The sequence below is a fragment of the Lepidothrix coronata genome, unplaced genomic scaffold (assembly GCF_001604755.1).
Source record: "Lepidothrix coronata isolate B3197 unplaced genomic scaffold, Lepidothrix_coronata-1.0 Scaffold3, whole genome shotgun sequence".
NCBI lineage: Eukaryota > Metazoa > Chordata > Aves > Passeriformes > Pipridae > Lepidothrix > Lepidothrix coronata.
In genome coordinates this window covers 11,566,892-11,676,528 of record NW_016690183.1, presented here as the reverse complement: position 1 = coordinate 11,676,528, position 109,637 = coordinate 11,566,892, and the positions used below count along the sequence as shown (strand labels likewise).

The window sequence follows — 109,637 nt, the reverse complement described above, 5'->3', positions numbered from 1 at the left end:
CTTATACACCTCCTCACCAGCAGAGCATGAGACACGGAAAAGTCCTTGGCTGAGAGTTAGCACTGCTCAGCAACAACTGAAACATCAGTGTGTTATCAACATTATTTTCACCCTGAATTCAACACACAGCATGGGACTAGCTATTAAGGAGCAAGTTAACTCTATCCCAGTTGAAACCATGGATTTAGTGTGTGGCTCTTCAGCAATACCTGAATGTATTTCTAAGTAGCTCTTACTCCCTTTAAGGAATGAGTGGTTTGGTATCAGATGGCACGTAGTGTATCTCCTTGTTGTGTGTTTTCTTTTCATCTGTTTGGTGAAATACTGGTTTTATGTTTGTGGGTGGAAAAACTAACTTACCAAGCACAATAAAATTCAATGTAATTTTTTCAGGTTTCTAGACTTGAGCTAGTCTGGTAATGATGATCCTAATGCTTGAATTATTTGACTTGTTGCCAGCCAAGTTCTGTCATGAGGAGGCTAGAGATTATAAGGTTTGAGAACCACTGCCTTAAACCAAAGTTATAGTGTGACTATGATCACTTTCCAGAAGATCTGAACAGCTTTAAAGCTTATTTGGGTACCAAAAACTCTTACACAACCTGGTGTCCGACTACAGATGTGGCATCTGCAGTTTAAGAAGGTTCCCACCAAGCAACCACCTCAACCCAAAAGATTAGTACTAAGACCCATATCGCATGCAGTAAATGGACACAGCCCACTGACTCACAAGACAATCTTTGTGCCAAAGCAGGGGCTTTTTGTTGAAATATCTGAACAGTCTTGATAGTGGCTTCCTCTGACAGCACAGTCGGACTTGGGAAATAGTCTCACAACAGCAGTATCTGCCTGAGAAGCACTAGAGCAAGATTAGAACCACATAGAGGAAGGAACTCTTAGAGGTCTGCAAAATGGAGACTACAACAACAATAAAATCTTGTGTTTTATAAAAGAGAAACAGCTCAATTACAAAACTCAGTCCATTATAAGTCAAAATGAAACAATGCAAGGGAGAATAGAAAAAAAAGAAAATGCTGTAACTCATAACCATTTGCTTATTTATTATTTAAAATGACAAAGAAGTTTAGAGAGAACAAGAGAGAAATAGGTAAAAAGACAAAGAAACAAAAGAGGCGGCTCAAAAAGATGTCTCTGAAGTAAGGTAACAAAAAAGTAACAAAATATGATCGTTCAAAGATAAACAACCATTGCTGTCTGACAAACAGAGGTGGCTGAAAGATGAAATGGTAGAGAGATATTAAAGACATTTTTAGGAGAGTCTTAATAGACCAAAACCATGAATCACACTTGCAGAGGTCAAATTGACTTCTGAAATCACCCCAAATCAGAATATATATGCTTAATATATTAAGTATAATGATATCAAATTCTATTAGTTTTGTTCTAGAATTTTTCTCTTACCAGTGTGCACAGAGCTTGAAAAGGAATTCAATTAAAAAGAAATGCTTTTCTCTCATTATCAGACAGAATAAAATCTGTTTAATCAGACCTTGTCTGATCAGAGAGAATAATAATCTAATATGAAAGCAATACATCCTCTTCACCTACTTCTGCAGTGGTGAGCTCCTCATGAAATAGCTCCTGGGAAAAAGCTCTCTGCTCACCTCTATTCCTGCACACCCACACTGCATGAGCCAATGGGATTCTGATCAAAGCATCCTATTTTTTCTGCCCATGGGTAACAGGCTGTCAGCCACTGAACAGTCTCCTTGTGCTGATGTTTCCCTGAGCAGCTATTAGAGAAGGCTACAGCTGAAGTGGCATGGAGTCACTTCCACCCCAGCTAGCAGTGTCACTTTGTAATCCAGACATGGAGTGCAGTGATGTACCTGGGATACCTCTGTCTAGGGGACTGTGGTACAGGAACAAAGTGAGAAGCCAGAGAGGAGTAAGGGCCTTGGACATTGTCTGACCTAAACATTGAACAGGTGTGGGTTCTGCTAGTCATCAGTCTGTAAAGCCAGAATCCTTGGACTTTAGAAACACCCTTCTAGCACACAGGTAGGTAAGCTAGAGCCTGATGTCTTTTGCTGAATGTTTATAAGTTTATAAGCTAGAAGAGGGTTCACAGGACTTCCCACCTATAAAATCTACACAAAACTGCAATCCAGCAAGTTTTGGATCATCAACTCTTCCTCCAAAATAAGAAGAGAACATCTACCATTCCTCAGTGCCCAGGGTAAACCCCAGCCTTTGTTTCCTGGTGAGTAATGTCCTTGCAGTAGGAGTATTTCATGAAGTGCTGCCAGCTGGCCAGTGGTACTTGGCTGGGCACTTGTTCCTGTGGAGGGCAGTGGGAATATGAATGTATAATCAGCTAGCGGAACCAACAAAACACACTTTCATAGAGTTAAACGAGATGGATGCTAGCCAGTCAGAAAAATAATTATGTGAATGCATATTAAAAAATATGGTAAGACTTCAAGCAGTTGAAATATACCATTAATCTGTCTGGTAACCTGAGAAAGCCTTTCTACACAGATTTAGAAGAGGTCCTGGTAGAATATCTCAAATAGACCTGACAGTGACTCAAGCACTCAGTTTGCAATCATTAAATGACCCTGTTAGCTGCTCTGGGGAATGCCTCTTGAAACCTGTATAAACTTGCAGAGGAAAGAACTCATTAACCTCCAAACTGAGATGTAATTGTTCCACAACACAAAACCATAAGAATGTCCTGTCACTCTGTGATTCATTACTCTTAAAGGGACTATGCTACTACATGTCCTCAGATAAACCAGTGGCCATCATGGAAATGCACACAAAAAAGATTTTTCAGGACACTTAATGGAACTAACAGTGCAGACTTCTTTACTGGATTAACACCACTTATCCCTGTCCATCAGAGTTGTAGAGAACTCCCCCTTTTCTCTTGCCAAACTCTCTTGTGTTGTGTAACAGCATTACAAGAGTATAATAATAATAATGGCCAGTCTTCGCGAGCGAAGATTTGGGAAAGGTCATTAACCCTTCGAGCCTGCGCAGTGGATTTTATAGGTGAGACACAGCGTGCGCTGAACTGAGCCCACCCTTTAATCCTGAGGTTCATCTGCCGGGGCCAAGCAAACTTGGACAGTGGCAGTGAGGTCCCCAGGATGTAGGTTTGTTTAGAGTGACCTTCTCTTAGATGGATTGCCTCACAGGGCTAACGAGCTCCATCTGCCCGGGGGGCTGGGAATCGAACCCGGGTCGCAGCAGTGAGAGTTCTGCACCCTAACCACTAGACCACCAGAGGCCCCTTACAAGAGTAGTTTGCTTCTAAATGATATTGAAGAAAACTAATATTAGGTATGGATATGTGCAGCACTTGTACCACACTGTTGTGCCTTGCACAACTCCAGACTGGCTCAGTATGAACCAAAGCCTGAGCAATTCTGGCTGCATGATTGTTCTGTTCCAGCAATAGGAAGAAGGGACCAGTAATGATCCGTGTCCTATTCTGATGCACTTAATTTTTCCTGTCTAATGCTTAGGGCTCCTCTTCCTGTCCATCAAAATGCCAGGAGCCAGTAGAGATCCTCTACATGTGAAGTTGGTATGTCTCAGAAACAATGCATATATCTAGAAAGAAGTAAGGCATTAAATGTTATTAAATTACTTCACCAGTGCCTGTACTGAGGTGGAGAAGTTTTACCCATGATATTCCAATGTACATACCTCTCCCCACTGAATGTTAAGGGAAAATAGACATTTTGCAAGACCGTTTCACTGTGGTTAAAACATAGGTGCAAACTGGGTGTACTGGAACTTGTGTCCTCTGCATCAGGAAGGAAGTGATCAGCAGGTCTTCATGATAAGTGTGCTGGTGTCAGCAAAGACTAAATGGCACAAAGGATTAACACAGTTTATCTCACTGACTCCCAAGACACTGATACAGTTTACTGACAAGAACAAAATCCCAATTTTCATTGCAGAGAAAGAATGATTTCAGAACTTTCTGAGAGCTACACAGAAATGCCTACCAGCAAATTCTCACTGGGAGCTGAAACCCCAGAATTTCACGCAGCAACCCTGTCAGTCTTTGACTTTAGCTTCTTTTTGTGTTTTCACATATAGAAGCCAGCAGCTATGGACCTACCTTTGGCAGTGATGGTTGATTACTTACTTGTGACAGGGAAAGAAGTGATGCTGGTCAGGATGTGTGGAACTCAGGTAGCATTCTTAAACATCCTAAACTGGTGTAGATTATGTGAGCAGACCACATCAACAATAGACTCCAGGAGCACACACAAAGAGGTTTTTTTAGAAGAGTTTTGGGGCCATCTGTGGATGAACCTCTTGCCTTGGACCGATAGTGTTTCATATTGTAATCTCCAGGTGCCAAGCAAAACAGGACTGGCATCAGCCTCAGGTGACTATGTATTGAAACTACAGGCAGTGGTGAGTGCAAGGAATGTCGAGACTATCAAGGCTGTTGGTTGAACTACCAAGACTGGAAAAAGCAAGATTTCCTCGCACGTTCTGTCACACGTGGCTGGTAACAGCAGCAAAGACAACATCACGAGGTTTTTTTTGAACTATAGGGTCTGTGCTGTGGAACATGCTGATTGTACTACAAGCTTCTCAAATGTGTGCCCTTACTTTGCACATGAAAATAAAGGTGCTGTTGTATGGGTGAAAATTGATCAAAAGCAGCAAAACTGCACCAGGTCTCTAAGAGGGACATAGCTTGTCTCTGACTGTAAAACTGTTATCATGTTGGTATGTCAGAATCGGACTTTGCATCTCCTTTGAAGCAACTTCCAACAATCAAAGAAAAAATCCACCCAGTGAACTTTTGGTTGAAGATTGGCTGAATCAACCAGATGCTGAAACAAAGTTTGGCTACAGAAAGTATGAGCAGTTTGGTAATATTGATGGAAATTAGAATGTCACAGCTATTTTTTAAAACACTTCACTTCTGTCAGTATAAACTCAGTTGGAAGTAATGCAGAAGTGCAAGCACAGTTTGATTCACTGATAAGGAGGAAAGCTAGCAATGAACTTTCCCCCACCACAATAATTTTATAGGTGAAGAAATAAGTGCTGCCCTGCAGCAAATCTAGAGCAGGTTATGCGTAACATTTCTGGATTTATCTGTAGCCCAGCATGCAACTGCCTTTAAGTACCTGATGACACCTGCTTTTTTATTAAAAAAGGTAGCTAGGTTGAGAAAGGTAGCAACTGGAAACCAAGACACATAAATCTTTCTTTCTTTTGACTTGACTTGCTTCTGTTTTACCAAGTAGCTTTTCCTGTAATGTCCTGTAATGACAAAAAAAAGGGTCTTCAGCTTTGTCATACTAAGTGGCACACTAGTTTTATTGTGCAGAATGTTGTATGTGTATAGGCAATAGCTGTGACAGCATGAAGAGCACTACATGATGAAATTTTCATAATAATGCAGTTATTAACTCAAGTCAGACACATTTTCCAATAACTGTTTTGTATGTTTGATACCATAATCAAAATGTGCCACCATTAGAAGCCTTTTTGACATAATTATTTTCAAACTTGTTTAACAGAACTCTGGTACTTGGTGGTATCATGCTATTTTCTGTTGGTTTTGGTGCCATGAAAGACTCAAGTGGGATTCAAGTGGGATTACTCATCAGCACTGTCTTCCCTTTCTCCTTCCCTGTGCTCAGTTGCATCTGCCCACTTGTCAGCTTCTCAGAAAGCCTCTTACACGCTTTCATATGTGTTTCTTCCTCAGAAGTAGCCTAACCACCAAGTGACATTCTTAAACTTTTCTGCATAGTTGCTATACTTCCGACCTTTCCCTCTTAAAAAGGGTCTGTCAGGTTCTTCACCATCAGCTGAGATGGCCTCTGAACAGATTGCCTCTTGCCACCCTGCACAGCCAGTTGTGTGCTTCCTCAGACAAACACAACACAAAAAACCCACCCGGAATTGAGAGTATCCCTCATATTAGTGGAGCTACTGTAAACCAATCATGGCAAGTAATCTACTGTTTGAAAAGCACACTCTGAAAAAGAGTATCAGTGCGTAACATTTAACAGAGTGTTTTTAAAAAAGATTAGAGAAGGTTGTGAAATCTTTTTTCCATTTGGCTGTAATGAATCACTCTGTGGTTTGTGTTATCTCTCCCTGTTTTTCCACTATTTAAACTTCCCGTTTGTCACAAAGTCACTCACTGCTTCTGTGGCCACCCAAAAGATATCTGTGTAGTTTAAGCTATCTTGAAGAGGTGGGTACTTTCAGCAGGCAACCCTTTCAAAAATAGGTGTTTAAGATAAATAGGACAATTAAAATCTGAACTCACCAATCTGTCATTATCACAACTCAGGAAGTCCAGATATTTGCCTTATTCTGTCAATACTCCTGGAACTCGGTATGAAAAGAAAACATGGACCTCTGGAAATATAAGGGAAATATTTTGTCTACCCCAATCTCCATCCATACTTGGCTTTAACAACCAAACTGAGAGGTCTGACACTCAAACATTCAAGGTTTCTGCCCTTCATATTACACAAATTATTGTAAATTGCCTAATACATCTAATTCCAGTGCCTTATAATTTAATATTCATGGCCTCATTATACCTTTTTATATTCTTTTGGAAATATTTACAGTAAGTGAACCACACCGGGCAGTGCAATCCTGATAAATGATCCAGATTAGCTGAGCTCTTTGAAGGGAGCTATGAAGAATTCATAACTGGTACTATTCACATAACAGTGAAGCTGCTGGAGAGATGTAGTTTAGTCTCAGGTTCTTTAATATTAATCATTAATCATAACACATATCAAGTTGATAGAAGCAGGGTATGCTGGAAATCAATCTGCTACCAACATCACTATATTTAAAAATAAAAGCAAACAGCAAAACCAAGGAGATGAGAATCTGAGGTGAGCTGTAATTGAGCTACTTTAATAACGCTTTAAGAATTTATTTTTTCCCTGCCCCATCTCTCCTTCAAAATGATAAGTTAATCAGCTAGAAAAGTACACAGTGAATTCTCATGTCTGCATGAGTCTATCTTTCCTTTCTCACAGAAAGGTAGTCCTCCATTCATAATTTTACATTAATAAGTGGTGTGTTTGGAGTAGTAATCTTCACTTTACATAATCCTCTCCTTTATAGACATTTGCTTTCAACTGGGAGCAAATGCTAAGCTGATCATGCATAAGATACATACATAAATGTCAGCTAACTCAGCTGCCTTCTTCCTCCACTTCTCAGTGTTACTGCAATAGATGATGTTGAAGTGCATCAGTGCTGACACTTTTATCCCATTAAAGCTCTGAAAATGCACATCAGTGGTACTGTAATATTATCATTCTTTACATTTTTCCCTTCTGGCTGAACAGACAACATGATCGATGACAGAAAGCCTGGTTAAGCAGAAAGTAGTTACTAGTAAAAGAAGCATTTCAATGAGTCATGAATAAAGATTTAAAGGCAAACCAGAACATACAGTTAAACACAGGCTACAGATCAATTTTCTTTAAAAAGCAATCTGTCTTTCAGCTATAACTTATTCTTTGATTGAAAAAAAAACTTCAGAAGACAAAAGTACGCATACAGTAGTCAAAACTATCCTGCTTGAAATCCACGAGAGCATGGTTTCTGGAACCTGAAACACGTGAAGGAATGATAAAAATACAATCCAAACTCAAAAGAGAAAGAATCAAGAAGTGAGAAAAGCAAAATTCAACATACACGCAGACCTGGGGAAAAAAAGGCAGAAAGGAAGACATGTTTCCTCCACAAAAACAGAGACTGCCACTCTGGCAGCTTTTTAAATATTTGAAAAGAAGCTTTTTCTGTGACAGAAAAGGGAAGAATGAGTAATATATGGGCTTACACAGAGCTATGCTTCATTATTTTATTTTGGTTCTATAGTTATTCTTGAAGTCACTCTATTGTAATCTGAAAGATAAATACATAGATTTCCTTAGCATACAGAAAAAATAATATTAATTTCCTCAAGTCTTACTATTAAAGGTAATTTCAATCTTGCCACAGAAGGGAGTTGCATCCACAAGTATGTATCAAACCACTGCTGCATCATCACACAGGACTTGTGCGTTTTTGAGGTATGCTCTTTACCGGTTGTTAGAGCTGCTGCCTGTCAGCTCACCCTCTCACAGTTTCTCCCAATGCAGTTAATGCCACTTGCTGGTTTTCTGCTGCCATTACAGGTTTCCGTGCTGCACTTAGCTTTAGGGAGTAAGCTCAGGACACCTCATTCAGTTCAGTAAATTTGGAAGTTAAGATTATGGTAAAACTGAAACTCCAAAAAACCCCATTACTTCGCTAGAAAATCTACCAATTTGTCAGTGGACAGTATGGTAGCAAATATCAACACCGCAGTCTAGCAGCAACTTGCAGGCAGGCTAGTTTTGCATTAAACAACTCTAATCCCTTGAACAATTGTTGTGTTAATTGTGCTATATGCAAAATTCCTACTCTTGTAGGGAAATAGGAGTATGACAGAAGGAAGCATCATGGAACACAAAAATCCAAGAGAAAATATCAGTAAGGAGATTATTTCAAAGTGTATCTTAATTAAATATCAAGTAATAAAGTTTTGTTAAGAAAATGCCTGAGGTGTATCTGAAGAATTCACCTAGATTCGCAAACTAAAAATACTCAACGGTTTATTCCTTCCTTTTTCCAGTTGGTTCTTATTTTGAGGACAAAACATCTCTAAAGAAAGAATCTGGCTGCAGGAACTGGGAAACACTGACAACTGCACTGCTGCTGGGGTGTTTCTGTGATATCACATGTCTATCGCTTCAGAACAGTAGGAGAAAGTAAGTGTGAAATTTTAGTACAAACTTGTTACCATTCTGTGAGCTGTCACCATTTCCTCACTCCAGTCCTCCAGCATTTATGTTTCCCTTCAGGATCCAGTTCTGCTGAGGTACTAATACAATTTAAAGGCAGCTCAGGATACATTATATCGAATTTTTAAAATTTACAAAATCATTCATAACCACTGGACTCTACCATTAACCACATCACATAACTCCCTTAACGTACTGTTTTGAACTCTTACAATTAAAAAAAAAAATCAAAAGAGTACAAACATTGGGCAGGATGAACTGGGCCAGAAAGAGCCGAAGTATTTCATTTTATCCTTTTATTTTTTTAAATGTTATTAAATTTTTGTTTAGAAATTTTCAATGTTCTGGGTGGCATATGTAGAATTAATCTCCTCGCCTTCTACCCCATAGATGAAACACTCACAAAGCCAGGCTGCCCGATGCTGGGGAAGGACTCACCAGACTGTAAGTCATCATTTTAGAGATACAGCAGTGCAAAGTTCACAGGTGCTGTTCCTGTCAGGGAATTGTGTTGAGATGTTTATGCAGGCCCTACATTAATTCATTTTCACAAATCAAATTTTGCTTTAATGGAAAAATAGAACCAGAAAAGAACCTTCTTGCAAAACTCTTTGCCTTGTGTCTTGGTTTACTTCTGTGTTTGGCTTGGCTCTCCACTATCGTGTAATTTTGAGGTGCACCATCCATATTCCACTCATCAGTACTCATTTAAAGTGCCCCAAGACCACTGGGTTAGCACACAGAAGTAGTTCAGGATCTGACAAAGCCTGTCTGACTTCACCATCCTGCATGGCCCAAATCAGCATGTACTTCAATTTTGGCACAAGAAGAACTTTTTGATATAATACAGTATTTAAAAAGTCATCACATTTTATTTCATGGAGCACCAGGTAAACTTTCCTGTTCGTAGAAATGGATCTTTTGGGTGTACAACTTATTGTTAAATCTGAGAGCTTAATGCATGAGAACATATATACAGTATTAGTGTAAACATGCAAGGATGCTCACATAGAACTAAGAGAAACAATTAGTAGTTGAAAACACAAAGACAGTGAAATGTCTGAAATCAGTCAAGTATTTGTCCATGTAAAACAGGCCTTGTAAAGCACTCTCATTCTTGCTATGCAGTAAGTGAAGGCAGCAGAACAGATGAAAGGATTTTTTAACTGGAAAATGAACAGGACTAAGTCTGTCTCTCTGATCTTCTATAGTTTTCTGCTTTATTTCTGTATGGATAATATATTCTTGCTTTCCTATTTGTTCTCCACAGTGGAAAAGTCTTATCTCCCACACTAATGCCTCAGGGAGGCCATCACTGGACACACATGAGGAGCGTGGAAGCTGATCATGTTTGACAGGATCTTCAAGAGATCCCTAACTCAAAGAGAATTCCTGTTTTACTCCAGATTGTTGATGACAAATCAGTCTTACTACTTTTGAGCTGGTGCAGTGCCCTTACAAAAATCAGTGCAAGACGCATGTTATAACACAGTAAAGGAGTTTGCTTCCATGCTGTATTCAATTATAGATGGGAACTAATTCCCAGAGTTGCAAGAACATTTTGAAACAGTGTTCAAACAGTGAATAAAATCTCAGATTGGCTTGAATTTATTTTGAGGAGCTCAGGCAGGTCTGAATATATACCAAAGACATAAATTTATCATTTAAAGGAAAAGAATATCACGCAACTGATATTCTAGCTGCAAAAGCTTTCTTGTTGTGCTTGACACCACTCTGCTTAGCTCATACACAGCTTAATGAATCTGATGCTTCTAGAATTTCTACATGACATTTCAGAACCAAGGATATGTTTTCCAAGCATGTCTTTATGAGGTTTTAATGGTGATACAGATGAACTTTGTGATGAACTTGCAGTGCTAATAAGTACCATACCCATAAAACTGTCCTCAAAAGATACCTCTGCTGAGTTGCTGCATGAAGCTCCAGGCATCTTTAACAACACTGGCAACTGTTATGGCAACAGGTAATCAAAACATATCTACCTTGATTCTAAGACATAACAAGCTCATTTAAGTGGTTTAGTTACGTCAACTGTTGATGACATTCTAAATCTTGATTATTCAGAATTGTTTGATGGATTCAACATAGAAGTTTACAAGTGGCACTAATCATATTAGTTCAAATGGGTTGCAAAAGATTCTATCTAATTTATACAATAGGGAGTTCAAGATAATTACTTTTGTCATATGATATGCAATGCATATAGTTTGAAATAAGAAACCATATTTTCCAGGATGTTTGTTCTTAAAAGCATATGCATATTGATGCTACATTATGAAATTTCACATTATTTCTTTTTTTAGGATTTGTGGCATTTGTTGGCAAGTTAATCCTTTGTATTTGCAAGAGACAACGTTGTAGCAGATATTTTATAGTGTTATATATTCGACTTCTCTACTCATTTCAAAGAACACACTTGTAAAACCTGCAGGACAAATGATTTCACTAAAGCAGTAATTTGTATTTCAATTCCATTGAAGGACAAGGTTGAGGGAAGGAAAGCCAGAAATCAGCAACAGGAAAGAAGAACATAACTGAAAAATGTAGAAAATTCAAGGCTGATTTTCTGAATTAAGTTCAAATGTTGAAAAAATAATATGGCTTCCTTCCTGTAGGTTTGCATTCTGACTGTGCACTCGTATACACAAATTTCATATGCAACCTTCCCCTGTAGTAATATTTGAAACACTACATTTATATTATGCTACAGCTTTCACAATGTATCTTCACTAAGTTTTGACCAAGGATATGCTGCTTGCCAATGAAATAAATAATTTTGACTTTTTAAAATGTGGTATACAGGGTTTACATCATTACCACATTGTATGAGACTCCAGTATTGGACGTTTCTAGGTCCTCCTAAATTAAACTCTTGGCAAATTTAGTCAAAAGTAGGTCAAAGATGCTGCTGGTATAGCTGTCTATGCCACAAAAATTTCCATTTGCTGTGTATGGATGCAGAGTCAGATAAAAAAGAAGAGGCATGAGAAGGTGGCGACCAATCAATGCAATTCATGGGAGGAGCAGGTCACTTCTTTGTCTGCGCAGCCATGAAGTGATAAGCTCTGAGGCACAGCTTGGGCAAGAGTGCGCTGAACACTCTGTGGACCACTGCCACCCTTCTAGCAAAATCATGATGGAGAATCTGGGATTTCCAACACCTGGGTAGACATTCCAACCCCACTGGCCTCACAAATCCTAATGACAGAAAAGTCAATGAGGCCATGTGGTGCAGTTGGGCTAGGGCTAGTTCACCACAGTACTCAAGGAAATCACTGCGACAAACCATCAAGGCCTTGCAAACATCCTGCTCGCATTTTTTGAAAATTATTAGGTTTGCTCCTCACCCTTAGCAGATCTTGTACAGACAGTCCTTCTCAAAGTATAGATCTGTATCTGCATCTTCTCTCACTCTGTGGTGAGCCTGTAGGACCGGAAGAGTGTTTGGCACTTGGGTTGTGTGCAGCAGCCATCCTTGCAACCAGGAACACCTCCTATGCACATGAAGTGTACACATGCACTGAGTACAGCAGGGACACAGGAAGGAAACCATGGCAGCAGAGGAAAATCTGTTTTTGAGATGACTTAGAGGTGATTTTTGATCCTCTAGCATACAACATACTGGAAGCCCCGGGAGAAACCCAAGCTGCAGCTCACAAATAGAATGAGTCATACAGCCACAGGCTTGCTCTGTATCATCCTCTGCCAGCAGGATCCTTCTTCTATAGATAAAAATACATCTCTAGCCACATAAAAACTTCCTGTTTCTGCTCACAAGTGACTATTACTCTCTGTCCCAGTCACTGCCCTGTTTGACGTATGAGCACTCATTACATGACCAACTCCCTGACTTCATTTTCCCATCCACAGGAGTATATGACAGAAATGAACACTTGTGGTTTGTCTCATGCTTCTGTCATATACTGAGGAGGTACATAGCATTTATCCCTCAAAGTCCTTAGCAAATAAAGTGGCCTGTGCCAAGTGAAAGCTTGACTACTGCTGGCCTGTGCAGCACTGTTATATGCAGAAGGACTTGGTATTCACTAAACATGTTGAACCAGTATAAACCCTTGGATGTTAAATTGACATCTGAAATGGGATCCAACATTTAAAATGTTTCTGAATGTCACACCAGTATTCACCATTTCTAACCAGCAGTCCTCTGAGGACTGAGGTGTATTTTTGAAATCTACGGTTGGCTAAATGGTGTGATGATTGAAGGCATTTTACCAAGACCTGTTGGTCTGCCCCTAATAATTTTATTAACTTAGAACAGATATACAACAAATTGTTTACAAATATATAGTCTTTTTCACTTGCATGGATTGAATCAGAATCTGAAAGAGTCAATAAAGAGAAATCAGTGTAATCTTTTTCCTACAGAAGCTTAAATGAATACAGCTTGAAAAACTTTAAACTCCTTTGGCACACTCTTTAGACTCAGAAGTTAACAAAATTTTCTTTAGATGTAGCCTTTTCAGTTTCCCCTCTCCAACTGCCTCTGCCTTGTGTGCTCTTTCCGTTTATAAACTACCTATTATCCTACTTTTTCTTTTAAATGAGCATATAGTGCCAATTAGTAGGGAATTTAAATACAAAACCAAAACAAACTTAAAGCAGCCAAATTGTGCTCAAACTGCTTGATTATTTTACTCATTATGTCCATAAAAACATACCTCAGGTAGTCTCCGACAAAGTTTTTAGTGGCTCTTTTACTGTGTTAATTTCCAGTCCAACCTTAGCAAGGAACAGTACTTCATACACTACAATTACAGCTGTGGAGATATTAGCCTGTTCCATGACTGGAATGTAACAGCCTATTCTGCTTGGACTACATCACAATTCAAGCATTCACGTAATTTCCCATCATATTTTCAGGTCTGGTATTCTCTAAAACCCTAATCCTTACCTCAAGCATATTTTGGTGCTCATCTCAATGTAACAAGATGATGAAATTGTTTGATCCTCTATTGTTTCTGTCCTGCTGGGATTCACAACCATGCTAAAGCTTTTCACATATACCTGTTCAGATTGTCTCTGCAGATGAAGTTCTCCCAGTCAAAACAGGAATATGCAACAAGGTCTTACTAGTTGATCCCTAAAATATAGAGAGGTCTGAGTTCACTCCAGCTGTATTAACTATTCTGGAGGCTCTTAAATGGAACTCTGGAGATCTTTATATCTGATAAAATAGAAACCACCGCTGCATCTGTACCAGTCAACTTTGATTAAACATACTTATATGAACCTCCATCCATCTTTGTTACCTGATATCTTGGGTTTTGCTCTTCAATGTACAGGAATGTGTTTCAAGTCAATCTTTCTTCACTTTCCAATACTTTCCAGATCCCATTGCAAAGACCAGCCTTCTCTATCTCTCTTTAAGTAGTGGGCTACTAATAGAAAACTGTACATGAATCTGGTTAATCAGTATATTTGATGCTGCCCGAGAGCAGACTGCTAGTCTGTTTTCAGCTGGTCTAGGTATGATCCCAATCAGAGATACCGGTTTCTTCCATGAGGACTACTTGAGCTGGGGGAAGACATATCTCACTAATCTGTTGTGTTCATGGGTGGGCATATATCATAGCTAGAAAGGATGTACCCAGCATACATCCCTGATTTTTCTTGCTCTAGGAAACCAAGTCTCAGAGGTGATAGCCATATTATTTGGAAGGATTAATATCCATATTTATAAAGACTTCTAAATCACTAAATTATCTCAGTTCTTTTGCATCTGTACATTTTCTATACGTTCCATGTTAACATGCATAAGACTCTCTTAGGGTACAAATTGTGCAAAGGTTTATGTATTAGTAACTTCAGTAACTTCTTTTAGGATTTTTAACCCTTTTAGGGTTACCACTCATGTTGTCTTCGGGGCAAATTAGGGGAATGTACCTACGACTGTCAGGTGGTAGGTCATTCTCTGAAAGCAAGCTGTCAATTCAACTAAGTTAATAACCATTTATGAGCAAAACTAATTGCCCCTCAAACCTCCACAACTGTAACCTGTAGTAGACTCAGACTGCCACCCAGAAGCTAACTGCCTGGTTTTGGAGTCATCTGATGTCTCACTTTGAGAGCACACAAGCTGGTGTGTCACAATAAGCCCTTACAGAAAATTGTTTCTTTATTCTATGTTGTTTCTTTTTTTATCAAATCAGTTATACTGCATAGAATTATCCCACCAGCAACAATCTGTGTGACAGAGATCTGTACCTGTAGCAGCATGAATCACTTTCTTCAATTTGGCACTTTCTAAACCATAACAGTTATTTTTGATTTCAAGAAATGAAATTTTCTACCATTTTACATACTTTCTTTCTGTTTTTCAGAAAAGCACAAAATATCTGAAAGTTCTTCCACTGCTATCAGATTCATGGTTTACTTATGGCTGACGCAGAAAAAGAAAGCCAATAACATTGTAGTGGGCTGTCCCTGGCTGGATGCCAGGTACCCACTACAGCTACCCTCTCACTCCCCTCTGCAACTGGACAGAGGAGAGAAAAAAGCAGCAAAGGATTCAGGAATTGATATAAGAGCTGGGAGAGGTCACTTACTTATCACCATCACAGGCAAAACAGACTGAAAGTGGCAATATTTACTGAATTTATTACTTACAGGGTCAGAGCAAAAGAGTGAAAAGGAAAATAATCTTAAAAACACCTTTCCCCCACCCCTCCTTTTTTCCATGTTCTCCCTCCTCCCCTCCCCAGCAGTTAAAGAACAGGCTGCATCAGCCTTTTAACATTTGGTACATGAGCATTACCTCATTCTAGTGTTTCTCTTCAAGACTTTTTTTTCCTAATATATAAAAAAATGGTTGCTCATGAAGAAAGTGGTCTGAATAAAGAAGTTAGCAGTTTGTGAAGGAAACCCCAAAAACATAGCCTGTACTTTGGGACTTTAACTTCCACATGGTAGTTGGGTTAAATATCTCATCTTTTGTAGATCTGCTTAATTTTGTATGCCTATGAAGGTCTCAGAAGTTGTTTTCCTACCTCATGCAGGAAAATAAAAGTTATTCAAGGGCACTCCTCCTCTTTCAAGCAGGCCAATGCAGAGTTTTTACTAAGTCCAAAGCTAGGGTTTTCCAGTAAAAAAATGTAGGAAGTAATTTAGCATTGGCTATATAAATGCATTATTTCCAACCTGAATGCAAAGTCTGTCTTGCCACCTAATTGATTTAATCCAAGCCGTTAGGGCATAGCATAATCTCAGCACTGAAAACTGCTGTAGCTCTGTGGAAATGTTGCCTCATTCCCACTGCAGCAGAATGAACATCCTTCAACTCAGGAAAATTTAACTGTGAGGAAGAACATCTATTCTAGTACCTCTACAAGCTTTTACTCTACTTTTTTCTTCATGCTAGTTTCAGGAAATAAAGGTAACCTTGGTGAGCAGTGCCAGAAAGCTTAAGAAAAGTAACAAGAAAGTCACTGAAACTAGATTTTCTTAAGATGCGGTAGATATACGTAACAGCACGTAGTAAGCCTGGGCAGGGTTTCAAAAGTAAATTGGATGCACGGATGATTTCTGACTCAGGAACAACACACATGTGCAATGTCTGCTGTTTAGAGACACCTGTATTTGACTTGTGAACATTCTCAAACCTACACCTCCATAAAGAAATTCTCACCAGCTGCGATGCCTTTAAGAATTTATACATAAAAACCGCCACACTGTACTCTGGACCAACTGTGATTTCTACGTGTATGAATGAACTTTACCTTTATTTTCTGTTAATTTTTGGGCCTACTGAGATGCAAGCATGCATCTGAAAAACGATAACTCTGTTCTGAACTGGTATGGTCACAGACCTGCAATGATAGTGTGTGAGCATTAGCAGTCACCACTGTTTGGCTTTCAAGACCCTCCTTTGGTCATCATGACATCCACAAAAAAATTTCCCCTTTTAGTCCTAATTATCTCATAATTTGCAAGTAACACAGAGTGAAGGCAGATTGCTAATTAGGTGCCAAGACTAATTTTCTTACTTTAAAAGGTAAGTTTGGACTCTGCCTAGGGTAAAAGAAACAGAAGAGAAACACTGAAGGAAATGGTGACTCTTCCTCCGACCCCTGCACTCCCCAACTCCCTCCTCATTTCCCTCTCTGCATGCCTGCAGCTCAGCTCCTTGTGCCATGTCAGCGGCAGACTCGCAAAATAAGGTGGAGGGGGAAAAATAACCCTTGGACATTGAGCAGAGAGGGGGGTTGGAGCAGGCTAAAGGACAGGAGAGGCTGTTAGAGCCGTTGGGGGGTGACAGTTGTGCAGCTGTGGGAGAGTCCCCAGGTGAGCGGCTGCTCCAAGGCAGGGACAAGGTGTGCAGGTGGGAAGGGGGCTGGCGCTGCCTGTCTGCTCCTGGGTGGGCACCCACCTCAGGAGTGAGTGGTGCCCAAGCCGATGTGCGATGGTGTGCTTGTCATGGAGAGTGTGTGTCAAACCACTGGGTGCACGAGCACCTGGGCGCTCTTCCAGGTTACGTACGGCACCCTGAGTAGACACTGTCGCCCCTGAACTTGTGTGTGCCAGTGCATTTTCTCACTTCTCATGTTTCTGTGTGTGTGCATGTGTGTGTGTGTGCATGTGGGAAGGGGTCTTACACCTGCATGCATGCGGGCTCACCCAGGCCTGCTCGTGGAGAGGGCCTGCACGGATGAGTGTCCACCTGTGTAGTGGAGGTGCGTGTTGGCATGTTTGGGTGCCTGCAGAAGGATGAGTCTTTGCATGCACTTGTGAAAGCATACAGGCATGCATGTATGTACAAGCTGCAGTGTACCTCAGTGAGTGTTTTGCATCCATAATTTCTTGTATTTAATCCAGTTTCATAGAATTCAAGGGTAGGGAGCAGATGGTCCATCAGACTGCTATCTAGGAACACACAAGGATCCGCTATCATACACAAGAACTTATGCACAGGGAACTATATGTCTGTATGCATGTATTTACACACAGGTGCATGTTAAAATCTCGCAAACTCTTGAGTATCTTCATATGTACATCTTCTATGTATATATGTCAATGAGGGTTTGTCCTAAGATATAGAATGTCTGTCTGCAAAGACTGTGCATATATGAACGTCAGTTTGACACTGCATCCGGGTGTGCACCCAGGTCTGTTTTTATATCTGACTAGTTCAAGGAAGCAGTCTTGGTTGTAAAATGTGTAGTCAGAGGTGTAGCATTTGCACATCCATGATGAAGTACGGATAGCAAAATGCCTTGTATCAAGGCTAGAGAAGCATCTTGTCCATAACATAGATAATGGAGAAAATATGCTGGCCTGTTCAGATTTTATCAGTATAATACTGACTGCATTACTGAGAGAATGGTATGTGAAAATTATATTTAAAAGTATAGATGTCATGTGTGTCTTCACATGTCCATCTCACACAGCTACTATTCCATACTAATGTGTATCTCTATATTTGCATACAACAGCAAGTGCCTGCTCTGCAGTGCTTTTGTTTGCCATCTGAGCCTGTATGACTGCATATTTTTAGTTAGGGAGCGTGTGTAGGACCACTGGGATGTATAGGCCATTATCACATGTGTGGTTTATGTTTTGCAGATCTAGCCTTGCAACACTTTGATTGTCATTGCTCAGTGACAGAAGGTAACACTGAAAGACATGCTCTTTTGCTGAAGATTTCCTACCAATATGCCATATTTCCATCTGTTAGTTTCCTCTAGATTCAATAGTAGTATCATCTCCTCAGTCTTTAAAAGACAGAAATTAATGCCATGCTCTGTCTCACTACCTGGGTTAAGGGATTTGAAGAAAGCCTGCATTTAAAGTTTTATTTCTTAACAATATTTTTAGATCAGTGTTTAGATTAGAGTTCTCACATTGATCACTATGCCTCAGTCTGTGATCTGAAGGGAGTAGCTTTGATGGGAATATCAGGATAGTTCAAACTCTGGACATATTTGCTTGTTGACTTGTCAGATAACAGTGCCAGTGGAGGTCACACTCATGGTGGCATTTTCATTTTACCCAAGATGAAGACCCCCATCTTAACCAAGAACTTTGGAAACTCAGGCTCCTGATGCAGTGATAACATTTATTGTTCAGTCAAGATTCATTTGGAAACAGAAGTCAAACTTGATCCACATATGTATCTTAACTGAAATCGTTGTCCTGCCCAGTTCACAGTTAATTATCTACTGAAAAAAAAAAAAAAAAAGAAGAAAAGAAAAAAGAAGGACATTGTTTATTAATGACAGAATAATAAATGTATCAGGATTTAGTTTGGGAGATTAGTTATGGAGCACAAGTATGTCATTGCTTTTCATGTATCCCAGCAGACAGGAGGGTCGATTTGATGTTTTCAGAGTGGAAGTTCTTTAATCAATATTTTTCTGAAATGGTCCAGTGTTACAGCAGCTGTCATCCCATCAAGGTCCCTGTAGCTACTCTAAAGAATTATAAGCTTGAAAATTGTTGAGGCCAAAAGTTTTGAACACCCCAGGAAATTAAGAAAGTACATTTTGTTCTGTTTCTTGTACTATCAGGGCTTGGCAAACAAGTTGTATATTGCTCCACAGAATTCCCACATGGGGTATTAACTGCCATTGCTGTAGGAGCTTCAGTTGAGTTAATTCTAAGGGAATCGGCAGTGATGTTCTGAAAACCATATAAATCAGTTCTGCAAGTCACACAGTTTTTTTAAAAAACTGTTAAATGTGCTTCATATTTTAATGTTTCCCATAATTACAGGGAAATGGCAAGCAAGAAAAAAGAAATCCAACTCCAGGTATAAATCTTAATTGCTTAAACTATTTGAGAGAGGAAGAGATGTTTTTTCTCCATTTTAAGATGTTAAAATATCAGTTAATTTTATTTCAGGTCATAATAACCAATCAAGACCAGTGGGATGAAATGCTGCAGACGAATGGTATAGTAGGTACTAACAGTTGCTATTTTCTGTTTAGTCTCTCATGGAAATATGTACAGTTTTTCATACTTATATATCACCTTTAATAGATACTCATAATGAACCTAGATGAGTAGTGCCCTATTACCTTTTAAAGAAAGGCTATATGAATATATATTTATAAATGTATATCAAAGAATCATTTCCAATATGGTATTGTCTATGGTAGGGGGTTGGAAACTTCCATGGAAGTTTTTCCCTAAAATTTTGCACAGACTAAATTAATACTGCTGCATTCTTGGGAGTGCATGTTCTATGATGTATATTATTCCCAGTTTTCAGTTCAGTTAGTCCAAAACCAGTGTCTCCTAGGAATTGTATTCGGGTAGGAGGAACAAATATGTAATAGGATCATATCTACAGAGGGTTAGTAATGGGAAAGAAATGATCTGCACAGGTCAGGGAGGTAAAAGTCTTGCAGAAAAAAGACCTAGATAAGAATTAAAAGCAACAGTGAGAAAATAAAAAGAGCAACTAAAAGGAAAAGGAATGTGAGACAAAAGATGTTGTTCAAATTAATAATCTCAAATATTCTCAAAAGTAAGTTTTCAATGTCAAAAGTAATTGAAATAAAAGAGGAAACCCTAATGTATCCACTGAGTACCTTGACTTATTCATGATGCATTAATTGACTAGAAGAGGACTGAAAGATACACGAGAATGCCTCCCCAGTGCTGCTGCAATCTATACATAAATGTGTCTCATTTTATAAGTTCCACAAGTCAGCTGTTTGTAATTCCAAACTATTACATTTTAGTAATAGATGTGTATCAAGCTTGGTGTGGTCCTTGCAAAGCTGTGATGAACGTATTGAGAAAACTGAAGAATGATTTTAGTGAAGACAATGTATTACATTTTGCCGTGGTAAGGATGCAAATTTTGTGTGGGACTTTATTAACATTTTAATTTAAATATATCTTCTTATCTGCATATACAGAGCTTTCATTTTACTGTCTTTATGATGAGTTGTCATAATTTTGGCCTGCTTGCCTCTTCTTCTACATGTCTCCTCATATGACTTTGTCTAGAAGTAGATTAAAAATGGAATAAATATGTAAGAAGCTATAATAAAATGAAGCTGATATCCCAAAACTTTTGTTTTTCTTGATGAGATTGCAGAAATATTCAAAAGCCAGCCTATATGATTTTTAGTTTTATGTCTTTATATTATGGATTATCACATTTAAAATTCTTGTGTCCCTGAAAAACTGTTGCATTTTTTATCTCAAATATTCCCTTGTATTTCATTTTTAAGAGAACAAAAAAGGGGAAAATTAAAAATAAATTATCACTGAACTGTAGTAGTAAAAATACCTATTTACACTAGTAGTATATATATACTTCTTCCTTTATCTATGTTATTATAACCTACATGAGAAAATAGTATCAAGAGAAGACATTATTCCATGATTGATTGCTGTAATATTGAGAAGACAATCCCATGTTACCAAAACAGTTCTTTCTTCATCACCATAAGGACTGTTACTTGTATTTAGGACTGCATACACACTTTTGTAAGCAAATAATCTTTTTTGTCTGACTTCAGGCAGAGGCTGACAGCATTGAAACTCTGAAACCATTTAGAAAAAACTGTGAACCTGTGTTTCTTTTTTGTGTTGTAAGTACATCACATCAGTTTCTTTTAATGTGCTGCCTACTTTTGCCTTAACTTTTCAAGATTTTAAAATAGATGTGAAGAAGTATAAATTCTCTCTTTACATTTTACAGTATGTAGAATGGTACCATCAGATATTGTTTACTTGAGCTGTCTCCCATTCCTAAATCTGGTGGCTCTTGAGCACATTTTTGTTGTGGCTGTTGCACATATAGCCACAGAAGAGCTATGGAAGACACTGTTTTGGTAGTTACTTAGTGAGAAATCCATATAAGTTTTCCAGGTTTGCATCACATAAAGTGCCTACATGTGGTTACACTGGAAATGATTATTTTATGCACATTTTCTATCAGGGAAATAGAATTTACAATTCCTGTTGCTATAAAGTTTTTAAGATAACAAATAAAAATGTGTTTGTAACACTTACGGAACTGCAGCAATTAATCATATATTTATGATTTCTCACTGATAGACACAGATAGACTCTTGTCCTAGGACACCACCATGGAACACTGCTCACTTAGGAAGTGGTGGGGTTTTTTTACTTGAGGGTATCAGGATTTGAATTCCCATAACTAGGGACCAGAAACAACGATACTTTCAGGACACTTTCAGGTCTGAATCTGAATGCTGCCTAGAGAAGTTAGTAGTATCTTTGGTCACCATTAGTTAGCTTTGTTATTGCACACCTAAACATGGTAAAACATGCTCTGGAATCTAATCCAAAAAAAAAAAAAAAGACGACAGAAAACTCCATGTTCTACAAATTACAAGCTAGTAGAATCCATATTTGCATTTGCTTCCATCTGTACTGTTAATGGTGAGCCTTGAAAAAAAACGTGGAAAATTAGGTAGAGAAAGAAGTAAGGAATTAAAAACAGGTTAATTCTGAACAAATAGAGACAGTAGTAGCTTTGGTATTCCTTCATGGGCATAGGAAGTAGTCCTGTAGGTGGAAAAATTAACAAGATATAACATGTTTCAAAAGCTGAAGTAAATGTGTAAACTAAGAGATGAAAACTCACTGAAAGTGTTATTTTCTCTTTTACAGAATGGCAAAATTATTGATATAGTGAGAGGTGTAAATGCTCCTCTTATAATTAAGAAAGTAACAGATCTAGTGGAAGAAGAGAGGCAAATTGCAGCTGGAGAGAAGGAACGCACTGAGGTACTCACAAACCAGATACTTACATATATTTGTGTGATAGTGTTTTAGGTAATGTTTAATTTTTTGTATTTTTGTCTTAACAGTAAAGTGATATATGTGGCAGGTTTTTTTTGCAGAAATTTCGCAAAATTATCTGCGTTCCAAGAGACTCTTAAAGATCATAGGCAGTGACATCTTTCACTAGATCAGGTTGTTCAAAGCTGTGGGGATTGCTCTGTACTTAAAGAATCCAGTTTGCTACAAAAGCCAAAGGACTTTCAACAAGTTTATTCCATCACCTTTCACTCCTAACTTCCAGATGACATGAGGACATAAGGACAGCTTAGTCTGACTTCAACAGCCTACACTGCAAACAACTCTACAGTCGGAATTTATAGTAATAGCAGAATTAATCCTCCCTTGCTGGATATTGTCTCCAGAAAAAAACAAATATCCATTATGGCTTAAAAACTTAAGAAATTTACAGATTAGCCTATTAATGCAAGAAATTGAGAAATGGACAAAATGTCACTAGCACATAGAGGTTTCAGTAATCTTTTTTCTTTCAGGGATGAATATTTTTAATATATAACTAGTAACTGCATCATATGAAACAGACATGAGAAATAGTTACGTCTCGTTGCTTGTTTTGAGTGAAAAAGATCAAAAAACTCCACTTACAGTAAAAAGAGACTCTTAACAAACTGCAGCTCAAGGAAAATCAGACCGACCTAAGGTCTTTCTTAGATTTGCTTGTTTTCCACAGTAGAAAATTCATTCTTAAATTAAGATAGAAGTGTTGTAAAGATCTGACAGCTGTGTTTCATGACTTTACCTTTTAATGGTGGTGTACTTTTGCTCTATTTGCAATTACCCTAGGTAGCTGAACTTGTTTTTCTAGAAGAAGAATCATCAGAAGAGACTATTGAGGAGACTGGAGATGAGGGTAAATATATTTGATTTATTTTAGAAATGGTAAGAGGAAGAAAGAGAACAAATGTCTTTTGATTAAGAATTGTCTGTGTCAAGCACTAATAGACCTTCCTTTGGTTGAGTTAATATGAGACACTATGATTCAACTTTTTTCAGTAAGGAATTAATACATTGGACTGTCATCATTAATATTTTCACCCTCACACTGGGAACTGTCAGACTTTAGATGGAAGTGATACATGCCAGGGAACTTTTCCATGTAAAATTAGGGCCTGAAAGTCACTTCTACACAGTCCCTGTGTTAGCTATGCACTTTTGTTGAGGTGGAATACTATGATGGGGTCAACCTGAGAGGACTGAAAGAGTTAATCTGTGAATCAATGGCATGCCTTGTATCTCAAATTATTTCAATTAACTCTTTCACCAGACTAGATTTAAGAGCAGACTTATGTAAGAGCAAAAATCCACAGTATAGCATGATAAGCTTCCAAAACAAATGAAAAAAAAGCACCATCCTGTTCGCAAGTCCCCTGTCTGTGATTTATCTCAGGCTTCTCATGAGCTGAGACCTAAATCTTTTCTAGTTTTATTGTTATCTGTGGTTACTGAACGTTCCTACACCTTCATATATGCACAGAATGCCATTCTTCAATGTTGAGTTGGAATAAACCCCTCCCTCATCTCTTTCTTGATCTTGGTTGTGTTTTTTTTCCTGTGAGAAGGCATTAGATTACAGACATGGATTAAGATGTGTCCCTTCTCCTTCCTCTTCATGCCTTCTTTATTGTATGGTTCAAGTGACATATCCCTGACCTTAGCTTTAGCCAATATTCTTCCTCATAAACCCTGTGAGACCTAGTAGTACAGTATTATCATTTAGCAAGTATCTACAAGCTTCACACTAATCCACAAAACCTAAATGTGATACAAAATCAGAGAACAGAGCTTTCAGCTCAGGTTCAGCTTCAAGTCAGGGGATCTCTCAGAAACTGTAATATATTAACATATTATATTGGGGTAACATTTTTGTTAACACATGCATGTGCCTGTAAGTGTTTTCTAGTACTGGAAACAAGTAGCAGTTTCCATTAGCTGCTATTTCCATTAGCACTATCATTAAGTTCTTCTACAGTGTTCAGAATGGGATTCAGGTACATTCTAATGTTTAAGGTTCTGCAAAGATGATGCAGTGTATATTCCCTTCTGATCATTTTCAAGGATCTGTATGCTATGGATGTTGCAACAGTCTGTCTGTACTGTTACAGCAAGGAACACCTTATTTTAAACATTAGATTGTACTAGCAAGCATGTGTGACCAACACTTATTAATTGCAAATGACTTCAGCATTCACAATGCCAAGGAATCAAACATATTCTATGACAAGAACTGCATATTTTACGGGGAATCTCCAATATTTGTACAGATTTTCACTTAGTGAACTTCCTTAGTAATAGTAATTCCTTTCACATTTCTACTCTTGTACATACAGAGCTCCCTAGACAAAGCCTCCCTCTTAAGCTGAAATCTTTTCACCATAGCTACCTGCATGTGAACCATTTCTCCCTAATATTAACCGCCAAAAAATGTGGTTCATCAGGAATGTGAATTCCAGGGATAGCCAAGGGTGGCCCTGCACTCCAAGACATGCTTTAAGTGCTGGAGTCAATTTTTGGAACCACTGTTTGGCCATCTCAATATTAAAATGGAGAATTATTTAGAGAAACTCACTTGTAAGTAATGAAGCATTTTGTTCTGTATTTATTTTGATGAATGTATTAATTAACATATTACTCTTTTTTCCCTTTTCCAGAAGAAATACTCAGATATTCTGTTGGAATTATAAAACCTAATGATGTCCTAGAGGGACGTGTAGAACAAATTAAAAAAAAGGTAGACAGAATTTTAAAATACTAATTCATCCTATTTATTTAAGAGGCATAGTAGCAAGATGTAAGACTAAGTAGATCCTAATTTATGCCCAGGCTTTAGAACAAGATCTGTTAATGTTTCTCTGGTAAGGATGATAAAAGGACAATAATTTTGACCTGAAATAATATGGTATTCAAATTTATACTATTATTTTAATATTTTATGCCAGTAGATGAGGTAAAATATTGACTCACACTGATTCTGTTACCAAAAAAATGCCTTATAACACTGTATATCAAGATAAACTCATACAAATTTTAAAAAGTGACCTTTGCATGAAAGGAAATCAGAGTGCTATATAGTTTGTTTCTGCAATTAATCTACTGTAGCCAGAAAATAAGGTCAGAAAAAACCCAAAATACCCCCCAGAAAACAGGCAGTGCTTGAAAATTATTTAGCTGGGGCTGAAGAGCTGTTACTTGGCTTATGAGGTGTGCACCTACGCTGTTTCCACAGTCAGTCTTGTCGAGGCTGTCTGGAAACACTCTGCAGCATCATCAAGAGCAGAGTTCCAGTAAGCAGATTAATATTAGCATATGATCAGTATTGGGACTGGACAATGCCTTTGTTATTAAAATATCAGTATTATAGCCAGGCGGAGGTTGGTCTCTTCTCCCAGGCAACCAACAATAGGACAAGGGGACATGGGCTCAAGCTCTGCCAGGGGAGGTTTAGGTTAGATGTTAGGAAGAAATTCTTTACAGAGTGGGTTATCAGGCATTGGAACGGCCTACCCAGAGAGGTGGTGGATTCACCATCCCTGGAGGTTTTTAAAAAGAGATTGGACGTGGCCCTTAGGGCCATGATATAGTAATTGGAGTTGGATCAGGGGTTGGACTTGATGATCTTGGAGGTCTTTTCCAACCCAATCTATTCTATGATTCTATGATTCTATGATTCTATGATTCTATGATTCTATGATTCTATGATTCTATGATTCTATATGGTATAAACCTCATACCAGTGGACTATGAATTTGACACAGGTCATATAAGCATATATCACTTACATATACTTGAATTTAGTGCAGTAATGTAGCTTAAAAGAGAATATATTAAAATAGATTTAATTTTTCTTTATTTTTAATTTTTCTTTATTTGCTCTATCTGAAGCCAAGTAGTTTAGCCTGATACGAATTGATCACATCTACATGACTACCTTGATTATAACAGAGTTTATAATAAAATTTTTAGAAGTATTTGCATATTAACCAGTCACAATGGGCAAAAGGAGTTTATTCAATGTGAAATAAAAGGGATTATTAACTACTGAGTGAATGTATTCCATACATTGAACTGCACTATAATTTTCAAAAACATTAATTTATGAGTATTGTAATGCTGAATTTAGTGAAGTGCTTTGAAAGGCTGGAAGTTCAGTTTAGGCAAAGATAGCCGTTATATTTTGAATACAACAGCAATATATTTTGAATTTCAGGGAATTTTAAACTTAAGATAACTTTCAAAATCAATCTTTAGATTTACAGTAACATACATTTTGTATATATCCATTTTCAAATGCCACTGAGTAATAACTGAATAATTGCAGATTAAAGATGCAGGATTTGCCATTAAAGCAGCAGAGGAGAAAATGCTAACTGAAGAGCAAATCAGAGTGTTCTATGCCCGGAATAAAGACCAGGTAAAAGCAAACTAAAAACTTAAATGAAAGGAGAGGGTAAAACATATCACTGTAACTAGATGTGGTTGCAAATCTCTGTACTGTATTTTTTTAGTATGTCAAAAAACTGAATTAATGTAGATTTAGTTCACAAAAAATTTTCTTCACTCTTGTCATTCACATTTTAACCCGTAACAACATAGTACTTGCTTAAAGTAGTGCCAGGACTTCTTTTATCTCAATTAATTTTGTTTTAGACATCTGATAATGTTGTCTCAAATGATTGCTAAAAAACTTTGCAAACAATCTAACCGGGTTCTGACTAATGTATGTGAATCCCAGTTTTGAATAGGAATTTATGAGTTACTTTGAAAGGATGATTGTCTCATTTCTGATTATAAACACAGAGTTCCTGCAATTCATGATGGAAAATTATGTTTTTTAGCCTGACTTTGAAGAATTTGTTCAATTCATGATGAGTGGACCATGCCACGTTTTGGTATTCACTAAAAAAAAAGACACTGCTGCCATTCCTCACTGGAAAGAACTACATGAAACACATGACAGTATGTCTGATACATCTGAGCCAGAGAGGTAACTAACAGTGAAAATGTGTATATGTGATTCAGTTACAGTGTCCAGAGCACACCACAAGTCAAGGCATGTTCTTCAGATGCAGATGTGCCCATGCGCGAAGGGTTCAGGGAGTAGGCATAGTTCTTCACCTGGTCCTTCACAGGACCACCACTAGAGATGCAATTTCAGAAACTCCATACTTCCTAGTTAAAGATGACAAAAAAATGTCTTTGATCTCTTTGAACTAGCCTTGAATGGGTTCTCAGACCAGTGGGAGCAGTGCTACACTTCAAAAATTATGTAGTCCATGCAATTCTACTTCATACTCATTCACCCAGACCAAGTGACTGCCAGCACTGCCGACTGAAGGTTGCACTTTTGCCCATGTTCACTCCTTTGTATCCTGGGAAGGTGTATATGTGGCTCAGAGGAGACCAGGGGACACCTGAGGCATGTTGTTCTCCCTGGGAACACTGCAAAAGCCATCAGAGAAGGGGTAGGGTACTGGGGTTTGTGTGCCCACTCCGCTCCATGACACATAAAACATTTTAAGGATTAATTGTTCACAACCATGGTATCCTGAAATGTCTGTTTTTCTTCTGTACCGAGAGTTTGTAGAGAAAGAGGATGATAGTTGTATACACAGCTTCAGACAATAGTGTTCACAAAAATTCAAATATCAAATCAAGTTTCACATTTAGACAAGAGACTTACTTAAAGTAACAGGAACTTAAATACTTTGTCCAAGAAATAATTTGTCATAATGATGGATATTTTTGTTGATGACTGCTGTATCTCTTTCTGCATTAATTTAGTACAACTGAGGAATACTGCATTTTATGTAAGTGGACAAGAGGTACTTTATTTACATAGCTATATAAACCTTAGACATACAGGTAAGTAACAATGAGAAGTATCTCTGTTACAGACAATTCTGTATTGCTATCATTTTTATGATCATGCTGTACACAAATAAAGCACAAGCCTTTGTTTGATCATTTATTATACACTGTACCCTTGCCAGTAGTAATTCTTTCTCATGAAACAGAGGGACTTTCTTGAATAAGCTAGAGGGAAATTACTAAAGCTATGTGACTGAGATTTCTCTTTCAGAGCACATGAGGCATATGAGGCACTTTTTGAGAAAATTAGTAATTGTCTTCTCAGAAACATTATTTTGCTCATGAATCTGAATTTAATGAAAGCTTAGTTTTGCATTCTATTCTTATGTTTCACTAAATTTTAACATACAAATACAACTTCAAGAACGCAGCTTATTAACACTACGCATGCAGTGACTTAAAAACTATTACTTTATCTTCCGTTAGCGAGCTAGCACTCGTGGAAGCTGAGAGTCTAGTAAATCTATGTGACGTGCAAGACAGTATCGAAGATGCCAGCAGACAACTTGGCTTCTTTTTCCCAAATTTTCATATACATCAAACAGAACAAGCTGAAAAGACTTTGGCCATAATTAGACCTACTCTCTTAAAGGAAAGACGAGGTAAGTGTTAATAACTGTATTTTGTATCTAGGGTATATAAATAGTCTCATATTTTGAATTTTGAATTAAAAATTTTAACTCAATTAATGAAAAGTTTTTAGGTTATATTGTCTCCCCAGAATTAGGCCACCAGTAATTTTTGTCTGGAATGAAGTTATATGGTTAATGTTTTTCATATATTGAGAATGTAAATGTCAATGCTATTTTGTTCCCTTGGTTGATTTTTCAAGAAACTCTGTAGATTGTATATTTGGATGGAATATTTGTAGAAGACATCTCAGATAAGCTAGTATTTTCAAATGTTTTATAGGGGACCATATTTCCCACCATAATAAAGTAGCTGATATTCTTGAATGGCAGCTCCAAGATAAATCAATGGCAAGGTAAAAAAGATCCAGTCTAAGATATTCTATGCTGCATAATGTGGTGTTGCTCAAGGGCAGGTCTAAACAGAAAACATTTTTACAGATTAAATAAAATAATCTACCGCATTAACATGAACTTTCATCCAAACAAATTTACTTTTCTTTTCAATCATATATTTGCATTTCTTCCTAGATTTCAGATAACACTTATTTCTAACTTGAGAATCTCTGTACTTGAAATAACCTATACATAGGATCTGAAAGACTACAATTTTGATCTTTCCTTGGGTATTTATATTCTTGATGGTTGTCTAGTATGTTGCTTAGAGCAGCAGTTCTGCAGGTAATTACATCATCTGTAGGTAATTACAGAGTTATTTTGACTTGTGCCAAATACTGCTTACTTACCCATGTGGTCTTGTAAGGCTTAGTTAAATAAACATTCACCTATTCAAGTTCCTTAGACCTTCTTTTGGTCACAGTAATGTATATCATATTCCTCAGTCAGTAATTCCTAATGAGGTTTCGGAAGTAAGAGAAAACCTTAAGAAGATGAGGATCAGCTTTCTGAGTGTTCAGGCAATTCCTGAAGCGCAATAACATTTGCTTTATATTAGTTTTCTGTTCTTTGGTTAGGAAATTAATTCACCTGTAAAAATTTAACATTATCATTGAAAAGTCCATGTCATTTCTCTGAAAGTGTGCAAAGTAATGCATGGATGGCCATTTAGCATTATTTCAATATATTTAACAGATTCTATCATACAAAGGATAAAGGACGATGGCTTCAAAATAGCAATGCAGAAAGAAATAATCCTATCTGAAGAACAAGTGCGTACATTTTACAATGAGCATGTAAATGAAGACTACTTCCCAGTCCTTCTAGAGCAAATGACCAGGTATATTGAATAAAAATGAACATGTGGATCTACAGATAAGACTGAAATTTTCACAATAAATAATTGTAGAATGACAGAATCAGAAAATGGCTCAGGTTGGAAAGGACCTTTAAAGTTATCTAGCTCCAACCTCCTGCCATGAGCAGGGACACCTTCTACTAGACCAGGTTTCTCAGAGTCCCATCCAAATTGCCCTTGAACACTTCCTGGATAATACATGGCTATAACATAGACATGTATATAAAGGTTTAGTAAAAGTCAAAACAGGATCAGATAACTGCAGATAATGAGATAATTCCCAGGTATAACAAATAAATAAAAAAAATGAGGCCTTCAAAAATTACCAGCTACTCCATATCTTCGTATGCATGATGTCAAAGTCAGCAGCCAAGTCCATTGCTTTGGGTGAAACCAGTTTAGCTCTGCTCTGAAAGGCTGCATTTAGGTTGTCTTGAGGCGAGCTCTGAAATCTTTAACCAGGCTGTGTGTTGGATACCTTGGGGAGGAGAAATGAATCATGTCTGGATATTCCATTCATATGAAGTTAGGATATGGCGGGGGCATGAGCAGTGTTTCTACATCTTGCTGTTGTGATAAAACTCAGTTCCTTTGCAATTTAAATTCATGTTTAAGCCTCGTAAGGTTTTATCAGACTGTAGTTGTTTAAACAGAGATCAGTTTTAAAGTCCTCTCATACTAGGGCTCATTTTCCTAGCCTGGACTATATGTAATCAAATTACTTTGAAAAGTACTGGGAGTTTAATTTTTTTTTTTTTTAATGCTAGTTTTCCCATTTTACAGTGGTCCAACTCTTGTATTGGCTCTAACACGTGAAAACGCTGTATCACACTGGAGAAGTTTACTGGGCCCAAAGACCCTTGAAGAGGCTTGCAAAGAAAATCCAGACAGGTATAAGCCACAATAGTAAAACATCATTCACAGCTTCCAATTTACTTTCATATTTCTCATCTCAGTGAATACAACATTCCAACTGGTGTAACTATAGTGCCATCATCTGGAAACTGATATGCATTTCTGCAATTTGTTAAGCTTTTCTTGGAAGTAGGAGTGTATTACACATAGAAACTATGGCATCTTTTGAGAAATAATGGATGGTAATAATAATAAATAGCTGAGTTTAAAAAAGGGTATTGAAGTGAAAGGGAATCTCTTGAATCAGAGAAAAAATGTTGGTAAAACCTATTCTTTATAGGGTTTTTTTTCTTGAAATACCACTATTATTTTTTAGAACAAATGATTTTTCTCTTGGCTTAATGAAAATTTTGTGTCAGTAGAGTATTTTATTTCTGACTTAAGTTTCTCCTACACATTTTATAAGAGGACATCTTAGTTCTACCTATTTATCATATTGTTTTAAGAAAGTGCTAAGAAAGTGCTGTAGTATCATCTTACCTGTTGCTGATAGAAGTGCTGTCTCATTAAGAAAGAATTGGTATTTCTTGGAAATACAACAAGATGAGAGTTGGGGGGGAAGGCGTTCAGATTTCAGATTGTCAGATCAACACTAATTTATATATTACAATATATAAGAATATAATATAAATAAATAATTTATATATTTATATTCATTCACTCAAAGCTAATTATAATTCATTTCTCAATTCATAGCTATTCCTTTAAGTAACTTCACTCTTTTAATGACTCTTAGTTTGCGTGCACAATACGCAGTCGACAATGTACCTATTAATCAGCTGCACGGCAGTTCTACACCTGATGACGCTCAGAAGGAATTAGAGTTTTTCTTCCCTCAGGAACAAACTTTTGCATTAATCAAACCTGAGGCTGTTAAGACTCATAAAGGTAAGTAATTTAGAAAGTATGGGCTATGTCTACTGATGCAGACATTTCTACAAAATATTAGCAACGTACACTGGAGTAAATCACATCAAATGCATTCTTTTGACTCTCTGAAATGTATTTTCTGTGCAGAGAAATAATTTTACGGGGCTTGCATGATTCAGGTCGAGATCTCAGATGTGAAATTTCCTTTGCTTAAGCTGCCTATAGGTCTTTCTTCATGAGAATAATGGTGAATTGAAGAAAGAGAGTTCTTAGATAAGTTAAACTGTTGAAAGGCTAGCTGCCTAGCATCCTTTTAAGTCAAAGGAGAGAGACTTTCCAAAGTTATGTTACTTACTTCAGACAAGTATCTCTACTGACTCAAAAGGGGTCATTGCTCAGTTAGATTCATTCCTATTCTTGGTTTAACTTGCCATTAGACAAGGGGAATAAGGAGGAAACATCAAAGTAAAAAGTAAAAAGAGTACCATGTACGATTTGGAATCTTGTCTTAAAGATTTTTGAAGCCACTTTTAAAAAATCTTATATCCAGAGCCTCTTCTGATCATTATTCTTTTCTATTCTATTTAAAATAAAATTCAATAGTCTTTCTAATGCTAATTCATCATTGGCTTTTGTGAGTCTTTCTTCCCCTCTTGTAACAATCCAGATTGATTCTGGCAGGCCAGCTGGTACTTGATATAGCATAACAACTACAGTCCACGTTTTATCCAGTGTGAGAACAGTGAATGTTATTGGTATAGTTCATAACAGTCTGGGTTTAACACCTTCATCAAGATGGACAATGTGATTACAATGGTTTCTGTACATTTTATAGGACTGTTGAAGTGTTTATTATGTTGTCCATGGGTGTTTGATACTGTAACAAGAATTTTAATAGATATTGGTGACTTTTTTAAAAAAAGACATCTAGTATTTTCTGAAACTTTTAAAGTTTGGGTGTGTTGGGAGTTTTTTGCATCTAAACCATTTCAATCAAAAATGAGCTTGTTTGTTATTCTCCTAGATGACATTATGAAACAAGTTAAAGAGGCTGGATTTAGCATCTCAAAGATAAAAGAAGAAGCTTTAACTCGTGAAATGGCCGCACAGTTTTACAAGGATCATGAAGGAAAACCCTTTTATGAACAGTTAGTGTCTTGTATGACTGAGTAAGTATTTTCTTTTACAGTACTGAGGTATGTAAGTAGACATCACACTTTGAATTTACAGTGTCGACAAAACATGCTACACCATAAGTGGTATAAGGATTTTACACTCTGTCACTCTTTCTGTCAAGTTTAGAGGGTTCTAGCACAGAGTGCTCTTACTTTAAAAGGAAGATTTAAAATTCTTTCCAAACTTATGTGTAGTGACTATTATTTTGGAATTTTTTTCTCAAAAAAGGAACTGCTTTCCAATAGAATCCTTGTTCTTCCCATGCAGGACAAAATATCTTTCTCACAATATTGCTAGTATAGCTGTTGATAAAACAGTATGTATTGTCTTGCTTCAGAAAATTTTTGGGTGAGAATATTTTTGGACAAAAAGTCCACATCTAAATACCTGCTCATCATAATCTTTTTGGCTTTCAAATATGGAATATTGTCTTAAACAAAACACTCAGTAACAAATATTAATACTTAAACAGTTTAACAAAATTCAGATAGTGCAATGCTTATCATAAACCTTCATGGTACCTCTGAAGCCAAAGCTAAGTCTGCTTCTCAGAATAAAGAGCTTTCTTATACTGATTTTACAGGGGTCCATCAGTGATAATGGTCTTATCAAAGGAAAATGCTGTGGAAGAGTGGAGGAAACTAATGGGTCCAACTGATCCAGAAGAGGCAAAGAAGATCTGTCCTCAATCGATTCGAGCTCAGTTTGCACATGATATTTTGTCTAATGCTGTCCATGGATCATCTAATAGAGAACATGCACTGAAAAGCATTGAGTTCGCATTTGGAGAGATTGGTACACACTAAACAATTAAGATGCAATCTCTGGAAATTGATGTTCATGTCCTTAGATGCATTTATCTACCTAACAATCTATATTTAAGACTATATAAACACACATCTTTTCCTTCATCCAATTTTAATCAGGCAGCTTTTTATTATCAGCTTTTCCGTATTGCAAAGCATATTGATGTAACGAGTAGTGCCTGCTAGAAATTTGACATTAGTAATGATTTCTTTATGTATGCTTAGTAGAGTGTTGTTGGGGTTTTTGGTTTTTTTTGTCACTTTAACAGATTTATGCCTCTCCAATAGTTTCAGGATTCTAAGGTGTTTTGTATGTAGCTACTTTAAAAAGACAGGGTCAAGGAAGGTGATTAAAACACTATCAATGACACATCCATTGTGTCAAGCCCTACAGTTCTAACTGTGAGCCAAATGGGGCTCCTGGGCTCATTGGCCAACTGTATGCATATGCATCCCTGGTGAGGCTGCTCTGGGCTATCAAGGCCTATTGGTTCCCTCAGGGCCCTGAAAAACATTTGCGCTGTTTATTTATCCTTTCCCTAAATATCTTCTAACAATTACTGTAGCAGGTTGGATAATAAAGCAGAAGGTCCTTTCCAGCCCATTTACTTAATTCAAATATATCAAAGGAACTAAAATATAAAGCCAGCTCTTACATAACAGCTATTCTTGATATATGCCTCTTTGCCAAACTAGTGAATTCATATCCTGTCCAGCCTAACTTGGCTGGCCTCCATAAAGAACACAAATATTATTCTGCAGCTGATATATTCTCACTTTTGCTGTCTGAGTCTGTTGAAAGCTGAGATACTAAAGAGCGGCATTCAATTAAAACAATTTACTTATGGCATTGATTATAAGTGCAAAGTCCAGAAATAATGAAGTCTTTCTCACACTTTCTTTATTTTTCCTATTGTATTTAATACAATTAGCTGTTTTAAAGAGCTTCCTAACAAATATTTCTGTTGTGATGGGGCATTTGTTATTCCAGACATTCCTCCCGCAGAAGTTGGACTGAGCATTCTCCTGGTGACCCATTTTCACCTACAGCTACTTTACTGCCATAAACTCGGCTTGAGGCTACCTAGCCTGTAGGAAGTTGTGATTAGTGCAGAATTTATATGCCACTCAGTGAGGTGACTTCTGAGAAGCATAATTCAGGACTGCTGTATGTTCTTTGGCTTCTCTTTTACACATTAAAACTGTTCTTCCTGGCTTTATTTCAGCACTCAAGGTCTTTTGTGGTGCTGGCATGTTGTACTTTAAACCAAGAAGCAGTCTCAGAGAAGGCCTGAGTAGGACAATTTCAGATATATCATTCTGCTCATTTCCTGAGATCTTTCCTGGAGCTAATGGCTTCTCGATCAACGGGGCAAATACAATGTTGAAAGTTTAGATGGGTTTATTTTTCACAGGAGCACAAATACTGAAAACAGCAAAATGTGGTTATGTCTAATTAAGAGTTCATGACACATCTGGTGGAGGTTCACAATCAAATAGTTTGGTAGGTTTCATACACAGGTTATGAATACTGTGAATCATTTATTGCACTGCTCTGAGAAATTTCAGTTAGATAGGGGGATACTGTAGTTTAACCTCTGCCTATTTAAATGTAACAAAATTTTATCTACTGAGTTATTGCTTGTTTAACCATTATCCTTCATCCTCCATTACATCACTCCTAATCAACATAGCATTCTTGTCAGCTTCGTTTCACTCTTGGATGCTGAAGGATTTAGTTTATTTGGGTTCATATACTTATGTGTGTCAATTATGAGCCCTGCTTTGTGTTTAGTTAAAGCAATCCAGTAGATTACATTGAAATATTATGCATAGATTTATGGCAGCTTTTTGTTCATGTTGCCTAAGTATCCAAACCCATATTGAAATGTGGGAGCATTTGATTTATTAATGCTCATTTTCTTCTCCCAAATATGTCCTTGATCTTAATGTCTTTTAGCGGCTTTGGAAACAAGGAATTTAACAGATACATCGCCAAACATCAAAAAATAACTGTTTCAGTCAGATGATGAAGAGATTCAGATTTGCAAAGCTTTTATATCTTTGAGAAGCAGTCTTTTGTAGAATTACCAAAATATGTACTCAAAAGCATGGTAATCAAAATACCGTCAATATTTTAAGAGATAACTTCATCTCTTTAAAAGTTATTGCCCACATAATTTATACTACCATGCACTCTTTTTTGAAAATTATATTACTGTGACATTGATATGGATGTAATTTTTAAGAATTTGAACATTTGTGATGGGATTGGCAAGCATTTGATTTATAGAGTTGGGAGGAGTGTATTCCAACATAAACTCCATTGAATCTAAAAGATTAAAATCTTGCAATTAAATTTACACAATTCTACTGCCAACAAATCTTACAGAAAATCTGACTCTGTCCATTTATCTCATATCTAAATGCCAGTTCAAAAGAGAATGTGGCCTTCGTGGCTGTTTATTTAGAAAATATCTTGTGGTTCATCATAGAAATAGGTGGTGCAAAAATGTGAATAAAATTCTTCCAACACTAACAAAAGATAGCATAATCATTTTGTCCCAGCAGGAGAGAAATGGAACCACGGGGCATGTTTATTTGTACCACAGACCACATATTTCCTTGTTTAGGAACCTTAAGAAAATCATAATCTGACACTAAAGACTATATTAAAGATCAATTTCAGTTAGAATGATAAACAAGAGGGGGTTATAAATCTTAAAATACTGTTTAAGAAGAATAAGTGTGTCTGATTGTAGTGAGGTTTCGTACTGAATTACAACATAAAAAAATAAGGCATGTGGGGAAAAAGTTCTTTTCCCTGCCAAGAAGATGGAGTCAATCAGCTTGTGGTTGTGTACTGCTGCAGTTTTTCCTTTGTTCTGACTGCTGAATGAGCTACACTGGCAAGCCGGACCTTGCAAGTATCTAAATATCTGTTCACTTTGTCCACAGTTCTTTGTGAACAAATGATCAGCTTTCTGATTATCTTGTTCAGAAGACACATACTGATGTGCTCTGAGTATCTACAAATTAAAGTTTTCATCACACTGTAACCACAAGGAATCAAAATACTGAAGGTGTTGATCTGTTTGGGGCATCTTTTGGTTAATCTGATGCACCCATTAACCTTATATCTGGAATACAGACTGCCTGACATATTTAAGGGTCACTTTAGGGGTTTGATCCTCATCTAGAGAAAAGGAGTGTGCCCTCCCTTCCATATGTTTTTCTTTATGCTCGTTGCCACACTGGTTTATCCATAAGCCTTTTGGTCGCAATAGGAGCCAGTCTGATATTAATTGAATAATTTACTATTTACTGCATATCTAACAAGCCTCTGAATTTATTGCATATCTAACAAGCAAGTTTGAAACCCCGTTTTACATTTCAATAAAGTTTTTGTTTAATTTCAGAGATGTTACAGGGAATATAGTGTCAGCAGTTGCAATTGAGTGTAATTTTTCCAGAAAGCCTTGACCAGGTCTAATTAGAAGTAACGTACCTCTGTAGAAATTAATGACTTACAAGTTAATGGTTTTTTTATTATTATAAAAGGAAACATAATTTTGAATGTTTGTTGGCCCACATTGACATATTATATTTATTTACAAAATTATTGGAGCTGATGTGGTTTACCAGAAAAATCTGGTTGAGGAAATGTTTTCAGATATGTATTTACATTCAACTACTAAGCACAACCAAAAAGCATGTGTCAGTTTTGCATAATTGGAGTAAATATTTTTTTCAGGTTTCATTCATTTGGAATATAGGTTACAATTCTGGATAAAATAATTTAAGAGCTGTTTGAGTACTTTGGACTGGAAATCTTCTTTTTATTTGCTTAGGAAGTATTTCTGTTGTATGCACCGAATGGACGAAAGTTGCAACACTGAATTGAAGTGACTAGGTCATTCAGGTCTTGGAGGGTGATTTATGTGTTTTTTTAAAAAATGTGTTTCATAAAAGAGTTTTGATTTGCATTTACAGTGAGCTTCTAAAATGGTGCCAATCATTCACAATTAGAGTAAATATTTTTTCAGGTTTCATTCTCTTGGAACTGAGGTTAGAACATTCAGTGAAAATACTGAATGGCACTTCTTACTGAACTAGGCACATGTGTGTGGGAGGTAGTAAGAAATGCACTAGAAGCACATGTTTGTTGTTCCAGGCAACTTTTGGTTTATATGGAAAGAATGCCAAGCCCCTCAGTAAGAAGACAGCTATAACACTGAGAAAAAAACATTCGACACTTCAACGATTTGGCCTGTTAATTTATCATCTTTAAGTAGGTACAGTAATTACTTTCATCCATCACCAAACTATTTGCCCGCTCCGCTAAATGAAGGTTTCATGACTCTGGTGCTGGGGTGCACTAACAAGAATGGCTATACCCGGCCATGGAGGTACATGACAAGAGGTGAATTGGACCTTTTGCCTCATGCTGGAGAGTGGAGTTGGTGAGTGGACCCTGTGGGAATCCATTTGCCTGTTCTAACAGGCCTCACTGATTTAACATGTACTTCACACTTTCACAAGCGAAGGAAAGCTGGCTGGCGGGTGCGGAAGTTCTGGGCCAGGATTCATCCGGCATTTGAAGTCACAGGAAGTTAACAGTTGTAAAGGATTTTCAAAATGGAATGACTAGCATTAGTGCTGAATTGGGTTGACCTGTGGCTTCTTAAAATATAGGAAAAAATGGATTTGGAAAAGCACACTACCTTACTCATTCATCTCTTGCACACCTCTTCTTTGTATTATGATACCCCTGCTTTTTGTTGTATTGCCTTTCCTTCTTGCATATTTTTACCATATAAGAATGAAAGTTAGTCAGCATAAAGCATACATAAAAGTGTCAAGAATTTAGAAACACCTGGCTTGGTGCATCAAAGTTTATTCCAGCATACTGGAAGGGTCAACTTGCAGCAGGAATGGTGACAGTTCTCTGGAGAAAATAATTTTGACATTTTCTCCTCTGACAAAAAAAAAAGTTAGTTTGATTTTAATAGTTGTAAAATAATATGTAATGCTGCTATCAAGTCTAGGTAGCTGTTCCAAAAATTTCATTGAACAAACACCACACTTGAATATGTTCACAATAAAACTTGTTAAAGTGTAATATCATGACTTCGGTATTTGTTATTTCAACATCTCATTGATAGGACTGTTGTTTGTTCTTTAATAGCTAACCATATACATATTCACTGGGATACTTGAAATTGGAATCAATAGATAATCAAAGCTTAAGAACTCCTGCTACACAGTACATAAAACTATTCTAGAAGCTTTCCAATCATACTGAACTTTTAGATCCTGCTAACTAAAGTCAGTATTTCCAAACTTACCTGAATTAGTCACCTGCAGTGAAATTCTGTCTCCTTTGATTTCCATTTCATTGTACAGGATTAAATTTTTCCTATAGTCTGTATTTAGGCACCTAAATTTGTGGTCTGTTTTTTTAAACATGTCAAACACACCCAATTCCCACTAAAGTCAACTGATGGTATATATGCTCAGCATTCCTGGCAGCTGGAATGAATTTTGGATCTAATTCTGCAGGTGTTGCATGGAGATAAATTTCTGCATCTGCCCAGAATTGGTGGTAACGCTATTTTCAAATGCTGACCTTTGCATATTTTAACCCACTGCTCAAAGCTCAACCAGTGACCATGTAGGTTGTTTTCCCCCCCCCCCGAACTGACCTATATCCTATTATTCCATTTTTATGTATGCCTCTTTGTTTTAAGCATTCTAGCTTGGTATCTATGTCTCCAGCTTGTGCTAGCATATATCAAGTATATAATTGCTGCCACCAAAATCACTCCTGCATATTCAGCCTTGAATTTCATGCATGTAAACTTCATTGCAATTCTTGTAATAACAAAGATCAACATACTGACACGACAAATTGTATCTCCTTATGTTAATCCACACAGAACTCTTTTTTTTTCTGAGGTAGACCCTTTGTTTTATAAACACCAGGACTGGCAAGTCTAGCCCTTAGTTTTCCTGTAGGAATTCTTGAAGGTCTTTCAGATTTCTATCATGAGCTCTTCTGATCTTAATGTAGGTGATCTTATGTGTTAAATGAAATTGAAATCAGAATGTGTTATCTATGCTGCCTCATCCAAGTACACCTTGGAAGAACAGCATAAATACCATCTTGGAGTTATGTTGATTAGGTTTATATCCCCTTTCTATTCTAATACTTCATACAGCAAATGTTAAGTCAGTAAACTTACTGCATAAATAAAAGTATCTGCCTTTTCTGTCGACCTTTTCAGAGTAAATGTTACTTTCTGATCAGCAAAACTGCAGAGAGAGAGTTGCTTTGAGAAGTTCATTAGTAGTGACAAGGGCTATTTATTTATTTATTTATTTGGTATCAGAGAAAGATTAGAAATATGGTGTCAAGTGATAAAAAATTATCCACATGATTACTGAGCCACATGAAGTCTTATCTTCTCCTTCATACTGTATAGTACCTGTCAGTTATGTTTAGGATAAAGCTTCTATTCCAGTTTTCATAACAAGGCTATATTACAGCAAAAGTAAATTTTACTTTTAAGACTTCTACAGATCTGATTCACTTTAATCTGTCCTTTCAAAAAATATTGATTTTTCAATTAGATGCTTAAATATATTTGAAATTAGAACAACAGAAGCCAGCCTGAAGTGCCATAAAAAATTAAATGTGTGCTTTCAATGCATTTTTCCTACACAAACCCACAAGATCAAATACTAACACTGTAAGCATATTTTCATCACACACATAAAAATAATCACATAATGCATACCCACATGCTTAATGGTAAACTATGCTTTTGAACACTCTGAACAAGGGCCGTGATTCCAAAAAGTGGATAGATTCAGCTCCAGTAGTTGCTCACCGAGATGTCTGCCAGAAGTTACCATCCCTCTGCTGTTCCTCAGCTGCTGTGTCTGGTGAGCTAACTCACAAACTCACTAACTATTACACCTACTGAGGAGAGATGCTCCATGCAGCTCTCCAACTTTTGGCAGGGAAGCAGAGCAGTCAACTGCCACAAGGAGTCAAAAGCTCTGACAGCCAAGGCTAGTTCTATCTAGAATTGCAAATCAGAGCCCAAAGATAAAGCTCAGTCAGCTGGAATATGCCTACCTCTTATTAGTGCAAACCTATGCTCTATGGCTTACAGTGACTTGAAAGGAGAAGCAAACCTCTTAACAGTAAAGTGCAGCAAAAAGGTCTATGTAGAAAGTGACATGATTTTTTAAGTCAGTGAGTTCCAGATTAATAAAACATGCCGACCAAGCCAGATTGTGACCCTTGTCGTGCAGGGAAAGTCTTTCCTTTTGGAAATGTCACTCTCATACTTTTTTAGGGTTGATTTCTTTCTGGCCATGTCTTATTTTAGTGGCCTTTTTGGGGCCACTGATCAGTGGGCTGGTATTCTTGGTTGATGGTTTCAGGGCTCCAGTCTGACCACTGCGTCCTGAATTCTGGTTCTTACTGCGGGCAGTTCGCCGCTTTTGCTCTTGCAGTCTCTGCTCCCATCTCTGTAGAAATGCAGAACACAAAGAGGATGAATTAGGGAAGGACATAACCATAAATAATTATGAGTTAATGCTATCCCAAACCACTGATACTAGTGCTGCTTTTAACAGTTTTGTGCTCTATACTGCAAGGCCATTGACGTCAACATGTTGTGACTATTTGCAAGGGGAACGTGATGCGTGTTCTTGGGTGGAGGGAATTTCCATGATACCAATGGATGGAAATAACAACTGCTCATCTCGTGTGCATGCTGCAAGTGCCTTTTCAGAAATCCATGGGAAGTGGCAACATGCCATCAAATGCCAGGATCAGCACACTGGAACTCCCTGGCAAGTCCCTTCCTCGCTGTCTTACTGAATGTGCTACTTGACTTCTCCTCAGAAAAGTCTGCAGAAATCAAATTATCCTTTCACAATTATATCTAAGAAGACAGCTACAAGGGAAGGTGGTACTTTTTTTCTGGTTCTGCTTTTCCGAAGTGGGGAGAGGACGTGGCATGAACAAGCTTATGTTACGGACAAGTATTGGAAATGACCACTGAAATCACAGTGTTCAGAGCTGCAATGACATAGTTGTGAATAATGCATCTGCAGCTTTATTCAGCAGCATCCCTGAGAAATTTTGAAAAGCAATTAGATCAATGAGCCCACCAAAGAGAAGAGCTGTCAGATTTTCAAAACCCAATAGTGCAGTGGTTAGAAAACAGGTTTTTACATTGGGTTTAAGTGGTTAGGTCTCCAAAATGTAGAGGGATCCACAACACCACAGCAGAGATTTCAGTCTTTCACCTCTAGGAACAGAAATACCTATTTTAAGGAAAACAATGCAAACAATAGAAACTCCTAAGGACAGGGGGTTTACCCAAGTGATCAGAGCAAGAGAATTGCTCTCCAGCTTCCCAGTTTAGTATCTCTGCACTGACCCTGTTGCAACTCAGACTCTTGTCCTCACTAGAGAAGAGACCAGTCATGTTGTGGTTATGCTAACAGCTGTCTTCTGTGGTTCACAGACAGCTCAAAACATCCATTTCAAGCGGTAACTCAAGGCAAAAGTCGGATGAAAGTCTTCACAGATGAATGATGGACATTAAAATGAAGACACTATGATACCAAGCTCCATACTCACTTTGTGCAGTCATGGTCATTTTATGCATCTTTATAAAAAAGAACTATCAGCAGTCATTTGTTTAGTTGTGTCCCACTCAAATATGTTTAAATGAGGATTCAGTTTATGAAACTATTTATATCAGAGGAAATGACATGTGCTTTGAGAACTAATTTGTTTGGTAGTCATGCATCTATTTGACAGTCTGAAAATGAATGCCCAAAGATCTTTCAAGGTACAATTAGAAATGACAAAACAGTGTAAGGAGACAAATAAAACACAGTGTGCCAGTAACAGGCTATTAAGTAGACAGCTAAGGAATTTAAAGAGTCTGAGCCATATATCAATATTCTTCTGAATCCCACATGGTATCCTCTGCAATTGCCATGCATTTATTTTTTAAAGATTTAAAGCATGTTTTCATTTCAACACATAGGTGTCATATGAGTAAGTGAAAATGGCATGATATAAGCATCAAAAACAATTCCCTGCAAGAAGCTGGTCTGTAATCTAAAAGGTTCTACTTAAATATTCCTACATCATTTGCCAATCAACTTATAACTAAAATAAACATACACGTGTCCTCAATGCTCTGAAACCTTTTGTGAATTCCAGAAATAACTTTCTTCCATCTCTAAAAATGGGAGGAAGAGTCAGACATTCTCTTTCCATTATAAAGACGAATTTACAAGTAAGGAGTGATATGAAGTGATATCCTGAAGCCCCAAAAAGCAGGGGCATCTGCTGCACCTCCCACCCAGGTCTCTATAGAACAGACTTTTCCTTCCAGTGTTCCCTGAAACCAGAGAGAGAGAGATAATGCCCAATACTTTCGATTGGCCTTTAGTAGGGAGTACCTGGCGAGAAGTCTCTATTGTCAGCCTGCAATCTTTAATACACCAAAGGTCATTAATCCAGTGCAGTGAATTTCAACTTCCTTTCTTACCTAATGTGGACTATATACTCATCTGCATATCACCTATCTGACAACTACCGCCTTAGCAATGATATGAAAGAAATTCCTGGAGTCATTATTGTAATAAACCAGAGTTCACATAAAGATTATCCAACAAGATAAAATAAAATAGAAAAACATTTTAGATACCCTAAAATGCAAGACTAAAATTTTCAAATTTTCACTTATGTAATTATGAGGTCTGGAAATATTCAAGTGACAATAATAATAACCAGATGTGTTATGGATATCTGAAAGTCATAAAAGTTAATCAATGCTGAAGTAAAACAAAGCTGTTTAACTTTTTATCAAGAACATCAACATTGTTTTCTTTGCTTGTATTTACCTTAAATCTTCTGTTTAGTTGATCCTTCCATTTTTCAACTAGACATCCATCAAGAAGCATTAACCTGAAAATTAAGAAATAAACACAAGTTACAGGTATTTCTGATTTTGATTCCTGAGATGCCATTCCAGATGATTTAACACAGACTGAGGTTGAAATGCACCCACAGATACTGGTACGGAGAATTTCTATGTAGGGGATGATAGTTAGAAAAAGAGTTTTCTCCATCCCTAAATGCTTTCTAATGGATTTCTACGTGTTTATAGTGATACTCCCAACATTCTATTCTAAACTCTGTAAAACCAGAAAATAGTGTTCAAAATAAATCAGACTTTACAGCCAAAACTGCAGTGCACAACTAGTACTGAGAAACATTTAGGGCCCTTTGTGCTCACCTGCAGCTATCCTGCAGGGGAAAATTGTCCTGTTGATCGCTGTTAACAGAAAGTGATGGGTTGGGTAACATCCCATGACACTATTGAAATATATGTATACATATATTTTCACTTATGCCCGCTATATGTTTCTCTGTGTGTTTGTGCGAAGAGTAGATTAAACTACTGTATTTTACTTCTGAATTAAAAAAAAAAAAAGAGGCTGGTTCACATGCACCAGTTAATACAGCTCAGCTGAAAAATGGTAACATAATTGTCTGATCACTTACAATCATATCCATTTCTACCTACAAATACATGAGGATGGCATTATGTGTTTCCAACAGTAAATGCTTAATGAGTGGTTTAAAGAGAATTTGGAAGAGGTATGGGTAGTGATACTTGCCTACCAATGAAATCTGGCTAGCTATTGTATGAAAACATTGAGTCTAGGTGTTATGAAATGAACAAAATAGTTTCTTCTATAGCAGTCTGATGCCATACCTTCTAAGTACCAACCTAGAAACAAGTTTTGGTTTGGTTGTTTATTTGCTTGATATACCAGGCTTTAATATGCCCTAATATAAATTCCGTTAAAATTCTGGAAGGTTTTACTTAGACGTCAGTGTTGGCTGGACACATCTAACTATCATTACAAATGCACACAATTTCACACAGCACTTTGCTGGCTGGAGAAGTTTACACACTGTAGCAGGGCCTGACCTCTAGTTCCCATGAATAGTCTTGCTGCTCCTGGCAGTTCAAACACAGCACAAAATGCTGCCTCTCAGAGTCATTAGCCACGGTGCATCCACTTTGACCACACATAAAAGGCCTAACATGACTGCAAGCCATGGAGAATCAAGATCAACATGATATACATTTCCTTTGCTTTCCGAGGAGATATTAGAGAACTAACAGATAGGATTGAAGCTAAGGCCACATTGTAATAAATGAAACCACAACATGGTGTACATTTGATGCAGCTTCTGTTCAGGTCAGATTATTGAGTAAAACCTTAACAATATTGACAGGCGTTTTGCCATTGACTTCAGCGGAGATACAGCTTCCACCCATTTTGCTTCTGTCATTTTAAAAAACTGCTGTAACTCCAAACCTTCTGTTTGCATGCCACTGAGTTCAACAGGAAGCACATATAATAGTTTATGTTTCTTTTTCAAATCCATTTTAGTACACTATATGAAATTAAAAACCTCCGTGACCTTTAAAAACAGTCACAAGATATTTAGTAAATCGTGTGTTTTTCCATAGTAATGGAGATGCAGATCGTGATCTTTGACTTTTGAAATCTCCCTTACTGACAGCCTCCAGAGAATCCTCTCCAACAAAGCTCTGCAGCCCAGAGCTTCTCCATCACAGTCTAGGTCATGGTCCTTCTATGTGACTCAGAGCTTGTATCCCTAAAATGGTTAGCACAAGTAAAAGGTTCTAGCTTAATCTTTGTTAAATACAGCAAAGTGCTGTGCAATAAAATGCTGTGCTTGTTAGCTCACCAAAAAAAAAAAAAAAGGTTAAAGTAATAAGATATCAGACAGTAACTTTTAGAAATACCAAATAAATATCAAATGAAATATCAAAATAAAACTAATTAAAAATATGGATTTGGCACATAATGTCCTGTGTGTAGATGTTCTGTGGTCCTTACAAGTGTGTGAGGTCCATCAACATTAACATCACCGTATGCAAAACTAGCCTGCACATTTTGCAGCCAACCTTGCCTCTGACCCACATCACACAGGCCTACACAGTACCTACCACACCACAACCTGTCCTGCTTGCATCTGCTGCTACTGGTACACTTGGGGTGTTAATGGGGATGGGATGTCCCCTTCTGCCTCAAGGAACCAGAGAGAAAAAAGAGCCATGATTCATCAGTCCTTCCCCTCCAGACCAGCATGCTGGATTTCCTTCCATGCCTGGGGCTAGGCTGACTGCCAGATGAAAGGTCTAGTAACATTAGTTTTGCTTTGTTTTTTATTTTAGTCATACAGCAGGACTGGCAAGCTGCTCTGAGAGTATTTGCTTTTCATCTGCCATCTGGGAGCTGGAGCTCCAATGGCTACAGCTTTGGCTGGTCCCAGTACAGCTGTGGGATCACAGAATCACAGAACATGATGAGTTGAAAGGGACCCAAGAGGATCATCAAGTCCAGCTCCTGGCCCTCCTGGCCCTGCACAGGACCCTCCCCAAGAGTCACATCATGTGTCTGAGAGTATCATCCAAATGCTTCTTGAACTCTGTCAGACTTGGTGCTGTGACCACTGCCCTGGAGAGTCTGTTCCAGCACCCAATCACCCTCTGGGTGGTTTCTGATGGCATTGGTCCAAAGAATGGACAGGTCAGTGGAGAAGGCCTGGCTCTGACTCCCGCAGCTCTGTGGCAATCAGATGTATATCAACTCCTGCCCACTCCCTTGGGGTCGGTGAAGCAGAACTATGCCTTCCATGTGGTTCTTCCAACACAGACCATCATCTATAGCCACCATTAAGCTTGTAGCACATGAAACAGCTCATACCAATGAAAAGTGGTCCTGGAAAAACACTCCTACAGAGCTAGAGATGCCTAAACTGCTTCATGATGCATTAAGCAAAATGCTGTCAGCACCTAATGCCACTAGATATTATGCTCCATGTGTGAGCCAAGTTTTGTAAGCACCACATTTGTGGCACAGAGCTGAAACTCATGAAGGGGAAAAAGTCAGTTGCGAAGGTAATCAAAACATGTACGTGTATGTATGAGTTATCCTAAGAAAAACTATCAGCAAAACATGCTTATGACGAGGAAGGAAACCTTGCTCATCCTCCTTCCAATCTCTCATAGCCAATTATAACACTTTCCTACACCACATCTCCACAGCTCACCTTGAGCGCCACTCATAGCACATGATGAGAACATCCTGCTTTGGTTGAAGAGGTGGACATTGGCAGGAGGAATTTGTAAGAAGAGGCACTTGGGACAGAGGAATTGGTGTTGAAGATTTAAGTATGTCTTTGACTTCAACCACAGTTGTTATCTCATTGCAGTTCCCTCTTTCTACACTTTTTACTTTAGCGTGAATGACTGAAAATAGAAAACAGATGCATGAGAACAATAAACGGTCTTAGAAATTTAAACACATCTCAAAATAAAATAAAACATATTAAATTAAAAGCTGTTGTTCCTGTTGTGAAACTAGAACTACTTCTTCGTGTGTGGGCATGAGCAGTGGCTTAGAATAACAGAGGTCTGATCCTGATTTAATTTTCAGTAGGACTGCTGACAACTGTGAAATTAAACGTGCTTAAATCTTTGCCAGACCAGGCCAAGCAATCTCGCCTGGAATCACACACATGAACAGCTCCTTCAACTCAGACTTGAACAACCCTTTGAATACATCAGACCCGTTCTATAGCCACATCTGGTTATTTCCGATTAATAATGAATAATTTACCTCGCAGACAGTTATCATGAATTCGGTCTTTTCAATAACAAAATCATTTCCCTGCAGATGGCAATCAGTAACCACAGTCTTTTCTCAAATACAAGAAAGAAGGGAAGGTTTGAAACAAGTTATCAAAAAAGTAAGAGGCTTAGGATTATGACAATTTACTCAATCTATACTTTTTTTTCATCTTTTGCCTTTGGATTATCCATCAGTAGTGAGATCCTCATATAAACCAGATACTGAAACAGCTTCTTCTGACTCTGAATACAGAATCATTTATATTTTTACCTTTCATTGAGGAAAACTCCATGTTTGGATGGATGTAAGGTGAAACTGTGTAGATTGCTCTGAGATGATCCCTGGCAGTACCCACCACGGCAACATTTCATCCCTTCTCTCTTGTGAGAAATACCAGATTAGAAAACTGAAGTGTGATTTTTACATGAAAGACATTGTCTCCAGGAAATGCCAAAACCAAGGTCTGAATATCCAAAAATTCATCAGTGAAAGAAGCATAAGAATTGTAGGGACCACAGTGTGGTCAGCCTGCATCAATGCTGCCCCTGCCAGCCACCAGGTCAAAAGCCTTCAAATGAACTTCAAAAAATTTGTAATAAACTTCACATGTAGAAAACAGGAGACCAGCATTTTTAATGTGGTCTGGGGTCCTGTGCTACTTTTATCAGGACATGTATAACACACACAGAACACATGAGAAATACCAGTTTTGGAGATTCACAATCCCTTTTGAAGTTTGATTGGAAACCAAGTTCTGACTAGCTAGAAATACAATTTGTCAGTATGTATTATTTTAAAGGATTTCAGAAAAAAAAAAAAAGATTTTCAACTCATTCAGTGTTGTCATGTCTCTCAATTAATTTTCCATATAAACAAGTCTATTTATTTCAGAGGAGGCTGAATAAAAATTTATCTCTCAAAAACAAAATCTTGATTTCACATATTCAATGGAATTAAATTTTTGACCCCAATCTATAGGCTTTACTCAAGGAACACTCCCACTGAAGGCACTGAAATCAGAATGTATGTGACTAACACTTGACTTTCATTTTCAAACAGTCATTTTATATCATTGCTTTTTCATATATTTCAGACAACTGCCTAAGTTCATTGCCCCACCTAAACATATTCCTATGTACTGAGACAGATCAAGGAATTATATAAAAAGAATATGTCATATAAATGCACCAAAATGCTATAACAAAAAAACCCAAAAAACCTGTACAACTACCTAAGTTAGATATTTAGTTTGATTATTCCCACCAAACTGGGGTTTGGACTTTTTTTCCATGCTAACAAAGCAAATAACTACAAACTTACTTTCATTTGATATCAAACAAATAGGAATTGAATGGTTATAATAACCCTACTGCAGAAGTGAATATGCCTCGAAGAAAAAACTGCCACCTGAGGAAAAGCCCATAAAGGGCAAAATACAATACTGCATATTAAAATCATTTTTCTGTTGACATTACGGGTGATTAATCTGGCATTTATCTAATCTTAAATAGAGTTCTTCCTGACTCACACTATCAGAAAACCAAAGGCGGTGGGGGGAGGGGAGGGAGTCAAGGGGGTAGAGGGGTGAATACTTATTTGTATGGCCAATATGTCATGCAACATATAATAAAACTATCAGTCAACTCCCTGGTTGGATGGTGCAAATCGTCACTGAATTCACTTAATCTCTAACAATTCTGCACCAGACAGAGCTCTGGCTAGTAAGTAAAAGCATATATGAATTTTAAAAACTTTTTAATTTGCTACAGTTTTGTTCATATTTTGTTCATTTATTTTACATGTTTTATTTAGGTGGCAAATATCTGTTTATTCTACCTGCTGGATGAAAACAGGAGCTGGCCAAACAGCAAGTGCTCATATTAGACGCAACTGCGCTTACTAGAGTGACCTTCACAGTAGCAAGCACTCTTTCTGCAGAACAACCTGTTGATGTCAGTGCACATTACCAATGCTTCACTGCTTTTATCAGAAACACATCATCAGCTGCACAATTACTACTACTGCCTGCACGTGGTGTGTGCTAGAGGTGGGTTTTGGAAGAGGACAGCTAGTTGTCCCCGGGCAAAACCCCACTTGAAAAGGCTGTGGAGGAGTGGTCTACTTGTGCCACACTTGCTGGATGGGGCATGGTGTGGGTGAACCATCCACACGGAGCTGCCTGGCTTGCAGGGGACACAAAGAGGGTGTGGGATAGGCAAAATGAAGCATTTTCCCCCATGCACTTACTGTAGCTGTAGTTCTTGGCCAGGTAGTTTGACAGCGTAGGCTTTGTCTTTTTGCACCTGCACCGCTCTTCAAAGGAAGAGAAGGGAAAATGGTTGAGGGGTGTCAGAGTGAGCCTGTCTCCGGGGAGGGGGAGGTGGGGGGGTCGCCCAAGGCTCACCCTGACCACGGCTCCTGCAGTCGGGTTCCAGGGGTCTGTCCGGCAGCATCATGCCCTGCGTGAAGTCCGTCCACTTCACATCTGCAAACAGAGGCGCGTCAGGGAATGAAAACTGGCAGGAAAGGCTCCGGGACTGAGGCGTGGGGGTCCCGCAGCCACACACACACTCACACACACACACGCACTGCGGGGGCAGAGGGGGCCTGCCCTCCCGCTGCTCCCAGGGTGCTCACCCTCCGGCAGGTCGGTGACTATGGCCTCTGGGGAGATGCAGACACCGCGGTCGTAGACGGGGAGATCGTCGCAAGCCAGGCTCTCGGGCCAGCTGTGGTTGTAGCGGCGCATGATGGGCTCGCAGCCGTCGCGGGCGCGCTGGCAGACGGAGCGGCATGGCTTAATGGGGTCGTAGAGGAACTCCAGGGTGCAGATGGGGGCGTACATAGCGCAGAGGAAGAAGGGCAGGACCGGGCTGCAGCCAGTGGCCACCAGTTCCTCGTACTGTTCGATGGCGAGGACGGCGTTTTCCTGGGTGCTGTGGTGGAGGTGATTGGGCATGCGGGTGATGTTCCAGGGCATGGAGCGGCACATGGGGATGCGCACCGCCTCGCACGGCGCGCCCTGCGCCCGCGGGCTCACCCGCAGCCACAGGGACACTGCCACCAAGGCGCGCAGCATCCTTCTCCTCTTCCTCCTCCTCCTCCTCCTTGTCCCTCTCCGCCGCCGCCCGCCGCCGCCCCGCCGGTCCCGGCGGCCGAAGGGCGCGGAGCGGCGCTGTCTCCCGGTGCCCGGCTGCAGTCAAGTCGCGGGAGCCGCCGCGCCGACAGCCATGGACATCGCAGGACCGCATTTATACCGGTGGCACGAGTGACGTGGGGCCGATCGCGCTCCCTTGGCAGCCCCGCTCCTCCGAGGGGGGGTGGGGGTGTGCGTGTGCTTGTGCGTTTTGCCGTGCAGGCACGGTGACATCACCTCCACCCCGTTTAATCCCTCGGCGACATCACTGCGTCTCTCGGCCGCGGCTCCAGCTCCGTTTCAGTTTTCATCTGTGTCATAAATTTCTTCAGGTGGAAGGAGGGGCGGAGGGGACGGAAACCCAAACCACACGGTTTTGCCGCGGGGCTCTGCGCTCCGGAGCGGGGAGAGGGAAAGCGACGGTAGCGACCTCAGCTCCCTCCCGCGGGGCTGAACTTTACGCCGCCTTTTCTCAAGGGAGAAGAAACTTTTTTGCGGGCTTGAGGAAGCTCGGCGGCTGTTCCCGGCGCCTCCAGGAAATTGTAGAGTTCCCTCTGTGAGCTCGGCACGGGCGGGGAAAGGAGTGAAGCGGACGGGCAGACAGACGGGGCAGTAGCTCCTTGCCCGGTTTGCTCGGGACAGGGGAAGAGGCGGCGGTCGAGCCGGGAGCGGGCGGCGGGGCTGGGGCTCCCTCGGCCTCTGTCCCCCACCAATCGCATCTGCACTCGAGTGGAAGAAGGGGTTTCAGGCTTTTCCCAAGTGGTTTTTAATTTTTTTTCCCTTAGTACTCCACGGCCACGCGCCCCTGATGCAGCGCAGTGGTGTGCCCGCGCGGGGGCATGGGGCTACCTCCCACCCCACCCCATGCACGGAAAGACCTATGGGCCCTTTCTTCACTTGTGGGGAAATGCTGCTACTCAGTCTTTGAGGGACTTGTCGAGAAAACAAGATTAACTCCATGACAGATTATCGCAGTGGCCTGGGAGCGCCCCAGCACAGCTCAGAGGTAGTAGCTCCCGGGCCTGTCCCGGCCAGGTACAGTGGTGCTACCGGTGTTCCCCCTTGCAGACGCTACAGAGCTACAGAGATGGAGCATCTGTGGAGCACAGGCTTCCCCCTCCCTTTGGGGGCGAGGAAAGCGCTTCCAGAGCGGGCAGGAAACAACAGCTGATAAACCTAAGAGGGCAGTGGGAGGTGAAGGAATGCATGTGCTTTGCGACACTGGCTGCCCGTGCGGAGCCGTTGAAATTCCCCCGTTGAAGACAACATTAAAGCAGTTTGACCCAGCAGGTCCCACTTTTTCGTGTATCCCCTCCCTCCCCAAGCCCGCACAGAATGCCCGGTGCTTGGGCCTCGCAGCTGCCCCTCTGGGCCCCCCCCAGTGGCCATAGCCAGGATGCACAGACCCTCCCGGGTGCGGGGAGGGAGGCGTGGGCGGGCGAGGGTCCGGGTAGGTCGTCTCCTGTCGCCCTGCTGCCTCCTCCCGCGCTTGTACACGGCAGCTGGCGCAGCAGCCTCCCGTCTCCGCCGAGGTGATGCGGGTTTGGAGGCGGGCCGCCCCCGCCCCCCCGGCACAGCCTGCCCGCCCGCCTGCGCGCCGTGCGGGGCGGCCGACTGCGGAGCGGAGCGCGGAGCATGGCGCGGGCGGCGGGCGGGCGGCAGCTGCGGCCGGGGCCGGGGTCAGGGCCACTGCTCCTGCTGCTGCTGCTGCTGCTGGGGGTCCTCCTGCTGCAGGGTGGCGCGGCGGCGGCGGGGGCCAAGCCGTGCCAGGCGCCGCGGCAGTGGGAAGGGCGCACTGTGTTCTACGAGCACGGCTCGGGCCGCAACACACGGGCCGCCGTCTCCTACGATGGCCCCAACCAGCGCCTCCGCATCCTGGAGGAGAAGAAGGCGCTCATCCCCTGCAAGAAGTAGGTGGCGGCGCCGGGACCTTGCTGCCGGGCCGGGCCGAGGCGGCCCGGCTGGGCGGGGATGGTCGGCACGGAGCCCGGAGGCGGCTCCCGGGGGTGTGGGGTGATGTGGAGCCGGGAGGGAGGGGATCTCCCTGGGTCCCCAGCGTTGCGGGCGGCACCTCCCCTGCGTGAGACGGGGGAGCGCGAGGAACGCCGGAGGGGAGGCACCTGCGTACTGGGAATAACTGGTGGTAGAAAATCTGTCATCAACATGACTTAAATCAGTCCTCTGTACATCTGTACATAAAGAGATTTATGATCAAGTGTCAGCTTTTTACCTTCAGAGATATTCCCCCCTCCCAGCTATTTTGTCTTTTAAGTGCAAAACCAAAAATGAAGCCCAAAATGTGAAGTATAACACGTATCAGGAGGTAGAATGAAGAGATAATACTCAAACGTGAATAATGTCATGGGGGGAGGGGAAAGATTCTAGCTCAGTAACTTGCTAACATTTTACAAGTTTTCTGGACACTCTTGGTCCTTGAGTACCAAGGTGTCAGGATGCATCTGCTATCTGTGATACTGTGTATTCATTCACACCACACAGCCCTGCAGGACCTCATTGTTCTTCATTTATACAGGATGTATCTATTAAGACCACAAGTAATCCCCCCAAATCCCTGTGTCATTGTGCATTTCTTGTTTTGCTGATAAACAAGCGTAGAAAAAAGCTAACTGAAGAAGAGCCTCTTTTTTTCCTCCTCAACCTACCAAGCTCAGATTGGGTAGAAGAAATAATCAGACCAGAGAGGCCTTCCTGAGTGAGACATTTCTGCCTGCTGAGGGTCAATGACTTTCAGACAACATGTCAAGACATGCTTGCCAGTGTGAGAGTAGCCAGTCTGCCTGTACCTCCGCCTCTCCCACCTACAAATTATTCAAATAGTCCATCAGTTCCGGGGATGTGTAAGCCAAAGTAAAGATGGGCCTACAAATGCTGTATCATCCAAACTAAATGATCTCTGTTGTTGAAAGATCAATATTCTTTTTTGCTGCTGCCTTTTTTTCCTGACAATCAGTTTCTTACCAACATCACATAGCAATTGTTTTAGCCTTTTCAAATGCTCTTCTGTGATCCTTTCTTTACAAATCCCCTGTCACTCTTAAAACTGTTTTATATGCCTCATTTTCAAGCTAATCTTTCCCTCATCATTTTTTTAATCACTGTTTTCATACAGGAACCATATGAAGAATGTTAAAAACAACATACAGATGTTTGCTGGTGTTCTGCTAAAATATGGCGTAGAGTCTGACACTGGCCAAGGAGTGCTCATGGTCCCCTTCTTCTACAAGTCCTAGGTTGACCTTCATGTTTGACAAGCATGAAACTGAGCTACAAAGTCCAATGCAAGTCGTTTCTAGATTCTAAATTGTACTGAATTAATTTCTTCAAGCTTTTATTTGAAAATTTTATTTTAAGATTGAATAATTATTCTACATTTTCTACTCTGGGCCAGATTTTATTTCTTGCCAAGATCTTACCTTTTTACATTTTTGATAAATATTTGCTCTGGATTCAGTTTTTTGTGGGCTGATAGGACTAGAAAGAGGCAGAGTGCAGTAAGATGCACTTGAAGCATTCCTCTGTTGTTTTTTCCTGTATTAGTTTTTTGTTGTAGACAGTTTCTGACCTCAGGGATCCCCAATGTTTCCATGCTGACTGTTTTCTGCCATCCAAAACAGGAGAGGGGTTTTGTTATGTGTGCAGCTAGTGTCTGCTCGGGGCATGACCCTTCCAGGGCTTCCATTGAAGCCAGCAGAAAGTCTGCCATTGATTTCAGTGTGTGTTGGATTGGGTCTGGAATTGTGATCACATCTTCGTTTCACTGTGGACACAATGAGTCATAAACTGAAGCCTTCAGAAGTTAGAGGCACAGAGATGTATCCTGTCTTGAATAATAACCTCTCCCCCACTCTGCTTTGACCTTGACAAAAACAGGGGTAATTACGCTGAGGTATAGACTACAAAATCAACAAGAAAAATAATCTTGGTCTCTAAGGAAATCTTGGTTTAAATTCTCACATTTTGCTCCTATCAGATGCAACTTTTGTGCAGCAATCAGGGTTGGCCAACAACCACATTTTTCTACAAAGCATTTTCTGAAGATTGTGAATGTGAGCATTAATCAGACGCAGCCCTGTTTGAATTATTGACTGAGGTTAATCAGGGACACAAAGATTTGCCTGTGTGGAATGGCTTGTAGGCTCGTAACTGCAGGAAAATATGAAACTTTCAGTTTTTATTGTAGATATATGTTTCAAATTCATGTCATTTGCTATGTGGCATTTTCATACCTACATCAAGCCAGTAAAACATACCTACATCAACCTCAGAAAAGCAGCCATAAGGTAAATATCCAAGTGTTGCTTCGTTAACATCACTTCTTTGCTCGTTAGTCATTGAAGAGCCCTCGAGATGCAGTGACCACATTGGCTCCCCATTGTCCAGGTGCAATGTGCCACCTGAGCACACACCTCATTTGCCAGATGACAAAGCAGAGCCAGTTCATTAAAGAGGTCTTTGATGGTAGTTTCAGCCAGTTTGTCAAGTGGGTGTTTCTTTGGATCATACAGTTGGCTGCTGATACTCTGACTTAGAGTGTAAAAACTTCCAGTAGTGATCCTAGGCTGAGCTTTTTAGAGGAGAACCTGTTCCAGTTGGAGTAATTACTAAACTTTCTTTTTCACTTCTTTTACAGACCCAGCCTTATCTACACTCTGCTTCTTATGTTTTATCCAGTGTGCCTTACCCTGCTGCTTTTTTTCCCTTCAGGATCAAATTTGTGAGAATAGACAAGGAGGGCAGGGACAGTGTTATGGTTTTGTGTAGTGTTCAGCTGATAGCAGGAGAGGAGAAAAGAAAACAGACCAGTTTTCATTGAGTATTTTGCACCATTTCCTGTTTGGAAGCGGTCATGCCAGTAGGGTTATTATATAACGTGAAAGGAGAACACTTGAAACAGTTCCCTAGAGCTCTTGAGAGAAAGATGCATTCATGTTATCTGTTAAACACAGGATGTGTTTTTTAATCCTTTATTGCCTATTACATGGAGTTACTTCCTTTTGTGCTCTCTGGATATTAAACCTTCTTCACTCTTGTTCAATCCTCTGTTGGCCACCAACTCAGGACACTTCACAAAATAGGTAACAGTCATCAGCATGATTTGCTGTTGGGTCAAAAGCGTTTCTTTTTAAGGTAGCTTCTAATGGTTTAGATTTGAATATGACATCACTGCAAACTGGTGAAAAATCCTGGCTCAAAAAGGTCTAAACAAAAAATCCTACTGACTGCATTATGGCCAGAACTTCATGTCATCCATCACCTTTATTTTCTTGGAGAAACAGAGCAAGAGGTGTGGTGAAGCCACTCAACAGGTGTTAATGCTCAGTTATAAAGAAAGAAAAACATGAAGTGAGGAGCAGAGCAGAAGTAATGTAGATGGTGTTTGAGGGCTGTAGTGTTACTTACCACATGCTATATTCACAGTCTCACACTTATCTTCCATCCTATTTTCTACAGAATGATTTTCAGGGGAGGCCTAGTAACAGATTGTCCTATGAGAAATGTGATAGTGGGAAAAAAAAATTTCCATGTGCTCAGAAAAGTCAGTAGGAGGAAGAAAATGCCTTTTTTTTTTTCCTTCTATGAGTGTATTTTAACAGTAACCTCCATGGCCCATTGCAGAGTGCTCAGCACATTATGATGCTTGTGTATTTGAGATTGTTATAGTTATTGTCTTAAAAAATGTAACTGCTAGTAAGATAGAGGAGTGACAAAGCTGTGTTTAGAGAAATACATCTCATCCTGGCAGACTGTATGCTTGCATGTGCCAATCCTTGTCCTTGACTGAAGAGTAGCAGCTCAAGGTCAGGTGCAAATATAACAATATGCATCTGGAGAAGAGGTGACGACTTTTAAAAATAAGCAGAGTGTGGGCACGCGTATCTGACTTAACTACTTCGTAGTTGTTTTAGGGTCTGTGATTGTAAAGGAAAAAACAGTGGTGTCTGACCTATTAGAACCATATAATCCATCCGTTCTGTGGTCACTGTGGTGACTCAATAGGCTAAGTATTGAGCTACCCTGAGCGACTGCAAATTTGTTTCCCAGACTTGGTTTTGGGAGTGGTTTCTGCAGTTTAATGTTTAGGGGAATTAACAATGGTCATGGGTAAAATTTTCAGAAATGACCAAGTTGCTCAGGAACCCAAGCCCCATTTTTTAAGATTATGTAGAGTGTGCAGAATTCCAAGACCCTTAATTTGCAGTGAAACATAGAAGTGAATTTTCAGCAGTTTCTTTAAATCTAACATGAGTTCTTGAGCTCTAAAATTCTTCATAAGCTGCTATGTATATCTTCCAAGAATAAGAACTAAGGGAAGGTACTCATACCTCGTGCGTTTACTTTCCTTCTATAGGTGTCAAGTTCTTTCATGGACCTGCTGCTGGTAAAGACTGTGAGTTTGGAAAGGTGGCATTGGAAAGCTGTTGTGATGGATGCCGGATGGCAGTCAGATGTTAGGCAATATCCTGAAACAAGCAGCAGTTGTCCTAGTGGGAGTTGTGTGATTTCTGGGTTTGGAGGGTTGGCTGTACAAGCATCAACTTCTGCATTTGCATCATAAGTCAATTTACGAGTCAGTTTGCTGAGTGATGCTCCCTGTGAAGGCAGCTGGTTCCTTGGAGAAGAGCACTGTACGAGGAGGGAGCTGCGGTCCCTGAGGGCTGCATGGAGGAGCATCTTACCTGGCTTCAACCGTTCATTCTGTTTGTTTCTGCCTACAGGCAACACCAATAATTTCCCTTTCCAAGTTCTTGATCCTGGTGGAAGTCAGACTATACAGTTCAGGGAGGCACTGAAGTTAATTGCTTTTGTTGTTACAGGTGGGTTGGTTGGGAAGAGATTAAAACACTGCTCAGGGGAGGCAGTTGAATGTCTTCAGATGTCAAACTGCAGCACTAACAAGCAATTGGAGTCTATCATCAGGGGAAGTTGAAACTGTTGGCTTAGCAAAGCTTTTGCTGTCTTGTATCCTATGCTTCCTTGAACAACAGCATTTTTGTTAGTTGTGGAAGAAAAAACAAAGAAAAGAAAGAAAAAATAAATGAGTACAAATAAAGCAAATCTGTTGCTTTAAGATGCCTGTTCAGTTTAGTGTGGTGTTCTTGAAACCCTTGTTTTTGCTAAGTACTGTGGAGCCATTTCACACAGTACCAAAACACAGCACACATCCAAACTGAACAAAATAAACTGGCTCTTAAATTTAAAATAGCAGAATCCACAAAACCCTTTAAAGCTAGAGAGAAAACGTAGATAAACAGTATCCAGTGACCCCAAATTGATAATTTGCTAGAGCGCTGTTTGCTGTGCTTAAAAACCACTGTCAGACACTCAATGGGGTCGTTACTACCACATGAGTTATAGATATTGTTGACTGGATGTTCTTAAAAAACAGAGAGGTTCTCATCCAGAAGTTTTGTTTGTCTAAAATACATTGTTAAATGATAGTCACTGACACCATATTGTTGTTGATACTAGTGGATATTGGCTTAAGCTTTTTATCCATTGGAACCCTTTAAATTTAGGGCAATACTTCTTTCTTACCTCTTATCCTGTCTTCCTTGTCTGTTTGCACTCTTTGAAATAATGTTTGTTTGCATTGAAACTTATGACTCATTTTCTACTATGTTATGATAAAAACTTAAAGCAAAAACAGGACTGCACTGAAAATATAATATGCCTGTATCTCTGTAATTTAGACCAGAGCACCATTGTTTTCATAAGATAAATCACTGTATGTTTTATTCAAGGGTTTTTTTATTCTTTTTTTTTTCTTGATAGAGACATAAAGTGAAGAAGAATAGAGAGGGATTCAATGTTCTGTGCTCACAGACAGCACACAGACAGTTGATGGTGATGTGACTGCACAGCTAAACAAACAACAAACACGGTGAAAGACATGTTTATATTCATGATCTTAATTTGGGCTCCATTCAGCATGAGACCTGATGTAATTGGGTGTCACAATTGACAACATCACACCTATTCTCACAGGACCAAAGGCCATTCATCTGAAAAAGTTCTCCTCTGAAGGATAATCTTCTAATTTAAGGCTGTACTTGCACTTCTGTGAGGTAAAAAAAAGAAAAAATCTGATTGTACATTGCTTTTAGAGAAATCTGGGGGATAAAATGATCCAAAGGAGACTTTACCAGTTGATGCATTAGTCCTTCAATTGTAATTAAGGATCCAGGTGTCCTCAGTGTAAAACTACCAGTAATTTAAAACAGTTTTAGGTATTCAAGACAGCATTTACTGAAATGCCTCCAGAAATATGTCTGTTCATGCAGTTCTCTAGAATCTTTCATATCTCTAGGATCTCTCGTCTTCCCATCCCAGTTTTGTTCACTGCAATTACAGTGCTGGAAACAATAGGGTGTTGTAGGGCACATTCTCTTTCTAAGGATGTGTTCTAACTGGTTTTCTGTTGTGGCTGTAGCTGTCCCTGGCCTGAGCAGTGGTGTGTGCTGGAGTTCCCTTCATTGCAGGGGGAGAGAATATCCTCCAGAATTGTCCCAGCAGCTAGGGAGCAGTTGTGTCATGTTCCCAGGAGCAGGATTTAGGAGGTACTACTGCATCTTGGAATTTGGAGAGAGCTAAGACGAGAGGGCACACTGAATTATTCAAGACATGGTTTATCTTCCAAATGCAGTTGAACAGTATTTTGCTTGATATGCCAGAAAGAGAAGGGGCTTGAATATGATGGCTGTATATTTTACAGCTGAGATCATACTGAAAAGCTGAATGGTCTGGGTTAACAACCAAAAGATTTTTCACTTGTTGCTTACTTTTGTAACTTAGGGCTGCAAACTTAGTGAAGTCAATGAGAATTCTGCCCTTGGCACAAGGATCTCATTCCGGGACTTTACGTTCGGTGCACAGCTGTAACATACGTGGGAGGTACAAGAAATACATTTCTCCATTTCCAATTCAAATTCAGCCTCAATTCCTGAGGTTGGTTCACACTGCCAGAACTGAAAGCATTGTTCTACCTCTAGCTTATTGATGACAGCAGTGATATAGCTGACGTGGACAGTTTTCACTGTTGTGTCATCTGAGTGGAACTGGAAGATGGAGTGATAAAACCAGTGCCTCTGAATCCAGTCCACACCCCATCTTTGCCAGAACTTCCAAGGATGAATTTTGGTAGGTGATTGCCAGTTAAAGTGTTCAGGGAAAGAGGTAGCATGTTTAAATTATAACAGAAGACTTTTTTTTTTTTAACCTTCCTTGTACTTCATTTTGCAGTCCATTTGTTCACTAACATACTTAATTTTCATGCTACTGGTATTCATTGGTTAGTATTGCTATTGAGTTGTTCATGTGAAGAGAATTTATGTGTAAGTGTATTATTATGTAGTTTAGAGGTTGTTGCTCTTGTGCTTCTTCTTGTCAGAGGTCGTCCTACTCTGAAAGTTTTCTTTTGCAGACAGAGACCTGATTTGTTTTGCATGTCAACAGGCTTATCCATTTATTAACTACATAGGACAGGTCTTCAACTGGATGACATTGTCCCAGACAAGAGAAGTGAGTGAAATGGTACCAAGTTATGCCTTTGTTGGTATGCCAAGTGATTAGCTGATGCAGAATTGAAAGGTATCCTTCTGTCTTCTCTATTGTGCTACGAACTGATGGCTAACCTTGACATGGCTAGATGTTTCAATCCAGGAAAGGACAGCGGCATAATAAATAATACTAAGCTATTCAGAAAAAGCATAAATATACTTCTTTGCCACATAACATGGGTTAAGGTTAAATTTAAAAGGGCTTTGGGAAAGATGAATGCTTGCCACAATGGCCAGGTATTGAGAAGACATAAAAGTGGGAAAAGAGGCATGTAAATAAATGTGTGAAGTTAGAAACTAACAGAGTCTTAGAAATGGACTGTTGAAAATTCAAGGATTAACATAGTAGAAAATAAGGCAGAGTTTTCTTCTCAAGCCAGGATTTAGGCATCAGATCTGTGCAAAGACTGGAAGAAAGGGTCTTTTCCCATGCCTGTCACACTAGGACTGCTTTCTAAAGAAATGGACTTGAGGCCAGCCAGCTGTGAATCTGTGTAGCAGCAGCAGCAGCAGCAATCCAGCTCCTGAACCTCATGTTGGTCAACTTCATCCCTGTCTTCAGATGGCCGTCATATTGGCCTTACCTGTAGATTTGCAAGGAATTGTATGCTTAGCAACTTGAGTTCTCTCTCCTAAAGTATTTTACCTGTTCCTCTTCTTAACTCACAGGGGAAATTATTTTCTCCTCCAAAGTGTTTTCAAGGCATGGTATAGTGTCTGGTATACAGGGGAGCGGATGATGTCTGGGTAACACAGGGCTACTTTGTGCAATATTTTGGCTCTTCTAGAATAAGGAGCATTATGCCCGGCATGACATTGCATAACATGAAGGTACCACTGGCCAGTGAAACTTCTCTTCACCTCTGCCAAACAGACCTGTTTCTTTCAGATGTTTTTGTTTACTGCCTCACTTCTATGGCCCCAGGGGAGATGTATGTATGTTGACTGGAAATCTTAGATTCCCCAGGGAAACTTAGTGTCCTCCCTAGGCTCCAGAGGATGCCTTTTTGCCTGTATAGTGGTCACTCTCCAATGCCTGAGAGTCATGAGTCAAGGACAAGATTTTCTGCCAGGAGTTTGTTCCCATGTGTGACAGCATGGATGGCTCAGCATGTGAGACAGTCTTTGTTTTGAGTAGTGTATTAATTTCTGGAGCTGGTACCTCTTATACTTTCATACCCAGGCATAAATTAGAAGTTTCCAATACCTGCCTAAATTTTCCTTGTCCAAAAACAAATTTATGACAGGTGGTAGAAAGAAAGAAGGAAGCACTTGTTTTCATCTGAAGTTGTGCTTTTATAAATATAGATCCTTGACAAACATTTATTTGAGAATCAGCTTAATCATTCTTTTGGGGGTTATGTGCACACATTTGGCACACAATTAACAATCACACTTGATTGTTAAAAGATGTTTCCCTTGTATCACGAAAAGTGAAAAAGGTGAGGTAACTTTTGCAGTTCTGCTTTTTACTCTGAGAATTTTATTAGAACATTCCTGCAGTCAGTAGGGCTGTTCCCATAACGTAGCAATGAACATATTTTTGCTTTTTCAGATTTTTATTTTCATGATTTTAAAAATTTCTGGCATCAGAACGTGATTTCAGCAGGCATTTTCTTCTTATACAGTGCTCACACTGTAGTTATTACAGTTTTTCATTCTTTGGCTACTAAGAGTTCGTATGTCTGGGGAGCTACTTAGCTATTCATTTAATGAAAGCCTATTTTATCCCTTTCATTCCTTATGAAATTTACCCTTCCATTCTGGCATCATCCAGAGTATCCTTTGTCAGCTAAATCCAGCCCAGAGGGAACTTCCATCCAACCTTCTGCCTTTCCTCACTGAAGAACTCCTTGTTGGTTTAATAATTGTCTGAAATGAGGATCCCTCTGTGTTGCTGCCCCTGTGTCCATGTTGGAGGAGCAGAACGGATTGGATGCACAGGCTGGAAACTACCACCCCTGTGGCTGAGGGTCAGTGGTATACACTGCTATATTGAAAAAGTAATTGAAAATTCACGGTGATATGTGTGGATGCCACACTGCATCTGCATAGCTTATTTCCTTTGCATATAAAAGTGAGTGATCTCGGGGCATTATTAATTTCTTGTCTGACAAAAATAGCCTGCAAGATTCCAGCAGTTAAGAAGATTTAGATTATCAGATATCATTGAGAGATACCAAATTATGCTAATTCTGAAGGTCTGTCTGCTTTTTTTTTTTTTTGTAAATAAAAAAAGAATATGTTTCAAAACTTAATGGAAATACATGTAGAACTGCATAACTGTCTGATCCAACCGAACTTTCCCGAAAGAGCCATCTAAAAGATACAAGTATAAGAGCACATAAGTTTATGGAGTTCTGCAAAAGTAGTAAATATCTTGATTGCTGCCTTCTTTTGGATTTTAGAAGGCTGAAACTTTTCTTTCTCTAGCTCCTCCCTAAATAATAAACAAAAGCAATCTCTTCATTGCAGTTCAAATTATTTTTTAATATCAAATATGCAAGAAGCGGCTTATCCTGAAGTTCATTAAACACATTTGCCCCTCTCAAATGGAAAGTAAGATTGCATACTAGTTATCTTATTTTCTATATGTATTATTTTTCCTGAGAACAGTTCCTAATGGAATGTGATATTGTAACTGATAGCAAACAATGCAGAAGATGAAAATTACCACATTTATTGCAACATCTCTTATTAAGGTTACTTATGATGAACCTTGTTTCTTTACTTAATTTAAAAAATAACAGTGTAATAATACCCTGCATATTTACCTTTTGGTCAGTTGAATAGTTCATAAGTAAATCATTCCAAAAATGTCTTCACTGACCCTTAATGCTTGACTTCTCGTGCACTAATATGTTTTTCAGAATCTGCTCCTTTATAACTATTGCCAAATATTATTTCATATTTTAGAGTGTATGTTCAAAACATACTGTCAGATGCTTTATCAGGAAAAGTTTTATGATGTCTGTAACTAATATTCCGGGTTGTCTATTTGGAATAAACTGTTTTCTAATGTACATTTTCTTCAGGCTTTAATGAAGTGAGAAAAAAAGCCCCCCCAAAACAGCTCCATATAATGTAATCCTTCTTACCAGTAGGATAAAGAACAAAAACCTCTGTCTTTATTCTGCTCTTGAGACCAATTGCCAGAAAAAAGTGGTGTAAGATAGCAATGAAGATAAATTACTTGTAAGACTTTCCACTGAGGTTTTGGTCTCTGATGTTGCCCATCAGTTACTCTGTCAGTTCTGGAATTTTCACATTTAGCAAGCTTTATCTGCTCTTCTCCTGTCAGTTCTTTGTGGAAATTCATGGTTGCTACTTCATCTGAAAATCAGATGGCTCAGTAGATAAGAGGGTTCCTAAAAATGTAGTGTGTGTATTTGCCATTTATTTTGGTGAAACCCTGTGCAGGGAAACTGGTGTGAGATGTCTATAGCTGCTGAACAGCTGGAAACTTCTCCATAAGTAGTCTATCTGCATGGAAACCTACTATTTGTATGGATACCTGTTGTTTTAGAAAGTAATGTTTCTGGCGGGAAATGGCCAGATTTTCCTCAGATTTTCCAAGGGCAGTTTTGTGCATGGCAGTGCTAAAGACCTTTAAACACTCATATGGAGCACAGAGTCCATTCAGTGAACACAGCGAAGAAAGATTATATTTTTTGTTCTTTCGCTATCTCTTCCTACCATTTGCAACTGTGGTTTTATCATAGTCAGATACTTTTCTTGCCAGGAAACTTATGATTCCACCATACTTTTAAGCAGCCAGCACTGGAAAGTTTATTCATACTGTGCAGTTATGGCAATTCTCAGAGGATGTTTATTATTTGGAGAGCAGAACTCTGTACAGAATGAGGAATTCTTACTACACTTAGTTCCCAAATTAATACACGACTATTTAATCGGACCCAAATTTTTTGGCTTACATCTTCTGTACAAGAAATTAATTCCTTTTTTCTTATCTGTGATGGTATCTGGGGACTTTGAGCAACCTGGTCTAGTGGAAGATATCCCTGCCTTTGGCAGAGGTGGCACTAGATGATATTTAAGGTCCCTTCTAACCCAAGCCATTTTATGATTCTATGATGACTTGGACACCTTCTTGTATCACTTTAAATACCTGTGCAGAAAAGCACACAGGATTTGCAAAGCCAGATGGGTTTGTTATTCTATCTGTGCCAAAAAACAGTGGAAGGGACAAATTTGGATAATGTGCTTGATAAAGTGTGAAGGTGAGGCACTTCCTGTGCCTTTTTAGATGGAAAAAAAGAATTAGGAAGAGTAAAAGAAGGTAAGGGCATGAAAGTAGAGACACCCTATTGCATTTTGTTTATCCCCATTACTGAAGAGTGAAAATGTAAGAGACCAAATAACTGCCTCGACATAGCAGAAGATAAGAAAATTGCTATTGTTTTAACTTATTGTCTGTTCTGCCTGTCTCTAAACCAAATGCAAGCATTTAGATATTGATTCTCAATAAATTTATTTGTGTTCTTTGTTTATTGACATATTTATATTAATTTTTTGTTACTTACATTGACTATAAGAGTAGGTTATTTCCCAACATATGTATCTCATAGCCAGATTATTTTAAGTTCTTAAATTCCTAAGGTAAAGTCTTCTGAAGTAGAAAACAGTCATTAGAGATGAAGACAAAAGTATTTATAATTTAGATATGTCCAGAGTACCCGGTCTATCACATCAGCTGTGCTAACATAGTCAAGCCAGGTCAAAGTGGTGTACAGTCAGATGATGTTTGAGGCACTGCCAAATGTAGATACCACAGCTGCTTAGCCGGAGCCTGGTAAAGGGATCCATGGTGGATCTTACCATGTTTTTCAAGTCTAACACGTCTGAAACGTAGTTTGTTACTCTGCATTTCTTTTCTCTGAAAGAATGGAAAAATTCACTTACAAAGCTTGTATTATGTCTCTGCAGAACATGTATTGTAACTGAGATGCTTATGTACTGTAGCAATAGTAACTATAAACATTGTTCAGTGAGTTCAATGGACTTTGTGTTATAGGTTTTAACCATGGAAGTGTTCTTTAATTATTTAGTATTCTCCTCCACATTGCACTAATGAATTATCTGCTGTGCTGCAAGTGCTGCACCATTAATAATCAGTCTGGTCTTCATAACTCATCCCCCCAAATATCTGAATGCAGTTTCAGGCTGTAAAAATCCATAGATTATTTTTGTAGCTAATTTTTGTATTTTTTTTTAAACATCCCTTAAAATAATATGAAAAGTAGAAGACCCATCTCATCATTACAATATGTGTATGATTTTTGCTAGGAACTTCGCACAGCATATTAACGAGCATCAAATGTAAAGACAAAAGTCTGCTTAAATTGTTAGCACAAATTTTTTATACTTGAAGCAGTGTCTGTAGAAATTGAGTTTTGTTAGACCTGGTCATAGCAACCTCCAGCTACAATGCCCTTGAGATACACCTGCAGTGTGGAGCACTGGGGCAGGCAGTGACAACATGGGGCTTGGTTGGTGCAGAAATCTTTTTCACTATCTCTGCAAGAATGAGTTTCCTCTACAGTTTTTTCTCCTTGCCAGCTCTCTGTTTTCCTTTCCTGTTCCCTAAACAAGTCCAACTACAGGTTCTCCAATGCAGAGAACATAGGAGATGAAGTACACCAAGAGATACGACAGACCAGAAAAAAATGGATAACTGAATATACTGCAAAGATTTCTCATAGGCAAATTCTTTTTTTCCAGAGTTTCCGTACTCTCAGAGGTGTAGGACTTTTGTTAAGTTAGCTTTAGCAAGTGGCTCCATAAAAAAGTCCCAAAGAGGAGTTTTTATGACAAAAAGATGTTTCATATAGTTTAAGTGTTGGTAGTTAAGGATATAAAGATATTAATTACTTTGCCTAAGAAGAAAGCCCAAAACACTATAAAGGGGAGAACAAGAAATATCACGAAAGCCAGAATATGCCAAGTTTGGCCTACACTTGTGGAAATCCATTTTGGGGAACTGAGATTGCATAAAATGTTATGTTTGCTTTTCACCATCTCCTCAGGTTGACCATTTGAGATAAGTTGATAGCCATGCTAGGTTTTAAACATTTTTCAGCTTTATTTTTTCTTTAAAATGGAACAGGTAATAAACACCTGATGTAGCATCTGTAAAAATCAGTGAAATTTTTTGACTGATTTCAAAAGACTTTGGGTCAGGTTAATTTGGGAGAACGGGCTAAAGAGCCAGATTAATTACATAATTGGTAGATGGAAATTGTAAACAGTAGCAGTTAGATGAGGATCTGTTGTTATGATATGGAAAGAACAATTGTCTATTGACAATTGGAAACGAGAGATGAGAGAGAAAATCTGATGGGCAGAAAAGTGATTTCTGCTCATGCATTTCTCTGGGAAGAGAATTCAGAAGTTTCTTTTGTAGTCTTTGAATAGAAAGTGTGTAGTAACATTGGGCACCTCAATTTTGCAATGTATACTCTGTCACTGAATTTTAGAAAATACTGAATACTATCTCTCTGAAAATTTGTCCTTTTCAAGTACCTTCACATTGAACATCCAAAATAGGAAGCAGTTCAAAATCACTGGTCAGTTGTGAACGTCTTGCCCATTAAATGTATAAAATAATGCAATTAGAAGCAGCAAAAAACTGTAATATGCAAATATGAGACTGTGTAATTTTAAAGTAATTATAAAATACTTTTCACTATAAAAGCAAGAGTTTCTTTCATTTCTCTTATGATTATAGGAATGATAAAGGAAAAGCCTTTCAGCATGTACAAAAGTTCAAAATTCATATAGTTAAGCAAAGCTCAAAGAAAACTATGGCAGTTTATGTAAACTGCCTACAAACCCTGTCAGTGTATGTAGGACACTGGGCTCTGTGTCAGGAAAACACCCCAAAATTAGGTAAGCATACCTGTTTGCTAAAGACTTCAGTTTGTATTTGTGTCAGATTCTAAATGGGAAAGCTATTTCTGTCATGTTTTAAGCAGCAGGGATAGTCTAAACATGTTCAATAGGTCTAGTGACCTTTTCCTGAGTAATGGAAAACTTTCAGCTGTGCCAGTGCAGTATATTTATACCAATATTATTTACAGGTCTTGCCCTCTTTGCTACTACTTCTTAGAACTGTTCTTGAATGAAAAATAAACGTGTCAGGGTTTTAATACAATAAAAATGGTTATAAACATCCTTAAAAGTAGAAATGTATGCTTAACCATGCTTCCTTTAGCTGATTGCAGTGTCTTCAGCAACTGTTGTTTCTGTGATGGACTAACAGATAACCTATGAAATGGTTCTGCATCACACACTGATGTGTGCCCTAAAGCAAGTACTCAGTAGCTTGAAAGGTTTTGAAATTGATTTTCATCCATTAATTATTTATGTATTTTCAGTCCAGCTGATTTTTAAGAACGTACAGAGGTGTGACAGTTTCTTGTGATGCATCATGGGTATTGCTTAGAGAGGATTCCTACAAGCAGTAGGTTATGAGGTGACTGCTGAAAGCCACTTCCCACCTCCCAGAGGTGGAAAAGTTGCTGTAATAACAAAAAGTACAAAAACTCTACAGATGACCGCAGAAAAACAGTTTTGTGAAGAGCAAGTTTAGCAGATAGTTCAACCTTTTAATTACTCTCTTTGAATGCTGAGCGTGTTTCATTTGAATCCTATCTCCCCAGTCCTGATTTTAGACAGTATTTTTCTTTAATTCATTCAGGCACTGAAAACAACATGGTGGTGTAATTAAGGTTAATTTTACAAGCAAACAGAGCTGAAGGTCATCAGTGTGCAGGAGGTGGCACTATCCCTCAAATCCCCATGTGAAATAAGATGGAGGCTCAGCCCTCTGCTGAGACTCCTCAGAGTGTACCACTGTTGCTTTTGGAGGTCTCAGGAAGTGATACCCAAAAGGTTGTTCAGCATCTTCGGGCAGGGAGCTCTGTCAAGGATCCCTGTCATACAACTGATAGTATCAGAACTAATTGATTAAGCTAGTATGTTACCAGAAGGGAGGAGCAGCCATCAATATTCTCCACTTATGTGTAAGGCTGGGAAGGTCTTCACCTTGCCATATAACCTTTTCCTCCATCCTGGAGAAGAAAAGCTTTATATGGGGATGTCCCTCATCCCTGATTTTCTTACCAGTTCTTGTAAAAGTTGGAATGTTAGAAGACATACGGACATTTTCAGAGTATCTCCTAAGTAAACCCTCCTTGCTTCAGGTAACATGGAGAACAGTTGGTATTAATTTTTAGCTTTTTGTACACTGGCCAGCTTATGATACTACATCAGTCTTGCTTTTGTAGACTAAACATGCTCACTTTCTTCACAGGTCCTATTTCTTAAACATCACACTGTTCTTGCTGTTCTCTGGACTATATCCCATCTGTTTATCTGCTCCCTTAGGTGAGGCATCCAAAACCAGGAGCAGCATCAGCACTGGCCTCATCAGGGCTAAGCAGAGCAGAGTAAATGACCTCCTTAATTGACACAGAACTGTAAATTTCCCTTTCTGAATCATTACTGTGTACTGTACCACATCTCAATGGATATGTGTTCAAAGTGCCATTTCCTTTACAACCATGGGAGCAATTAACGTCTTCCTTAATTATATGTTTTCTTTCACACAGGCATGCCCTTATTTCCCGTAATTCTTCTGTTTTGCATGCTTTCAGTCAGTTCCACCTGGAATTTTGCCATACTGACACATTGTATTTGAATCCAGTCACTAATTTATGCACTCAGCTAACAATATTATGTATTTTGATTGATAGCTGCTGAAGGAATAAGAAAAAGACCTGCACATAGACTTCTGGTTGAAATGAAGAAGTTATTTTACATTGAAGGTGGGGAAGAAGAATGAAGTTCGGTGCCAGGATTTTGCATTGCATTTATTTCCAGTGAAGTGAATCTCTGTCTTTCACAAAGTTGATTTAAAAATAAGCTATACTCAGATCTTTGGATAGAGATATTATGAAGTTGAAGTGTACTTAGCTTTGTCTGATTGTCTGGCCTAACTTCCAAATTCCCTTGAAAACAGACACAATGTTTTTTATTTTTCACATTGGACAGATATCTGAAAGACCTGAATCATCCCTCTTAAGGAAATCATTGCAGATGGAAGGTGGAAATCATTACATCTTGGGGCAGCGATCTGGTACAACCGCATATCCTCACAAATTTTTCCAGGGAATATTCCATTGTGAAAAAAAAGTTTGCTCTGTCAGAATAGGGACCTCCTCCCCATCTGTTCCAAAGGGCAGTCTGTTCCTTAGACTTCTTCATGATTACCTTTAATACAGGAGTGCATACTGAAAAGCAACTAACTGGCCAAGTATATGCATGATGGCATTTACAATCTCGATGAAGATCATTACAGGGCTCCTGAATTTCATGTAGTCCCTGTTCATGGTGTCTGAAGATCCTTCTCTGTTTATACACAGAAGTTGAGGTGTGTAAGAACCTGCAGTACCCACTTCTAGTTGAAAAAATGATTTTTTATATTTTTTTATTCTTTTATTCTAAAGTATGTGTCTGGAAAAGGAGAGTATGTAAGTTTAGTTATTTGTGATTAAGGAACTTCATTCTGCTACACCTTTCTGATGTGTAAAATAGATGTTATCATATGGGGCAGATCCAATTTAATATCCTGTCTCAGACCCCGATTAAGAGAAAGACATGAAAACTCCAGATATATCTGACAATTAGAATCATACAATTTTTTGCATTGCAAAAGACTTTTAGGATCATCGTGTCCAACAGTTAAGCTGACATTACAGAGTCCACCACTAAATCATATCCCTAAGCTCCACATTTTCAGGTCTTTTAAATACTTTCAGGGATGGTGACTGAATCACTTTCCTGGGCAGCTTGTTCCAACCCTTCTGATAAAGAAATTTTTCCAAATATCCAATCTAAACCTCCCCTGGCACAACTTGAGGCCATTTTGTCTTGTCTTATTGCTTGTTCACTGGGAGAAGAGACTGACATCTACCTGACTACAACCTCCTTTCAGGAGGTTGAAGAGAGCAATAAGGTCTCCCCCGAGCCTCCTTCACGCTACACAACCCCAGCTCCCTCAGCCACTCCTCATCAGACTTGTACTTCAGAACTTTCACCAGCTTTCTTGCCCTTCTCAAGATGTGTTCCAGCACCTCAATGTCTTTCTTGTATTGAGGGGCCCAAAACTGAACACAGTGTTTAAAGTGTAGTCTCACCAGTGCTGAGTACGGGGGGACGATCACTGCACTAGTCCTGTTGGCCACACTGTTTCTCATACAAGTCAGGATGCTCTGGGCCTTCTTGGCCACACTGCTGGCTCATGTTCAGCTGGCTGTTGACCAGCAACCTCAGGTCCTTTTCCACTAGGCAGCTTTCCAACCACTCTTCCCCAAGCCTGTAGCACTGCATGGAATTATTGTGACCCAAGTGCAGGATCCAGCACTTGCCCTTGTTGAACCTCATACCATTGGCCTCAGTCTGTTGATCCCTCTGTAGAGTCATTGTACTCTCCAGCAGTTCAATAGTCTTGCCCAACTTGGTGTCATCTGCAGACTTACTGAGGGTGCACTTGATCCCCTTGTCCAGTTCATGGATAAAGATATTAAACAGGACTGGCTTCAGGACCCTTCCTGCACATCCTTCCACGTGGTCTGCTGCCCCACGTCTGGTTTACCTGCCCTGTCTTTTAGTGCTCCCTAAGGGCTCCATTTATACAGGGTGGGGAGGCTTGGCCACCATTGCTCCTGGGCTTTCCAGCTGCTGTGGCATGAGCTGCAGGCTCCTGGCTGGTCTCTAGAGGTAAAATTAAAAACAGGAACACAGGTATGTCTTTTATGTTGGGATATGTTTGTTTTTTTGCTTTTTGGAGATACTCTCAGTCATTGTAACCATGTTTTTTCTGGCTCTCTCTACATGTTAAAATTCTGTTTCCTATTTCTTATGTCTTTACAAGCTGACAGAGTGCCTTAAAATAACTGCACTCTCAAAAGAGCATTTCCATGTCATTTCCCTCCTTATTATTCTGTCTTTTCTAAGGTCTTTAGTATATATTGAGAGGTGATTCCTGGCCTTCCTCACTCTTTTTGGTCTCCTCTAAGCCCTGCTCTGCTTTTCCAGTAACCTTTATTATTATTAACTTACTCATGGAAGTGTCACTGTACTAGACTTTTTTACAAACCCGGGAACAGGAAAATAATCTCTGACCTCAAGAATATTTTGATATCATGTGGTTCTGCTAGTATATACCGCAGTCCCTAGGAGGTGATTCCACTGATTCATTAGAAAGCATTATGGTATGCTGGTCATATCTTCCATTCCTTTCTTTTTGAGCTTTGTTGGTGTCTACCGAGGGCTCCAGTTCATGAATATACTATTACTTATGGAAACACACAGATGCTTCCTGTTAAGTACAGTGCATCTTCTCGCCCCTTGCAAAACACAACTCCCTTAAACACAATGCTTTATTGTTTTTCTGAATTTCAACTTCAATTACAATACATTGTTCTCAGGGGTGCGGCTTGGTGGATTATTAAAGAGTGTCAAATAGCCAAAAAGGGACAGCGGGGGAAACGGCATTCTTGCCAAAGAACTTAATTTCCTTTAGAATTTGCCAAAGTAGCTAATCTAATTTATAAGGAAACAATTAAAATAATAATAAGAAATTACATATTTATTTAATTTAGTTTCATACTTGAAGTCACAAAAACATGTCATCTGTTAGCTGGTGTAGCTTTGACTTTGCAGTGTTTGATTGCTGTATTTAAGATTTTCTTTCTGCACGAACTTCATAATTAACAGGATTTAAATTGCCTAATTCTCTCTGCTTCAGAAACTGGTACTGCTGGCAGAGTTCCTCCCTTGCTAATTAGATACCTGATACAGTGGGCTTGATTGCCTTTAAAATTAAAAAAAAAAAAAAAACAACCAAAAAAAGCCTTTACAATCCATGAGTGATTTAAGTCAGACTAAAAAATATTGCTTTTACACAATATCAGATTACATTTACTGTCACATGTATTTGCACAGTACTGTGTTTGTACAATATACCATACTCCTGCACTACTGCCAAACATGTGAGATCAAATATGGTAAATTACTGTTGTTGTTGAGGTCTGATACACCAGAAGAAAAACATAAGTCTGAAATTACCGAAAGCTTCATGGGAAAGAGGAAAGGAGTTCCCAGAAATATACTGAAAAACGAATGCTTCTCCATTTTGAAATGAACTTGCCAGAGCAGATGAATGTTCTTGACCTGATGAGTGTTTATCAACTGTCTGCATGTCTGCTTGGCAGCTTTGCTCCCTTGAAATATTCTTAATCTAAAGACCTGAGAAGATGAGGTTATAAAGTCACACTCCTAGTAAAGGTTCTCATTCTCCCAGTACATCTTCAGTAAGAAACATGTAAAAAATGGTGATATTGTTGTGGAGTATTTTATCAAGAGGATACAAGATAAGTCAAGAATTACATATCTGGATGTATCTGTCCATGCACAATAGAACAGAGAATTTGTTTGGAATATTTTAGTGAAATTTCTTCTACTTAAATATATTTCTAGCTTCTTTCAAATAATTTAAAAATGCCTTTTTACAGTCAGAACCAGCAGAGAATTAAGTAGTACCACAAAGGCAGAAAGATGCTTCAAGCTTTCAGTTAATCTCAAAAGAGAAAGAAAAGTTAGCTTGGAAATAATTGCAGTGGCCTCGTCTTGAGATCCTAAATAGCAAATACAATTTCCTGATGAGCAATACAGTATCTCAGATACAAATAATACATAAAATTTTGCTTCCATTTTTCAATTGCTTTATAATACTAGGTAATAACTCCTGTCTATCACGAGTGAGAGTTTTAAGGTTACAATAGCTGCAGCTGGGAAAATTGAATTGACAGGTTAAAGCCATAGATACATGAAACCCCATACGTCTTTGCAGGACAGGAAAGTCTCTTTTTCAAAAGCCATTGTTCCTTTATATTTTTTGGAACAGGATTTGTGGTTTCGTTCTTTGTTAATACAATGCCTTACACAACTGGTTTGTGATTGATGATTTTGTTTCTCCAGTACTACAGCAATCAAAAAAAAACAACAAGAACAGCATTTTAAGGCTCCTGTACTGTAAGTTGCTTGTCCAAAGCCACAGAGCAAAATGATGCAGAGCCAGATTTAGCACACAAGGAAATTTCTTTTACCCAGTCTCAGTCTCAGACCATTATTTTGTTTCTCTCTGGAAAGTGACCTTGTCTGATGTTCTTCAGAATATCACATAGGTCTTGCCATGCCACTGTCACAACCTCTGCTCCTCTGAGTCACTACAATGGCAACTGGACAGCAAGTGGCTCCTTTCTTCTAGGTTTGATGGTCATGACGAAGCCTTTGGAAGTGCAGAAGAAAACTCTAGGAGACACATAGATGTGTTAGGTGATGGGCAGGCTACCATGCTTCAGGACTGGGAAAGACCCAGCACAGGACACAGGGCTCATTGCAGACTGAGCACCTGAAAAGAAGCTGGTAGCATGATCTTGAGACTAATGACTTTTTTCTGACAAATTTTGAAAAATAATTCATTGTTTTGGATTGCATTAATAACATGCAGAACAGTAACCCACTTGGAAGACAAGTCAATAGATAAGTTTATTGGTTCAGGCCTCTGTCAGTGTCTCTGTGTTATCTGGGCTGTCTCCTGAGAGGCACCTGTAACTACCTTCCCAAATTTCAGGAGGAATTTCAGAGGTGAGACAGTGTTTGAATGCACACCCACTCCTTGCAGTATTTCCTCAACACAAGTGCTTCACCTTTTGCTTTCATGGGAATGGTACTCTGGCTTTGCATTGAACACAGTTGGTCTCTTATTCAGAAAAATACTTCCTTAGCTCAGGAGAAGAAAATACTGAATGCAGCACGTATCCCACCTGTGTGACATGATTACTTCCAGCAAAGTCAATGGAATTATTTGTGCAGGATGTGGTCCAGTGTTAAGAAATTCTTTAAAGCATGGGAGCAAAAATGTGTGTATGTCTTTAAATGATGGAATTTATCCATTTTCAGGCACGGACAAAGGGAGTATTACAGATCATGAGACTATTCAAAGCATAGTGTACAAGGGCATAGAACAGGGCAGGGTGTAATAGGATAGGAAAGGAAGGGAAATAATCTCAGTCAGGCAAATAGGTTTTTTTGTCCAAGTTAAATTCTTCAAATCTGTTCAAGGTGCGTAGTTGAGGTACCTGGTTTCAGGTTGGGGCTTTCTTGAAGTTACAATTAAAATAATAAAATTATTTTTAAAATAGTGTTAGAGGTGGGCACAGGCTGCAAATATGTTACTTTTTTTCTGAAAAAAAACCCCAAACTAATTAAAAATAATTTCCTCTCCTGTTTCTTTGCCAAGACCTATTTTGAGGACTTTGTGTTTCTCTCAAAGAACCAGTGAAATCTCAGGCACCTAAAACAAATAGAGGTAGTATACTTAGGACTTGGCTGTTAAAAAAAAATTTAAAAAAAATTTTAAAAAATTATTATTTTAAAGTATTTTGCTTTAAAATTATAATTTTTGTACTCATGCACAATTTGTTGTTCGTTTTGGCTGGTTAATACTTCTCTTTATAAAGCAACAACAGAATGTTGTGAAACTCAGGTCCTGTGTAATCTTAGGTTTCTCTGCTTGCTATTTCCAGAACATAGAGCAATTATCTGTAAAACTTGGATGTGAGGTACATCTGGGTTGAACAAGGACAGTGTAAATCTTGCCCCTGCTTACCCAGGGCTGCCATGCACAGTGAGCAGAGCCACACTCTCTACAGTTCTTATCTTGTGCCTGCCACGTAGAGGCTGAGTTCATCCCAGCAGCGTATCAAAGCGCGTGACTGGTGTCTGTTACCTGTATGTTCGGTCTGGCTCTCCCAGAACCAAAAACGTAGGTGGTGAAGCCTCTTACTCTGAGGAATGTGTGCTAGAGACATGCTTGGAGATGAGTTTGGTTTGTTTGGATTTTTCTCATTCTTCTTTACTTTGTTGTTCCATAATGCCCATTTTACTGTCTTCATGGAAGATGGCAAAGTCAAGAAAGTAGGTCTTTTTGGGTTGCAGCCCTCCTTCTGCAAGTATTCAGGCCATCTGTCGAAGTTACAGTGGCTATTCCTGTGCTGGAAGTTAAATACATGCATTTGTCAGATCCAAGTTTGAACTACTGTTTCACTTGAGTAAAGGTGGCACATTTCCCTCATGCAATGATATCAATTCACAGGTTACAAAATTTAGAACCAAAGAAATTTATTCCATGAAATAATTTGTGCGGGAAAGCATAAGGAAAAAGAAAACATAAAAAAAAATATTGTTAAAAATGAGAGTAAAATTTCTGTGTGAATTAAGTGTTAAGTAAGGATTTTAGAAGAAATATAATAGTTTAATTTTTATTCCCAGTAGTTTGCAATGCTTTTCTAATACATTGGATCTTTTGTTCGTTCACAAAATGACTGTATTATCACTCAGATACCTCAAACATGTTGATAGATTCCTCTGTAAGGCATTTCCCATCCCGCTTTTACGGGAGCTGCTGGGCAGTCAGCTGTAGAGTAGTTGAGTCATTAGAGTCTGGTTGAAAACCAGATTTATTTTTTTTAATTGTTTTTTATTGTTCTTGTGAGTATGTTCTCTGGACTAAATGTTATATAAAAGTTACATATGTCCCTATGTGGTCACAGGTTTTGGTTTCTGTAAGAAAATGGTTTATAAATATACTGAATTTTTCAGTAGTGTATCATGACTGTGGAAACCTTGTCTTTGACTAAGAACATGGGAGGTGAGTTTAGGTTGGCACAACTCATGACAGAAGCAGGAATATTTTAAGATATGGGCAGGAGAACAATTTACCATGAAGAAGCTAATATATAGTCTTGCAGTTTGTCAGCCTCTTTGTGTGAGTCTTGTTAATTTGGGGGAAGTTCCCAGTGACTGACTCCCTCAGAAAGTGGGATGAGCTACCTCACATGTTGTCATTTGTGAGAGATGGGCCCCAGTTTACCTTATGTCAGCTTCCTTGTCCCCTTTTATTCTTCGTCACTGTTCAGTTTGGCTAATGCCATTTAGCCTGCCTGTGTTTCGACACATGCTGGATAAATGATCTTATCAAGAAATTATGGGAATGTTGCTTAGATGCTTTTAACCATGCTTAGACCCTTCTCATACTGCAACCTTTAAATGCCACCGTGTCAGTGGTTGGGCGAAGTGTTTCCTGTCTGATGCAATTGTGTAGTACAAAAATTAAAACCGTAAATTGTTTTGTTTTCATCCCTATGTTATGTAAACTTTGCAGCCTCCCCAAAAGAATGCGAGGACTACAAAGAAAAACATGCAGGAGTTGAGAAATAGCACAGAGTAGGGTCCCATCTTGGTTTTGTGTATCATCTCTTCAATTACATGGATTATGCAATGTTCTCTACCAGCTTCCCATCCTGCTGACGGCACAGGATGAATAGTGTTAGGGGCTAGCATCAGGTTCGGGATGGAGAAGATGCCTGTGTCAAAAGACATCCAAGCCATTTTGTAGGAAATGGAGGCGGCATTATGACCGAAGCAAGGAATTACAGATAGAGAGTATTACAGAGGGCAAGATGAAGCCTTTTTTCTAGAGTCACTGCATAACAGTAGGTTGTAGCCAAATACTTGAGATGAAATATTCACAGAAAGCCTCTAATAATGAGTGCACATTTTTGGAGGGTTTGGAAAGTGACATCCATCAGTCCTTTGCAAAAGGTGCAGAGCATGCATGAAGATGCTTTGAGATGTGTTTCAAACAACTGCTGATTGGTAATGCAAAGCACTCTGGAGAAGTTAGGCTTCCAGTGTTTCTAGTTGAGTATTCAAAATCACCTGATACTTCTGATAATTTTGATTTCTTTTTCTCTCTGTTTCTGTCCCTATTTGGAAGGTAAGGATCATACTACGTCTTTTTCAAAGATATAGAAACAAAGCCACAGTGTTCATGGTAGACTGGACTACTATAAATAGTAACTAGATGAAAGTGTCCATGAAAACACTTATCATCTCTCCTCAGAGCATGGCCTGGTCCCTTCAGACTTGATAGACCATTGTTTTAAAGTCCTTCTTAGCTATCCATTTTGTGAACCTCACCTTCTGGCCTCTCAAGCTCACTGAGCTCCACACTTCTCCTTATCTCCACCTTACTTTTTTGTTCCTCTGCTTTCTCCTTTTACTGATTTCTTGAGTCTGGTGGCTTCCAGAGAGAAACTGTGCCATTAGGAGGGAGAGCTTTTCAGTTCTGCCCTTGGGAGCACGTACTTCCCCCTTTACTGGCATGTTCCACTTAAGCTACATTGGTTGCCATGGAGGAGCATCTGTGAGGATGGCAGATACCACATCTAACCAGCACAGGAAAAGGCTCTATCACATTCATGGAGAAGTGAACCTATCCAGCCTATGCAAGCAGATTTTTTCAACGGCTTCTAACTTAGCCAAATCTGGGCAACTTCTAATAAAAACGTTTCCCCTGCCAAAATTTTAAGTCCTTTCTCCGAAACATGGAGGCACTAGAGCTTTTTAATGAAACAGTTATTAAAAAACAAAACAAAACCTAGGAATAATAACATGTTTTTTCTCTCAGTTGTTCTCAGAAAAGTTGTTCTGTTGTTCTCAGAAATGGCTGAACCAGTTCAGCCTGACTTATTTATTTTGGAAAGAGTCAGCTGAGACAAACTTTCAACATGGGAAATTTTAGCCCAACTGGTTAGCATTTCTCCAGGTTTGGCAAAGTTTAATGCAAGTGAAAATGTTCTTATACTAAGAAGTCAAAGGCAAGCTTACATATCAGCAAAGCTCCTCCTTAGTATAGAAAAAGGCTATGTATATTAACTCATTTTTCTTAATGTTTCAGATTCTTTGAGTATATACTGCTCTACAAAGATGGAGTGATGTTTCAGATTGAACAAGTTACAAAGCTTTGCGCAAAGATTGCTCTGACAGAGCCATGGGATCCATATGATATTCCTGCCAATTCAACTTATGAAGATCAGTACTACATTGGGGGACCTGGAGATGAAGTTATGGTACAGGAATGGTCTGACAGAAAACCAGCCAGGAAATGTATGTGCATGTTTTTGTTTTATCTTAATAATAATCAATATAACTGCTGCCCAGAGAAAAATAAAATTATTCCTGTTTCACCTCAGCTTTCCATATTTCTATAAAGTTTTCTGTAAGAAATAATAAAAATGCCCTGTGCACAGCATGTAATTTTATTAACAATGAATTTTATATAAGAAAATGTTCCATATCTCAGCAGGATTAATTATGTCCAAGGGACTTGATTGTATTGTAGTTCATATCATACAGATTTTGACATGGAACAGCACCATTTTGTGTCTGAATCTGGCAGTCTGTATCCAAAATTTACCTAGAGAAGAATTGGTACTATAATTAGGGACACACTCAAACTAGAGTCTGCATAATAGAAACAAAGTAGATGTCAGTCACATGGTTCTGCTACCATTGACATCCTTAATATGTGCCCAAATTTTCTTTTCTACTATACTAGTAAGAAATATCTGCTCTCAAGGCTTAGTTCTGCACTTGGCAGCTGAACACCTGCATCATAAAAGAAAGTAAGCTGAATTTTCCAGGGTATGGTATGTTAGGTTTTGAACCCATTGCAATTTGTTAGCACATTGGTTTCAATTCATCTATGGTTTATTGATGACCCAGACAACTATAAAAATAATTTTAAAACCCCCATGAAAAATATATTCCGCTATTCAACTAATGCAATACTTATGGTTATAGATGTCTAATATATAGGCTAGTTACGAAGCTGAGCATTTAGCCAGAGGAAAATATTTCTTTCTTGAATAAAAGTAGAAAAAATGAAGTAGAGAATGAAGGATAAGATCGTTAGGCCGCTGTAACTCAGTCGACATATTCTCTGGTATTCCACAAAAGGCGAATTATCACTTACTCCAAGAGTTTTTATTTTTCAGATCTGGTATTTTTGGAACTTTTATGGAACTTAGTATGTGGATACATTCAGTGATTAGGTGTGATTTTTTTATCCTGTATTATTTTGTATCTCCAGTGCTTTTCTGTATGATAATTCATCAAAATAATGTCTTGAAGTTGTCTATCCACCTTTTAGCTAATATTGGCTTGGATTTTATATTTCTGTTTAAATTATAAAGGCTTCAGGGGAGATATAGGCTGCCTTGGTAGCATCATATTTTACCATGATTTTTTAATTCAAAATTTTGATAGAAGACTTGTTGAATAAAAGATTAATCCATTTTTGTATACTCAAAACCAGATTCATTGAGGTCAGAAAGTTTTTTGGTATATTAACATGCTCCAGAGAAGTATGTTCAAATTTTACTCAGCTTGCCACCCTTTCTTTGGATACTCTATGTGTGTTTCATGTCCCAACTTTTCTATTTCTAGTAATGTGATTGTGGTACAGCATATGACACGATACTGGAAGGACAGAAAATAAGTGTGTCATTGATGCTGAGTGAGAGAAAATAAGCTTCCTTGGGACTAGAAAACTTTGTTCCACACATCCCTCAGAGGAGCTGATTTATGATCATAGTGGGTAATTTTAACATCATCAGTTTCTAATAAGGGATCTGAAATGCATAAAACAATGAGATGAAGTGAAGTATGATGGAAGGGCTGAAGAGTGATCACAGATAATGTGGGTGGGATTAATAAAAGACATATAAAAGTGATGGGTACTTGAAGGAAGCCACCTCAACAATATTGCTGCCACTACCAAAATAACATAGTGGTGAAAGTAGAGGTGATGGCAGAGAACAAGGGGGAAAGATAACAAGGGAACACCTCTGAGATTAACACGTCATGAAATTCAACTGAAGTCAAAAAAGGGACAGACTTGCTACATCACACACCTGGAGGAGATCAGCATTGAGTGTAGTCTTGAAATAACTATTGCACCATAGAGTGTTTAAAAGAATAGGAATTTAAAAAGAATAATACAATAATGACAATCTCAATAGACAATGTTAAACCGCAGGAGTGAGTTAAAAGAACAGATTGAGGCACTGGAGTTGTATTTGGAAATGTTCCTCTTCTAATGAGACAAACCCTCTATGCTTGAGACAGATGGAAAAAATGGAACAAAGTCTAATTTATTCAGATTAAAATTGTGCTGAGTATCATCAGTGTGAGATTATAGGGGACCAACAATTGTAGAAGCAGGCTGTCAGTTCTGGTGCAGAGAAGTCCCCAGCACAGCAGAGAACAAATGCTTCCTTAGGTAGGTGAGTGCAGAACTTCCTGTGCATGGGAAGGAATCAGATGTCCTACACAGCTGGGGGAACTAAGTGTTTTAGAGTGTCAAAGGCTGTGTTGAAAGCCACTGTGAAATAGACCACGGGTTTTCAGTAATCACACTTTTCAGCTTGTCAGAAGCAGAGTATAAGGTGAAAGGTTGCAGTGCTACCCAACCTGATGGCACTAAAATTTGCTTCCTGGATAAAGAAAGCATTTCGTTGCTTCACTAGTGAAGCAAGTAATTGCTGACATGAAAGGGGCATGAGAAGTGGGAGAAATCAGACTTGCACAGAACATAACTAAATTTGGAACTAAACAAAAGAGTCCTTCAGTAGAGGTGTACTTGAAAGGTGACATACTGGTGCCATGATGTTTTCATGATTTGAAATGTGCTTGGCACCAACATGTTCAGGTTTGAGATCATTGCAGTTTTGTAGCCTTTGGTGCATGGTGTTACCATGCATAGGGATGGAACTATGGGCAGTTCCAGCCTGTGGGCCTGGCTTCAGGAGTGGCCTTTTTTTTTGATTGACATCATCATGACACATGAGCTCATTTCTGTCACCTAAAGCAGTCACATTTCTGTTTTATTGCAGTGGAATCGTGGGTCGGCGTTTACACCGTCAAAGACTGTTACCCAGTGCAGGAAACCTACACGAAGAAATACAAGGTGACATCCTCCACTCGCTTCTTTGATATACACCCAGGCATTGCTGACCCCTCGGTGTTTACCCCACCGAGCACTTGCCAGACAGCCCAGCTGACAAGGATGAAAGATGAATGCTGATTATGGACACTGGCTGACCTGGGCAAACACATATTAGCCGAGCTAATAGCTGACTATTAGCTAATAGTCAGCTGCTAATGTCTAACCTGATTGTTCAAGCTAATTGTTCTTTTGGGAATTTGTAAGTTTTCACTTGAAAGAGAACATAAACATACAACTAAGTGAAATATATAACTCAAAAAATCTCTTTCAATCACATTAATCTGTTCAGTGATGCACTTGCGGTGTTATATAGCTACCACTAAGATAATATTTCTGGGTACTATTTATTTAAGCTGTAGTTGATTTTCCTTTTGCAAAGGTTTCGTTATTTATTTTTTCAAGAGAACAAAGCATAAGCAGACTGCAATACAGATAATGTCTAGAAGGAAAAGTTGGATGTTATTGTCACTTCTGGGGACTTGAGGGGAAACATGAGCTGAGTTAAACCTCATCCCTAAGTGAAAAAATACTGTTTTAAACAATATACATCAAAACTGTGGAAATTTATTCTTTTGGTTTTAGTTTGCTTTGTGTTCTGTTTGTTTGGTTTGTTTTTTTTCTTTCTACTCTTCAGGAATCTGGTAGTCTAATTTTCAAGCTTATTTTTGTTATTTCTAAAAAGAAACTGGGGTAGCTTTATTCATGTAATTCTAGCTGACATGCAAAAAATACTTTTCTGTTTCTTGGGACAATGGTGTGAAAGGAAGGGAAGGAGGGAGGGGTACGCCTCCAAAACCAGTAAGCCAAAGTTTTCATTCATTTACTACATTTTTGGGGAAGGGTTCCAGTAGGATGCGATGAGATATTTTTCAGTCATATTTCGCTTCAGCACTCACTTTTCAAGGCAATACTAGCTTTAACATATGCAAAGAGATTAAAAGGTGTTGTACTCTAAACGACTTTAATATTTAGTAGCTGTTTTCAAAAGTCTTTCTTCAGTCTTTCACATCTACCTTTATAATTCCAGATAGATGTGAAAAAAAGGCCGTTCTCAGTGCATAGTTAGTAAAGGCAAAATCATATTTCACACAGTGCCTGGTGGTCCAGATGGAGTGAAAGACAGAAGTGTGTGACCTGCGTAGGGAGGTGGGAGAGAGGAATGGGAGGGAGAGGTTTTAGATGACCTCTGGGCAGTGCGGCAGCAAGGCGCTGCAATCTAAACGGACATGACAATCTTGCTTTCTTTTGCATCCACTACATTGATACCCGCTTTTTTGCTGTTTCATCAGCATCTAAAATCTTATTATCTCCACATCCTTTTCTGGTGGAAAGAGTGAAAGTTTCATTAAGCGCAACTAACCAAAAAAGTACAGGAGGCACACATATTTTGTATTAGAAAATTCAAACCAAACCTTCATGCCCCTTCAGGCTCCCAGAAGTGTGGAATAGTGATGGGTTTTGCACTTTTACCGAATTAAATTAATCGGTTTATTCTGTAAGGTATGCATTTTATTTATTATTTGCAAATAAGTTTAAAGACAGATTCTTGTCCTCGTATACATTTTGGGTCTTTGTTTGCTCCAGAAGTTCTCTGGCTGTAGACAGTGCAACACTGGGAAGTTCAATATCTCTGAAAGAGGGATGCTGGGCTGGCTTTTGGTGCTTCATATGGTCATAGCTTTTTGTGCGTAAGCAAGCGGGACAGTGGTTATTTTACTTTCAGAGTTGTGGTCAGAATGGCATTTTACTTTGCCCTGTGCCTAATGAAAGCACATATACATATCGGTTGAAATTTAGCTAGTTCATTAAAAAATTTCTCTTGTACAGGGCCAGTTCACTGAAACACGCTTGTGGAAAGAAGGATTGGATTTCCTTGAATTTAGAGTGCATTTATTCTGTACTCGCCTTCTGTATTTTTTGTGTCAACCTAAACGCTAACTGCATATTGTTCTCATTAGGACAATGATTAACATGCATTTCTTAATATGTGTCTTGTTAGAATCTGGAAAATATAATAAATCCAGCTAGCAAACATGAAGTTGTGGTACTGTATCCTTTTGGATGGCTTTGTTGCGGTTGAGCAGATAGCTGGGTAATCCGAGTGTTTGTATTATGTTTTGCTGACAGTGATGTAATTTCTAGCAATAACATTAAATGTTCCTTTAAATATAAATTTGCAAAATTCTGGTACTCGAAAGTGCTTTAAAAATTTTGCTGTGACATACAGGGCAATTTTATGTGCCTAAATATGTACCTCTAAAACAATGCTGTTGTCTTCATGTTTATGCTCTACGCATTCAATAAAGAGAGTTGTCAAAGAGATGTCAAACAACAAAATTTAGGATTACGTATTTTAAATTAGCCACGGACTGAATATGAAGGACAACATGCGTATGCCTGGTTTGTTATCTTTGTTATGATTTGCTTTGGTTTGTTGTCATATACCACAAGAGACATTTTGTCTTTATGCGACTATGCCAATGACTCAGTAGGAATGAGGATAAAAGGAATTTAAGGTAGCTGTATAGTATGCTGCCATAATTGAGTAAAAATGGGGGTTTCATATGTCTGATAGTCTGGGAAATTTGTTTATCATAGTTATTTGGTGGAAAATTAATAATAAATTGGTATGTACATGAGTTAGATTGTATTCTGCGGGATAACAGTGACAGAAACTGGGAGCTGGATAGCCTCTGAGACAAAGCTGATTTTGTGAGATTTCCAGTGTTTCCTGGTTTCAGCTGGGCCAGAAATAGTGCAAACAGAGATCTGTCTGCCATATTTTTATGTTTCTGCTTGGAGGCTTTGCTGAAAGCAGGATGTGTAGAAACACAGCATTGTTTTATTTAGAGTTAACCAAACATTCCTGAACCTCAAAGAAGGGTTTAGTTTGAGTCTGGGGAGGAGATCTGGGCATTTGGTTCCATTCCTATTTTAACAGTTTGCTTAAACTCAAGTATTAGGGACATATTTTGCTGCTTGAAGCTATGCTGCACACCATGGAAGTGCTGCCATTTACCAGGGCATGCCAACTTTTATGAAGAATATAGGAAGAAACAAGATAATCCATAGTCAAAGTAAGTTTTAGTCAAGAAATCTCTAAACAATACAGTATTCTCATTTTGGGACACTAACACAATTAGTCTGTTTCTCACCTCGAAGTTCATTTCATTCTAGTGTTCACACTTACTCCTTGTAATCTCGCATGTCTTTTCCCACCACCCCTTACTTCCTAATGTCAGTGAAGTCCACTTCCAAAACAGTGTTTACCACCCTCACTTGCATGTTTTTCAGCAGGAGTTCAGCACCTAAATACCTGATGGATCTGAGCTGGACTTGATCTCTTTAATTTTGCCAGCTGTCCCATGTCAAGTTCAAGAGCAGTGCCATCCATAACCAAATGTGAGTAAGATATGCTGAACTACATGTAGGTGTCCAACAGAAAGACCTGAGCGTTGGCTCAGGTGCAATTTCTGGTGTCCCAAAATACCAGTTGATGAGAAGTTTCCACAAGGCTGTTGCATCACATCCTGTATTTCCTGTATCCTTGGCCACAAACTGGTGCTGGAGGCAAACTGCAGGACATTCCCACATGACAGAAAGGCACATCAGGAGATCATCAGCTAGTTGCTTTCTCCCTAGCCATGAGGAGTAAAGATTTCAAAAGAGCACCCCCACAAATAGACAGAGGTCCCTAACTGTAAAGATCCAGAGGTCTCCATCAGCTACCTTTCCAGGAGGCTGAATGTCCAGCATGGACTCAGACACATACAGATTCAATCTCCACATCTGCACTCAGGCGTAGGAACAAATGAAGCAAGCTTGGAAGGCTTTTTAAACACTTCTGAGCATTTACTATTTGGTAAGGGGAGAGGAAGAAAAGCTTATGATCCAATTGGCAATCCCAGAAAACTGTCAGAAATGTGGGATAAGAATGATGAGATGCTGCTAAGAAGATGTTAGAGTAAATTTCCAAACACTAATGTGAGAGCTTACTGGTTTAACACTCTCCAGGGTAAAGATCCATGTGCTTTGATGTGGCTGTTTCAGCAAAGAGCCTGAAACTGCATACTGAATTAAATTATGCACATAGTTACAGTATGATATTTTGTTTGAAACAAAGACAAATAGCCCAGCAGTGCACATATTGCAGGCATGAGTGTGTGACTGATGACCTGCCTGTTTACCTACAGGAGTATATGTGCCTTTAAAAGGATGCTGCCTGCTGCTTCTGAACACTGAAAAATTACTCTTCTCACCACTGTCCACAGGAACCTGCTTCAGACTTCTTTCTCTCCTGCTCTGCAAAGTGGGAACAGTAATTCTGCTTTCCACCTGCTCTTGCCTTCCTGACTGTGTTAGCTCTGGGCCAACATCACTGCCTCAGCCAGTGGAGCCCACAGAGGCCTGGAGGCGTTGGTGCAGTAGCACAGATGTCATGGAGGGTTCCCAGCCTTTGCCTTACCAATGTGTAGTAAAATTACATCTGAGTGTTACACGTCTGGGATTGCTCTTTGCACCCCTGCATGCTCACTCCGTGCGTGGGGGTGTTGCTCATGCACTCAGCACCTGCCCGTCACCATTTACTGGGCTCAGCTCGGGCTTTGTTGACGCCAGGCAAAGGGACTCGTGAGCAAAAGGAAAGGAGAAGAAATGAAAGGAAAGCTTGCTGAGCTCACCCCGCTCCCCGCTAAGGTTTTTCCCACGCTTGGCCAGCACTGATAAACAGCTTTGACATTCCTAAAACAGCAGCAGCTGAGTTGCCAGCTCTACACCACAGCCCGTGTCATGCTGAAGGAGAGGGTAGGGTTTCACCCTCTGCACTAAAATTATCCTTCAGGCCAGGCCACCACCTTAGTTTTGGTTTTGGTGGAGAACACATGCTTGCTCCCATCACCCCTGCCACTGCCACTGCCACTGGCTGGCAGGGGTTTGTGCTCATGCCACCTGTCCCAGTCCATCAGTCTGTGACAGCCCCCCCGGTGGTCAGACAATGCTCTTTAGCCTGTCCCCACTGTCCTGTCTTCATTCCCCACTTCCCAGTTCAAACAAGGGTCTGTCAGGGACCTCACTGTACCCACACACAGGCCTGACAGGTCTTTTTCCTGTAGGGCTTTCAGAGAGGTGGGAAAAGCTCTTCCTATCTTCCCACTGCTGTACTATTTTGAAATTAATTTTTAATGTGTTTTTTTCAGCTGTTTCCTTTCTTCTTTATATGAAAGCTGCCTCTGTTAATTTTAGGGGAAGGGGGAACAATTTATCATATGGATGCTGAACTTGGGGTTTTTTTTACCACCCTATTGGCACCAGGTAGCAACCCTTGCTTATTGTTGCAATATCTCGGTGACTTGTATAATGAAGGACATTATTGATGCTCATAGAAACTTGCACTGGTAAGAGCACAGGAGGTGGAAATGCTGAGAGTAATGATGAGTGACAACACAGATACTCTTACTGGTGGCCCAAGTGACTACCAAATATGATGACAGTGTTAAAACTCTGGGCTCTGGAGAGGCTGTAGACACTTCATCATCATCACCCAAGAAATACACCACACCTCTCCAAAGGAAATGGGGAGATATGCTGTGCAGCCCACACTGCTGTTACTTTATTAAAGTAAAATCCTGTAATAAATCCTGTATGCATGACCATAGCTCATTCTCAAGCAGTTGCTTTATAGAAGGGTGGAAAAACAGATGTTTTCACCCAGCATTCTTCTACAGACATTCTGTAAGACGTAGTTATTTTCAGAAAATCTTTTGGATTAAAGAAATAGTACTGATGCCTAAAATGAAAGAAAAGAACTTTCTAGGCAATATTAATATAGATAAAATAAAGAGCAGGTCTTTAATTAAAGTGCTTTAGGCATACTAAATACGTAAGTGCACCACACAGCATAGGGCTCCTACAATTTTATAACACTAATTGATTATCATATCTAATGGATACATCCAACCCAAGAATTGTCTTGCCCCAGAACCCCTCAGGTCTGCCCCTTGGCACGCCTCCCTGGAATTGAGTCGGAGGTCTCAAGACCCCTTCCTTCACCATTATCATCTTCAGCATCACGTGTCTTCTTTGGAGCTTCTCCAAGGTTTCCAGGCCTTCTAGATTGCTTTGACTACAATGATGTCTTATTTTGTCCTTCTAGGTATATGTCCCAGACAAGATGTACTCATTAAAATCTTTTTCCTTGAAAATGACATTAAACGAAATTTGAAGAATTTCAAGAATTTGACACAAAGTATGAGGAAAGGGGGTTCAGTAACTGTTAACTGCTATTTTAAAATGTTAGAAACTATATGGCTATATTAAAAATATATATGCTACAAATCTTAAGAATCAGTATGTAGAAAGTTCCAAAGATTTGTAGTGAAACAAAATCTGTATCTATAAAGCCATCTGTAGCTTTAATATAAAGTTTTTCAGCCTTAGAACTTCTACTTTAAAGTAATAAATAATGCAGCCTTTCAGAAGGACTGAACTCTGAATAATTACATTGATTGGTATTCAGCTTTGAAAGAAGATGCTTCTGTTGAAGACTTCAATGGGAGTTCTTGCCTAAAGCTGGCTACTTTTCCAACCATACCAATTGAGCTAAGGAAAGATATTGCCTCTTCCTGCAACCTCTGTCCTGTCAAAGGCATGGTGTTTCTTTACTAGTGCATAGGGTCAGTACTCTGCAGATTTCCGAAGAAAAATTATGTTTTATGCCAGCACAGGATCTTTCTTTTTTGTAGTCAAAAGTGGTTACTTGAACACAGAGCAGGCTATGAGCAACAGGTAGTGTTCCTTACCATGGGACAAATCTTACCCAAATTGAAGAAATTTTTTCCTGTTTCCAGCCTACTGGGACATCCTAGACTGGAAATCTCATTCAAAAATGTGTAAGGTTCATGCTCCATGCAGGTGAGAATGGAAGAAAAACAGCAGTGAAAGAACAAGGTGAAAAAAGAACTGAGATAAAGCAAAATTAAAGTATGCCATCAGACTGGTAGCCCCAAAACCAGTCAACCACACCCCAAAGAAAAGAAGGGGGTAGGGGAAAGAAAGTAAGAAGATGGAGAACCATCTTTGCATGCCCCTTCTCAACATGTTTTATGGATTTATAGAAAAGACATGGCAGACAAATCCAAATTAAAAGGTTTCTAAACATCAACATTTCTTTTCAGGCAATACACATCCCTGAAAGACCTGGCCAGTCCGACAGAGCACCCATGGGGTTTGTTCACAGGACACTGTTCACTCAGTGCCTAATGGCCCTGTGCACGGCTTTTGGGCGCCCTGCAGAAGGAAGGAGGCCTTGGGTGGACTTGACCTTTCAGGCTTAATGCAAGGAAGTACCAAACATTTGCACCTCCCGCTGGAGTAGATAGATTAAGCATGAAATAATCTCTAGCTGGTGGAAAGAAACAGTCGGCACTTATGACCCTGTTCTTTTATTTCCAAGAAAAGTTTTCCTAACTGAGCTGCTGAATTTGGACATTGGAAGCACCCAGCTCCCTTCAATTTAATTTCCACGTTGTGCTAGCTCACACTGCCAAAATGATATTGCCCTTAGTATTATTTTTCCAGCAGTCTTACTCTTACAGATGTGGATGAAAAGGACTGATGGTCCCTCTGGGAAACATTAGGAGAAGTTATCAGAAGGAGAAGTCCAGAACAAAGAAAGGCAGGACATGTTCCTATCCACCTGTTGTCTTTCCCATCACCGAGCCACCCGAGCTGGACTTGTGAAATCGACAGTCACAAAAATTAAGCCACAGGAAGCAAAGCACTGTGCTTCAAAGACTGGGACTAATTTTGCCTATATTAGAGCAGTGCTAGCATGATGTCAGACATGTTGTTCACTAACAAAATCTCCCTCTCCAGAGGATCTTTTTAAACAGCAGAAGGAAATGTTGTATATTACCTCCACAGTGAAACATGTCCCTGCCAGCCAAAAGCAGCAGGCAAGGGCAGCCAAGCACAATATATCTTTAAAGCTTCCTCCTTTATTTCTACAGCAGCTGCCTGAAACATGGCTGGGACAGAGCTGTAGAGGAGGGAGACATAGGTGGTATGTGTTTGGTCAGGTGTCTTGAGCGCTGAACTTTGGGCCGCCTGAACCTGAGGGTGTGAGCAGAATCACTGCACTTGAGTGCTGTAAACAGAGTTTGCTTTGTACCAAAAATTCTGGCATTAAAGTGCCCTGCTAGGTAACAGCAGGTCATAGGAAAATGTTTGGGATAAGATATAAGCCTCAGATCAGTCCATTGATAGCCAGAGTTAAAAACAAAAATAAAAGAAAAAAGCCAAGTAACACCTGCACTTCCAAAAAAATTTCCATCTATAGTGGTTAAAGGATGTGACTATTTTTTTATATTAATGTGGCACTCAGTGCTAATTATATAGAAGTTGTTACTTCCAGTCTGGATTGTTGCTAGATACAGCACAGTATGGGAATGCATTTTGTACAGCCAAAGCTAGTTGTTTCAGGATATGCTAGTTCGGCATCCATTTTCATGTGGCCACTGTCAGAAGGCCCTGAGATGGCTCCAGGCTGAGAGAGAATAGAGATTAGACATCTCCTGGGAGGCATGACCAACCTGTGGAACGAGGAGGCAGGTCTCACTCACATGCTCAGCAAATAGCCTATCATCAGTTTTGGGATCAGGAAGGAATTTTCCCCTGAGACAGACTGGCACAGTTTCACAGGAGTTTTTTGCCTTCCTCTGCAGCATCAAGCATGACCACTGGTCAGGTCTCCTCCAGTCCCTTTTGGCTAGATTGCTGCCTGCTATTCATCCACCACGATGGTAGCCCTCATGCCCCACATCTGGGGAAAGGCAACTTTCTAGGCTCCCAGGGTTGGCCCTATGGGTGGCCCCCAGGGATTTCTTCTTGTTCTCTGTGGCACTGAGCACAGCCCCCGTCAGCTTGGTTCTTGCATGCTGCACTTGTGCCTCCAGGGCACCACTCATGCCCTGGCTCTCTCTGGCTCTCTGGCCCATTGCAAACACGGAGCAGGAATGAGCTCTGCTCTTCTCCTGGCTCTGTTTCCCCAGGGGTTCTTGCTTCTGCAAAACAGCCTGTGCTTGGAAGGGCTCCAGGCTTCCAGCCCCATGAGAAGCTGCCACTTTTCAGCTATCCCTGTGGGCAATACAAGCTCCAGGCAGGCATGAGACTGTGTTTCATGCATCACTACTCAAGAAGCACAGTAAGTTTTGGAAGGCAAAAATTGTGCCTCATAAGTATGTCGTTGAGATGTGTCATAATTTGGAAAATACCATGCGTCTCTCCTTCTTTTGTGTGTGACTGTTACTGACCCTCATTCTTGTCTTCAGGAAACAGGGACTGCTTGACCCGCATTCCTGCTGCCATATTATCTGAGATTTTGCATCCAAAGTGTTATATGACATTGGTTGCTGTTCTTTCTCCTCAGAGGCTAAAACCCAAAATAATTTAAAAACAGGGGAAAAAAGAATTATAAACTAGGTGGGGGAACGTTTGAGGCTTGGGTTTTTTGCATGCCAAAATAAAAATTCATACATAAAAAATTTATCTTCAAATAAGGAGAGAAAATCACATTCTTAAAACTTCTGAGATTTTTTTTCTAGAAAGCCTTCTTTGTGCATGAGTCAGCTATCTGCTTTCCTGTTTCTGGTAAAGCTTAATATTTTATAGATAATTTTTTTTGTTTTTTTTAGTATCAGTAACGTATTTTCAGGATTATTGCATAATCTGTAGGTCAACCCAGTGTCTGTCTCTGATTTAAAGGATACTGGGTTCACCTGGCACCCCTTCTTTCGGCTCCAGGCAATCCCACTGTTTGGGTTATTCTGTATGTCGGGCTTCAGGAAGGATATGTGGTCAAAATAAATATGTCCTATGAAGAAATGGTGTTTACAGACCAGCATGTTCATTCTCTGCAGAGCCTGGGTGAAGGACTCTTACCAGGAAGATGAACATAGTTAGAGATTAGACTAACAGGTCTGTAGTTTCCTGAGTGTTGTGTCATGCCCTTCTTGTAAATTGAAATAATGCTGTCTTTTTGCAGTCAGTGGGAACCTCTATTGCATGAAAACACCTGGTTCCATCACCATGCTTGCTGAAGTAGCATAATGGCCTAACTGGACCGCAAAAAGGGAATTTGCGAATGCCTACAGTTCTTGTTCGTTGGTTGTACTGGCAATATACTTGTAATACAGCCTTCTGTGAAGAGCATCTGCACTACTGCATTATCTAATTTGTTTAGAAAACTAAAAGCCAAAACTTTCTGTCACTTTATGCAAATATGGAGCCAAGGACAGTGGGAGATTATACCCAGAGAGTCCATTTTTTTATTTTGTTGACAGACAATGAGAGATTAGTCTCATCCTTTGCATAGCATCAGATAACAGAAATAAAGTATTCAGCTTCAGACAGACTTTCATCTGCTTTTTTTTTGCAAGTATGACAGGAAAGCAGACATCCCAGTAAACAATTTTCAAGATTGACACAGCAATGCTCAGTAACAGGAGCATCAAAGGCTCTGTAATCTGCAGCTGGGCATGAAGGAGCATCATGACAGAGTCTATTGAATATCTTTGATTCCAGGTTCAGTATGGCAATGATCTAGGCTCCTTTCTTGTTCATTGTTTAATGCATGTTTTTTAATTTCCTTTGTGAAATCTCTATATGGAAGACTGGAAAACTCTAAGAAAACCTAGCATTAGAAATTTCTGCCGTTCTCAGAAGAGCACAGGCTTGTTGGCTCTATAGTCCTTAGTATTTTATTTTATCTGCAGTAGCTGCAGAGCTTGGCTGCCACCCATTGAAGTTTAAGCTTATACTTTCCTGCCAAAAGTCCTTCCTTCTCTACCTACCCTATGGCTGGTCTCTGCTCCAAGCTCTCTCATATCACTTTGTTTTTCCAGTTACTCCATCCTGCTGCTTCCATTTTTTGAGTATTGTAAAACACTCACAGGCATATTGTAAACATTCCTGCTATGGTACTAAAATGCTTGATCCCTTTTCAGATGGCAATTAATCACCCCTCACTCTTAGTGGCATATTATATTCAGGTGCATGTTATGCGCATATGTGTAATAGAAGAATAACGTACCTAATTGCCACGTCATAAAAGCAGTAACCATTATTAATGTTGTTATTTACTGTTCATCTTACATGCAATTATTATAACACCAAATTTGGAAGTTTCCATCACTCCTATAATCACTATATTAAGTTTTTTCAGTCTTATTCATCTTTTCCTGTTCCTATAAGGCTTTATTTCAGTCTAACACTAAAAAGGGGTTGACATCTGCTCATGAAACTCGTTTTTATTTTGATGTTCCTTTGTAGCAAATCCTGACAAAGTTATCAGTGAGTGTGATGTTCTATATCATTGTATAAACCCTTAAAATACATTTATTGAAGAAAACTTTTCATTTGAACTCCTGCTACCCTGTTAGGGTTCTTCCTAATTTAAACATGGTCTCTCCAAGGAAGAAGTCTTTTTAGATGGTGTAAGCTCGTTCTTATTCTGTGTTCAGCTTTAGCGTTGTTTCCACAGTATCTAAAGATGGACTGAATTTAAAAAGCAAGTGGAAGGCTAAATCACCAGGGAGATGGAAAAGAGTGTTTTCATGAGATGTTTGAAAATTACAGATAGCTGCCTTAGCCAGGTTTGGTGCTAGCAGTCAAGAAACTAAGCACTAATTTTATATTTTTAAACTGTATTAAAATGAGTTTATTTTTCAGTTGGAATCTGAATTACTCATGGCAATCAGGAGGTCCAAAAGACCTTGTGACAGATCTTTGTGCGTTGTAAACCAGTGTCAGTCCACAACATCCAGTGGAGTTACTCTGGCTGGCGCCGAGCAAGCTGCTGACTCTTATATACTATTTGCTGTCTATGAAATCCAGGAAAACAACCCTTTTGGAGATGGGGAGCTCCAAGGGCAATATCAGAGAGCTCCATGGCTCAGCCTGGCTCAATTTTGTCTCCATTTCCACTGACCTCAACAGTGGCATGATGGTCAACTGCCTCTGGAACAGAATTTGAATCCACTCAACTTTACTGGTCTGTCTAGGCAAGTACCCGAGGGAACATGTGACATGATACTGGCGAAGTGACCTCACAATGCTGAGTGCTGACATTGGCCCCTCTCTGGCATGATGAAAGCAGGATGTTTTCACGTAAGCGGCAAACGAGCATTCCCTTGAATTTACTGTCGTTTCCTTGTCACCCTGCAAAGCACAGCAGACGCCAGCGCTCTCTGCAGTTGCATAAACACACACCGTCAAAGACCTGGAAGCCTCATGCTGGCACAGCACACGGGTGGCGCTTCTGTTCTTGTAATTAATGAACTCCTGGCAGAAGTCTGCTAGGATCTCAGCATCCCGTAAAGAGCACATGCCAGACCACGCAGAGGTGGCACTCACTGCGATTAAAGACTCGGCTGCAGTGAAAAAGAAAGCGGAAGCAAACAGCAGACTTCTGCCAATAAGTGCATTTCCTAAGGCCAAGGTTTGGTGCTGGTGCAAACTTAGGCCACAGGGATGTTTGCAGGGATGCCAGGGGAAGATGTGAACAGAACTGGGAAGAACTGAGATAATCTACCGAAAAATCCACAGTGTAATGCTGTGCTGACACCAGGACATTGTGATACTGAGTTCTGCATCTGTTCTGCAAATGGGCACCCTCAAAGTCAAGCCCAAATGTTAACCCAAGGCCATCAAGGTAACTCCAGATCAAACTTTACCTTTTTTTTCCATTGTGGCACTCAGTATCTAATGTCTCAGTCTGAACTGGAGGTCTGAAACACAGTATGTTTGCTCTTTGTCGATGCTCAGCACTAGATTACATGGGGTGAGCAGGAAAATGTCCCACTGTGATGCCTTGCCTTTGTGAAAGCTGCTGGAACGCAGGCAAGGTACAGTGGATTTCATGGAATGTTTTGTTCAAAGGAGAATTTCTCTGGCAAGAATTCAGTGAGTCTTGCTCCCAACCCTTACTTCTTCAGAGCCAGCACAGCTTTGGCCTGCTTTCTACCCCCATTTCTAATTTGATATTCGTAACCCTTAATAATCCTTGACTTTCCATCATTGGAGACTCCTTACCACTCATTTTAAAGTCATGGCAAACACTAAGAAACCAAATGACCTTGCCATTTATGGCTTGAATGGGTTTATAGTGTTAGAAATTATGCTTAACTTCTTTTTTTCTGACCTCCTTTGCTTATATTTTCAATTTAGGAAGAAACTTTTGATAGGAGTTATTTCTATTTCAATGAGAGAAACACGCAGCACAGATGTACCTATGAAAGAGAGAGCAAAGCAGCCCCAGGTAGTGAACATACATAACCAATTAGAAATTATTTTTATATTTAATTTTGAAGGTAGCCCATATGTTGAAAAATAACCTAAAGCAAAATAATATTTAATTCTCTCTGTTAGAGAAAACATACGCAAGCAAACAGGCATTTAGGTCAAAGACTTTGTGACTCATTTCATATCTCTGTAATGAAAATAAACAAAATATTTCAGTTTATCAGGAGTTTTTAAGATCAGTGTCTGTAAAACAAAAACAAAAAACAAAGTCATAGATTCAGGTTTCTCAATTTTTATTTTCTTTTGTGCAAGAATTATTGTCTTATACTGCAAATTTTAACAAAAATTGCTATAATTTTTACTTCTGATAGAGACATAAATATTGTGTGGTGAATAATTTCCTAGATTTTTTTTATCCTCCTTTATCATACAACTGATTTCTTGGGGTATTATTATTGTTATCGGTTGATCTGAAACCTTTAAGTCTATAGTCACACTTTTCATGTACTTAAATATGGAGCAAATAGTCCTACAGCTAATGATGAAATGGGACTTCTTTGACTTCCATGAGAAAACAAAACATGTTTCCTCTTCTACCAAAATCTGAGGAGGCAAATGACACGTATTTGCTGATCTCTGCAGTCTTTAAGTGACAGGGAAAAATACTTCTGTTTGTTCAAATCACTTTCTGAAATTAAACCTTGTCAGTGTATAGGTATAGGTCTTAATATTAATTTACAGGCAACAATTTTTAAAAATTATTAAATGAAACCAAAGGCATGACACTCAACTTTCACAATTCAGTTTCTTAAACTCATATTTAAGCACATCAAAGATATTATCGAAGACTGGTTTGTTAAATGTTCACCCCTGAAAAAACCCAAAACATTTCAATTGCCAGTAAATTCACTTGAAATATAACTTCTGACATTTACTTTCAAAAATTAGGGTCAAAACTTCCATAACATTAAAATAGGAAATCCAGTCCTTTCTACAGAGGATCCTGGGAGATCCAGCTTCAATGCTCTAATTATATACGTAAAACTTATTTTAGAGCATGTTTTAGATATTTTAAACTTCCTTTATATTATCCTGCAGAAAGGTATACAGATAATATTGAGAAAAAAATTCTGTAATTTCTGCTTACAAAAAAATATAATTTCTTATTAAATTATATAATTGCTAAAGTTAATCATAGACTCATAGAATTGTCTAGGTCAGAAAAAAACTTGCAGATAATTAAGTCCAGCCATTAATATAGCACTGCCAGTGGTTCTGTCTACTGAAATATATGTTGACAATAAAACTCTCACTTCTTTGCTTGTGTCTTATAAGCCTTTATTTCATGCTACAATACTATATATTTTAACTTGCAAGGCACTGAAAAGAGCTGCAAAGCTAAAAAAAAATGGAGAGAGGTCAAATTTGAGTTGCCTTAAAACCAAGGAACTCATCTTGGAGTCCATATTCTACATGCTAAGCATTGGCTCACTGAAGTGAAGGCTGTAGGGTAAATCAAAGAAAGGGGGAGCTGGACAGGCTAAGGAACAAGGAAAAGAAAGAAGAAAAAGAAGGGGCTCTTGGAAGCAACACCTTTTGCACTGCATGTCCCAGCTTATATCTTTTTGAAATGTTCAGTTCTAGGGAGTCTTCCAAAAGTGCATACCTCCCCAGTGTTGCCAAAGTGTTAGTACGCAATGTATCAACTCCCAAATATGAGTTAAATCTCTCCCACACTGAAAATTACTGCTTATTAAAGGTGATCTGCCTAATAATGATACTCGTTTGTTCTACTGCTGTCAGGGTATGCGCTGAAACCTAATGACAGCACTGGAAAGATGCCCATTGACTTTAAAGAGATTTGGATCCAGTCCTGAAGTGCTAAAGAAGAACCTATTTCTCCTTTCCTCTCTCTATTCTAAAATACCTTGTGAATGTGATTGCATGGTCATGCTGGAAGACAGATATTGTGGTAACAGAACAACAGATAACAGACATCCTTATGCATCGGTGCTCTTAGTGTGTGTATCATAGCCTAGCAAAGACACACACGCCCACACACAGCAGTATTCTTGGTCATTTAAAAGATTTAATTATTCCTGTGTCTCTCATGGCTGTCTCATGGTCCTCTTGTGTTAGGATAAGGGTAGATTTGGATCACATATTGAGAAGGCATTCTTTACTGTGAGGGTGGTGAGACACTGGAGCAGGTTGCCCAGAGAAGCTGTAGTTGTCCCATCCCTGGTAGTGTTCAAGGCCAGGCTGGATGGGGCTTTGAGCAACCTGGTCTAGTGGAAGGTGTCCCTGCCCATGGCAGGGGAGCTGGAACTGATGAATGATATTTAAGGTCCCCTCCAACACAAACCATTCTATGACTCTATGATTACTTGACATCAGCATCCTGCTGCATCTCTGCCTGGCAGGTGTGCAGTTTCATCTTATGAGGGTGGCCTGTGGGGTGAAGGGAGTCTGTGACAGCCTCTTTAACAACATCCCACTGACAACATAGCAGAAATAGACTTTACCACAGAAGGGTATGTGTTGCTCTTTGCCATTTGTCTGAAACAAGTGAGTTCATAGAAGTATAACTGATGGACCTCTTTTCCATCCTCTGGTCAGTGCAGGTCACAGACTGGGTTACACCCTGCACAGAGACAAAGGAAAATTTTGTCTGGGTGCTCAAAACCTTTTTTAATCTCACCCACACTATAATAACTTGTCCCTGTCCGACAGCAGTGTAGAGGCTGGACAGGCTTCCTGCATTGTGCTCCCAGTGTCTCCTGGCTCAGGAAGTGACAACATCTTGAACTAATTTTTTTAAATGGGGGTTGATTTTAAGCAACATATTTTCCAAACTGTTTTTTTATGTGTAAGTCTAATTTTTTTTCTCTTTTTCTTCCTTTTTTTTTTAAACCACTTGGCAGAGAAAGGAATTGCGTGCAGGACCTTGAATGAGGGACACTCAGGGCAGCCAAAGACATCAGCAACATCTGCCAGCCACCTCTGGAAGGCAGGAGCATCGCTGAAGGCTGGATGGAGGCTCCTCCATAAGCGGAGACCTCAGCCGCAGACAGGGTCAGTAACCACAGCCCAATCTGCTTCTCTTTCCACAGCAGACAGTTGTCCTTTTCCACATGTCCAGGTAGAATGTTTCTGGGACAAATTTGGGGGTTTTCGTCATCAGCGGTGAGGGAGTGGGAGAGAAGTTGCATCCAAATAAAGGACCACCACGTGTTGGGCTGTAGTCTCATGTTATCCAGCCTGCAGGGAGAGAATTTCTCTGTATTTTCTCCTCCTGGATGTTAAGAATAATTTGAAGAGAAATGTAATAGGCAGTCAAAGTTTCGTCTCCCTCCGTTGCCTTCCCACCTTTGAGCCACTTGTGGTGCTTCCTTGGCACATTGTGAGTCTGCACAACAGGGAAGAGGACTTGGCCAGCCAGAGCTGCCTCAGGCTTGTTGGCTTACCTTGTGTGGAAAATACATGAAGCGCCAAATATCATCCACTATTTCACCAGCCCCAAACACTCAAACATTAAAAAAAAAATGCTCCCAAATATAATAAGAGTGGCTTAAAGCCCCTAAAATTAAAGTGTATGAATTTGCCAATGGATGTGCAATTGTGTCTGCAACTCATGGTCAGACACTCCTGCATGTCAGTGGGGACAAAGTTTCCCAAAGAGATTTTCCTTTCCCTAGGCTTGCCAGTGCAGTGGAGCGATGAAGATGATGCAAGACACCCCATGGTCCACTTCAGTGGGACAAGATGAGGGTCCCATGTTATGTGCAGAGCTATTGCCTATCGCTGTGCTTGGGAGGGCAAACCCAGATTCTTCACATAGATTCAAGTTTTTCTCACTTTTTGAAATTTTCCACCTCCTTCACAGACAGGCTTCTCCAGCTTTGGGCTGAATTCCATGAGGCTGGTCAGGAACATTCCTCTGTCCATGTGCCCAGTGTAAATGATTGTAGATTTTTCTTTGGTGCATCGAGTGCCTTTATCTTCCTGAAAAGCGAGCTCCAAAGACTATGACTGACAGGTAGCTAATATTTAAGCTAATATTAAGTAAGCATTCATTGCCAAGGACCACTCTCTACACAGAGAGGTCTGGATCCTGCCCCGCAGCAGAAGAGCATTTGCCACGTGATTCCCTCGAGCAGCATGAGCAGCTGGGAGTAGGTCCTGACACCCAGCCTAATCTCTCTGGCTGTGTTCCTGAATCAAGGGGGAGCTTTTAATCTAGATTTTGTGTTTTACCCAAGAACAGGAAAGTGATGATCTATTAGCCCAGAGAACATCTAGATTATGGTCAGCTTTCCAGATACAGTAAGGTTACAGCCCCACTTTTCCACATTAGTCTTGTGTCTGTCTCATGCCTTAACCCTTTATATTGGGTGAACTAGGCTGTAGCTAGTTTTAGCACTTCCACCTCTCCAGCAGCTAAGATAAAAAAAAATTGTTTGAAGCAACATAATTTTAGTTTCAGTCTGTAAGTTACATATTTTTCATTGCATAGGTTGCTTTACACTCAGTTTTTTTCAGGGTCTGCTCATGAGCATTGGTCTCTAAAGGTCTGCACTTTTTAAGAAATGGGTAAATTTGTAAACTGGGGAAGGGAAGTTTATCGTAGACATCATTTCATTGCAGCTGAAGTACTAGGCTCAGGCTTCCTACAGTAAAATGTTAACTACGGTAACAAAACAATACACCTCAGACTGAGTTAGGACTCATATTTAATATTTAGAGATAATGTATAGAAATCGGCTGGTACTATACCAAAATCTTGTTCTTAGTGAGCATGTGTGCTGAGAACCTTGTGGGATTGCACCCCAGCCCTTGGTTTAAACTTCAGAACAAAGGGGAGAAAAGGAGCCAGATCAGCAGTCCTGCATTAAGAAAGAGGGGAGAAGTTTGTCACAGGGGCCAAGTAGCAGCTAGCTCAGCAGCAGACAGCAGGGAAGGCTCAGGCTTTGCTGTGCTTATGAAAGAAATGTGATCAGGTGGTATGTTTCAGTGCCTAGCTAGTCATTTCACAGCAGAGATTTCCAAAAAACTATTGAACTACATCAGAGCATCTATTACCAAGACTGCCAATGAACTTGATCAAAATCCCCAGAAATCTGTTGGGAAACACTCTCATTATCACAGGTCTGTGCATCATTACTTGGAGCTAGAGCAGACAGGAGCACAGTCTTAAACTTGTACTTCTGCCATTATAGGATACAGATGTCCAGCATTTTTTTAGGTTTTTTTTTTTTCTGAAAAGCTTGGGGTCTGGTAGGCTCTAGTCCTCCAAAAATATTTTAAAATTTAATGCACTTTTAAACACTTTGAGGCTGTACTGATTAGCGAACACAGCAGTTTTGGCAGGAGTTGATGCAAATTCTTCACCAGGTTCAGACCCTGCCACCTAAAGCACACAGCCCTGCTCCATGCAGATGTAAAATGCTGTGTAGATACAAAATGCTGCGGATGTGGAGGACGCCTCCCAATAGCAATAGACCCCACTTCTGCCTCTCCTTCCTGCTCCCAGCTGCAGCAGCTGGCTTCTCCAGAGCTTCTGTTCTGAATACCTTTATGCTTTGGGGTTTTGCCTGTGCCAAATTGATCTGTGTTGGTGCAAAAAGAAAAGAATGGAAATCTGGCTGATTGCCCTATGATACCAGTACCTAAGACAGATGAGCATCAAAAATGTCTTTTAGTTTCAGGTAGCCTTTTGACTTCAAAGCACATTGCAGGTGGCTGAATGAGAGGGAGCTAAGAATGTCATGCCTCATGGTAAGATGCAAGACTATATTTTATGGACTTGGAAATATTGGGATCAGGCTTAACAGTGCAAACAGGACAAGCAAAGAGGTCAAACTCAGCACATAGATACTTACAGCGACCAGTAAGAGAAACTAAATGCTGGGCACATCACAGATATCTTCTGCAGGTATGTTAATCAGGGGAGTGAGGGGGCTGCAGGAGTCTTGGGGCAGATCCAAGGAAGGACTTTGCTCTGGCAGAGGATGACCCAATGCCCCTGTAAGATCTACAGCCTGAAAGGGTGAACCATGCATGCAGTAGCAGAGGGAGCTGTCAATGCTTGTCTGCAGATTATATGAAATGTTTGCCACAGCACTGAAATTTATTTAGCAGATGTCACTACTGCACCTTGGACACAACACTCAGAAGCTTGTATTCACTTCTTAGCGTCCCCTTCCTTTACATATCCTCCATGGGAGCAGAAGAGGATTAAAAAGACATAAGTGCTTACATATTTTTTTGTCTTCCAAAGTCCAGAGTGAATTCATTTGAGAGATTCCAGTTAACTTCAACTGGCTTTGGACCAGTCTCTCAAGGAAAAAAAGAGAACTTTGATTTGCAATCTACTGTACCATCTAGTTGAATTAGTTTGGGAAGCTAGCTTGTAATTTAGCACTTAAAATATTTTGACCATTGTTACTGAGGAATTTTAAAACTAAACAGTATGAAAAGTTGTTACTCACATACTCTTTCATAAAAAGTCAGGTTTTTAATTTGCATTTAAATCAGGATTTTACCAAACATTATCTTCCTTTCTAGGTTGGACTTTAAATTCAGAAAACTGATAATTTTATGTTTCCATAAAAGTCCTCTAGCAGAGGATTAGAAAACCTCAACTGATGTTCATAAAGCCTTATGTTAACATCAGATTTGAAGACTGTGACAACTTTGTTTACACTATAGTTTAGGAGAAGATTACCTGTATTTTCAGAATATTTTCAGCCTTAAAAAGTTCATCACTTGACTTATAAATGGCTTCATGTCTTCCTCTTCCACTACAATGACTTTTTTTCTCAGGGAGGCAACATGCAAAGGCAGTAAAGGCAGAGCTACTTTTGGAAAAAGTTTGCTGAGAAAAAAATGGTAGTAGTAGGATTTTTTGAGGATTTAAAAAAATTGCACTCATTTAAACTTATTACAATATCGTCGTTACAGACACCATGAATGTTTTCTAGCAAGAACTTTCTCTTAAAGAAAAATGAAACCCACAATACCATGAACAATTGGAAGAGTAGTTAGCTTAGAGAATAACCAACAGTTTTCAGCTTCTGAGCACTGACTATTTTCATGCTTGCTGCTGATTTAAGGATTTGAACTAAATCCTTTCAGAAGACGATTACTTTTTCACTGTATTTTGCAAAAAGGTGCATCCATGAGAGAACTTTACAGAGTATTTTCTATAACCTGAGTATCTGAACAAGATTTATGGTCTAAACTTTTCTTCTGAAGCCATTTCTCTTCTTTTATCTTGTCTGTCTGAAGGATGTGAGAATGTTTAAGTCAGTCTTTGAGCGTCTACCCTATCTAGGTGTCTTACACGAAAGTCATTTTCCCATGGGATAGCTGAGGCTGGAAGTGACTGCTGGTGGCACTCAAGTCCAGCTTTCAGGGCTATCTTCAAAAAGAAGTCAAGTTGCTCAGGACCATGTCCAGCTGTGTCTTGAGTTTCTCCAAAGAATACGTCTCCAAGGATGAAGCTTTCTCTTTCTCTGCAACACTCACCCGGTAGATTTTTTCCCCCTTATGTCCAGCTAGCATTTTCCTTGCTGCAAATCTCAGCTTTTGAGTTCTGAACTTTTCCTGAGCACCTCAGAGAGCCTGGCTTCATCTACTCTATAGCCAGACTTCAGGGAGTGAAGGGCAGCAACTTCCTCCTTTGCCTGCTCTGTGTGTCCAACTCCATGGTACCAATTGCCCGCCCGGGTTGCTTTTCATCTCAGGCACTCAAGGAGCCCTCTGGTTCTGGTATGCAGTAAAAGCTCCCAGGGCTCAAGATCTTCCTCTTCCTGTCTCCAGGGGTAATTGGCTACTGAAATTCTGGACTCTGCCACCCACATCAGTGTGATCTGCATATGTTTACAAAGTCTGGGCTATTGCACTGTGCGCCTTGGTCCCCTTCACTGTTTCCCTCAAGTTTGTGTGAAGTGGTAGTAAAAAGACCAGAGGGAATGGCAAATTAATTACCAAAAACTTGAGGATTTGAAGACTTTTATATATTTTCATCAGTATTTTACAATGTTTGCCATTTTCACTTTGAAACAAAGCTGTCTAATTTTCAAGTGAATTTGGGAATGAAATGCTGATCTATTACAGAAGAGCACTCTTGTTTTGACACATAAAAGAATGAAGAGGCATCTGGAGTAGATGAATTCCCTTGACACAGCATGGTAAGTCAGTAGACAGACTTTTTAAAATGAAGAGTAATTTATGGTCTCTTACTTGAGGATCTTTATTAATAATACTGTCCTGGAAACAGCTTGAATAGCACCAGCTACATTTTTAGAAACACTGAGAAAAAGTCAGGTCTGCTAAATTCAAATGACATTTTCAAAATACCACAAAATACAAATGCGGTTATCAGAGTTGATCACCTTCAGATCACAGTAGAAAATTTACTTGACTTGTTTTTGCTATCATTTAGACTAAGCAACATCCTCTAGAGCTGAATTTTCAACTTTCTGTAGCAAATACTCCAATTTTGAATGCAGCAAGGCAGAAAAGTTTATGCCATATACCTCTTTACTTCTCTAGGTGACTGTAGCAGATACGGAAACAAAATATCAAGGTTGATTCACAAGCATGAACTACTCTGTCTTAATGTCTCTATAGATTTTCCTCAATCAGCTGGGAGCATTGGCTAAATCAAACTGTAAAAGCTGCTATTGGTTTATTATTAAAATGTTCAACTTTGAAAATAGATTAATAAATAAATGAAACATAGAACCTCACAGAGGCTTGGAAAAGTCAGGTAAATTTAGGTTTAAACCTGCGCGGCTTCTCCAAATGTGACCTTAGTGGCTGATGTAAATTCACATTCTGAATTCATAACCAATACTTTATTATGGAAGTATTTTGTTCTAGCTGAAGTAGAGCATTCACCCACTTCTGAACTAAGTAAAGTACCTGGGTATATAATTAAAAAAACCCAAGAATTCTCCTCAAATTTATTTTTCACTTCCTTCAATAACCTAAGACAAGTTTCAAATTTAAGTTGCCATACTGTACAATACAAGGCAGTAAACTCTAGCCCTACCTTTCCAGGCCAGGGAAGATCAGTCATCCTCAGGCAGGCAAGAAACCAAGAGCACCTTTAGGCTCATCCCTCTCAGTTTTTGTTCCTGTGTATAAAAGTCTCATTTTCTAATGAGCACTTAAATTCTTCAGTGCAATGGCAATATTTATGCAGCTTTTTGCTATGGTTGCAGATAGCAATAAAAGATTTGCAATGAAGCCTTTGGGTATCTAGCATCCTAAATTCAGGAAGCTCATACCAGATGGGAAGAACGATACTGGCCTTTGCAGAAAGTGTCTCCACTGTCAGTACCACCACTGTTCCATTAATCTACCATTTTGCAATAAAAGGGAAGTGTTGAACCTCCCTGCAATGTGTGCTTTCTAATGAATCAGTGAAGGATTAATTTTTCCTCTCCTCTGCTGGTCTGCACTCTGGCCACAAAGGTCTGGCAATGACATGCATGCCATCAGCCCACTGGGGATGCCTTCAAGGACGGTACCTGTCAGCAGAATTAAAAGGAGATTTACAGACTGATAAAATACTGATTAAAAAGTCCTTTCTCTGGCCCACTCTGGAGGGAAAAAGAGTTGCAGGTCAGCTGACAGCAAAAGTTAGGTGTAGCTGAATGTCTTTTCCTAAAATCCATTTCATTCTTCACTGAAGATACAGCACTTACTGTAATATTGTTGCCCCAGCAGGAGACCTAGATTAGACTGCATCTCAAGGAATAATTGGACGAGAACTAAAAAAAATTATTATTTACCAAAAGGCTTCCAACCCAAACCACGACAGAGACAAAGCCACTACATTTCACAAGACCAGTCTGGAGGGAAATTCTTGTGCGTCATTTAAAAGGCCATTTATTTTTAAAATATAGGACCCTCTAATGGAATAAATGTTTCACCTCGAGCTCACCTTTATAATTTTTGGCATATTAAAATTTGGCCTTCTTTCATGAAGACTTATGACCATTCTTCAGAATTATGAGAGAAAAAATCCAGCAGGACTGTCCGAGTGGATGGCTAATGACAGGGTATCTTTGTTTGTGCTGAAAAGACTTTGCTATGAAAGTTAAAGAATAAAACCTTTAAATATTGACCTTGCCATCAGCTTCCCAGAGTATTTTTCTTGGCAGACGTATTTTTAAATTCCTCCCAAAGAGCCGTTTGCTAATATTTAAACTTTATTTTTACATACTCTTTGAAAACAAACTGGTTTGTTGAATCTTTTTGTTCCACAAATTTAGCAATAATACGAGGTCTTTTGTTGTAACAAAAACAATATTTTAACATTGAGACATCCAAAGCTTCCTGCAAATAAATTATCACATAGTACAACCTTAAAGAACAGTAATTACAGCACTGACAAAGTTACCTTAAAGGTTAAAAGACCTTTTCCCAAAGTAGTAGATCCAATCTTTTCCTCCCAAAGTGTGCTCCAATCTTTTCCTCTCAAAGCTCTAGAGGAGTAAAGAGATGAGTGGCCAAGCTTGAATAAGTCTGAAAATCCCAGACTGCAGTATGGAAACTGTGGTTTTTTTATTTTGAACTCAGTTTTTCTTGTAAGAGTGTGCTTTGGTAAAGATATAACCTCTTACAATTAGAATTCTGGGAACTTGTAAAGAGAATTTAAGCTGAGAGTCTTAAATCTACCAGTGGTGAGAAGCTAAAATGGGAATAATTTCTGTACCTATTTTTTATATAATAATGTGTTTGTTACTTTTTTTGTTTGTTTGTTTGAGTTGTTGAATGAAAGGGACCGTGACTGTAGGAACTGATGTACTTTTCCCTCATTTTTGAAGACTTCAAATGGTGGAGCTTCAAGGACAGTGTAAACTCAGGCAGGATGTGCTCAATGTCAGCCTTTGAGATTGTAAATTTTTAAGTAAATTAAAAACAAGAAAAATAAAAAGTCTTTACGTCAGCATTTCAAAAACATGCACTTTTTTGTGCTGATTTAAAAAAAAAAAATCCATTCTAGAAACACTGTCTTTCTTCAGTTAATCATAAATCAAAGAAACAGCAGCTAAAAAATTATTGCATAATTATATATACAACAGAGTTACTCTGTACCTTCAGGAAAGCTGGAAAGCCAAATGCCAGTGGATTTTTTTCCCTGTCTCCACAAGAAAACTGTATCCTTTATCAGTGAACAGGAATCCAGTTCTGACCATGACTGTGAACCACATGGCACAGGAAGAGTCAGAGACCAAGATAAATAATTACAACCCCATTAAAGGCTTTATGAACAAAATCCAATATGACAAAACTCTACTCAGCTTTTAACAGATGAGTGTTTTTGTTCCTGGCACATGGGCATGATTTACCATGGAAGGACGTGGCTTTCAGTACCAAGCTGTGACCTGAATCTTGTACTGCCTTCCACTTCGGGAAAAGCATCAGGTATATCTCAGTAAGTACATCTCAGTAAATCAGTCCAAAGTAAACAGCTGAGAAACAAAACCATTTCTCTGCACTGGAAACCTGTGATCACCAACAGCAATGGCTTTATATGATTGACATAGGTGTTAACTAAACCCTGAATCATTGCTTTTCCAGGTGATATCACTGCCAGAGATTGTTTACTCAGACTGACTGACATGGAAAACTACTCATCCACTTTTGCAAAGTGAAAAATTTAGCAGATAATCTTCTTCTGAAGAGCTTTGCAGAGTTGTTTAAGTATCTGCCAAATGTCTCCTAAACGCTTTACTCCATATTCCCAAAGCAGGTCTTAGTTTAGGTGTCAATTTGTTATAATCAGTACTTGCAGAGCAAGCATTGACGGAGGAGCATCAGAGCAAGACAGGAGGATTTATTTGAAAACTTACTGATTTTCTCATCCAGACTATTTGTTAACACTGTCCATCAATTCACATTGCAATTAATACTTTGAAGGGACTCTGGAAGATGTATCCATACTTACTTTCACATAAAAAGTGCGTCTTTGTTCCTGACCTGTTGCTGACTTGCTGTGCCTATTGGTAAATAGATTAAACTTGTCTTGCTTCCTTGTGTACAGAATTATTTGGCAATATTGTTCTCTAATGTCTGTTTTCCAAGAAGAAGACCATGTGCCATGTATATAAAATATTTTTTATTATAAGTGTTGGTTGATACTTAAATCTGGAGAAAAATGGCTCTCAGAAATTATTTTGTTTTGCAGAGCAGCCAGCAGTATATCCTACCACAGTATAAATAACACTGTGTAATAAGAGGTTCATTAACAACACCCCCTCATCCCCGTCCCAAAAAAAAAGCCAAAAAACCCCCAAGAAACAACTAGATGTAGCTATAGAACTGGAAGAAATCATAAGAACTATTGTAAAATGTTCTAATTTTGCATAAATGTAGCAAGCACAACAATCAAATGTGCTTCCAAGTATTCCCATTACCATTTGCTCATGATATTTTTTGAAAAATAGCTGCAGAAGATAGATGCCTGTCCATTAGCCAAAAATCTAAATGTTGTAACAGTTATCTACAGAGCTGTATGCCAAGCCAAGATAGAAAGATGAAGCAGCTCAGAGGTTGAGCAATCTTGGAACCAAACGAGACAAAGACACATAAGATGTGATTGTAAGATGGCATCATACATGGAAGAGCTCCCATATTTTGTCCCATACTTTGTCAAATCCCCAAATTACATCACATCTTTTTAGAAGCAGAACTGTTTTCTAAACTTAAGCACAGAGCACATAAAAATTCAAGGAGAGTAAAGGATCCTCAAGCACAACACACAAATCCTTCTCATGGCTTGAGTGCTGGTTATGACAGCTGTCCTTTTTTAGGTTATGTTGACTATTCCAGATGTTCATCTTCAACATTATGTCACAAAGTCCCCATGGGAACGTCTGTTATCTTGGCTACAGAGGGATGATAAACAGTATTGAGGTTCTGGACATAGATGGTAAAGTATAGACTATTACAGCTGTATTGCAGAGATCATGGGATGTAGTAATAGATCCCCTCTCTTAGTGGAGGCTGGTGGTATTTGATAGTGGGTAGGAAAAACTGACACAGGCAATGCTGGAAGCCAGTTTCCAGCCTTGGATAAAGATCCTACTGTAACAGTCTCAAAACAGGGCAGGCAAAGCACATCCCAAGGAGCCTCCACTGACTCATAGGTGTTAGTGGTGTCAAACTTAACTGGGATCAAGGAACAGTTGCAGACACGCGGTGAATCATTCTTCCAGTTTTATTCTAGGCAAAAACTCCCCACTCCTCCAGCTATATTATTAAAGCATAAAACATTTCAAAAACTGCTTAAAACCATCTTCAAGACAACAAAATGTTTCCTCCCTGCACCCTTCTCTTCCCAGTTACTTAGAGAAACTTGCCTCTTTCTATCATTCTGTCTCATTGTGTCTCTAATAATTTCTGTCTCTTACAGGGTAGGACTTCACCTTCAGATACCTATTGAGAAATGTAGAATATTAAAGAGAGGCATTAAAACTGTTCCTCAAAGGTCTATTTGTTTATTTTTAATATTCCATTTGCATTGGTTAGGATAGGGGTTTTTTTTAACTGAAGTTGTAACAGATGATTTGTTATCTGATAGTGTTACCACTATCCAAGTTATTAGTAGTATATTATCTGCAGATGGTTTTACATGCTAATGTAAAAAGATGTGTGTGCAATTCTTCTATTGGTAAAAATTCTGAAGATTTTACCAACAAAATTAAGAACAATTATTTAGGCAGCTAAATTTCTATTGAGCTCAGCATGAATTTAGGAAAATAAATGCAGTTTGGGACCTCAGAGACCTGGATGACTCAGGCTTCTTTTGGCTTCTCAAATCTACCGTGACAGATTAGGTGAACGATCACTGGTTTAGCATCCCATTTGTAAAACAGACCATATTCTTTGTAAATGCTTTTTTATTATTATTCCAAGACAAAAGAAAAAGAAAATATGCCTTTCACACATAGAAAGCTCCCCAAAGGAATTGCATTGCAACAAGTTCAAAAAGTTACATGAAATAGAAGTGTGCCAGATGTGCCTGGAAGACTATACACTTCTGATCATCACTTTTCCAGTTTTTGTTGGTCTGAAACTCAGACTAATGACTGTCAAAGTTCAAGCTGATGAAACAATTTTCGTCATGCCTTGATGTCAGGAGAATTAAGTCAACAGCAATTGTCATGTAATACAGGAAAATGTTCTCAAGTATCAAGCATTGAGTGAGGGCTATCAAGGCATTATAATTGTCAGCAGCAATGTAAACTAGCATAAGTGCCCAACCAGAATTATTCACATCACCTTGAATTTCTGATCACAGAAACTGTGAAATAAGGTTCCTTTCCACTAGCAGTTATAAATACATTAAACTCAGTTCTGACACTACAGTGAACATAATTTTCTTGTTTTGCTGCTTTAGAAGGAAGCAAGGGAAAAAGAAGAGGTCACCACATTAGGATCTAGGAGGTAGAATGTGTTATGGAGCTGAAAGACAAACTGATCAGCCTCATTCTGTTAATCATCAAACAGATGGCAGATTTCAAAACTCATATATAGAAGGTGGTATTCATTAAAGAAATTGTTGTTCAGACAATAAAACACTTGATTTTGCTACTGTAAGAAAAGAATGAGTTTTTCCATCATCTGTGCACTTCTTTAAATTGAAAATTAAGCACTGCCTCTAAC

At 39.3% G+C, this 109,637-nt stretch overlaps 3 protein-coding genes across 9 annotated transcripts; 2 read left to right on the top strand and 1 right to left on the bottom strand.

Moving 5' to 3' along the window:
* The first annotated feature begins 17,090 nt into the window (after positions 1–17,090).
* On the top strand, positions 17,091–38,407 carry NME8 (NME/NM23 family member 8). Of its 7 annotated transcripts, none has more exons than XM_017822035.1 (17): positions 17,091–17,138; positions 18,417–18,461; positions 19,566–19,602; positions 19,695–19,752; positions 20,540–20,646; positions 21,329–21,400; positions 22,449–22,565; positions 23,424–23,490; positions 25,289–25,368; positions 26,956–27,048; positions 27,473–27,621; positions 28,932–29,107; positions 30,227–30,371; positions 31,173–31,280; positions 32,041–32,192; positions 33,199–33,343; positions 33,934–38,407. In XM_017822035.1, exons 3-17 carry the CDS (start codon positions 19,570–19,572, stop codon positions 34,154–34,156), a joined length of 1,725 nt encoding a protein of 574 aa, XP_017677524.1. In that variant the 5' UTR covers positions 17,091–17,138; positions 18,417–18,461; positions 19,566–19,569; the 3' UTR covers positions 34,157–38,407. The 7 variants fall into 7 exon arrangements, with proteins under 7 accessions (XP_017677524.1, XP_017677552.1, XP_017677560.1 ...); XM_017822063.1 differs by having other exon boundaries at positions 17,102–17,175; positions 19,695–19,743; XM_017822071.1 differs by having other exon boundaries at positions 17,102–17,175; positions 33,199–33,322.
* A 2,095-nt stretch (positions 38,408–40,502) lies between these two features.
* On the bottom strand, positions 40,503–51,035 carry SFRP4 (secreted frizzled related protein 4). Its single transcript, XM_017822083.1, has 6 exons — positions 50,576–51,035; positions 50,343–50,423; positions 50,186–50,251; positions 47,358–47,556; positions 44,102–44,165; positions 40,503–41,698 (listed from the first exon to the last, which is right to left on the bottom strand). Exons 1-6 carry the CDS (start codon positions 51,015–51,017, stop codon positions 41,510–41,512), a joined length of 1,041 nt encoding a protein of 346 aa, XP_017677572.1. The 5' UTR covers positions 51,018–51,035; the 3' UTR covers positions 40,503–41,509.
* A 1,435-nt stretch (positions 51,036–52,470) lies between these two features.
* Positions 52,471–84,289, top strand: EPDR1 (ependymin related 1). Its single transcript, XM_017820185.1, has 4 exons — positions 52,471–52,524; positions 52,752–52,984; positions 78,543–78,751; positions 81,541–84,289. Exons 1-4 carry the CDS (start codon positions 52,471–52,473, stop codon positions 81,729–81,731), a joined length of 687 nt encoding a protein of 228 aa, XP_017675674.1. The 3' UTR covers positions 81,732–84,289.
* The last annotated feature ends 25,348 nt before the right edge of the window (positions 84,290–109,637 follow it).

Excerpts from the sequence above, each read along its gene's own strand:
- NME8 (XM_017822035.1), top strand. The coding sequence starts at position 19,570 with ATGGCAAGCAAGAAAAAAGAAATCCAACTCCAG. Across the intron at positions 27,049-27,472 it reads ATGCCCGGAATAAAGACCAG|CCTGACTTTGAAGAATTTGT; the intron begins GTAAAAGCAAAC and ends TATGTTTTTTAG. Across the intron at positions 30,372-31,172 it reads CTTCTAGAGCAAATGACCAG|TGGTCCAACTCTTGTATTGG; the intron begins GTATATTGAATA and ends CCCATTTTACAG.
- SFRP4 (XM_017822083.1), bottom strand. The coding sequence starts at position 51,017 with ATGCTGCGCGCCTTGGTGGCAGTGTCCCTGTGGCTGCGGGTGAGCCCG. Across the intron at positions 50,424-50,575 it reads AGTCACCGACCTGCCGGAGG|ATGTGAAGTGGACGGACTTC; the intron begins GTGAGCACCCTG and ends CTCTGTTTGCAG. Across the intron at positions 50,252-50,342 it reads CTGCAGGAGCCGTGGTCAGG|AGCGGTGCAGGTGCAAAAAG; the intron begins GTGAGCCTTGGG and ends CTTCCTTTGAAG.
- EPDR1 (XM_017820185.1), top strand. The coding sequence starts at position 52,471 with ATGCACAGACCCTCCCGGGTGCGGGGAGGGAGGCGTGGGCGGGCGAGG. Across the intron at positions 52,525-52,751 it reads GTGGGCGGGCGAGGGTCCGG|GGGTCAGGGCCACTGCTCCT; the intron begins GTAGGTCGTCTC and ends CGGCCGGGGCCG. Across the intron at positions 52,985-78,542 it reads GCGCTCATCCCCTGCAAGAA|ATTCTTTGAGTATATACTGC; the intron begins GTAGGTGGCGGC and ends TTAATGTTTCAG.